Source organism: Malaclemys terrapin, chromosome 1 (assembly GCF_027887155.1).
Source record: "Malaclemys terrapin pileata isolate rMalTer1 chromosome 1, rMalTer1.hap1, whole genome shotgun sequence".
In the NCBI taxonomy this organism is placed as follows: domain Eukaryota; kingdom Metazoa; phylum Chordata; order Testudines; family Emydidae; genus Malaclemys; species Malaclemys terrapin.
Genome location: NC_071505.1, coordinates 202,534,846 through 202,659,376, shown reverse-complemented (window position 1 = coordinate 202,659,376; position 124,531 = coordinate 202,534,846). Strand labels below are relative to the sequence as shown.

The 124,531-nt window shown below is 41.8% G+C and overlaps 1 protein-coding gene across 5 annotated transcripts; it reads right to left on the bottom strand.

Moving 5' to 3' along the window:
* Nucleotides 1-14,459: 14,459 nt before the first annotated feature.
* On the bottom strand, nt 14,460-113,563 carry RPGR (retinitis pigmentosa GTPase regulator). Of its 5 annotated transcripts, none has more exons than XM_054005887.1 (17): nt 113,474-113,563; nt 106,448-106,573; nt 101,675-101,767; nt 98,151-98,213; nt 93,687-93,845; nt 92,407-92,556; nt 82,983-83,141; nt 77,491-77,646; nt 76,815-76,939; nt 75,472-75,654; nt 65,499-65,685; nt 64,542-64,651; nt 58,228-58,293; nt 25,746-25,943; nt 25,224-25,263; nt 21,413-21,519; nt 14,460-16,847 (listed from the first exon to the last, which is right to left on the bottom strand). In XM_054005887.1, the coding sequence occupies exons 1-17, from the start codon at nt 113,499-113,501 to the stop codon at nt 16,620-16,622; spliced, it is 2,178 nt and encodes a 725-aa protein (XP_053861862.1). In that variant the 5' UTR covers nt 113,502-113,563; the 3' UTR covers nt 14,460-16,619. The 5 variants fall into 5 exon arrangements, with proteins under 5 accessions (XP_053861862.1, XP_053861863.1, XP_053861867.1 ...); XM_054005888.1 differs by lacking the exon at nt 113,474-113,563 and adding an exon at nt 109,570-109,607; XM_054005892.1 differs by lacking the exon at nt 113,474-113,563 and adding an exon at nt 107,035-107,052.
* Nucleotides 113,564-124,531: the final 10,968 nt, after the last annotated feature.

Sequence of the window (124,531 nt, the reverse complement as noted above, 5' to 3'; positions counted from 1 at the left end):
CCTGATCGCTGGCTGTTCTCCGCTCTCCCTCCTGGAAGCGATCAAAGCCCCATACCCCAGGGCCCAGCCCCGTCCTGGGCAGACAATACCTACCTCTGACAGACAGCTCGGGGGACTCTCTCTGTTCCACCTTGCCAACACTGGCATAGCGCGGCCTGTATGCAAGGGACTCCCTCCCCCCAGCAAAATCACCAGACAAAGGATCCCACCCTGATAGTAAACTGCAGTGTGTCTGCTTGGGACCCCCACCACACGGCTTAGGTCTCAATCCCCAGACTCTGAAATGAGGGACATCATTTTTTTTCTTGAACACACTGTTGTTTTTTAAATTACATACAAGCTTGTAAATAGCCTGGAGCATCTTACAATGGAAGAAAGGATTCTGGGTACTGAATGCACATGTTATGTGCAAATCCACTATTTAAAAGAAAAAGACCATTTGTTCTGATCATAGAATATTAGAAATGAAGAGATGCAAGGGACCCTGAGACGCCATTAAGTCCAGCTCCCTGCTGACCCAGCCCCGTGCTGAGGCAGGGCCACATTCACTATATTTTGCATCAGAGACCCCCAGTCTTCCCTCCCCCTCTCTGTCCCCTGTGTTAGTGACCCTCAGCACACCCTCCCCCCTGCTTCCCATGTCAGAGACATTCACCCCAAATGGGGTTTGCACAAGCTATCCACACCCATCGCCCCGTTTGCTCCCCAGCAAACTTTCTCAGCTGCATGCTACCCTAGAAGGGAAGACAGAGGCAGCACCATATGTATCAGGCAAGGTAGAGGTATCTGCCACTGGGTGTGGTTGTGTCCAGGTGCCAAGGTGGGACTTTCCAATGGCAATGTGGGACCAAAGGACAACTTTACAAATCAGGGCCAGTTGTGGGATGTCCTGCTCTATGTGGGACACTTGAGAGGGATGCCATCTGGCATTGACTCAGCAATTTGCAAGCTGGGACCACTACCCTCTTTAGTGTGGGAACAGTGGGAGGAAACTTGCCATGAGATCTCCTTCCACCTCCACTAGTGATTACCAGTCCAGATCCCCTTTCAGGAGCTGTATGAGGGGAAGGCAATATGCTACTAGTTCCAATCCCTTCTCTGGCAACAGTGGACCAGAGAAAGAAGCAAATGGGTGCCAGCTCAGAGCCCCTCCTGTAACAGCAGTGGGACAAGAGGGATGGCACTTATTGCCAGTTTAAGGCCTGGAAAATTCCATTCCCCACAGCCCCCATTTCAGATGTCCTGCACTTGAGCTGCTTTGGTTGCTCAGAAGATTGCAGTATTGCCAACCTCCAGTGCTCAAAAGTCATGAATCAAGCCCCCCAAATCATGAGATTTTTAAAAAGTATTTTTTGGGGAGTGGGAGGTATTTGCCCTTGGGTTTTGAGGTACTAGGCTGCTCTTCTGTCACATTTTCAGGCTTTCCTCCATAAGCAGAAGGGTCAGAAACTTTACTTTGTTTTTTTAAATGAAAGCTGAGATTCTCATGTACAGTAACTCCTCGCTTAACATTGTGGTTATGTTCCTGAAAAATGTGACTTTAAGCGAAACGATGTTAAGCAAATCCAATTTCCCCATAAGAATTAATGTAAATAGGGCGGATTTGGTTCCAGGGAAATTTTTTTCACCAGACAAAAGACTATACAGTAATCACTAATCTAAAAGAGTTGGGACTTTAAGGAAAATATCAAAGTTCGCAAAACTTGTGATAAAAATCATGGGAATTGGCAAAACTGTGGGTTGGCAGTAGCTAGAATAAGAACTCACCTTCCCCCACCCTAGAAAGGAAGCATCTGATGTGGGTAAAATAATGTTGAAGGGATAGTGTAAGGGAGTGGGGTCCTGCTGGCATGTAGCCTTCAAAGACAGTGAAGGCCAAGGTCAGGCTTGACAAAGCCCTGCCTGGGATGATTTAGTTGGTGTTGGTCCTGCTTTGAGCAGGGGGCTGGACTAGATGACTTACTGAGGTCCCTTCCAACCCTGATATTCTATGATTCTAAGATTGTAAAAGGAGAGCGATTCCAGCCAAGACCTGGGAGCCCAGGTCAAGACAACAGCAGGATTTGGAGCAGGCCTCTGCAGAACAGGGAAAGTTGCCAAACTGGGGGAGGGAGTTTTCTTTTTCTGATTTTTTTTTTTAAAGGGCATCAGTTTTCTCATGGAGGATGGTCACTCCTCAGAGAGCGATGTTTCAAAACAAAGGAGAGAAACTAAAACCCAGGTCACTGCACATAAATCCTCCATAGTAGGATCCACAGAGGGGTGTCAGAGGCTGGGCTAAAAGATCAGGGGTCTCATGGTCCCTGTGTGTGTTTGCATATGTCCTTTAAACCAACATGTTATCTACCCACATGCAGATTATTCTTGCCAAGAATAGGATTAATCTGCACAAATAGAGTAGTGTTGTACCAGGAACCATTGCCAGCAGAATCAAGGATGTAAAATTTCTTACAGATAATTTCTATTCTCCTAGCAGTGTCCCCCCAAGTTCCTGACATCTGGGCTGCTCTTCTCTTTTTGCAGCTCACACAGGCAGATCAGAGTTTTGGAGCTGCCTGGTCTGGCCACGCCTTCTCAGTTCCAGCTTCCTTACAGATGAGTTATTCCCAAACTGTAGAATTTCCATAACATCATTAATAACAAATAACAAAATAACTACCGGTATATACTTAAGACCAAAGAAGACGGTCCACTTAGTATCTGAACCTTGACTCATGAGCCATCCAGGATGAGTAGAATTGTGGGAGATGCTACTACCAGAAAGGAAATTATCAGCAGTAAATTTTCTATTCTGTAGCCCAGTATCTCCCATAGTTCTTGACATCTGGGAAGTAGCGAGCAATGAACAGATGTAAGGAGGGTTATAGAAAAGGTCAGAAAAAGGAAAACATTATCCCTCCCCATCCATATTTTATTAAAGTGCAAAATCATTTCTGGGCCATACCACAGCATCTTCCTGCCAAAGGAAGTCCACCTTGTAGTTATTGATAAAAATGGTAGCATTTGACCAGGTGATTGCCTTACAAACTTCTGCTGTGGTGGATGCATTAGCTCTTTCTGCCCACGAAGTTGCCAGGGATCGAGTGTGCCCTGAACCCCTTTGGAACCAGAATCTCCAATGCCTTGTACACTTCCACAATGCATAGTCTAATCCACCTAGCAACAGACGACTTGCAAGCTCTGAGTCCTTGGCATTTCAGATGAAAGGATACAAACAGGGCACCTGATCTCCTCATGGACTCTGTGTTTGAAGTAAATTTTCAGAGCCCTTCTGATAACTAAGGTGTGCCACCTCTGCTCAGTGGATGCTGTGGCACTGGACAGAATGAAGATACAGTAGAACCTCAGAGTTATGAACACTAGAGTTACAAACTGACCAGTCAACAACACACATTTGGAACTGGAAATACACAATCTGGCAGCAACAGAGACCCCCCCACAAAAAAGCAGCAGCAGCAGCAAATACGGTAGGTCAGAGCCCTTCTGATAACTAAGGTGTGCCACCTCTGCTCAGTGGATGCTGTGGCACTGGACAGAATGAAGATACAGTAGAACCTCAGAGTTATGAACACTAGAGTTACAAACTGACCAGTCAACGACACACATTTGGAACTGGAAATACACAATCTGGCAGCAACAGAGACCCCCCCACAAAAAAGCAGCAGCAGCAGCAAATACAGTACAGTACTGAGTTAAACATAAACTACTAAAAAAAAAATGGAAAGCAGCATTTTAATTCCGCACAGTAAAGTTTCAAAGCTGTATTAAGTCAATGTTCAGTTGTAAACTTTTGAAAGAACAACCATAATGTTTTGTTCAGAATTACGAACATTTCAGAGTTACGAACAACCTCCATTCCCGAGGTGTCCGTAACTCTGAGGTTCTACTATAGAGCCATCTCTTGGGAAGTGTGGAACAACGTGGAAATACACCTCTACCCCGATATAACGTGACCCGATATAACACAAATTCGGATAGAACGCGGTAAAGCAGTACTCCGGGGGGCAGGGGGGCGGGGCTGCGTGCTCCAGTGGATCAAAGCAAGTTTGATATAGCGCGGTTTCACCTAAAACGCGGTAAGATTTTTTGGCTCCCGAGGACAGTGTTATATCGAGGTAGAGGTGTATAAAGTTTGTTTTTATGACATGCTTATTACACATTATTTATTATTATTTATCATTACTGTATTTTTATTACATTATGAAAACGGCAACACTCTTCCAAGATCTCACTTTTGTAGCTTGTATCACTTTTGATTAAGCCTGTTATAAAACAAGGCTCCTATCAGAGGCACCAGTAGAAAAAAGGCACCTGATGTGTGATTACCCCCACGGAATGATCCCCAAGCATGATACTAGGAGGCTTAGGAGTTGAAGGGCCAGTGCAATACTAGGTCTCTTACAGTTCCAAAACAAATGCGAGGAGATCTTGAATCTTCTGGTACCTCTCTAGAGATGGATATATCCTTGCTATCCAAGTGTCTGTGCCCACTGCCGACTGAGTTATTTGGGTGGACAGAATCAAGGAACTTTTCTTGATGCTGATAATAAAGCCATGCCTCTGCAGGAGATTCAAGGTCAATTATGTAGCTCTGTGGGCTTCTGCTTGGGATGGAGCACTGATTAAGATGTCATCCAGAAAGGGTTTCCAGTGGATCCCCTGTGACCTGACTCTGGGTATGATCACCACCTTTGTAAAGACCGGGGGGAGGAGCGGGGAGGGGAGTGTTTGGCAAGGATGAGTAAAATGGGACAGGGATGACACCATAGAGCAGTGGTTCCCAAACTTTAACAACCCGCGAACCCCTTTCACTAAAATTTCAAGTTTCGTGAACCCCCTCCTAAAAATGAATATTTCCAGGGATTTTCTTCCTTACCTCAGCATAAATTATAAAAGCAGTGATCTTGGAAATACACCTCTACCCCGATATAACGTGACCCGATATAACATGAATTCGGATATAACGCGGTAAAGCAGTGCTCCGGGGAGTGTGGGGGGGGCGGGGCTGCATGCTCCAGTGGATCAAAGCAAGTTTGATATAGCGCAGTTTCACCTAAAATGCGGTAAGATTTTTTGGCTCCCGAGGACAGTGTTATATCGAGGTAGAGGTGTATAAAGTTTGTTTTTATGACATGCTTATTACACACTATTTATTATTATTTATCATTACAGTATTTTTATTACATTATGAAAACGGCAACACTCTTCCAAGATCTCACTTCTGTAGCTTGTATCACTTTCGATTAAGCCTGTTATAAGACAAGGCTCCTATCAGAGGCACCAGTAGAAAAAAGGGGTGCGGGGGCAAAGCCCCCATGCACCCCAGGGCCTGGGGGGCACCGCTGGAAAAGTAAGGAGGCCCACAGGGGCTGCCAGAAAAAAAAGGGAGGGACCCGTGAGGGGGCGTGCTGACGCAGGGGCGGCACGTGACCCTCGTCGCCCCCCCCCCCCCCCCCCCCCCCCCGTACTGGCGCCTCTGGCTCCTATGTTTCATCAAGGAGTATCTGATGTGAAACAGCATGAAGGTATTTAAGAAGCCAACTCGAAGAGTTCCTCCTACACAAGCATTCAGGTCTTGAGCAGTCCAGGCAAACAACACGTTACAACTAAACTTAAACTTGTTCTTCAGAATAATTTAAAAACAACACTAGCAGCCTATTTAATTTTAAAAATCCACCTCCTTTTCTATTTCGTATAAGAAGTCTTAACGTTTAAATCCCCTCATTGTGATAGATATGCTTGCTTTGATCTGCTTAGCTCTTGGAAGTCCCCAAGGCTCCGGGTTGCTGGCCCCGTGCTGCCCGGGGTCCCTATGGACAGCTCTGTCCACCATTAGGGAATTTTTTCCCGAGAACCCCCTGTAACATTTCATGAACCTCCAGGGGTTCACGAACCTCAGTTTGGGAATCACTGCCATAGAGGTTAGGATCTCTCTCCAGAACTTCAATTTCTTCGTCCACTTGTTGAGCCTTTTGAGATCTAGAATGGCTTGGATCCCACCCTGTTCACTTCTGAATGATAAATAAGATGGAATAGCACCCTGAGAATCTTTCTTCTGAGGGCATACTCTATTACTCCCATACCTGGGAGGTGAGAACTCTCGTTCTGGATTAGATCATGCTTTACAGGGTCATTCAAGATGGGGACTAGATGAAAAACAGATGGGGTGGAGCCTGTAACTCAAGGGCATATCCCTGCCTCCCTATCTCCCTGACTCACTGGTCTGGGATCAAAGCAATCCATTCCGCCAGGAAATAGGAAATCCCTGCCCCCAAGCTTCAGCTTCAAATCTGGGCAGAGACCTATGCAGTCTTTGTCATAAAGAGGCTTTGGGAGCGGCAAGGGTCCCTTGGGCTTTTCCTTCTAAGGCACAGTTCCACGGCTTTCCTCTGGAGAACCTGCTTATCTCTTTGCTGGTATTTCTGTAAGATTGAAGGCCAAAAGGAATGCCTGTGTTTGAAGGCCAGGCTGTACGCTCTCTTAAAGGCCTGGTGTGGCACTGGAAGGGACTGTTTAGATTTTGCAGCACTGTCTGCCACTAGCTTGTCTCCAAAAAGCAGGGCTTTGTGAATTTGGCAGAGCACAGCATCTGTTTTGAGAGGCTATCCACCTTCCAGGGACAGAGCTCTCAGTGGCACTGGGTCACTGAGCTGGAGGCCATGGCTTTAGCTGAAAATCTCATCATGTCCACTGAGGCATCAACAATGAATGCTGTTGCCAGGGAAACTTTCTTTAAAATAGTGGCGAAGACAGGGTGATCTCGATCCTTGAGGGCTCTGAGATCTTCCAGCCAGGAGAGTGATGCCCTCACAAACCAAGTACATGCAAGGGATGCTCTGAAGGAGGTTAAGGAGGCCTCAAAGTCTTTTTTGAGAGGTTCCTTCATTTTTCTACCGGTGGGGGTTCTTATGATAGAACTCCCTTTCTGAAGGGATAACAGTATCTTTAGCCAGGCAGACCCTGGGAGTATCAACCTTTCATAGCTCAGTAATTGGGACTTTTGGTTCCCCTGTATCCCATAGAATTTAATATCATTTCTGTTAATGTACTTGCCCCATCTGGCTTATCCCATTCATCCCGGATTACTTCCTTGAAGGAGGAGTGTAGGGGAATCACGGCCTCGGGGGAGGATTTTGAGGAGAGAAATTAGCTCAGAGGCTTATCCTTGGGATTTTTTTCAGGTTGAATATGAATAGTGGATACAACCTTGTTTCACATGGCCTCAAATTACTCAGGTAGATAGAACGTATGCTGAATCTTTCCCTGGTCTGGATCAGAGATAGAGCCTGATAATTCACAAGCCTTTGGGGAAGAGAAAGGGGAAGTGGATGAGGAGTCAGAAGACTCAGACCTCCTAGATCTTTTTGCTTTTTATTCCCCATTTTTTGCATTCTCTGATTTTTTTAGCTCACTTAGAGAGCATTTAAGCTCCACTTTGGCTTTTTGTGAGGCCTTTTGTGGCCTTCCTGAGGGCCTGAAGTCCTCTCACAAGATCTCTTTCTGAGCCTTGCCTGCTGGGTCCCATTTCCCCATGGAGGGGGGAGGGAAAAAGCTTCCAGAGTCTTCCTGGACAAATTGGGAAGGAGAGGGAGGGTGCTTATGAGCCCTGCTTCTTTTCCCAGGGTGCTCAGGACCCATTTTAGGATTTGGTGGGGTGGGATTTATGACAAGTCTGTTCTCTGTTCTCCAGAGGCCCCTGTGTCAGCTGACTGGGTTCTCCTCATCCTTGGAGACTCTCCCTGCTCTGCCCATAAATTCCTGGTCCATTTTTTCCATGTCAGAGTTGTGGCTGCTCCAGTAGGCAGAGGATCCCACACACCTTTCCCAGAACCTAAATCATAGCCCTGGGATCTTAACAGAGTTAGGGATAGAAGGCTAGGTGCAGGCTGGCCACAACTCACCATCTGCCAAGCCTGGGAGGGCAGTCTCACAGATGGAGCACCATTGGATCTCATTCTGTGCTTTTTCAGCTGCTCTGCCATATCTGGATGATGGTGCAGAGGAGCCAGCAGGGAGGCACTGCAGGTGAAACTCTGGGGAGTTCCAACACCTGGCTAAAAAACTGGCCCCGGGGTGGGAGGAGCTAGGAGGGAGATCACTGCTCACCACTGCCCCCAATTTTGACAAAAAGCCCCCCTTAGGCAGATGTGAAAGCTGCAAATGGAAAAACCACCATGCACCAAACCTGGAAGCAAGCAGGCTTATTGAACGAGGCCACCCCCCATGAGGCTCCAAAACTCTGATCTACTTCTGAGAGCTGCAAAGGGAGGTGAGCACACCAGACATCAGAACTGTGGGAGATGCTGAGCTGCAGAATGCAGCTGCAACCTCCTCTGCAACAGGGGGTCCCAGTCAGGGTTATCATTTGCTATGGGGCAAGGGAAGTTGTCCCTCCCTCAGACCTTGTTTTGCACACTCCCCCCCTCACCCAGATTTTCATAAGTCTATATGCTCCACTTCAACCCTTCCCACACACACCCTAACCACCAAGACTTTGCAAGCTGTAATATAATCACATATAATGTTCTAGATGCTGACACAACTTTGCCCCTCACTCCACCCCTGAATTTTTCTGAAATGAGACCCTGGGGTCTCAGAGCAGCTCAAAGCATAGGCACTGATTCTGCACATCTCTCATGCAGCTTCTTCTAGTAACTTAACATGGCATGCCCATTCAGTAGGAAATACAAACAGAATGGCAGTGGCAAACCTGCCTATCCTGCCTTATGATGAATCCCTCATACTGCAAGAGGCCAGGCTGACACAAGCAGTTGTAATTTACATGTTGTATTGCAGTAGTTCTCAACCAGGGGGCCACGAGCAGGTTCTAGGGGGTCCGCCAAGCAGAGCCAGCATTAGACTCACTGCGACCCAGTAGAGAAAGCCGAAGCCCTGGGCTCTGAGCCCCGCCATCCAGGGCTGAAGCCAAAGCCTCTGCAATTTAGCTTTGCGGAGCCCCCTGTGGCCCGGGGCCCCAGGCAATTGCCCTGCTTGCTACCCCCTAATGCTGGCCCTGGCTTATATATGCAGAAAAACAGTTATGGCACAGGTGGGCCATGGAGTTTTTATAGCATGTTGGGGAGGCCTCAGAAAGAAAAAGGTTAAGAACCCTTGTTGTATTGGATGATTCTAACTCTGTGTGTGTGCCTGTTTTGGAGGCATGTATACAGTCCACTATAATTTGACACTAAACCTCATAGGTGTTGTAGAACACATATCTTGCTCTACGCCTGTGTTAGGACAATATCTCTAAAATAATCCAGGCAAAGATTTCAGAAGCAAGTCTAAGGCACCTTTGAAGAAAGGAAGCAGGAAACTCCTCATCATATCAGAAATCCCAAATAATATCATAGTTATCAATGTTATAGTTCTTAGAATCTCAGGGTTGGAAGGGACCTCAGGAGGTCATCTAGTCCAGTCCCCTGCTCCAAGCAGGACCAATCCCCAGCCAGATTTTTTGCCCCAGATCCCTAAATCAGGGATCACAACCTTGCCTCAGGGATCACAACCTTGGATTTAGCAGGCCAATGCTCAAACCACTGTGCTATCCCTCCCCCCCCGCATAGGCACTTTCTCAAGTGATATTTTAATAGCCAAAGCATTTTGCACTGGGACTCTATTACAAACAAAAGTCAGATCTAGTGACCCAAGAGCATAATCTTGGTCATTTTTTCCTCCTGTTTAACTTTCAAATAGTTATAGAAAAAATGTGAATTATTTAAACCTGTGGTTATACAGCGTTCCAGTGACTACTTGCATTACACAAAACATTACCACCATGACTTCCACTGAAGACTGTCAGTTCTTGAGTGTTTCAGGTACAAATGAAATATGGTTCAGGAATAATTTAAAAACAAATGAATTCACATAATGTCTTAAAAACAAAATAAAGCAAAAATATAGAATGGGAAGATGTGTTAAGAACATCATAATACATCAGATTTGTACACAGTAAGGAACAAAGCAAAGTTAAGTACTGCTAGATAGTCATTTATTATATTATTTGTACTGCAGTAGAGCTTACAACTAATTTAAGGATGCAATTTAAAAAAAAACCATTTCACCCATGGCCCATTATCAACATAGATGTGGCTCCAGTAAAATTATTGATTTATTTTTTCTTTAAAAGAAATAATGTTTAATGATCTGATGTTTTCCCCATAAAAGTAAAAGAAGTATGATAAAATGCAACAATACAGATGCATATAATTGGCTTTTGTAAGCCCAGGATATGATGCTGATGGTAGTCAGGTGAGAGAGTGACAAATTTGGTGTCCACTCTTGCAAACGTCTCTGCTTGAAATTTTACTTGTGTGAATAGGCTTATTGAATGAAGGTGCTCAGATGTTTAAAGTTACTCACTGGTGTAAGTGTTTGTGGGATCAGGCCGTAGATTGCAGCAGAAGCAGGACTATCCAGGAAATATTTTAAAAAAATATAAACCAGCTAAAATTCTTAGATCAAACACTTAGGAGCTGCTTTTTTACTTTGAATTAACAGTTTACTACAGGCAGCACAGCTAGAGAGGCCAACAGTTCAGGTGGCCCAACACTTTCAATTATAAGACCCTGCTTTCAGTTAGTTATGGCTTTGTCCAATGTCAACTGCCTGGGCTGAAGTCTTCCATGATGGGTGTCTGTCCCAAGCTGATTTTCTTTTAAAATAAAGTTTCTGAGACTCGAACAAGGATATCAGAAGAGGAGACTGGAACTGGGATGAGAAACCGAGGGGGATTTGGGATGAGAAGCTTAGGGGAGAGAGATGGGACAGGCTGGGTAGAAGCATTCAGAATTGGGGGAAAACAGGGCAGAAGCGTCTATACCCGCTAGAGCACAATCCCCTCCAGAGCCTGGAATGGACCTCAGGATTCCAGAACCTCACCATGCCTCTGCTGTCTGCAAATATCTGCGAAACCCTCTGGCAAAGGGTATGCCTCATCCCCCTCTAAGGCTGGTTCACCTAGGGTGACCAGGAATCCTGATTTTATAAGGACAGTCCTGATTTTTGGGTCTTTTTCTTATATAGGCTCCTATTACCCCCCATCCCCATCCCGATTTTTCACACTTGCTGTCTGGTCACTCTACACAGAGGATGACGACCTAACTACTACTGCGATCAGTTACTCCATTAGCTCAAGTGGCAGAGGGCTGTGTAGTGGGTGATGAACCATATGGGTGTCAATATGATACCATACAATGTATTTTTTTTTTCAGGTTCAACCTTAATTCAGTCCCCTGGTGGGTCTGCATTATGATACAGACTTTAATGACATGATTACATACTATTTTTTCCACAGGACCCCTGCTTCTTCAGTGTGTGTCTTGGAAAAATGTACCCCTATACTGTATATGCAGAAGAGAACTTACTCATTTTGTAGTTTTTCTGTCAGTGACATTCTAGTTTTAAAGTTCAGCAGCAGGGGGCGCAGCAGCCAGCTGTCTTTCATAAACTACAGCCAGACAGGAACCACTAGAGGCCAGCGTATCACCAGGTTTTTATCTCAATCACTGGATAAAATTGCCTGAAAGATATAGAACTAAGGAAGTTTCATTCTTCTTTAGACTGCAAATTACTAGTGCTACTTAAGAGTCACTTCGCTGTTTGCAATAACCACCTTAGGAGAGAGCCTAACTATTTTTCTTAAAATGGGACATATGCGGTTGACAGAGTAATGCATCAAATAGTTATTACCTTCTTCTGTTAAGAAGGTGGAGGACCAAAGTGCAGGAGTATTATTCTTGTACTTTTTATCACAGGATGGTTTTAAATTTTGGTAGCACTGACATTTGTTATTGGTAGGAAGTATGCAGCAGGACTATTAAGCCGAAAAATGGTGTCACATTACAGAGTATTGAAAAGGACTCAATGAAGAGCTGCCAAATAACAGCCTTTACATTTCACAGGGAAATATCCTTAGATGTAGCATGTGAAATTTCAGGGGGAATAATTTGTTTCTGTGGGACTGAAAAAGGAGGCTCATAATGGGAAGCTGGTTTCTCATTTAAAATATAGAGGCAGATGCATCCCTCCATAACTGAGTTTCATTGGTTGTATCTGTGAAAGTTCTAACTTACATAAGTAAATTTTATAGGGATTTAAAAGATTACAGGCCTCTGTGTTCAATACATTTATGATAAAGCTTTCTAAATCTATTACCGTAGTAGCTTATCCATTTTTTCACATGCAAACTGATTGAAAATATACTGTATTGTCTATTAAAACTTAACCTTAAAATCTGCCAATCAGTTTAAAGATATTTGCTAACTTCATAACTTGATACTTATGGCAGGGTTGTGTTCAGGAGATTCCACAGCTAGAAAAGTAAGGGTGTTATAGGTCAGGCCTAAACTGCAATTACTCCATCAGTTGAAGAAGAAGCAGATAGCTACATTATGGCTTTGTCTAGGGCTATTAACACACTTTTTCATAAGCATTAAAAACTGAAATAAGGAGTTTTTTTCTCCTTTAGTACACAAAGGAGGCAATGGGATATGCTGTGAGCAATACTATTAACAAATATCTTAAGAATGTAAGTCTGGATATATTTGTTCAATTTTGGGCAACTGAAGTGATGCAGAGATGTTTGTAAAAGAAATATAATAGAACATGTCAAATTCCATGCATTTTTGTAAGTGTGTTTCTGATAACTACACTAAAACTATAACTACATTATAAAGTTTTTTTGGACATCATTTGTCAAAAACCAAATTGTGATAGCTGGACCATTTTAATGTCATACTCAGGCTTAAATTCTACCTGAACTCACATTTATGTTACCCACAGCCTTAGAAGAAAATAGGCTCATGTACACATGATAAACATGCCAAAATGTGATCTGATTTACATCAACTCCATTGACTTCACCTGGGTAATTAGAGATAAGGGATGGACACAATATATGTATATAAGCTATCCGGGAAAAAAGTAATAAAAATTACCACTCGGTATAGCACTATGTTCTTTGGGAGTATGAAAAACAATCAGAAATGTGTGTTTATGCCCCACTTCCATGATCCTGCACCAACAAAGTCAATCAGAGTTTTGCTATTATATCACCAACATTATTGTGTGGGCTGTATTGTCTCTTGAGCTCAGGCAGGGTTTTTGAACACCCTTGAAGTGATGGTAGATGTAGGGCCAGATCCTGTGCTTTTTGTCATCAATGCTGATTTACTATTTCTCTATCTATAAGCTAAGCCATCTTTTAAAAAAGCATTATATAAAAATACTAATGCAGAGCATCTTAAAGCAAAGAGCAAAAGATAGCTGCACTCAGCCATTTTCTTGAAAGGATAAAAAGCTCTAAAGATATATTTAAAGCAGCAGGTACACATTGATTAAGGGCAGGTCTTCACTACGGGGGGGGTTGATTTAAGATACGCAAATTCAGCTACGCGAATAGCGTAGCTGAATTCGACGTATCGGAGCCGACTTACCCCGCTGTGAGGACGGCAGCAAAATCGACCTCCGCGGCTCCCCGTCGATGGCGCTTACTCCTACCTCTGCTGGTGGAGTAAGCGTGTTGATTTGGGGATCGATTGTCGCGTCCCGACAAGACGCGCTAATTCGATCCCCGAGAGATCGAATTCTACCCGCCGATTCAGGCGGGTAGTGTAGACCTAGCCTAAGAGTGAGCAACTTAACTGCTGGTCAGGGGCCAGAGGGAGGAAAAGAGTTGGCTGTCAAGATAGAGATGCTATAGTTATATACTTGTGAAGCACACAACCTCCACTGCATGGTAATTTTGATGGCGAGTTTTAGAAAAAAAATGAAGTTTAAAGAGCCATCCCACTGGCAGGAACCAGGACCATGTAATCCAGGAATAGTGATTTATGCTGAAATACTTAGCTTTGGAAAATAAGGGTAAATGGTAAAAAACAAAAGCAGTGCTCCAAATCATTTCTACGATGGAACCTTCTGCTATTATTTATCTGACAAAATACCTGTTAGTGAACAATATCCTTTTTATCGTGCAGTAAACTATACAATATGTGGTATTATTAAAGATGAAAAATCATTTATTTTTAATCAGTGCACACTGCCTGTTAAGAGTCTTGACTTTTGTGGCAGCAAACATCCCGTTTTCATGTAACTGTACTTGGAAGGGCAAAAGGGAACAGAAAAAATATGCTATACAAAGTAATTGGATCACAATAGAATGTGCTTCCAAGTGTGTTTTGCTGTGTCAATAGCTTTAAGAAAACATCTCCTTGTAGAATAACATCATATTTAAGAGAATTACTCTTCACTAACTGAACTCACACTTTAAAAAAAAGAAATACTCCTTAGGGTACCTTCCTTTGGGATCAATTCCAGCCCCCTTTAAAAATGTAAAACTAATTTCAACTCACTGAAGGAAACCATTTAGTTTATCACTCCTCTTCCAAGATTTTTTCCTATTTAGATTTTTTCCTATCCAAGCAGAACAGAAGTCAAATGTCCACTGAGAAAAAGAGGAAAACAGTAAATACCATGTATTTTGCTAGAAAGAAAATAACATATTTAATGTACATCTGTAGAACTCAAAGCTGTCACATGGAAAAATAGCAGAACAAAAGGCAGGATCTTAATTAACTCTGGAAAAGGATGACACAGAATGCAGGCTTTTAATATGGTGCTACTTACTGCAGTCCAGGGGAGGCTCCATTAAAGTATTTGGGTATTTGCCATACTTATACGGACGAAGCATTCAGTTGGACCAATTTCTAGGTTAAGAACAGCTCTAGTCACTTGTGACAGGGTTATATAAAGCCTAAGCAGCCCTGAAACTAGGAAAAATAGATAAATCAGAGGTGAAGTTGGGCCAAAGGCAGATTCAAAAGTGTGCACAAGTCAGTGAAATTAAATAACTTTTTCCTAGTTGTTTTTTAAAGATCAGCTTGTCTCTTATGAAATATTTTGAAAAGGATTCAATTTGGCTACAATTCTGGTTTTATATTATATGTTGTACGTTACATGTTTATCTTTGTTTAATAACTAATGACTTTTGAATACGAAAACACAATCCTGGGATCAGATTAATCACAGGACAGGATGTGTTTTTACATTTATTAATAAACTACATTCTTATTTCTTATTTATTTGCAGCTGAATTTTAAGGAATCTTGTCTTTTTATGAATTTGGTAATTAGAACTGTGTGTTAAATATAAGAAATGTAAACAACAAATAAAAATGAAAAATTCTGAAAGAAAAAAACATTTGCATCCCACTGAGGGTCTGGAAATTGGCTGAAGCATTCACTTGCTCCTTCTGCATAATCCCCACCGGAGAGAGGGCCAAATCCCTTCTCCTCCCTTAGAGCAGAGCCATTGAAGCTACTGAAAGTATTTGCCTGAGAAAAACAAGAGGGATTTAGCCCATAATGATCTGTTTGCAACATCAATATTTCCCATAGTAATTCATTCAGATGTCCCAAACAGAGGATATTAACTCCAGGTGGAAAGCAGGCAGCTGCAACACATGAACTGTTAATGATGAAAATGTTTTCCTGCAAATGTCCTTCATAAAATGAAAAGGAAGAAAAATACAGAAAATTATACATAAACTCAAATGATTTCTTAATACTACAGAATGCTTTTCAAAGTTTTTCGACAAGGCATCAGCGGCTCTATAAGGATGAATATCTTAGTAGCCTTGTCTATATGATCAATTTATTTACTTTACTAAATATAAAGTTTTGCTTACTTCAAGATGTCCACCATATGTAATCATAATTAAGGGTCTCAGATACTGTAGTTTGTATGCTAACAAAACCTCCACTAAAGTACGGTGAAGATTTGGGTGCTCAAGGATGCAGGAATAGGTTTCCAGTAAAATGGTAAAATGGCAATATTGACAATTGATTTCATTCTGCCCTGCTGTTGGCTTGATTCTATGTAGAGACGAATTCCCTCAACAACTCTCACTGATTTCAACAAGAGTTGAAGGCACTCAGCATCTCTCAGAGATGAGTGGTGTTTCTGCAAGGCCCTGATTTGGCCAGGTACATAAGCACATTACACATTACTTGCAGTTAGGGATCTCATTGACTTCACTGGAACTATACATATTCATAAAGCTAGATACATGCTTACAGTACCTTGCTGAATCAGGGCCTATATTTTTAAATACTGTTGAGTTTTATTGCTATTTTTCTATTTCAAAATGGAACAAGACAGATGATTTCTAAGTGGCTCAATATCCTTCATAATGTTCATTTCTAAATATTCCTAGCTGTGTTGTTGAACCAAATAATACACTACAGTAGCTATTTACAGCTTTGCACCATATCAGACTGTAAGTGGTACCATGTAGATTCAAGCATAGGATACAATTATTTAGCAAAAATTATTAAAATGCCTGAATCCAACTTTTCACATACAAAAATATATTTTTATTACAACACTGAACAGTTAAGGCCACAACACTTCAGTACATTCTGATAAGCTCATCAGTTTCAATTACTAAAATTATCAAAAGAAATAAATACCAAAACCATGGTCTTCAAGTCCAAAACCAAGGTAAACAACTTAATTATTTTTTAAAAATCTGTCATCAGTAACAATAAGAAGTCATAATTGTTTTCAAGTATAAATTGCAACATGTGCTTGCAGCCTATCAAATATATATTCTGACAGCATTACAGTATTACACAAGTAGAGGACTTGGTCTTTCTGCCCTGATTAGTTGTGGTTTCCTTAGGATTCTCCCTCGTGTGATTTTGGTTTTCGTCTTTCCTGTCATCACCAGATAAATCTGCTTCCTTTCCTTTATCCTTTTCACTTTGGAGTGGCTTTTCAGATTTACCTTCATTGCTGTTATGTAAATTTTTCTGACTTGTCAACGACTTTCGCTTAAACAGAGAAAACTAAAATAAAAGATGATATATTACCCCCCTAGACAATTAATAGTGATTTTCAATATGTACAAAAAAGCCTGCACACAAGTTAAAAGTTGCACTCTCAAATGAACTTTGGCCACACAGTTATGTTTGGTAAAATAAACAATAAAAAACACACCTTCACAACACATAATATAAACATAAATGTTTTCATGATCTTTTAAAAATGTTAAATGGATAACATTCCTTTGCAGTATCTGTAATCCAAATATTGCCATATTGCCCAAGTGTGTAAGAACCAGAAAGTGAAACTGAGCTTACACTGATGAATAACACAAGTTTGTTTACACAGACCAAACTCAGAAAATTGCAAGAAGTAAACAAACAGCATAAATGATGAAAAATAAATTAAATTTGTAATATTTTTTCAGTTTTAAGAATTAGGGCTCAAAAAATTAATCGCGTTTAAAAAAATTGCTATCAATCACAGTTTTAATCACACTGTTAAACAATTGAAATGTATTAAATATTTTTGGATGTTTTTCTACATTTTCAAATATATTGATTTCAATTACAACACAGAATAAAAAGTGCTCAGTGTACAGTGCTCGCTTTATATTATTATTTTTTGATTAAAAATATTTGCTCTGTAAAAATGATAAACAATAGAAATAGTATTTTTCAATTCACCACATACAAGAACTGTAATGCAATCTCTTCATGGTAAAAGTGCAACATATATATATAGATTTTTTTTGTTACATAACTGCACTCAAGAACAAAACCATGTAAAACTTTAGATCCTACAATCCACTCAGTCCTACTTCTTGTTCAGTCAATTGCTAAGACAACAAGTTTGTTTACCTTTACGGGAGATAATGCTGCCCGCTTCCAATTTACATCACCTGAAAGTGAGAACAGGCGTTCGCATGACATTTTTGTAGCTGGCATTGCAAGGTATTTACGTGCCAGAAACGCTAAGCATTCGTATGACCCTTCACACTTCAGCCACCATTCCAGAGGACATGCTTCCATGCTGACGATGCTCGTTAAAAAAATAACGCCTTAATTAAATTTGTGACTGAACTCCTTGAGGGAGAATTGTATGTCTCCTGCTGTGTGTTTTACCCTCATTCTGCCATATATTTCATGTTATAGCAGTCTCAGATGATGACCCAGCACATGCTGTTCGTTTTAAGAACACTTTCATTGCAGATTTGACAACACGCAAAAAAGGTACCAATCTGAGATTTCTAAAGATAGCTAGAGCACTCGACCCAAGATTTAAGAATCTGAGAGGGATGAGGTGTGGAGCATGCTTTCAGAAGTCTTAAAAGAGCAACACTCTGATACAGAAACTACAGAACCCAAACCATCAAAAAAGAAAAGGAATCTTCTGCTGGTGGTGTCTGACTCAGATGATGAAAATGAACATGCGTCAGTCCACACTCCTTTGGATCATTATCTAGCAGAACCTGTCATCAGTGTGGATGCAAGTCCTCTGGAATGGTGGTTGAAGTATGAGGAACATATGAATCTTTAGCGCATCTGGCACGTAAATATTTTGCAACACCGGCTATAACACTGCCATGCGAACACTTGTTCTCACTTTCAGGTGACATTGTAAACAAGGAGCATTATCTCCTGAAAATGTAAACAAACTTGTTTGTCTAAGTGACTGGCTGAACAAGAAGTAGGACTGAGTGGACTTATAGGCTCTAAAGTTTTACATTGTTTTATTTTTGAATCCAGTTATATTTTGTACATAATTCTATACTTGTAAGTTCAACTTTCATGATAAAGAGATTTCACTACAGTACTTGTATTAGGTGAATTGAAAAATACTATTTCTTTTGTTTTTTACAGTGCAAATATTGGTAATAAAAATAAATATAAAGTGAGCACTGTACACTTTGCATTCTGTGTTGTAATGGAAATCAATATATTTGAAAATGTAGGAAACATCCAAAAATATTTAAATAAATGGTATTCTGTTATTGTTTAAAACAGCATGATTAATTGCGATTAATTTTTTTATTAAGAATAAAGCCCTATTGAGAATTTAAAACCAGATCCTGCAAACATATGTCATGAACAAAGGCAAACGATTTAGTTATATGCTTAATTTTAAGTATGTGTGTAGTCCTAATGAAGTCAATGACAACAAACTTTGAAGTTAATGGGACTACTCATGTGCTTAAAATTAAGTGTGTATTTAAATGCTTTGCTGGATTGGGGACAGAGTGCTCAGTACCTTGAATGACTGAGCATTTGAGTTCCAACCATACAAGGCTCCATGTAAGGTGGTCCCCTCTCTAAAGAACTCCATGGATATCCACTCCATATGTTTTCATCTCAGTAAAACTCAAAGTGGAGAATTATTTCCTTCTTGAGGTACGTTGTATAAGATCAGATAAGAATTATGGGCCTGATCCAACTTTCACTGAAGTCATCAGAAAGACTTCCAATGACTTTAACGGGAGTTGAATCAGATCCTAAATCTGTGATAGACCCCGCACACCCTGAAAAAGATTAGCTCTTAATTATACAAAGAAAGTCTCATTCAAGTCAATATGAGTAATCATGTAAGTAAGAGTTTGCAGGATCAAGCTCGTCATTTGCACTTTTTAAAAAAGGTTAATCTAAAAATCCTAGACAGGTTCTCTAATTTATTCACTGTCAGTTATACAAGAAAGCAATCCTGTATCTGATTTAAACTAGCTGTTGAAATTGATGAAACAACACTACTTCCTTTTGCTTTTTTGCCAGGATATGGAGAGTTGTGTGTGTCAGAAGGTTCAGAGTTCATATGCATGTTCTTTGGGAACTGTATAAAATACTTTGGAAAAGACAGATAGTTATTTAAAAATCTGGGGTTGGAGTAAAGAGGTTTACTTTTCAAGCAGGCAATACTTATCTTTTGACAGTGTTCTATTCTGCTGTTATTCATATTATCTGCATTCATATTAGTTTAGAGAATAGCCTATTTTAAGCTTCAATCAGAGAGCAACATAGCCATAGAAAATTTCTTTTAAAACATACAGTATGTTGTATCTATAAGTATTTTTACACTAAGGTGTCTGTCAAAGAGATTCCAGTAATAAAAACCACTTAACCTTCTTTTACCGGCACAGAATTGTTTTCAACTTCAACAATACTTCTCCCCCACAGTATCTAACGTATACCCAAAAAGTCAAACCTCTGGGGGTCGGGGAGGGAGGTGAGATTTGGTTGGTTGCTTGGAGCAAAGCAACATTTATTCAAATAAAATTTTAACAGAATGCTTCTTTATACCATTTTTTTATGGTGTGATTTCTGGGTTATAATATTATCTTATTTTCTACAGTCTTCTGCTTTGGAGGAGATTTTTGAACATGGGGGATAAAATCCTAGCTCCATTTAAGTCAATGGGTGTTTTCCCATCATTTGAGTTCAGTGGGGTCAGGATTTCACCTGGGTGTTTCCATAGCAATAGGTACTCTATGTCAAATGTGTTGGCTATGTCTTCTCAGACTTCTTTACATTTCCAACACTGCAAATAGGACACAGGCCCTTGAAATGGGGGACAGTATTCTCTCTGCACCCTCCAAACCATGTTTGTCTTCCTTCTTTGGTCTCTTAGCTCTTTTCCCTTTGCTTGTCCTTTCCCCTACAGAGTGTGTCTACACAGCCCGTGGCAGTCAGAGTCCCAACCTGGGGTCCAGACACTCTGGCTTATGCTACTGCACTAAGCACAGCTGTGTAGACAGCCCTTTGAAGTTATGCCTTGGGTTGGAGCATGGGCCCCTCCCTAGGCTTCAGAGCTCATGATCCAGCCTAAGCTGCAACTTCAAGCACAGTCGACACAGCTATTCTTAGCGCAGTAGCACGAGCCCTGCAAGTCCGAATCTATTGAACCCGGGTTGGGAGGCTCACATGTAGACGTACCCAGAAGTTCTTCACCAGTCATACTGTGCTGAACCCCCAACTCCACCCTGAGTATTCCTAAGGCTGTTCACATGCCATCAGGTCCACTCTTCCTCTGATTAGCCTCTGGTTCACTCCTTGCCCTACTAAAAATATGGTCACTGTAGAGAATAACCAAAGGAAGAGGGAAAACCTGGTGTAAAAGCAGCATAAACCACTGCCACACTATGGGACATATAGAAACATGACAAGATGGTATGACACAAAAAGGGAAATATCTAAACAAGTGAGATGTATAGCAAATGTAGGATATTTAAGAGATGAGCCTGCCATCAGTAGTCCAAGTTTGGATATTATGGTGCCGTGTCTCATAATGCTTTCACATGATGTCTTATCCTCTCTATCTGCATATTGGAGTCAATGGAATCACTCATGAAATAAGTTACTGTTGAATGTGAGTAAGGTTCTCAGGCCCTCTGCAATTCCAAGAATGATCCACAATAATGGATACTCTTCAACAATAGCCAGCACATACAAAGGGATGTTCACTGGGGCTTTTCAGTCGGCTATGAAGATGGGGCTCACTTGTGTGGACAAGGATCAAAAATTTCAGTAACTGCTCACCACTATTATTATTATTTTATTATTAGTCATATTACACAGAACTGAAAACTCAGGTGGTTTACCTTTTTAGTTCTTCCAAGTATTCCTCCAGATATTCTATCATCACCACTTTCCAAAATTGCCCTTGAAGAATTGTTCTCAGGATGAGTGTCGGGGGTATTTTCTCTCTCTAAAACAACACAAAACATTATATTAATCTTTTTTTCACAGCTGCAAAAAGAGATCTGTGCTTTTAATGATTTTTAACACTCAGACACACAAATTAGTTCTGCATCTAAAATGGAACAGACAGAATAAAATATTCAGTTCAACTTGATGCCCAGCCAAACCTGAACAATTCTGTTTTAATTTTTCTCATTTCTATTTATATTTGTTTACCATACCCCAGATATTTGATTTTCAAAAGCAGAATTAATACTGAGGGCATTGGCAAATATGTAAAATATTTTGACTAATCCACCTACAACTGCGTATGGTTAACAGAAGACAGAGTGTATTGCACATGAATTTAGAAAACATATCCTAACCAGCAGAGAGTGACTCCTGGTGCAAGAGTTGTATTTCAGCATGAGTCTTTGTTCTGTATCAACAATACAGAAAGGGATAGAATTCATCTCGATTTTCATATGTCCAAATTGCCCTCTAGTGCCAGCCTTAATGATATAAATCCTCCTGCTAGAATCAAAGAACCCCAGATTTATTGGGGGTTGGGAAAATATTTAAAGTTCTGTTCTGGGCTACCTATTGTCCACAATATTGGACAGAGATGCCCTAGCTTCTTTGTAATTAGATGGAGTGATGTGTTACTTTATGATGCATCACTGATTTCCATCAAGGCAGTAATCATTTTTTATTCCAGAAGTTGAAAAAAAAAAAAAAAAGGCTCGCCTTTGTGCATTCCAACATGTACATTCCAGTATCTTTCCAAAGGACAGCATAATCTTCCCTGATGTTCTCAAACCTGTAAGAAAGCTTTAGGCTCACTATATCAACGTTGCTGCATACTATCCCACAATTCCAAATTTCATCTGAGATGGTTATCCCTTTCAGTGGTGATGGTAGGAAAATAGATTCTTACTTACAGTGGGCTACATCCAAGTGGTGAAAAGGCTTATGAATTGGCCTTTTTGCTCAATGCCATGCAATGCTAGGGGCTGGTGATGAAGGGGCGGGTGGTCTGGTTACAATAAGGTGCAGGAAAAGTGCACCTGGAATGCTGCAGCATTGTCTGCCCCTTTCTTGAAGACGTAGGGTGAAATCCTGGCCCCACTGAAGTCAATGGGAGTTTTGCCATTGACTTCAATGGGGCTAGGATTTCACCTGATTAGGTATACCAATTAAGTCAGTTTCTTGGTTTATTAACGTCTGCCAGGAAGGTGAGAACAGCACACGCACCAAGAACTTAAAGGAGTGTGCCCTGGAGCCTGAGAATCAGCTGGAAGGGGAGCCTGATGATTCAAAGATGATGCTAAGCAATCAGGAAATAAGGATCCCTCCACACAAGGTATCGTGCTTTAGTAGATATTTTATTTTATCCTTGTCCACTGTGTATGAATAGGGAAGGACAGGGTTACTTTGAGCCTGGGACATCTGTACCCCAGAGCAACACTCTAGCACCCCCTATCTACCATGGTGATAGAATTATGATGTGTTTTACACAAAGTATGCCTTGTGGGGTATCATTTTAAAAGTCCTGATCTGCTGAGCATTAATATCCTGTTGCATTGTTTGTGCTATCATCGTATGTGAAGTTATGAAGTTTACTATGTATGTGCTACTGAAATACGTTGTGAGGTTGGGAACACCCACAAGCAGCCTTTCAGGTACAACAATGAAGAAGCCAGATGGTGTTGATGATCCATTAAGGGGAATACATGTACTTTTAAGGATTACCCCAGGAACTATACAATGGAACCTCACTGAGATGGCATGTGCACAATGGAGTCTGTTTAACTCCCATCACAGCAGAGGATCTTTCCAGCAAGCTGGAAGAAGCTATAAAAGGGGGAAGCGACATCATCATTTGGCTTCATTCCCCCACAACTCCAACACCTGGAAGGAGATCGGGAGGAAAAAGACTTTGAATGGGGGAAGGTTGTCCCAGGCTGGAAAGGCGTTCCAACCTATGTATGGAAGATCTGTAAACTGCTTGTACTATTAGGGTGAGACACTGCTAGAAATCCTGTCTAGTTAATAGAACTCAGATTGCAAATTTGTTTTATTTCTTAAATAACCAACTTTGATCTGTACAGTATTACTTACAATCACTTAAAATCTCTCTTTCTGTGGTTAATAAATCTGTTTTATAGTTTTTACCTAAACAGTGTGTTGTGTGAAGTGTAAAGGGAAATCCGCTCAGGAACAGGTGTGTTGTCCTTTACACATTGAGGGACTGGGTAATAAACTTACCCTTGTCAGGCTTCTGACCAGGGCAAGACGGTACAACTCTGGGGTCCTAGGCTGAGGAGCTGGGGGGAATTGGCTGGAGCCTCTCTATTGTGAGTGGCTGGTGAAAGCATTCATGTAACTCACCTGTATGTGTCCCTGCCTGTGAATGTTTGTGTGAATGCAGGACATGGAGGGTTTTGCAGCTTGTCACATAATCACGGTGTGAGAGGGAGCCCACGTTGGTAAGACAGAGAGCTCAGCGGTACCCCACTTCCAGGTTGTACCTCGGGGAACCTGTCACATTATACTCGTGGACTCTCTCTTCACTACTACTGTAAAGTGGAGGTGGGCACCACTGCAAGTGGAATTTCCCAGAATTCCCAGAGATGTGCAAAATGTTGACTGGAACTGTAATTTTCTCCCTGTTGCTTTTTTCCAGCTGAACAATTACAACAATGTAGCAACCCCCCAGTCCTAACTGCTATCTCTGCAATCAGTTCCCTGTAGTTGGCCCAGGACACTGCACAACTAATAGATTTGGCTTCAATAATGCCTCTCTTGCAGATTTAAAATTGGCAGAGTTCAGTTACTATTTCAACAGACAGTAGGAGTGGAATAACTCCCCTCAGATAAGGAAACTGATGGTATGCTACACTTACGAGTGCAAAAGCATACAGGGGCTTTTGAAAAATTTTACTCTTGGAAGTGGAACTTAGATTCCTAGGTCATTCAGGTGCTTTTGAAAATATTACCCATAATCTTTTCAAGAATTTTGAAATAACATTTTAATTAATCCATGACTGGCAGCCTGTCTTTTTCCCTAGTGTGGTAATGAAGGCAAGCAGCTAATCAGACCCTACAGTTTTCATAACCATATAGATGGTTTCATTTCTTCCTTTGTTTCTGAGTATTCCCCATACAGTTTCATGCATACTAGTTACTAGATGGAAAGCTGAAGAAGGCAGCGTGCAAAGCTCTCTAGTGCTCTCTCCCTTCTAGTCAGCTAAAGGGGTGAGGAGAAGATATCTGTCTGTCTGACACAGATTCCCCCAAGGTGAGGCAAGGAAACACATGGCAACAAGTTTCCTGTGCCAAACAGTCAGCACAGATACCGGCCACTACAATCAGTTTGCCACCTGTGAGCTAGAACTTCAATGATTTTTCCTTTAATAGTCTGCCTGTGGCAACAAGCATGTAAAAAAATACAGAATATTCCTGCAAGGAGCATGCCACTCTGATAAGCTTCCCCTACTACACACCTGAAAATATCTTGGGGAAAAAAAGATTTCTTTCTTGGAGGCAAATAAAACTGGTAACTTTGCTGTGTTGCTGGCTTTACAGCATTGCTTTGTATGTCTTACAAAATGTCTGCATCATTTAACATTTATATAACCTAGATACATATATAAATATTGCCACGTAAAATGTGTAGTTTGTATTTAGAAGAGCTGGAATGGTTAGATTCTGAATGGAAGGTTTTTGTACCTTGCTGAAGTATTTTCTCTTCTTGAGGGGTCTTCTCTTCCTATAAATAATACATAAAATAATTAAATCTGTATACTGTACTTTCAAAGCCTTTAAAAAACTATATTTAACTGCAGCGTGTGAAATTCATTGTATTTTTTTAAAATAATGCATTATTATATTAGTATAATTCCTGAAAAAAATATAGTACCATTGTAGGTCTTACTTAATTGGTAAAAGATGAAATAAGATAAAAAAAAATAACATGCCTGTTCATCTAAGTAGCTAATCTTAAAAAAATAGGAAATATATTTATTTAGACAAAGCATTCCAGAATATTTCTTTTGGCTACCAAATAAAATAACTGAATTATAACTGCACCCCTATTGCTATTAAAACCACATACGAAGGAAAAACGAATTTGGACTCAAACATAGGGGGTAAGTTTTCAATGCTGAGCGCAGGAATTTAACAGCATGCATGTTATAAGAAATTATACAGTTAATTCCTTCACCGTACAACAATTTAAAAGAAGTGCTTCACCTCTGGAGTTTCTGAAGTGGTGTTATTGCTTCCTTCTCCCTCAGGTGTTTTACTGTCATGTTCCTCTTTTTCATGCACTTTCCCATCATCATTGCTGCCTCCCTCCTCTTCCTCCTCCTCTTCTTTGTCTGTTATTTCTTCTTCTTCTTCTTCTTCTTCTTCATTATCAGTCTCTTCATCTTCAGAATTTTTTTGATCCTGTGACAAAATGGAAAAAATAAAAAAAATTTAAAACAATGTTCTGCAGCACTAGTAACCAATACCCTACAACAGCTCTACGCCTCATATTGGAATGGATTCGGATACTCTGGCCCTAACTGTTCCCTTCACGGGCAGCTGAAAAGATGAAAAGACAAAAGCATTTTATTTCAGAGTATTACGAGTTCTTATTTAGGCTCTGACCTTGGAGTCTTATTTTTATACCTGCTTTAAGTACAAAACTCAACTCAGCCTTAATTCTGGAGCTGTGGCCAGTAATACCCTTTTTCTGACGAATAACATGTCCCCTTACAACAGAAAAACAATGAATGCGAATGCTTTTTTGGAAATCCTGGATAATTCTTTTTATTTGATATCTGTGTGAATAATGAAATCGGTAATGCTTCCAACACTTTAAGAAAAGGAACTTGTTAAATACCAGGTTTATTTTTCAGAGAGTTGATTCAAATACTAAAGTCACAGCAAATGGAATGCTCTGGTTCCCTATAGACGCTATCATTTACAGCATGTTTGATCTCAACCCAGTATAGCACCTTACTATATCTAGACTTTTCTACAAATACTGTTTTATTTTTGCGATAACCATGGAGTGTTATGAAAAACCAATTTGCATCAAAGAACATGTCTCTGTGAAAATTGTTACAAAGAAAACAACGAGTAAATTGTATGATTTACATGACATCATTTAGTCCAATCACCTTTACTGTGCTAGTTATACAGTTTTGGTAACATGAAATGTAACTTTTTTATTTAAACAAAAACATTGTCTCTCCTATTGCAAATATACAATGAACATATAACAGCCTAATCTAAAATTCTAGCTTGGACTTCTAATGACAGACAAATCAGCGGAGCTCTGCTCTCAGTTTATCATTTCACCAGAGAACATAGACGGTATTACATCCTTGCACTGTATGGTTGTTTAGCTACCATTCTTATAGTACATTTAGATATTCCAAGCAACATTTCACAGAAACATTCATTGAGCTATTGAACATAACACAACGATCCCAGTTGTAACTTAAATCAGTGGTTCCCAGCTTTTATGATTTTTTTTTTTGATGCCCTGTTTTGATTGGTTGGTGGATGGGCACTCCTCACCTGGTAGCCCCTCACTTCATGCTCAGGCATAATTGCTGTCTCTCCTATTTTCTGTCCATTCTCTCTGTTTGTTCCTTCTCTCCTTTTTGGCTACACTCTCATAGTAGCTCACTCTGGATACTTGCTGCTCAGGGCAAAGGCCATTCATCGGTGGTTCTGTGGGGCTTGGGCATGGGATCTTGCAGCCATGCTGTATATCATGAAGGTGGACACAAATGCTTGTGCTGATGAGCGCCTTCCTGGATGAGTTGCTGTTATGAGCAGGTGTATTTGAGGCTGCTGCAGGAGCAGAAAGGGTAGGTAGATTTCAGGAAGGTGCCCACCACTTTACCCACAGAAGCATGTTTGCAGAGAGCAATCAGAGTGGATCCAACTTCATGCAGCTTTCCACACTTCCACTGCTTCACTTTTCATGGACTAGTCTAGTGCCCTCCCACCCCCAGAGACTTGTCCCCAGGCTGAAAACACTACCTTCCATACACACATGCAGCTTCCACTGAAGTCAATGCATGCATATGTATCTAAGGGCAGAATCAGGCCAGCTCCCTTTAAACAATAATAAAACCCTAAGCTTGGATATGCCAAGTTTACATGTTATCTAATTGCATGTTTCACTATTTCAAAACAGAGAAAATGTAAGTTTCCAGCAGCATAATTCCGCCTTTTTTAGAGTGCTGGTGTTCATAACCTGACAGAGCTTGTCAACTTAATGTCTATGGCCAGACTGTGCCCCCATGATCCATACATGGATCTCCCCACTTTCACATTGAGGGGGTGGGAGGTGCAGGAGTCACTTCTCTAGCAGCAACCCCCTCACTCTCTACACCCTGCAGATGGCACTTTGCCTTTTGGGCAGGGAGTGACTATAAGGTGGAAGCTGGACTATGGACACACATCATCCCCACACTGATCCCACAGAGATTAGCTGGAAAGGGAAATGCAGCTTGGGAGTGTATTAACTTTCCTACTGAGCCCCATCTCTGTTGGGGAATGACATTTAAGCAGTGGTCATGGGCAGTTACGGCCAGGAAGAATCCTTGGTAGTACAGCAGTATTGTAAGTGTACTACTAGGAAGACAGGGGAAATGCAGGGGAGCTTCTGCTGATGTGGATGGACCTGACCTTTGGGGATCTATGGAGTTTGTAATGGGCACTGCAGCTCACTCTGCCAACATAAAATCTGCACTGAGATTCCCTTCCCACTTGCTCCCTCCAAACGATTTCACTGCAGTTTTATATAGTTCTATAAGAACAGTCTTCATTGCACGCGATGAAAAAACATCCCCATACACAACCTTGAAAAAAGAAAAAGGGAATCACAAGCAACCCAAGAGATTTGCTATAGTTCACCTATCCATCAAGTACTGTGAAAGCCATTGCCCACAGATGCACTACTTTGTTTTGTCTACATTATAATAGAATCATAGAATACCAGGGTTGGAAGAGACCTCAGGAGGTCACCTAGTCCAACCCCCTGCTCAAAGCAGGACCAGCCCTAAATAATATTTTATATTACTATTGGGTCTTGCAAACTCGCATATCATTGCCAGCTTTCCTGGCAGCAGGTTGTGCAGATTGCAAATGGAGAGCCAACTGTGAATTCCACAGGGGCCTTACATAGTGGGCAGTCATCAGTTTGAGAATGTTGACAAGCTGCCAGCAAAATCATGCCTGCTGGCTTTTGGAACAAATATGAGAAGAGTGACAAGAGGTTTCAGAGGGGTATGATTTTGTTGTTGAATTTTTTGTTTTTACTGAGGAACACATTAATCATCAAGTTACAAATAACAGTCTCTTACACACCAGCTTAATTTCTATATTATTTATTCAAGCATCTATAAAGCAATGGAAAAAAATACTAAGGGTTCAGCAAAAACTGCCTTTTTCAGGCCAGCTCTGGGGTGGGGTGGGGGGAGAATTTACAGATAAAATACTGGAAATGTTTTCATCTCACAGTTCTGTAAAATTGGTGTGTTATTTATCTTTAGTATGGTACACACGCAGGCCTGGATCTTCAAGTGCTTCTACATTGTATAAGGTGATTGTACTCCAGTGCATATGTGAGAGGAGATTACACATATGCACAGGACTGTATGGCTTTCTAAAAGGTATGCTCCACCTCAACCAGATGTTATGGACTCGATGCAGAACTTAATGGGTGAAATTCCATGTCTTGTGTGGAAGGTACGACTAGATGGTCAAGGTGGTCCCTTTTGGCCTTAAAAATCTATAAATCTATACATCAGTAAGGGTGAAATACATCACTGTGCAACAGGCCAGCAAAAGGCCTATGCAGCACTTAAGTCCCACTTTAGTGCTATTTTGAGTAATTAAGTGGTTCATAGATCTTGTGCTGGTCCATTTCACAAGGGTAAATTTCATCCCATACACCTAGTCCTCTCCAAACTGCATAGAAGATTAAAGTCCTGATAGGCCTACTCCCTTGGTCTTCGGAGCACAAAGTTTAAAAAAAAAGGAGGGTGGGTCTTAGGTGGAAAATGGGCATGTCTCAGGAGTTACTGCATTAAGTGTATGTGACCCACCAACCTCTTAATACCAACTAGCAAGAGGGTGCACAAAGGTTACAGGGATCTCTTGGGTCTGGCATGTACATTCTAGTTCACCAAAGTGTGTCATGTGACGTCTCAAATAAAAATCAGTGTCACACTGATCATCAATATAATTGCAAAATGTTGTGTAAGGAATCATCTACACACTCAGAAAATTATGTTCTTAAACTCTGTGTCTAGGGACTGGCCACCAGCAAAGGTGAAAAACAAGTTTGCTGTCAGACAAGCAAAGTTTATCTAGGCAGCTGTTTACATGTAAATTAAGTATTGTATAGTTCAGAATGGGTCCCCTCCCACCAGTCTGAACAGAATGCTAATGGAAGATTGTAAGAACTTCAAAGAAAGACAAGCAACAAGAAGAAGCAAACAGCTGGGGACAGAACCCTATCTTGAAGTGCACATCAAAGGTTGTGGGACTCTAAAGTACAAAAAAAGACCCTATAATCCTTCATCTAGGAAATAAACAGACAGCACGTTCTCTTAATGAAAGAGGGGCTTCAAATAAGCTTGGATGAAAATGTTGGCTAGTAACTGCGGGTGAGATAGCTTCTTTAGACAGGAGGTAAACCTGTTAGTTAAGGTTTGTCTCCAGGAAGCATGTTATGATTTTGTTTTACATGTAACTGTTTGTTTCCAGTGTTCTTACTTGCTACCACTTGAATCTTTGTGCTTTTACAATAAACTTATCCTTGTTTTCATACTGAATATGTCAAAGTGCTGTGGTGTTAAGCAAAGTGGTTGAGTTGAATCTAATGAGCTGCTGCATACTGTTCCTTTGTGAACAGTGGGCCAGGTAATACTGTGAGTGTCCCGTGGACAAGGGGCTGGACACTACCAGGAATGCTCGGAGGGCTCGGGAGTTGATGTGTGCCTTTCGCTAACCTGCCCAGAGAGAGAGAGAGAGAGAGAGCACTGCAGAAGCCACCACAGGCTGGTGGTTTCAGGGAGCTGAGCCACAGCTAGGGTGACCAGACAGCAAGTGTGAAAAATCGGGACTGGGTGGGGAGTAATAGGAGCTGATATAAGAAAAAGACCCCAAAATCAGGACTGTCCCTATAAAATCGGGACATCTGGTCACCCTAGCCAAAGCTGGCACAGACAAGATGCCCTCATGCTAAGGGGAGGTGGTGCTGAGGTGCCTCAAAACCCTGGGCACCCCTGGGGAGTGTCAGAGTGTGATCCTCAGCACGCAAACGGGAAAATTCTGTCTTACCTCTGAATTTTCATTCTAAGATGCTCCGTGTCAGATAGATTTCACATTGGGGTGTTCCCAGTCTCCCTGGAAACCAGAGGCAGGCCAGACCTTGCTCTGAGTCTAGGCTTAGGACCAGCCCTCAGGAAGAACTCTCCAGACTCATAACTTCCAAATACTAAATTATGTAAAAGTTTAAAATGATTATTTGGCTAAACATGTCAGCCTTGACATGAAATTGAGGGATTTGGTAGAGGAACCCCCTTTCCTTTCAAACTACTTAACAAGTGAGCAATAGGCAGAGGGGAGGAGGGTGCAACCCTGGACATAGTACAATCCTCTGAGTGAGGGTCAGACTATCTCCCATAAAGGGTCCTAGGACAAAAATTCACAGATAAGGCAGAATTTTCCCTTTCTCGCTCCCCTCCATGTCAGACACTCTTCACAACGGGATGCAGAAAGCAGCAAATCATTCGTAGTAAGGGAGGATTCAATTTACCCATACAGAACTGAGAAGAAACTTCCAAGTTTGGTGGGGCATCCCGTTCAGTAACACCCTTCTACCAAACACTGCATCAGCATGGGTGAGGATGTCAGCCCTAGAGTGTTGGAACAATTGTGAACAGATGACCCTCCAGTAGCCTTATGGACTCTCCTTCTCACAAGATGTGTAATCTCTCTGGCCACAAAATTGCTGCTTTTTTCAAAGTGCATAGTAATGAGAGGAGCTGTACCTGATGCTTTGAATGCCTTTGCTATAGATATCTTTATTCCTCTGTAGGCTCTGTTCACATCTAACTTATGCATTTCTACTTCCTCAGGATGTTTGTATTCAATCAGAAAGGCAACAATACCACTTCCTATTAAATGCAAAAGATTGGTGTGGTCTTGGGGATGGATGCCTGGTTAGTTCACAGGACTACTGCCTTTGGCAGAACATGTAACTGGGGTTTCATTGAGAGCATGCCAAGCTCCAAAACCCCCTTGGACAAGAAGGTGGCAATGCAGTAGGCAAAATGCTTTCATTGAGAAGAGGAAGAGACCTACCAACTGTGAAGCTGAAAAGTGGTTTTATTAGGACCTGTAGCACACAGATCAAGACCAGAATCTGCATATTGCCAGAGGACTGATAAGAGTAATGGTCCTCAGAGATCTGTTATGTGACGGTGATGAGAGATTCTCATGGGTTTATTACAGTGCAACATTCCTGCAGTCAGTGACCTGTCTTTCCAAAATATGTTGGCCTAGAACCCCATGGTCAGGCCATCTTGTAACAACACCAGAACATTCTTTGCTTCATCTGACTTTGCTCTGATGTATACCCCTTATAACACCAACATCTAAACCTCAAGTGAGACATAGACATCATTTGAGAATTTCCTCCAAGTGGCTAGGAGGGTGTTTATTCACCTTCTTAGAATGACTGACTGTAATTCTTTCCTTTCAGCTTCCCAGACGATGGGTTATAATATGCTGGATATTGGTTCAGGAAGGTCCCTGTTGCACTATGCTTTGTCTGTGTTAGGAATCTGAGAGGAGATTCCAGTTACATCTAAATCAGGTCTGTGAACCAAGACCTGAAGGTTAATGGGAAGGTGATTATGATTGCCAAGGTCTGTTCCTTCACAAACTTCTTTAAAATCATTACTCTCAGTAGGGGGGTAGAGTGGGGATGGCATAGACTTATAGATCATAGACTTTAAGGTCAGAAGGGACCATCACGATCATTTATCTAGTCTGATCTCCTGCACGGTACAGGTCACTGAACCTCACTCATCCACTTCTGTAATAGACCCATAGTCTCTGGCTGAGTTACTGAAGTGCTCAAATCATGATTTAAAGACTGCAAGTTACAGAGAATCCACCATTTACACTAGTTTAAACCTGCAAGTGACCTGTGCCCCCATGCTGCAGAGGAAGGCAAAAACCCGAAAGGGTCTCTGCCAATCTAACTGGGGGAAAATTCATTCCCAACCCCAAATATGGCGATCAGTTAGACCCTGAGCATGTGGGCAAGACCCACCATCCAGACATCTGGGAAAGAATTATCTGTAGTAACTCAGAGCCTTCCCCAGTGTGGAAGTAGAGAAAGAACTGGCAGGGATTTGAAGGGGATTTCATATTCAAACAGTCCCCTTGTGTGAGCAAGAGTCAGGCTAACTGTAACCCTAATAACGCGAGATTTGTAGAAGCAAGGATTGTGTGAGGCGAGTGGGAAAGAACTGTATGAGAAGTTGTTGTGACCTTGTATTAGATAAGTATGGAATGTAGACTATAGTCTAAATTGTTGAGGAAAATAAGATATCAGGAGGACATATGTATAAACAAAATGCAGCTGTCGCCCATTACTGTATGTAACAAAGGTATAAATGCTTGCTGTAATTGTTTACCTGGAGAGAGACTTGTTCTGCTCTCTCCCTCCACACAATTGCTAGAGAAAATAAAGTATCTGACTTGCTGCACCCAACCTGAGAGTGAGAACTCTGTTTTTCTCCGACACCAGCTAGTGCCCCATCACCAGCCACTGGAGATATTTGCTGCTAGCAGTCACAGATCAGCTACATGCTATTGTAGGCAGTCTCATCATACCACTGTCTCCATAAACTTAACAATCTCAGTCTTGAAGCCTGTTCTAGAACTTCACTCCTCTGAGATAAGGGAACCATAGCCTCTGCTTTTGAGTGTCTCTTCTTCCTGTAGTACCTATTTTGGTTTTAGCATGCAAATAGGTTCATCAGTTGGCTTCCAACCCGGCCTGTGATGCACCAAAAGGTTCTAAGCTTGTCTTCCTGAGTCAATCGACCATGACTTTCCTTCTTGGTGTAGAATCTTGAGGAGTAGAGCAACAGCTTCTGCATAGGATATGAATTAGACTACTTCTCTCAGCAGTCCTGAAGGTTTTCTGCCTTCTTAGCAGGCAGGTACACGCTATACATCCCAACCCTCCAAGTCAAATAAGTGTCCAGATATGTTCCCCCTACATGGAGTCTGGTATCTATACTTTGCTTCTATGTGTCTCTGGACCTAATACCACACAGCTGTTAAGTAATAGTAAGAATGAATTCACCAAGAGATGCTAGTACTGAACTGAACCAAGATCTATGTATACTGATTTGCTGCAGTTGCTCACTGGAAGTGAAACAAGAACTGTGCTGGGTATACATATGAGACCAACTACCTCAGGAGCCAATTCAGAGATTTTCTCTGAGGAGAGGGTTGTAGTAAGAGGAGGCCCTGAGAGATAAACCTTGGTATCAGAGGCCTGGTATGAGGCCTAAGGCCTGAACTAAAGTAATGGTCAAGACTTTGCTAACATAAAGCAAAGTTAAGCTGTCAGCCAGAGGCAGGCCCTGCTCACAGAAGCTGGCAAGGGAAGGGCTGATGTTGCAAAAAGAGACATACCTAAAAGGTACTGGACACCAGATATCAGAACAAACACTATACTGGAACATTCCACAGATAACATGGAACAGGCCGACCCATCCCAATGACAGGGGCAAAAGGATAAAATGATGGACAGAGTTGTTTTGATCGAACCAACACGTACAAGGTGCGAGGCGGCACCTTACTACGTGAAGGGGTTGCACCTTAATACGTCAGGAGTGATGTGTAACTTGTTTGTACCAGTGTATAAGAATGTATCCCTGGGGTGGTATCTTCGTCCGGCCACGGGGGCAGTGGAAAGTCCCGCCACTGAGCCAGGTCCTTGCCAAGAGGCATCTATTAGTAGTATGCCCGGTAGACTAAGTAATCTACAGGGAACTGCAATTGTGTCGCCATAAACCTGGCCGAGGTGCCTTTGTATCTTACTAGACTCTGTGGTTATTGGGGGTTCTCGTAGGGTTTGCTGTGTCAGCTATCTGCGCAGAGCTGGGGCAGCACACAGAGGGAACACACGCACGCAGCCGAGTGATATCAACAGGAGAAAGCAGAAGCACCACACCGGTAGCATCTGACAACAAGGGTGTGCTCATGTTTGCAAATCAGACACTATCTTCCTCCCTCTCTCTTTTGAAATAACTATTGTTTTGGACAAAAACTTAGATACTAGAGTTTTGTAAAGGCCATAATTGGCCCTTCCACTTGTTCACGCAAAGTAATGTTTCTGAAGGCTTTTAGTGATGGCTGCTGGGCTCTGTGTAACACGATGAGAAGGCAGTCCAGACAAGGATATCCCTTTCACTTGAAGGGAGGGATGATATGGTATTTATGAATACCCATGTAGAAGTTACAAACCAAAACGGAGTACTCTATTGAAAATACTTCTTATAGCAGAAGCTGAAGTATCTCTAGTATCTCTCCAGGAGGTTTATTTTCATATTCTGAAGTTTTGGGAAAATAATGTATAATTGATTTCAGTATTTCCACCTAGATTACTCTCCTTATGGACTCATTGAGAGACCTGAGATCTAAAGTGGTCTGCATGTCACTGTTTCTCTTTGTACCACAAAGAATCTTGTGCCTTTTCCAAAATATCTGTCCCTCCACCAAATTGATTCCATTGTTCCACAGCTAGGAGATGGATCACTGCATCCTTCATCTTCTGATGCCATGAAGGGTCTTGTTGATAGTGTTGGTTTATTTTAATTTACCGTGGGGAAAAGAATAAACTTGTCCGTAGGACAATGAGTGGGTTCTATTGAATAGCCTTCCCTGATTAGCTCAACCTCCATTTTCTGAGGCAGTTCACTCCCAGATGAGGGATTACGGGGAGGCACCCCTCAGACGGGAGGGCGGGGGGCGCTACCCAAACATGGGAAACCAAAAAACCAAGAGAAGCTCTTGGGGTTGGATGGTTTTCCAGAGAATCCCAGACGGGGTCTTCCAACTCTCAGGAAAGGCAGCAGTGACCTCCTCCTATTGTGTAATCTCTATGCTAGGACCTAGAATGACAGCAGCCTCAAAGGGAAAACCTGTTGAAAAAAGATAGTTTGAAGATTCTCTCACTGGAAGAAAGGAGAGACTTTTCCCTTTCTCTAAAGCCCCAGGGACTGCTTCATCTCAGTGCTTCCCAAAGAGCTTACCAACAAAATATTTGAAAGGATATTAGATGCTAGCACACAATTCCAATTTCATCAAGTGGAGCCAGAGTTGTTCCTGAGACACATCTTTGGAAGTTCTGAATATACAGCAAGTCAGAATCAGGTGAGACATCATGCACTGAAAAAGCTGCTAGGGAAGCCTAGTTTAAAGCACATTCTTGATGGTGGGTTTTGGAAAGGTTGGGATGGGGGGCAGGTATTTATGCACGCACACAATGGCTTTCCAGTTGAGCACAGACCTCCACAATAAGAGACTACAGCCAATATTCTCAGGCTACTGTATCCCAGGGCACGTCTTCACGGATCGGCGGGTAGCAATCGATCTATTGGGGATCGACTTATTGCATCTAGTGAAGACGCGATAAAATCGATCCCTGATCGCTCTGCTGTCGACTCCGGAAATCTACCATGGCAAGAGGCGGAAGCGGAGTCGACGGCGGCGTGGCAGCGGTCGACTCGCCGCCGTCCTCACAGCCAGGTAAGTCAACCTAAAATGCGCAACTTCAGCTACGCTATTCATGTAGCTGAAGTTGCGTATCTTAGGTCGACCCTCCCCCTTCCCCCCCGTAGTGTAGACCTAGCCCAAGTTTAGCCTGAGTGATGATCTTATTCTCCTGTCTGTGGGTTTGATAGAAGTACTCTATTGGCTGATATGACTATGCCCTTTACTAAGAAGGCTGCAGCAGGCTTAATCTTAGGCAGATTAATGAAGACCTTTTAGTCCTTACCTACAAGTAAGTCTCAATCACACCCTCATAAACCAAGTGAAGAATTACACCATTCTTCAACTTTGCAAAGTGGGTTTTTTAATTTGTTTTGTGTTTTAATTTCTAAAAACACAAGCACCTACAAAGTTAGGCCTCTCATTCATGCTTATTTCTGGGAAGCTTAGTTAAGACACTAAGGTATCTTGTTCATAACCCGAACTCTAGAGATGTATCCTTCTCTGTAGAGGCTCTAGAGGGCAGACTCTCTCATGAGAGGTTTTAAGACCATGAACAACTTTCTTCACCAGGCCTGAGCCAAAACTGTGAAAGGGAAGGGGGGCCTGTGAGGAGAAGAGTTACCAAGGAGATTGAAAGGACAGTCTGCAGGCATATATCCTGCATGTCTCCCTAAAGGAAAAGAGTAGCCACTTTATGACCTCATGTCACACCCCTGGAGGCTGGAAGGAGAAAGGTGGTAGGTCCCTCTTCCAGGAAAGGTGATCTAAAATGCTTCACTCTATATTCCCTGCTGCCTTGGCTAAGTGGGGAGTGACCTGGATCTCCTGGTGACAAATGACTCTTCGGCACCTTTCGTAGCAGCTAAGGTCATGCAGGTAAAACAGCTTGTGGGAAGGGAAAATACCTTGTGGCCTTCTTAACCACTTCAGCGTGGACCTTGCCAGGCTGGGAGCAGGAATTTCTTTCTCCTGCTCACTACAAAGTAGGGTTACCATCAGTCCGGGTTTCCCCGGATATGTCCAGCTTTTTGAGCTTTAAATGGCCATCCGGGGGGGGATTTCTAATAAAGTAGAAATGTCCGGTATTTCCCCCTTCCCCTCATGCAGATTGCGGCGCGGCTGATTGGACGGCTGGGCCTGATTGAAAGCCGCTCGCAGCCACTGGGGCCTCTAGCAGCCAGAGTCCCTCCCCTTCCCCCGCTCCCTCCTCCCCCGCAGAGCAACGCCACAGTGTTTGGCTGCACGTTTTGCTCTCAGCTCTCCCTTGGCCTGGGGGGGGGCAGGCAAGGGACAGGGAACGGGGGTTTAGATTGGTCGGGGGTTCTGGGGGGGCTGTCAGGAGAAGGGGGTGTAGAGAGCGGTTGGGGCAGTCAGGGGACAGGGAGCAGGGAGACTTAGATAGGGGGTGGGGTCCTGGGGGCAGTTAGGGTGGGGGGGGACAGGTAGGGGTAGGGGGATTCTGAGGGGGGTGGGAAGTGGGAGGGGGCGTGTCTGGGGCAGGGCTAGGGCGGCACCCCGTGTCCTCTTTTTTGATTGTTGAAATATGGTAACCCTACTACAGGGAGAACTTTTGCCTTCTGCCAAGATTCAGGAGGCTCAGGTGAAACTATCCTGCTTGCTCTGCAAGCTGTGGGAATGGGGTCTCATGCCTAGAGAAGACGCAGAGAGACTTTGAAATAAAATTTAGCCCCAGTGCCATGCCACTGATTCTGGTTTGGTCTCAGTGAAGGGAATTTTCATGTGGTTGTTACTCTCTCTTTGCAAAGGCCTCAACCACCACATTGACTAGAAGCCAAGTTTTAATGCAGCCTGCTGAACTGTCTCCACGTGGCCTTTCCCATACACCAGCTGAGAGGTCAGTTCCTGGGACCTTGTATGTGCCTACCATTTCTGAAGCAGGAGGAGAGGTGCTATCCTTCAAATCCTCCTCAGAAAGTCAAGATTTTTTTTTTTAAGTTTACAGTTTTAAGAAGAAAAACTTTGAAACCAATGAGGAAACAGAGACATTTAGTTGAAAATCTTTTTAAAATTCTGTGAAAGCTCTGCTACAAAGGGGCCCTGAAGTCTGTTTTGTATGCCACCTAGACGCAGAGAATTCTGGGGATTTCTTCCTGAGGGCTGGTCCTAAGCTTAGCTCAGAGCAAAAATCTGGTCTCTCCACAATTACCATGGAGAAGACTGACAGAGGAGACTGAGAATGAGGCACTTAGCTATGTGCTCTTTCCATGGCCCCACTCCTCCTAATAAGCAAGAATAAGTTGGCAGCTACTCAGCCGCCCTCTCAATAAGGCAGGAACAGGTTCCCTCACTACTGTCCAGCTCATCCCCGACGGTGTGCAACACTCTGTCTGTGCTGTACAGGCTCAATCCCAACAATCTCCAACAACATTACCTTCAAAGTCAACAATTCAGAAAAGTTTACCAATTACTGTGCTATTTCACACCTAAGGACACAAGTCAATCGAAGGAAAAGCAAGTATATTTGTGGGGACAGATTCCCAGCATTATATGACGCAAAAGGCTTTGCAGACAGAAAATCATTTGTGCCTGCAAAATTTCTAGAAGGCAGAAGTATACAGTGGAGTCTGCTTTGTCATGCACACTTTCCCTGGGTGAAATGTTTGAAAAGTAGTCAAGTTAGTTCTAAATGTTTTGGCTACACTGCAGTTTTAAAGACTGTTCTTTAGAGATGTTTATGCAGCTGTATTTGTTTTACAATTTCACATAGCAGATAAATTAGTCATTTTTTGTTTACCTCCAGTTTATTAAGAACAATGTGCAACCTCAAATGTCACCTTTTTAATATCAGGCTTTTAAATTTAAGGTTTCACCTTTTAAAGAAATCAGAAACTAGATCCAATGGGTCAGACCCTGCCTTGCAATAGGGCCCCCCTGTGAGCTACCTGGGTGGTGCAAAAGGGCCAGAAAGTTTCCCTAAAAAGGTGGTTGGGGATTACCTCACTGTGGGTGAATGTAGAGCTGGCAGAGCTCCTCCCTAGCTTCCAAGTGTGTGAGGTAGGAGGGGATGCAGCCAGAACATCCCCAACAATCTGGCATTCACAGTCCAGTGTAACAGACCCAAATAGGCCTTTACAAGCAGCATATTTAAAGCTGGCTGCTCTAAATTACATCAAGGGGACAAACCAACCCAGCAGCCCCTGGGACAGGGAAGGTGAGTGGTGGTATAGAGCTACCTTTGCTCTTTCCACCCCCTAACACACACACCTTGGGTCCTGTGCAGAGTACAGCTCAGGCAAACCAAAGGATTGAGGCTTATGCTATAATCTAGTTAGGATGTGACTCATGGTTCTTGAGAGACTTTTACAGGTCAGATCCCACCCCCTTCCCCCAGATTCGCAGGGGAATAAACCTCTTTTAAAGCTTCATAAATACTGAGAAGTCATGGCCTCTTGCATGGGTGCATTGTGGGTTGAGTGTGGACAGGTTGAGAGTTTGAGAGACACCCACAGTACTCCCATGCAGCAGCTGGGCAGAATATATACCTAGCAAGACCCTGAGTACTTGGTGGGGCACCCACACAGAGAAGCTGATAGCAGGAACGGCGCCAGGGTTGTTGCCGTCCTAGGCGGCAGCTCCTCTGAAGCTGCGTTCTCGGTGGCGGGGGTCCTTCCCCTCCGGGTCTTCAGGGCACTTTGGCGGCGGGTCCCGGAGCGAGTGAAGGACCCGCCACCGAATTTCCGCCGACGACCCGGAGCAGAAGAAGCCGCCTACCACCGAAATTCCACAGAGGGCAGCAAAATGCCACCCCGCACATCCTGCCACCCTAGGCGACCGCCTAGGGTCGCCTAGTGGAAACGCCAGCTCTGGCTGATAGGCCCCATGGGTACAAGCTGACATGGACACACACCCAGGGTGAATGCTGCCTTCATCATAAAGTATGAGGGAAAATGAACACTGATTGTTTTATGAGCAGGGGTGAGGGATGCTACAGAGTGCATTGCCATAGACCATCTGACCCTGCTGAGGCAGGACTTCACAGGAATCTTCCACTTGGCAAATATTTGTTGTTCTCTCCAGAGCACCTCAGAGATGGCAAGGACAGGATTTTGCCCTCTGGGGGCTTGTCTCTATGGGGAAAATGCGTCATGCTAATTAAAATGTGAGAACACTTGTTCTAACACTATTAAGTAGAGGTTTGGTAAAATTCATTTTTTTATAATTTTGACATAATATCGATGTTTATTTTTAAGCATTTTTAATTTTTCTCCATTTAAATTTTCATAGTTGTGCAAAATTATAGGTTTCACTTTTTATTTTTAGCAGTTGAAATTGTCACAGTTGTGGGAAATTATAGACATGTTGAGATTCAAAAAGTCAAAGCTTTATAACTGTCAAAACAAATATCACATCAAAATATACAAAGTAAATATCTTTAACTCAAACGCTCGTACGTTCTCAAGCAGCATTTTTCTTACTTTGCCTATTTGTAAATTTCTATTATTATTGATGTATTTTTATTATTATATTATGGATGTATTGAAGTATTTTTTTCATCAGTTTGTGTAAGTATGGTGAAATTGACGTTTACTGACATTTACACATAAAAATATAATCCTTCCAAGAGTAATTAAGTATGACTTTGCCTTGAGTGTGGATAAGGACAGCTATTTAAAAAAAAATTATCTGACCACGGTTAACCATCAGGGGGTTAGAAATATGTGGGTGTCTTGATCTGTAAAACATTTCTTTAATACTGTTGTGCTCATTGCTCTGATCTTGGATTACATAATGTGATGACTGGAGGTACTGCTTTCTTAAGATCTAAGCAGTGCTAATAAATACGTCTGGTAATCTCTTACTGAGCAACAGTGCAAGCTTAACATCTTAAAACCCAAATACTCTCAGCCATTTACCATTATAAATTGAGAGCCTAATTTAAATGTCTAACTATTAATATAGTAACTTTGTTAGTTTCAGCTATTCACCAAAAGTGTCCACAGTTTCAGGATCCACCACAAAAAAACCTGTTCGCAGAGTTTGATGAAAAAACTATGTAAAAGCATGAGTTAACCACTCTGATGGATTTAAGAGTTTATTCTTTCAGCTATAAGTTATTAAGGTAGCTGTCAAGCTAGGACTTCCTTCTATGTTTTTATGGATGCAAAAGCCCCACTGCATACTTTAAAAAGAGTTCTGACAGTAAAATTTAGGGAACAATTACTAATTCTTGCTTAAGAGAGAAACTTTGAGCAAAATTAATCACTTTTATTCAAATGATTCATTTTATTTTACTAAAAGATTATATAAAGCATTATCTGAAACCTGCTGATTGTGCTCGCAATGTTTTATTAAACGCTATGTTTACATTCCCCTGGCAGTTTGGACTATGCAGGCAGCAGTGTTGCACTGTAACTCCCTCATGTGAACACTGCGGGCGTGAATGAAAAGGTTCCTAGTTCGCATTAACATAGTCCTCTTCAAATAGGACTACATTAATGCAAACTCGGAACCTTTTCATTCATGCCCAGAGCATCCACATAGGGCAATTACACCACAGCACTTTGGGTGCACACTGCTATTCATGCCCCCATAGCCCAAACTACATGTTCCGATCTCTGTTATCCCTGTGTTACTCTTTCTCCATTCCCTCCAACTGTATAGAATGCCCACTTAGCGCAACTTGTCCAACGTTACAGTATAAACTCTTCAAGGCATATTTCTCCTTATGTGTTTCTACAGTGGGCAGCATGCTGGAGCTTTGATTTGTTTGGGGCATCTGGGTGCTGATGCCATACAGTTTGGCAGACTTACAGTTGCAGAGCCCAGGACAACTGGGGTAAAGGAGACAGACAAGTTGTCAGACCACCAGTCAAGGCTGCCTGGCATAGATGGTATCTGTTAAGCATATACTAGCCATAGGGTAAAATTCCAAAATTGCCTAAGAGACATAGGAACATAAGTCCCATTTTCAAAAGTCACTTTCAGTGGGATTTATGTTCCTGTCACTTCTGAATATGGGACTTAGGATCTTAAATCTTAGGCACTTCTGAAAATTTTACCCATAACATTAATACATGGAGAAACACAAATCTTGCAAATTACAAAGTATATTAGCCTGTCTGCTGTCCCCTCACAGGTACAGCTAAGGATACAGTAAATTCATAAGTATCATCTACTGTTCATCTCCCTTAGTGGAAACTAACCCCTTTAACACATATTATACTTAACACTAAATACTAATTTGATAAATAATCCAGCATGATTCTATCTACATTTTAATTGCACTTTTGTGTTTTACAATATCAATTCATCTACTTCTTACTTCCTTCTAATATCAGGTTTTTTAGTATCTGGAAACATTTATCCTGCAGTGTCTCTTCTTTTACACACTGTCTCAGATTAAAGTAACTTTGGAACTGATTGACAAATCTGAAATGGGTAATTATTCCTTATATCAGTGCTTTGTCTTGAGCTTTTACTCTGGGTGGGGAGCAGGGACATATGTATTGGACAAAGCTGTTTCTATATGGTAATACAGTTCGTCCTATGACGATTGCTGCTGTGAGTCTCCACAAGGAAGGCCAAGTCTTTGCCATCTTGTCCAAGCAAAGATTGAACTACTGTACTTTTGTAATTGTTTAATAATTATAGTTGTTTGTATTAGTGTTTGTTTTAAGTATCTGCTTAATCCCTTTTATTTTACAAGCAATCTAAGTGAACATTAACATCTTTTCTGCCAACAGTGGATCCAGAGGATTACCATCAAGTCTGAAAGATTTTTATTTACATATTCCTAGGGCAAGTTAGCATCAGAAATAGCTCAGGTAGGCTATGTCCTTAATATACAAAACTGCATCTTCTGAAAGGAAGCAGGCTGTTTGGAAAAAGCAAACAGATACAACTTAGATGGCCTCAGGCTTAACTAATCTTCTCGCTAAAATGGACAACGGTAGAATCTGAAGTCAGTTTTAAGGAGTTTTGCAAAGCATCATACAACAAACTTAACACTCTCACTTCTTCCAGACAACGTTAGGTAGCAATGTAAATATCTTTTAATCTTCAGTCATTTGGGAAAAGTCATACCAAAAGCAGCTCCAGACACAAAAATAAATAGATAGTCTATCCGAGTTTGACTATCAAATCACAGTACACTTATATCAACCACTTAGTGAATCTCTGAAAAATATGATGCAAAGGAAATTAATTATGAATGCTAATGGACACTGGAGAGACTAGCTTAGGAACATTAGCCCAGGTTTCTGGCTGTAATTTGTATACCTTTTCCAAATGCTTAAAGAAGGAAGCTTTAAACATCCAGTGTATGCCGTGCAGCTTCCACAAATTTCTCAACTGAGTAGTGGACAGATGCAATGTTTTCACTGGTATCTTGCCTTGGAAACAGAGAAATTATTATTCCTTTCACCTTTTTCTAAACATTAGATATTCTGGACTAAATTTTCAAAGTGATTAGTGATTGTGGGTGCCTCCGGTTTTTTTTTGTATCTAAAATGAAACCTCTTAAAAAGGTCTGATTTTCAATGAATGAATGCTCAACACTTTATGAACATGAGGCCTCTTTATGGTGTTTCAAGTGCTGAGTGGCCGAACCAAATAATCAATTATTCTTTCAGCTGGCTACTAGAGGTCAGATGCTTTAAAAATGCACCTATCAACCCATTCAGTGTAGTTAAAAACCTTTAGGGTTTTAGTTTCTATATCTGCTTCACGAGATGAGATAAAAATCTTCTTCTGAACACCCCTGTAAGAGTCCTGGCTATGTGGGAGAATCTGACTCTTCCAAGCTAGAAGTGCTTTTAATGTAAAGAAAAAACTTGTGTTTTTCTTTCTGGTTGAGTACCTGGATCTGTATCCAAGCACTTCCCCTTCTTTTTACGGTAATTCAGAGCAAGATTGAGCAGCCTTTATCTCCAATCATGCAATCATTGCAATTTTTGCAGTAAATTATGAACAGTCCTGTGAATTGCTTGAAGATGGTGATAATACATCCCTCATCTTCTATCCCATAGACAGAGACTGCCCGTATAGGACAAACTCCTTCATGATTTTGCCCACCAAGAAACTGGGCAAAAGATCCGTCAGCATTTGTCCATGCATTTTATACCAGTTTTCTCCCTCCCCGCTCTTTGGGCCTGGAAACAGACATTTTGCCTCATTGTTCATATCCAGCTCTCTCATTTTTCTTTGTCTTTCTTTTATTCCAACTCTCCAACAATAGACAAGGAAGACAAGAAGGATGAAAGAGCCACACTGAAAGGAAAAGGAGAAGAGAACAGGCAGCAGAGATATACGCTCTCCCAATAAATCCTTGCTTCAAGTAGAGACCCCAGCAACCAGTAGTCTAGTAGCATCCCCTCCAATCTGTCATGGAGATAAGGCTAGGACTCTTTTCCTTCCCTGCCTGGAATACTGCAAGCCCCTCAAGACACTGTGCTTTCAACTCAATTCCTGTCACAGCCACATTTCCTCTTCCAGCCAGCCTATAGTGTGGATTCCCCACGCTGCTCCTGCAGCAGTGAGCCCTACTATAGTGAGCCTGTCCTCCTGCTGATATGATCTGGGCAATTTTTGCCTCTATCCTTTAAGAGGGCCCTTCTTCCAAATGCAGATTCTTCAGACTCTCAGCCCTCCACACACAGCAGAAGGGATGCCACAGTTCCTTCAGGTCACTCCTAAACATCCTTCCCATCAGGCTGACTTTCTTGGAGATGATTCCTAGTTTGATATTACTGTGATACAAAAGGAAGGATTCCGCCCAAACCACTAAAGGCTCAGGATCCCAAGATTGAGTCCATTGTCTTTTATATCCTGGGAACCGTTTAGAGTAAAGAACCCTTAGGTAAAATCCAGGGATCTGGAGTGGAATTTTCAAACACACCTCAGATACTTAGGAGCACAAGTCCTATTAACTTCCAACTGGATGCAGGTTCCTAAGTCACAAAGGCACCTTTAAAAATTCTACCCTGGATGTGTAAAGGGACTACTCTAAAATGTAGTTTGCCTGCACTCTGCCATCTGGGATGCACTCCGATTTTATTGCAGAGAGGACAATAAATGTATCCGACTTTAAATTCTGTTGTTTTAAGATGTGTCAGACGAGTCGAGCCTGAGGCAGCTGCTTGATACAACCCAAATACATTCTTTAAGCCTCTAATAAATTTAAAAATATATATATCCGACCTCTGCCCCAGTGGTTCACAATTCTGAGCTCATACGGATCCACGCCTGCTCCTGGGGTTGCCACATGACGCGTACAAAGTGCCTTTTATCTACAGTCGACCTGGAAGTGGTGAACATTCCTCTCCAACGTCATAGAGATCCATGCCCTTCCAACCACAGGATTTTTTTGATTAATACAATGTGTCCTATTTGAAGCTACCTTTGATAAGCACCTGGAAGTTAAAAGTGTGGACCACAGAGGATCATCACTTTAGTAGGGTATCAGTTACATATTGAGTGTGTAATGAATACTTTATGCTCTGCATTTGCTACTTGTCCATTTCCTTGTGCAGTTCAGGATATTGGCTAATCTATAAAGCCTTACATAATCTGGGACACAGTATGGCAGTGGAGGGCTCATAGGTGGGAAAGCAATCACAATTGAGGGCAAACATGCCTGATCTTTCTCCATGAGCGAGCGTACCGATCTTCAGGGTTCAGTATAAGATTCTGGTTATTCAGAAGTCTGATATCTAGATCTCCAACAGCAAGGAATGGGTTCTTGAGATTTTGTTGTTGTTAAGTATCTGAGGTGTGTTTGAAAATTCCATTCCAGATCCCTGGATTTTACCTAAGGGTTCTTTACTCTAAACGGTTGCAAGGATGTAAAAGATAATGAACTCAGCCTTGGGATCCTGAGCATAAGCTTCCTAATTAAGGATGCAATGGGCACAGTTACAAATCTCTAAATGAAACAGTGATCAAGCATACTTGTTTTGCTATATAGACTAATAATAGCCTATGAGGTTCTCAGCAGTACAAATTAGTTTTTCTTAAACAAAAATACCCATACCTCATCCAAATATTTTCACATACAAAAGCCTAGGTTTAAGTGTATAATCATATTCTGGGCTCAGTGAGCTTCTCCAAATCAAGAACATATTGCAAAATGTAACTCAGGATGACACTGGAGATTTCCAAATTGCACAATCAGAACATTTGGCTCAGTTGCTTACATACTGCCACGATCCCAAACATTCATATATTTGCACTGCACTGCTAGAAATTAGTTTCAAAAGACAGTTTGTTAGTGTACATCAGCTTCTGTACATTCCATTAAAATGTACAGATCTCACAACTGACCAGACTGTTAGGTGTTCACGTGATTTGCTATATATGGGGTCAATCCTGTACCAAATTAAGTCAATGGCAATGTTGTCATTGACTTCAGTGGATGCAGAATCAGACTCTAGGTGCATTTCCAGTGTACCAGCAGTATGGTAAACAGATGTCAGGATACTTTTCTTTGATATTTATTCTAAAATTAGAAATAATGCCACAAATTCTGTTGAAATCATAATGAATAGTTCAAAACATATTTACAGCTTCAAATTACATATTTTCATATTACCACAGTCCCTTCTTATTTAAGGTTTCCTATATATAACCATCAATATACAGCAAACATCAAGCTATATATGATAAAACACCATTTTAGTGCCAACATCTTAAATCTTGGCACAAAGCCAAAAGAAATGCTGAAATTCTTTCTTGTTGCGTCATGAAAATAGAATACTTTGCATATAACATTACATCATTTGAAGTTCTCATATTGCATCACAGGAGAAGATTGTGGGCCACAGTATGGGCCTGCATAAGTTAGGAAGGGAAGAAGGTGACAGTAATCAGCCATAAAGACTGCTCCAGGATAGTTCTGGCCCGTGGAGTTGACCTGACACAAAGTCACGGGGACGGTATACATTGAATGTTCACAAAAGGTGATCAAGCTGCCATTCCATCATGTACTCTCCCTAAAGCCCCATGAAGAATTCTGGGGGAGTCAGCCACCGTACCTCCGAGGATTTTGCAGCAGCATGTTCTTCAAACCCCCCAAATGCAGGTTGTGATTTGAAGTTAAAATCTAACCCTATGTAAAGTGAAGCTTATTCAGACTGGGATTTCAAAGGAGCTTCAATGAGAGTTAATGGGGGTTGGGCTCCCTGAGGCCCCTTTGGAAATCCCAACTTTAATCTAACTAAAGCACTAGCAGTCATATTAACCTTGGTACAGATCAATGCTTGCATATGCCATTTTAGAAGTTTTTATTGTGGGTTTGTCTGTCATTGGTTAACAGTGTCATTTACTGTGAAAATTACCCAGTCTTTGACTGATTTCTTTCTTTAAAAGAAAAAGCAACTTTATCTACAGACTTCTCATGAGTAAAGCAACCCAGAAAGAGGTTGGAGTAGACTATACAAGGGCTAAGAAATGGGATGTCATGATAACTTTAAAAGACAGATGTAAGGCCATCATGTCTAAGACAATTATCTGGCTTGTTTATAAAAATTAAAGTAATGAAAAAAGTACAGTTGTCAATTAATCGTAGTTAACTCATGTGATTAACTCAAAAATTAATCGTGATTAATCGCAGTTTTAATCACATAGTTAAACAATAGAATACCAATTGAAATTTACTAAATATTTTGGATGTTTTTCTACATTTTCAAATATATTGTTTTCAATTACAACACACAATACAAAGTTAACACTGCTTGTTTTATATTTCTTTTATTACAAATATTTGCACTGTAAAATGATAAACAAAAGAAACGGTATTTTTCAATTCACCTTATACAAGTATTGTAGTGCAATCTCTATCGTGTAAATGTAGATTTTTTGGGGGGTACATAACTGCACTCAAAAAACAATGAAAAACTTTAGATCCTACAAGTCCACTCAGTCCTGCTTCTTGTTCAGCCAATCGCTAACACAAACAAGTGTGTTTACATTTATGGGAGATAATGCTGCCTGCTTCTTATTTACAATGTCACCTGCAAGTAAGAACAGGTGTTCGCATGGCACTATTGTAGTCGGTGTCACAAGATATTTACATGCCAGAAACGCTAAACATTCATATGCTCCCTTCATGTTTCAGCCACCATTCCAGAGGACATACTTCCATGCTGATGATGCTCGTTAAAAAAATAATGCATTAAGTACATTTGTGACTGAACTCCTGAGGGAGAATTGCATGTCTCCTGCTCTGTGTTTTACCTTCATTCTGCCATATATTTCATTTTATAGCAGTCTCGGATGATGACCCAGCACATGCTGTTTGTTTTAAGAACACTTTGTTTGCATTTTGTCAAATCTGCAGTGAAAGTACCAATGTGAGATTTCTAAAGATAGCTACAGCACTCAACCCAAGGTTTAAAAATCTGAAGTGCCTTCCAAAATCTGAGAGGGTAAGATGTGGAGCATGCTTTCAGAAGTCTTAAAAGAGCAACACTCTGATGCAGAAACTACAGAACCCGAACCACCAGAAAAGAAAATCTGCTGGTGGTATCTATCTCAGATGATGAAAATGAACATGCGTCGGTCCGCACTGCTTTGGATGGTTATCAAGCAGAACCCATCATCAGCATGGACACAAGTCTTCTGAAATGGTGGTTGAAGCATGAAGGGACATATCTGGCATGGAAATATCTTGCAACACTGGCTACAACAGTGCCATGAGAACACTTGTTCTCATTTTCAGGGGACATTGTGAACAAGAAGCGGACAGTATTATCTCCCGCAAATGTAAACAAACTTCTTTGTCTGAGAAATTGGCTGAACACGAAATAGGACTGAGTGGACTTGTAGGCTCTAAGGTTTTACATTGTTTTATTTTTGAATGCAGGTTTTTTGGTACATAATTCTACACTTGTAAGTTCAACTTTCATGATAAAGAAATTGCACTACAGTACTTGTATTAGGTGAATTGAAAAATACTATTTCTTTTGTTTTTTTACAGTGCAAATATTGGTAATAAAATTAAATATAAAGTGAGCACTGTACACTTTGCATTCTGTGTTATAATTCAAATCAATATATTTGAAAATGTAGAAAACATCCAAAATATTTAAATAAATGGTTTTCTATTATTGTTTAACAGTGCGATTGACCTCATGATTATTTTTTTTATTGCACGATTAATCCTGATTAATTTTTGTAATTACTTGACAGCCCTAGAAAAAAAGCAAAGTGAGTTAATAAGATGCTCAGCCTTGGATCTCTCTCTTTTGTATTTAAATAATGGTTCTCAAAATATTTTTGCAGTAGGAAAAACAAAGTACAAAATGTACTTAGTATTCTTATGTGCTTATCCAAGAATAACTAAAGTTTTATTCACATGTTGAACCAACAAAAATAAAGTTCTATTTAATTTAAAAATTAAAACTTTATAAATGTATAAACTGTCAGCAATTCTGAGGGTGAGGAATGTTGTGTCATGTGGAGTGAGGAGCCCAAAGAGTTATTTTAAATTCCTGATTGAAACAGAAACTAAAGCTAGCTACAATTTTTCAGCCAAGAGCGATTTTTTTAAAAAAGAAAAACTAAAAAGAAAAACAAAAACAAAAAAAAACAGAAAAACAATTTTCTTTTTTTTTTTAAAAAAGATTATTCTTAAAGGCCCATTCATGACCAAATTTTTTTTTTTGCTAAATTAATAGAGAAAAGAGAAAAAGTTAAGAACCTTCTTGGGACATTTACTAACAATTTTACACACAAACTTGTCTATGTTCCTCAATAAACAATACCTTGAGCATATTCAGTGGAGTCTATCCTGTGTCAGTGACAGTTGTCCAAGTGACACATTACAGAAGCACTGCTCGTGATTCCATAGTAAAGGGTAAGTTTTTCTCTTAAGAATGGGAATTAAACTACTTTGTTACATATGAAAAATACAGCATATCCTCTTCAAAATTACAGCATTTACTCTTTGGGCACAAAATCGTTTAAGAATTTACAAGTTAATCTATTAGTTCATAAGTTAAAATTAATTTTAAAATGGTTCCTTTAAAAAGTTTAGCACCCTACGTCTTTTTAACTCCACCCTGAAGTGATGCCATGAGGAAAAAATTTACTGTCTCATTAAAAATCAATTTAATTTAGTCTAGGACTACAAACACTATTATACACTAATCATAACTCCATGTTTACTTCATGGCATCAATACCGGGCAAAGTTAACCCTGTCTGGGTTCCTTAACTGTGCATTACCATTCTTTAGAAAGGTTGGATTTCTTTTAAATTTATATTGAACTCTGAATTTTCTGGATTTGCAATGCTTGATTTGCAGCGAATTAAAACATCCCTGTAATCTTTTTACCCTTAAGTTACTGATATGTACTCCCCAACTCAACTCTATGTTAATGTAGATTTTTGTCTGGGAATATAAAAAAGGGGGCTGGGTGGACTTAAGGAGCTAGCAACTTGGTTGTGTTCTTGCTCATTTGCACTACCTAAACAATGTGAAAAGGCCAGAGAGCAATCAGATCTGGCCAGCTAAGAAGTCCCCAGTCATGTGGGAGCTCTCAGTTGGCACACAGCTGGTATAGCCAGTCCCAATGACTTCCCCTCAGACCTGGTGGAGGGGTTGTAGTTAGGGTATGTCCACATTGGAGTTGGAAGCATGCCTCCCAGCCTAGTGTCTGAGCTGAGCTAGCACATTCAAAATGGCAATGTGGCTGTTAAGAGTGGGGCTAAATCTCAGTCTTGAGAGCCCGAGTGGCGATGCCCACACTGCTACTTTTAGCATGCAAGCTATATACATAAATATAGTAATTTTTTATGTATATAGAGCCCCACTAGCACGAGTCTGTCTACCCGGGCTGGGAGACTCACTCTCTGCTGCAGTGTAGACAAACCCAAGACAGCCCCACTGCCTGGCGCAGCACATAAACTGGACCATGATGTCTATGTTGAAAAGGACAGCAGCACAGAAGGCCCCAATATTGCATTCTACAGCCACCAAAAATGGGGAAGCTGATATTTTAAAACGCCTTCTCTGGCAGGGGTTCTCAACCTTTTTCTTTCTGAGGCCCTCCCAACATGCTATAAAAACCTCCATGGCCCACCTGTGCCACAACAGCTGTTTTTCTGCATATCCAGTAGATTAAAAGCCAGGGCTGGCCTTAAGGGGTAGCAGGCAGGTGTGGCCCCATACCACAGGGGCCCTGCAAAGCTGAGTTGCTTGGGCTTTGGCTTCAGCCCCACGTGTCTTGGGCTTCTACTTTCTACCCTGAGTCTAATGCTGGCCATGCTCTCTGGTTTATTTTGGGGGACTTCCTGAAACCTGCTTGCAGCCCCGCCAGTGGGCCCTGGACCCTTGGTTGAGAACTGCTTTCCTAAGGGATAGCAATTTGCCTTTATAAATGAGAAAAGCTGAAGAGAGTAAAATACATAAACATCTTCTCTAGTCTGTAGGACATATTCTCCGTGTTTTTGGTAAACAGCATTGACTGTAAACTTTACTAAAGGTAGAACTTTCTGAATAAATGACTATATTTATGTATATTGGCATTTTCAGATAAAGTCATGCCAAAGCTTACTTTTGTTGAATTCAAATAAGTTTGGAAGTATGAAGGGGTGACATCTCTTTCAAAATTTTGAGTCTACTAAAGAAGATTTCAGAAGTACTGTTCCAGTGCTGCTTAAGTCCCGCAAATAAATCTTTGTGCATCTGCCAAGGAATATATAACCCAGACTGAACTATCATAGTATTGCCAGGGAAGTACTATACAACTGAATGACGGTATGAAAATTTGAGCAGGGCTGAATAGGTGTCAGTTCCAGTTATGTTCATGAAGTTAGAAGTCCCACAAGAGCCCAGTAATGTTGGTGTATTGTGCAGTTTATGAAACAGTTCCTTAGAAGAGCTGCAGCTGTAATGTGCTTATCCCCCTACAAAAGGAGTTATCCACATAGCAATATTAAATCAGCCTCTTCACTCTATGCATCCCTATCCAGTCAGGCCAAGATGATGGTTGGTCAGAAAGAAGCTTCCCCTCCCACCGCATGGCTGTACAAAGGCCATTCACAATAGTAATCCCTGCACTCCAAGGAGAAGAGACTGTTTGCTCTTGCAGTTCCCCAAACCAGGGAGGAGATGAGGCCATGACTTAACTTCCCTTCTTCCCCTGGAAGCCTTGGGAAGGGGTGGGGCTAAGCACTACCCCTTCCTAATGGATATAGAAAACTGTGCTCCCCACTTCAGCAAGGGGACTCCATTTACACAAGCGGTGGCTTGAAAGCAATGTTCTAGCTGTCAGTGAAGAATCAATCCCTGCTTGGATTTGGAGTAGAGATCATTGGTCTCAAAAGCAATAGCTCGTCGCCTAAACTAAAGAAGACTCGTATCTATCACCAGAAACAGCACATATAGTTAGAGGCCTGAAAGGAAACGATTAGGGTTTGTCATAACTATGCCAGGTGTTCAGTCTAAGGAAAACAGTTTCAGTCCTATACAAATCTCTTTTCAGCATTACCCTAAGTTAAATCACAACAATACTCCAGGAGCCCTAGGACTGATAATGCATCACTTGAGATCAACTTAGTAATGTATCTAAATATTTTCATAACAGTTCAATTCTTTTGCAGCATTTAAGCCATATAAATTAAACTCCATTAGAAAAGTCTGTTTTCAGTTCCTCAACCAATTCTGTTGTGCAACATACATACTGTTTACACAGGCCACTCTGCTTTGGTATCAGAATGCATACATGCACCCCTTTACCACACTGATATCAAACCAATAAGGTCCTCAGATCAATATTATGTATGCACCTGAGCTAGAAACAGTTGCATTTGGAGTTCATTTAATTTTGAGGACTACCTTGAACAGCACAATCTAGAAAATTCAGAAATGTACAAGTGTTATGTTTTCAGAGGCAAAAGTCTAAGCCACAAAACTAATTAGGTTGTGAAAGTCATCAGACAAACTCACATTATTGCTAGTGAAAATATTTTCTGAAGCTCGTGAAAAGGAACGAGTGACTAATTGAAAAACAGGAGAACAAATAGTATAGCTGATTAAGATTTATGGTGTTTGGTGATTTTCATGGAGGATAGGTCAATCAATGGCTATTAGTCAGAATGGCAGGGATGGTATCCCTAGTCCCTGTTTGCCAGAAGCTGGGAATGGGCGACAGGTAATGGATCACTTGAGGATTACCTGTTCTGTTCATTTCCTCTGGGGCACCTGGCATTGGCCACAGTCGGTAGACAGGATACTAGGCTGGATGGACCTTTGGTCTGACCCAGTATGGCCGTTCTTATTACTAACTTACTTCAACCTTTTTTGGAAATAAATTCTGGAGACAATGAATTAAAATATTTTAATACCAAGATGTTACAAAACAACATTTTTAAAAAAATGTTTCATAACCTCAATACAAGTACTGATTAACATTTTTACTGCTCGACATTTGTTAATTTCTCCCCGCACATTTTGATTTCCTCTTTCTCCTCTTGTTCTCATTTTGAAAGAGAGATTGAAGGAACTCTCTTCAGAGACTGTCAAGACCACTCCACAGGTTGGTCAACAGAGATTTGTCTACTTTAGGGTTTCCTATAGAAGCCACCAATATGGTATGCAAGTACTAAAGAAAATGCTGGATGACAAAAATCACCCATTTTTCACTTCCCCTCACCAGGCACACACCATTACAAACATAGGGCAAATCCTTTAAAAATTCTTTGCTAAGAGTTTTAAAAATTGAAAAAAGGGGAACTTTGATTATTTAGAGTTTAGGGGAACACCAAATCTTTTAGAAATTCCAAAAAATTGTCTTTTCAGCCATTTAGGTCTTTTATGCCAATTTCCATTCTATTTCATCTAGATTCTAGACTTACTACATCTTCCTTTCATCACTTAGGCCCCGATCCTGCAAACAGTTACACACATGCTTAACTTAATACTGTGAGAAGTCCCACTTGGAATTACTCATGGCTGTAAAATTAAGCATTTGTGTGTTTGCAGGATCAAGATCATTGTGATCCAAATTCCCAGTCCTTTGTTACCTAGGGGTATTGGGTGCCTGTCTGATGAGCTCCGTGAGGCAGGGACCATGTCTTCTCTGTATTGTATGGCCCAGAATACATTAACAATGCTTAACAAGTAAATAAGAATGAAGAAACATTTCATGGCTCTGTATGGATCTGAGGTGAATTGCCTCTAATAATTAAATAGTTTTATCATCACTATCTGGATGTATTCAAACCACAATATATTTGGGGCCAGATTTTCAGAGGCCCCTGATTTTGTGTTCATATTTTTTAGCACACAATTGCATGTTGGCACCAGAATCAGAGACTAAGCTGAAGTCCTTTTGAAACATCAAGGCCTCAATTTACAGAAACCAAGTACTGACCACATACTGGCACACACTGTCCTTTCTCGGATTTATTTGGCATTTTCTAACAAAGTATTTGTCTATAAGAACAAATGAATACATTGGCCTAATAGAAATTAAGAGGAAAAGAACACAGTGGTGATATAGTTCTCAAAACTAAATTTTTATGATTTATTGATATTCCATTCATGTAAGGCACATCGACATGGTAGTTACCCGGTAATCAAAACTAAATGTTTCAGCTCCAGAAATCTGATTAAAAAGGCAATTAAAATTACATTGTTACAACACAATTCATGCCATCATCCTAAAATTATGACAACATTTGCATCAAGCAAATGCTGTGTCTCCCAGGGAATCACTTTCTGCAACTTTAATAGTGTGGTACACAGTAAAGATGAAAGTGATTTCACCAGAATTTATATCTGATAATTTGGTCTGATAAAGGTCACCAAACTCTTAATGTTTTCTGTAGCCCTTTAGGAAACTGGCACTTGGTGTTCGTATAATACATTTATTGAGACAATTTAAAAAAAAAAATCACTTTTTTAAAAAAGGATTATAGCTAAATAAACTTGGTATGGCCCAATAATATCCTGAATGAATCTGAAGTAAATCTCCAGCATCTCGTACTATTTTAGTGTCAAATAATGAGGTAGCACATTGTTCCAAAATTGTTCTGAATTGTGTAATCCATTCACTACATGTTGTTTTGTCTTTACTTTCTGTTTAGAGCTCTGTACAGCACTTCCTTTCTTCTCCTGCTTTTTTTTATTATGCTTCTGCAGATGCTTATTTACTTTTATTTTTTCTCCAACATTCTCTTCTTCCTCCCCTTCTTCCCCCTCATCTTCACTGTCTCCCTCCCCATCCTCCCTCTCATCTTCCCCCTCCCCCTCTTCTTCATCTTCGTCCTCTCTCTCTTCTTCCCCTTCCCCCTCTTCTTCATCTTCGTCCTCTCCCTCTTCTTCCCCTTCCCCCTCTTCTTCATCTTCATCCTCTCCCTCTTCTTCCTCCTCCCCCTCTTCTTCCCCTTCCTCCTCCTCTTCATCTTCATCCTCTCCTTCTTCTTCCCCTTCCCCCTCTTCATCTTCATCCTCACCCTCTTCTTCCCCCTCTTCTTCATCTTCATCCTCCCCCTCTTTTTCATCCTCCCCTTCCTCCCATTCCACTTCCCTCTTTTCTTCATCCTCCTTCTCTGCCTCTTCTTCCTCCTCTCCCTCCCCTTCACCCCCCTCTTCCTCCCTTTCATTGTCTTCATCCTCTTCCTCTTCACCCTCACTCTCAGCCTCCACTTCTGTGTCTTCACTCTGCTCCTCCTTACATTTACCCTCCTTTCCTCCTTCTACCATCTCTTCATCTTTCTTCTCCACTTCTCCCTTGCTCACTGTTTCTTCCTCTTTAAAATTACCCTTTTGACTTCTCTCTTCTGTGCCTCTTCTGTGATGATTCTCTTCAGCCTTTGCCTTTCTCTCATGATCATCTTCCGTTTCATACTGTGATTCAGCATTTTCACTTTCTTCTCCATTACCTTTCTCCTCTTCATCTCCATCTCTTACTACTGAGGTATTATCATCATCATCTTTTCTAACCTCATTTTCATCTTCCTCCTTTCCAGATTCTACTTCACTATTAGTTTTTTCATCCTGGTTCTCCTTTTCACTTTCACCCTCTTTCATTCCCATTTCACTTTCTTCACTCTTCTCTGCCTGAAGATGCTGCTTCTTAGCATCTCGCTGTGGGGCCTCATCAGGTTTATCATCAAACCTCTTCACTTTTGTTTCCTCTTCACTCAGGCTTTTTATATTGGTCTCTTCTGCACTCTCTCTTTGTTTATTTGTATCTTGCTCTTCTTCTGTCTCAGTATCTCTTTCTTCTAAATCATTCACATTTTCTACTGCTTCTATTTGCTTCTGTTTTCCTGTGTCTTTATAACGATCCTTGTGCATTTTTCTCCTCTGAAGTACATATTTTGCAAAATCATTACTACTTTCCTCACTTGAAGAGGATGACACAGATACTGCTATTTGTTTAATGAATCTCTCCTTTTTCTTAAGTCCTCTCTGTTCTTCATTACTTTCTTCCCCTCTGACATATATTTCTCCATATTTATCAGATGTCCTAACTTCATCCACTGCATCTTTACTTTCTTGTTTAAAAGGTTTTTGGTTTTGTGCAGTTACTGAAATGGTCACTGGTTTGTTACTGGCTGCAGCAGGCAGTATATCTGTTTTAGGGGGGTGCTTATATTTAATAGCTTTTTTTAACTTTTCAGTGGAAAAAAATAATTCTTTAGACTTATTACTGGAAAGACCGTAAGATGTGTCTTGTTTTCTAGGTTTAAGATTTTCTGCATAGTCTTTCTTCCTTTTCATTAATTTGAGTTGATGTTTAACAGTTTGCTGAACATCAGACTTCAGTTTGCTAATAGTGTATGCCTGTTCTAGTTTATTTTTTATATGCTTTTTATTAGCCTTAATTTTCCCCACAAAGGCATCATAATCACTGCATTCTAGATCTGAACCATTTCCAAGAGACACTGAATTTAAAGACTGCTTTTGCAAAGAACCATCAGTTGATTTTGAACCTTCCTGCATGAAATTAAGATCAGTCTTTTTCAACCCACCCTTACCATCACTTTTCAGTGTCACATTTTTATTGTTCTTCTATTCCACATGAGAAGCAGAAAATTAAAAAGAAAGAAGGAAAGCATTAAGAACAAATTAAATGAGAACAAATGGAAAAGACTATAGACATATCTGAATAAGAAAAGATGTGTTTGATAGGACTAAAAAAATGGCATAAAATACAGAATATTCCAAATAAAATTAATTTAAATAATACATAACTGTTTAAAGAATGAAACACTTATTGAGTAGGTTAAATGCACTCTCTCGATTCTGGGATCAGTGTATTTACTATTGATCTAAAGCTACTTTGTCTTTTTTTGGCTTAAATTTAAAATTTTCTTCTTATATACTTCATTTATCAAACATATTTTGTGTAATCAATTTTGAAATATAAGATTATGAGCTGATATTAATGTACCCCTAATATCAAAATTCTGTTATCACTTTAAAATTAATACAGGATGGTAAGATAGAAGTCTCAACTTTATAATGGGATAAAAGTATTATTGCCCAGTGAATCATTACATTTTACTGTAAAATTACATCCAGCATTTTGTAAACATGGTTACTTTACATATATTTTGACCTGGATTTTAATCCAAATATTCTAGTATCAGCAATCAAGTAAATGGCAAGTTATCATTACTGTATTTTACAAAATGTATAATGTAAGTTACAGTATACTGCCCCTTCAATTACAGTAATATTATAATGTCTCATCTCAAACTGCTCCAGACAGACCCGTGCATCTGCACAGAGCCCCAGTGATTTCCTTGTAAACTCAGGGATCTACCCAGTGGAGCCGTTTGCAGCATCCAGGCCTAAAAGTTTTATGTAGGAAGAAGTCTATAGAAATTGAGGTTTCCTTTATGAGAATTAGGAGCAAAAAAGAGAAAGGAAAGAAAGAGGATGCCCTATGAAAAGAGTTATACATTTTCTACATTTCAAACATGATTAATTACAGTACCTTTTGTTTTTGAACTGGTGATAATTTTAAGGACTGGTCCCTGGGATTCAATCTCATCATATGTGTCTGAAAAGAATGGGGATACAAATTAAAGAATTAAATGTAAGCTAATTAATAAACATGAGTTAAATAAGAATGATACCTTTTTTACATTTAATAGGTTTCATCAGAGGATCTAAAAATATTTCTCAAACATTAAGCCTGTCAATTAAATTGTAATTGAAACTGCTGTGAAGAAATGTATTCTATTGTTCAATTATGTAAATTAAATTCTTCAGACCATTTAAAAATAATAATCTACAAGATGACATTTAAGAGGTCTCCAGTATATTCACACTGGGCTCATTCAAGTGATCTTAGGATCTAGGGGACACCTTTTTGTATTTTTCTTTTTCTTTTTTAAAAGGGTGCCTAAAGTTAGGCTTCCAAATCAGTGGCTTAATTTTAAATGTCTTGAGCACCCCACAGCTCCCACTGCTCCCACTGTTTTTCACTGTGAATTCCTGGATGCTAAGCATATTTGAAAATTCAGGCCACCGACTTATGTGCCTTGATATAGATTTAGGAGCCTAATTTCAGACATACACTTTTTAAAGTCTTGGCCAGGAAACATTCAAGTCCTATACATCTAAGAAACTACAGAATAGGATATTAATTTCGCTATCATTCAAAATTCTAATGCAGCTAAAAGAAGAGCAAAGATTGATCTACGGGGGCTTATACCACCACACTGTCTTGCAAACAGTAGTAAGATAGCACTTTCTGAGATAAGAAGAAATAATAAATAATAATAATAAATTAATAATAAAAAAGGCGTGAGGAAACGCCAGGCAGCAACACCTGGGTTTTGCTAAAGAACTGAGACTAACAAGGATCTGAGGAAACAGTTGAGTCAGGAAAAGACATGTTTTCATTTAAGATGAAAGCTGCAATTTCAACTGTGATGTTTTACTAAATTAACCCCCACATTTATTTGATTTCCAAGAGTCATGATGCAGTTTTGAGAAAACCACAGAGGGGAAACTGAGGCAGTGTCAGGTTCCAAAACAGCTACAGCATGGTATCATGAAATACGTGAACATCTTAATACCACTATGCACACAGCTTGAGAAAAAGACTGTCAAATTACCATTTTTAGCAAACAGTTCAATTCCGCTTTTAATGAACCAACAGTTTGCCATTCTGTAACCATCTACAAGTACACTTTGAAGCCACCTTCCATGCATCACAGAGTTCTGACTACTACCGTAGTGCCTTTTCACTTAAATACGAAAGGGGCGGGATCCTCAGTTTCTCCCACGGTCACAATCAATTCTCTTTTAGAAAGAAAATCTGTCCCCGCTGCAACAAGATCAATCGCTGACTGAATGGCAGTAACTAACACCTAATCTCATGATCAGAACCATGTACAGAATTGCTGATTTTCCCCCGAACCAACAACATTTTAGTTTCTAAGAGAGCTTTTTAAAAATATAAATACCCACATATCCCGTCTATTAACACCATAAAAAAAACACCACCAAGGCTTTTCATGCCTTTGGGGCCTACAAAAAACGGTCATTGCTGCCATTTAGAATTGGAGTAGCTGTGCTGTAAACAGGTAATTTCGCACGAGGAAGAATAATCACTTCTATTTCCATCTTGATACATTTTCCTGAAACAGATATCTTTTCAAACAGCTATTTAAAAATATATTTCTACTACTTCTATATCGGTCTATTAACAGAAAGGCACTTCTGAATTTGTTCATAACCCAGTATACAAAAAAACAAAAACACAAAAAAAGTGAAAATATGCCTGGCATACAGACAGTACATGATGAGTGCAAGATATTAAAAACAGATTTCTTCATATGTTAGTAAATTCTTCAAGACCTATTTTAATTTGTATATTTGGCAATTTTTACACCAAATATGTATGGAGTATTTTCACCATTCTTTTACAAATGTGGTATATTTCAGGGAAGTTTTTTTGTTTCATTTAAAAAAAAAAAATCTCTCTCTCTCTCATTCCATTGCTACTATATCTAATTTGCTTTTACAGAAGAAATTCCCAAAATATTATCTGTGGATCACTTTTGGGAACATTTTTTATTTTATTTCTTAAATATCATTTACATACAAAAAAGAAAAAAATGACACTTTTTTAAAAATGTAAATGATTACATTAGCAAGGAACTCTGGCCAAACTAATAATGGCTCCTGCAAAGCACTGCATCAACCAAAGCACATTTGGGAACATAGATACATTATGTTCACTATGGCACCAATTCAGCACAGCACTTAAACACGTGCTTAAGTCCCACTGAAGTCAAAAAACTACACTATTGCCTCTCCATAATGCTGATCTGGATTCACCAGTTCCTAAACAATGGATGGGGCTGGGACATGCTCTAGCATGCCTGGATAGGATAGGCAAAGATATGTAGGTGATACATTAAACATTGTTTAAAACCGCCAAAAAAAATATTATGGCAAGATGTTTTAGGGTTGTGAAATACTCAAATGTTCCATATTTGGGATCCTTTCTTTAGTCTCCTCCACTTGTATCATAAAAGCTGTGCCAGGAGCACACACACACACACACACACACACACACACACACACACACACAAGCTGTAGCCTTGAACAATGGCAGCATGAAACACTCACTGTGTGATGAGAATTAGTGGTACACAAAATATTTTATACCAAGACCACTTGAACAAACTTTTTGTAATAAAAATATCCAAATATTTTCAATGATGAAATGAGAGATCAGCACATTTCAAGTATCTCTATAGTAGTCCTCAGGATTAAGGGACTTCATATGAAAAACCAAGACTGTCCTGGTAAAACAGGGATGGTTAGGTGTCTTGATAAGGTGGGAGTGTTTGAACAAGAAGAATGACGAGCTGACTATAAAACAGTTTCTTCCCATCATCAGGGTCACAAAATTTTTCAGATACACCTCTACCCCGATATAACGCTGTCCTTGGGAGCCAAAAATCTTACCGCGTTATAGGTGAAACTGCATTATATCAAACTTGCTTTGATCTGTCGGAGTGTGCAGCCCCGCCCCCCCGGAGCACTGCTTTACTGCGTTATATCCGAATTCGTGTTATATCAAGTCGCGTTATATCCGGGTAGAGGTGTATATGCAAAAGCAACAGCCTTACGGGCGCTGTGATGGGGTGCCTACCCCACAGGGGCATAGAAGAGGTTAACCAGGCCCCGCCCTGTACAGAGCAATGGAGGTGTCCTCTGAGTGGCCCAGAGAGGCTGCATGAAGCACAGCAATCAGGGAGGAGTTGCCGGGAGCAACCAATCCAGGCCTGGCAGGCTCAGATAAAAAGGAGCTGCAGGACAGAATAGGGGCAGTTGTTGCTGGGAACCCAGGGAGTAAGGACTGCATCCCTGGAAGGCTGAGAGAACTGTAAGCACCTTGGACAGAGCAGTGGCTGGCTACTGGGATTGAGCAGCTGAGTGCCCTGACATGAGGGGGAAGAAAGTGTTGGGGCCCTGGGGAAATTGACCAGGGAAATAGAGCAGCACTGACAGAGGTTACAGAGGAGCAGCAGGAGGCTGCTATTTACCAGGTTCCTGGATTGGGGCCTGGAGTAGCGGACAGGCTTCTGTCCCACCTCACTTGCCACTGGGGAAGTGGCTGGACTGTTGGTCAGAGATCCCCCTCTCCCCACCCCCCAGAAGGGGGAAACCAGGATGGTGACACGGCCGGAGGACTGAGTCACAAAGAAGACGCTGCGGTTCTGGAAGCTGAGAGAGGTGCCATAGGCAGGAGCAGAGACAGAGTGCTGGTGTGCAGACTGCAGACCTGGGCGTTGGACTCAAGCTAATCCCCAGCACAACCAGGAGGAGGCACCAGTCTGGTGATGAAGGCTGTACCCCATTACAGGCATTCAGTCGCCCCTGAGATAAGGGGATGGTGGAGAGGACTAAGCGCTGGGTGAAGAATTGTATGGGAAGTTGACCCTGAGGAAAGGGAACTGAAGAGACTATATAGCACGGTCATCCTGACACAAGGGAAGAGTGTGGCGCAGTGCAGCAGACACTCCACTGAGGTGAGTGCGGGGGAGAGAAAAGACTACGGAGTAGCCCTGGGTAGAGGCACTCTGCAGAGGGCAGCAAAACCCTCCCAGGCTGGACCCCACACTTGTCTATCCCCTTTGTTGGGGGTGGCAAGCAGCAAGGGCGGATCCAGGCCCTGCTGATGCACATGTTTGAAAATCAGCAAAGACTGTGGGAGGCAAACCAGTACCTGCAGGAGTACTTGCTAGGTATTATGGCGCAACAGCAGTACTTATTTAGGTGCCGGAGGGAGAAGAACAGGAAAGACCATAAGGGCTGGGAACAGGGGGCAAGACCCAAGGCCTGGAGGCCAGAAGCCCAGCCAAAGTTATGTCTGTTGCCAGAGAGGACACCTACAAAGGTAGTGTGCCCCTATGTGAGTTGTAATGAAGAAGGTCCCCAGGAAATGAGATTGGCAAGGATCCCTAAAAGAGGCCCACTTGCTAAAAGAGTAGGTAGGGGCCCCCCTCTGTTTTTCATGTGGGGAGTTGGGGCACCTTGAAAGAAAGTGCCCCCATAGGGAGAAGAGGAATGGCCCAGAGAGGGGTAAGGTTGCCAGGAAGGGGGGACAGGAAGCCCATGCTTGGAGTACAGAGACAGTGGGGGGAACCACATGAAAGGGTAGAGGGTTCCACCCACACACTTGGTAGAGTGTAAGAAAGAGCTAACTGACAAAGACTGAGACAGAAAGATGTAGGGGTGAACCTAGAGGTGCAGCAGGCTACTGTGGGGACCCAGACCCTGGGGGAAAAGGGACGGGGGAAACCCTCAGGGGCAGGTGAAGGAGCTGAGTGAGAAATTGGATGCAGCTGAGGAAGCCCTGCAAATAGCAGAGGGGAACTTATAGTTCCAGAGAGACCAGGCCTGGTATGTGAAAGAGGAGAAGGAAAATGTGTGTTTCCTGCTGAAAGGCGTAGAGCAGGAGAAGGATGACCTATGAGCCCAGCTGAGGCAGATGCAGGACTGGAGACATCCATACCCACCGAGGGTTGCAAGCTTGAGGGGAAGGGTATATGATGAGATGCCTACCCCACACAGGCACAGAAGGGGTTAATCAGGGCCGCCACGGATGGAGCAATGGAGGTGAGTCCTCTGAGCAGCCCAGAGAGGCTGTGTGAAGCACAGCCAATCGGAGGAGTTGCTAGAAGCAACCATACTGGGCCCAGCAGACTCAGATAAAAACAGAGTAGGGGCAGTTGCTGCTGGGAGCCCAGGGAGTAAGGACTGCATCCCCTACTGGAGGGCTGAGAGAACTGTAAGCACCTTGGACAGAGTACTGACTGGTTCCTGGTGCCCTGAGGTGAGGGTGAAGAAGGTGCTGGGACCATGGGGAAGTTGACTAGGGAAATAGAGCAGCATCGACAGAGGTTACAGAGGAGCAGCAGGAGTCTGCTATTTACAGGGACCCTGGGTTGGGGCCCGGAGTAGTGAGCGGGCCTGGGGAAGTGGCTGGACTGTTGGACAGAGATACCCAATTCTCTTTCCCCCCCTCCCCCACCCCGAAGGGGGAAACCTGGATAATGATACGGCCGGAGGGCTGAGTTGCAAAGAGGACGCTGCAGGTCTGGAAGCTAAGAGAGGAGCCATAGGCCTGGGTGGAGATGTGGGTGTTGGTCTTGAGCTAATCCCCCGCATGACCAGGAGGAGGCGGCAGTCTGGCTATGAGGACCATGCCCTGTGACAGGCTCCTATGATGAATCAATTAGGAAACAAAGACAAAGCAAGAGGTGCACATACATCAGTGAATATGGTTAGCACTACCAACCTTCAACCTTTGCAACTAAGATGGCTAGTACATTTTAGCAAGACTCTGTGCAGTTCTTGCAGAGATAAGAATAAAGTTCATGCTATCATTTTATTTTTTGTTTTTATCTACTTCTCTCTCTTTCTTGAATGAATGGTATCTGGTTTAAACACAATTATAATTTGGATTGTGACTATTAATATTCAAGAAGCAAGTACTCATGTCTCCCAAGATGGACAATTAAAGGTCCTATTCTCTGAGGAGGAAAAACAAAGAGGTGGAGTCCACTAACTCAAACATGCCAAGGACATAAAGGGATTGTGCTCCTTGTAGTAACAGATGCCCCAGATTGGGGTCTGTGCTGGCATAAAGGGAGCCCCTAGAACTTGGGGGTACCAAGGTATGGTGACTACTTTTATTACAGCCATATCACAAAAAATGTTACTGCTATGTTTTCCCTCAAAATGATTGCTAAGCCACAATTTTAGTAGTGAGTATTTTACCATATTTAGAACATCAGTTGTGTTTCCAAGGCTTCGGTCATCACTTTCCTTATCTGAATCTTCCTCTGTGGTACTTTCTTCAGGTTTCTCTTTTTCCTGCTTCTGATCCTCTTAAAAATAAAACAAGAAATATAAACAATAAGTACAATAAATTGGAGCAGGTGATATATAGCAAGCCAAACATCACCCTTATGTAGTAGGGAAGTATTATTATCCTTACACAGATGGTGCCTTAGCTCCCTGACATGCCCCATCCCCTAACCCCAGGTGGCAGCTCCTCCACATTAGTTTAGGTTAAGACCAGAATGAAGTCTAGCAGACCAATGCATCCCAGGGCATTGCAAGTCGCAGCTCATTTTTGCAGATTTTCAATGCAAAAGAGTCACCTGGAGCAAAGTTCCTTTCGGGTGAGCCTTTTAGTAATATTGTACTTTTTAATTTCCAAGGAAGAAACAGTCTTGTGGTTAAGATACAGAATTGGGAAAGACCCAGGCTTTCTTCCTAATTCTGTCACGGACACTTGTAGTGTCTTGGACAAGTCACTTAATCACTCTGTGTGGCAGTTTCCTTATTTATAAAATGAGGATAACAATTACCTACTTTACAGGGCTGTTGTGAGGCTAAACTCATGTATGTTTGAGGTCTTTAGATAGCAGGAACTATAGGTAAACAATAGCAGTTGTTTTTTCTTTCAATTAACCCTCCCTGCGAAATCCTTAAACATCTTTTCCACAAAAGGGCTGGGGAGTAACAGATTCCCCAGCACTACTTTCCAGTCTTTGTTTTTGTGCACTTTCAGAGTCTGGCCAGCAAACACTGGGTTGAGACCCAGGTGTCGTGCTCAGTCGCAAGTTATGAAAGTCCTCAATCTTCAAATGAGTGGTTCTCTCACATAAGTACAAACAGTATATATCTAGCGCTTGGAAGACCGCAACAAACAGAAACATTATGTTTCACCTGTTTTACAGTCCACAGTAGATTCAATCGCTTTATTTGTATTCACTTCCGTTACAGCAGGATGGTTTGTTGTGAGTAAACTGAGTGGGACAGTGTTGCTGGCAGCACATAAAGAAGGTTTTAGGGAGCCTTCTCCCAACGGAGGTAACGTTCGCACCATTCGACAAAACTGTTCTGGAGATTTTTCCTTAAAAAAATTTTTTTTTAAAGAAAGTGTTGAGAACATTCTGAGACTGATAAGAGAAAATCACTTTCTCATACTTTAATTACAGTATTTGCTAGAGGAAAATACTATAATTAAGTATGATAAAAGCTGTTTGTACTCTTCAATTATTTACAGTCCTAAAAAAATTGATAGGTATATTAAGCTGATGCTTTCCACACAACAGTCAAATAATTGTTCGATATCTTAAAATAAGCAACAATAAAAAAGAGCTTCCATTATGATTTTAAAAGAATGAGAGTTTATTTAATCCACAATTTAGGTACATAGAATATTTTCCCTTTATTCTGTATTTATCTACATTCTGTAGAATGGAAACTGGATTTCAAAATTCAAAGGTATCAAAAGGGCACAATGGCCTTCAAGGGATATATCTTTTTAATATTAAACTAACGGTAATTTGAACAGGTCAAAATTCAAAAATTCACACATTTCTACACTCATTTCAAATGTAAGAATCTGTAGAAATATTATAGTATGTTTCATTACATGATACATAATAATAGCATCAGAGCTTAGCATAAACAAAGCTTGGAAGCTGGTTTCTGAAGAAAAATGGGCTTGTGTGATTTCCTGTTTCTTCATGATGTATAAAGAAGGCATGAAAAGTTTCTCCTCCCCAATGCTAAAGTCATCCCCTTTTTCTTTTCCTGGTTTTTACATTATAAATTCAAATGTTCTCTACACTGTTTCTCCCCACCCCCCAAAAGACACTATGGACAACTGGCGAACTGGTGGTTTTACGACACCACAGATATCAAGGAAGCAAAACCTTATTACTTAAGAGGAAGTAATTTTTATTCAGGTTAACAAAACAAAAACCAAACACCAATTTAACTCACACATTAGATAAACAGACAAGAAATCTCCTAATTTACTTCTCAGGGGCCTCCAAAGGAAGCCCCTGGAAAAACAGGGAAGGTGAGATTCAACATTCCTGATATCTCTAAAGAGAGGAACAAAAAGCAGCAGGCTCTTACACATTGTTAAATTTCAGGCCTCTACAGATCATAAAAAAGCAAAACAGGGCAATTACCCATTTTTTCCCCATCATCAAGTAAGAAGAGGTTACTCATCTTGTGCAGTAACTGGAGTTCTTCCAGATGTGTGTCACTGTGGGTGCTCCACGTCAGGTGTGCTTGCACCCTGCACCTTTGACTGGAGATTTTGGTTGCAATGCCTGTTCCGCCTGCACATGCATCCTACACATCCTTCTGCCCCACATTCAAGCTATACGGGGCTGCAAAAGTGAATCACCCTCAGTTCCTTCTCTACCATAAAGTCCCACCAGGGAGACGCTAAAGCAAAAGGGAAGAAGGGCAGCTAGTGGAGCACTTACAGGGACACACATCTCAAAGAACTCCAGTTACTACATAGGGTGAATAACCTCTCCTCCTTCAATTAGTGTTCCTGTGAATGCTCCACTTCAGGTGACTCCCAAGCAGCACCCTGTAAGGAGGCGGGAGATTAAGAGCAGAGGAAAGAACTGCATTGTCTACTACAGCATCTGATCTTGCAGCAGGAACGAAGGCACAATGGTTAGAAAAAGCATGAACAAAGGACTATGTTGATGCTCTACAGATCTCTGCAACTGGTATGACTAAGTAAGGCTACAGATTTTATATAGTGCTCTTATGGAATGTGCTATCACTCTCGAAGGAGGCTGAACCTGAGTTTGGTTGTAACAGACCTTAATACAGCCGGATATACACTTTGATAACCTTCTGTTTGAAAATTACCGATGCCCTGTTTCTGTCCGCAATGGATACAAACAATCTAGATCTAAACAGCCTGGTCCTAAGCTAGATAAAAGGCTAATACCCTCCTAACATTTAGGATATAGAAAATAGCTTCCTGACTCTGATGTGGTTTGGGGGGTGGGAAAACAGGAGATAAATAGTTTAATATGAAATTCTGATGACACCTTTGGCAAAAATCTTGGAAGAGGCCACAGCATACTTTGTCTCTGGTGAATACCATAAATGGGGAGTCTGCCATTAAAGCCCTCAGTTCTCCAACCCTGAAGGCAGACATGATGGCCACCAGAAAAGCTATCTTAATTGATAAATTTAATAAAGAACACACAGCTAGTCGCTCAAAAGGATGTTTCATGAGGCAATTAAGAACTAGGTTCAGGTCCCAGCTGGGACTAATATCTCTGATTTGAGGGGAGAGATCCAATAGACCTCTTAGGAATCTTGCCATGATTGGGTGAGCGAAGACCAAAAAAAAATCCTTATGGATAAAGTGAATTGAAGCTAAGTGGAGCCTAATGGAATTCACAAAAAATCCTGATGTTTTCAATTCCAACAGGTAATCCAATACGATGGGAAGAGAACAGTGAGTCCTTACTGTTACACCAAAGATGATATTTTCATTTCAGGAGGTAAGTATTTCTTGTTGTTTTTTTTCTACTATCTAATACAGTGCTCCTCACTATTTCTGAAGTGAGGGCCACTTTGGCAAAAAACCTTCAATGTGAGAGCCACATCAACTACTAAATTAACACATTGCTTCCTATTCCTTAATGATGTAATGTTACAGAGCCACTCGTGTAACTAAAACAAAGTCTACTTGTACAATAAAACGATACTCCTTTTATAAAATAATAACCAGGAAAATATATGGAATTAAAAAGGCACCTATGCGAGTAAACTTTTTAAGAGCAGAATAATGCAAAACTTACTTTAAAAACTGGATGAGTGAAAGTGTGCCTGTTCCTCCTTGACTTTGTTTATGCAGTATTTGTAATCTGTCATCGCAATCCTAGTAAGGCAATCCAAATGTTTGTTGGTCAATTTATTCCTCGGTTTTCTTTTCACCCCTCTGGCTGCGGGGTGGGGCTGGGGATAAGGGGTTCAAGGTGCAGGAGGGGGCTCAGGGCTGGGGCAGAGGATTGGGGGTCTGAGGGCTCTGGCTGGGGGTATGGGCTCTGAGGTGGGGCCAGGGATGAGGCGTTTGAGGTGCAGGCAGGCTGCCCTGGGGCTGGGGCTAGAGGACTCCCCCCAGCCCTCTCCCTGCTGACAGCAGCTAGCTCCAGGGAAGGGGTCTCTCTCCCCCTGCCGGCAGGCAGCCTGGAGCTCTGGGAAAGGGGCCCCTCTCCCCCCTTTGGCAAAAGGGAGCTCCGGGGCCGGGGGAGAGGCCCACAGCAGCCCTGCAAGCCCCAACTTGATCCCCTCCCCAGTTCCTGCCCAGCCTCACCTCTCTCCTCTCCAGGTCCCTGCTGCATGGCCCTTTAGAGCTGCTGCATGGCTATTTATAGCTTAGAGGAATTTAGCAAGCCACGCTTAGGGTCGATGGGAGTCACCACTGGCTCACAGGCCTTGCAATGAAGAACACTGATCTAATAAAACGTGTTGTACTTCTGATTAACAGGATCTCTCTACTTCAGAAAACCTTTGAGGAACCATACCTGGAGCCTCAGAATCTGCAGGTTGGGGTGAAGTGTTTAACTGGCATGCTGAGTCAGCAGATGAGAACTGACTGGACGATGCTATGGAGCACCAGAGTTGAGTCTAATTAGACAGGGATCCAAAACTTGTTTGAATAATGCTGGTTCAAGCACTATTAACCTGGCCTGATCTTGTGTGACCTTGTTGAGAACCTTCAACAACAACAGTGTCTGTGGATAAGCGTAGAGAAGATCCCTAGTCCATTAAATGAAAAAAGTGTCTCCTATGGGCTGGGGACGGAGACCCTTCTGGAGCAATACTTCATGCATTTTGCACTGGCTGCTGTTGCAAACAGGTGAGCCTCTGGGAACCCTCAAGCTATGAATACTGTGTCAAGGACTCAAGAGTCCAGTTATCAATCGTAATTTAGAAAGAAATCTCTGCTGAGGTCATCTGCCATGGTATTCTGAATACCAGGGAGGAAAGAAACTGCAATGACTATCTGGTTGGCTATGCACCAATGCCAGAGGTTTGATCACTTCAGCACAGAGATGGGGAATGTGCTCCTCCCTGACAGTTGATATAGTACATGTATTTCACATTGTCTGTCATTATCTTTACTGACTTGACTCTGATTAGAAGTGTAAAGCATAGGCCAGCAATTCTGACCACTCTCAATTACAGACAATTGATGAGGAGAAGCTGCTCTTGTAGTGAGCATTTGCCTTGTATCTTCTGAGGTCCCAGATGTATCCCTCTACCCAACACTGAATCATCTGACATTATCATTATGGTAGGAGGGTACTGTGCAGGTTTTGGTCAGGTTGAAGGACCTTCAACTGGTTGAAGGACCATAGAACCCATTGGGGAACAGCCACTAATCTTCCCTTAATGTGCTTGCTTGATTTGTAAGCCATTCAAAGCCATCCAGGGAGACTTCGGAAATGTAATCTGGCATGTTGCACTACAAAGACGTAAACTGATGTGTGCCCCAGCAGTTGATGACAATCTCTTACTGTTACTTGAGGACTGCCATGAATCCTTGAGATAAGACTCAGTGTGAGATATCTGCTGGAAGAGACACATGTTCTGCCTGTCACTGCATCCAGGCAAGCTCCTATGATATCTAGATACTGTATTGGAGTCAAAACAGACTTAGAGGTTGAGTTGAAGGCCCAGGCTGTGGAACAGAGAACACGTCATCTTTACAGCCACCAACACTTCCTGATAAGATCTGCCCCAATCAACAAATCGTCCAGATACGGGGAAATTAATATACCCAGACACCGTAGGTGGGTGGCAACTACCACCAGAATTTTTGAGAATACCCTGGAGCAGAAGATAGCCTGAAAGGGAGCATGTGATATTCGTGTTTGTTGTTGATTAGAAAATGAAGAAACCTCTTGTATGAAAGGTGAATAGCGACATGAAAACGTGTCTTGTAGGTCAAGAGTCACAAATCTTGGTTTCCTGGCCAGGGGCTCAGATGATCTATGGTAAGTTGAACTGGGGGCTGGGCATGATCTTTGTGCCCTCTGAGACTTACTAAATCTCGTATTTACAGGCGTATAAATCAGGATCTCAGCATAGCTTTCGAGTCCTTTAAAATGTGGAAAGATGTATCCATTGAGTCTGCAAAGAGCTTGTGAATATCAAAGGGAAGGTCCTCAGTGGTACTCTGGACCTCTCTTGGGAAGCCTTACAACAGCTGCAGCCCAAGACGCTTTTCTCAGACTGTGCTGCAGTATCTGAAGCATCCAAGGAGACCTGGAGCAATGTCTTTGCCAGGAGCTGACCCTCTTGAATAATGACCTTAAATTGGTCACAATGTTTCTCTGGCAAATGATCAATAAAGAAATTAAATTTGTTGTAATTCAAATAGGCATACTTCGCTATGAGCACCCGATGGTTCACTATTCTAAAATGAAGTGTGGCTGAAGATTTATGGCCAAAAAGATAGCGCTTCTTGTGGTCCTTGCTGTATGGAGTGGACTTTGAGATATATTGTTTGCCCCATTCATTAACAGACTTCACTACCAGAGAATTTGGCACTAGGTGAGAAAATAGAAATTATGATTTCCTGGAAGGGACATAATACTTTTTAATCCACCTCCTTGCGGATAAGCAGTGCGGTAGCTGGGATTTGCCAAATGGTCTTAGCAGGTTCCATAAGAGCTTTGTTGACCGGAATGGCAATCCTCAAGAATTTTGACATAGGTAAAATATGTAGGAGTTTATGGTGTGACTCCTGAACTGTGTATCAGCAATTTCATCAGTTCCTGTAACTACCTGAAGTCATCTGCCAGAGAAGATGGAGACATCACAACTTCTTCAGACGATGAGGAGAAAATATTTGTAAGAGGTGTTACCTCCTTGTCTGCCCTTGATTCCAACTCCACAAAGGTTCTCTCCCCTGGCATTCATAGTGCCACCGGTGGTTGGGGAATGTACTCTTCTTTGCTTCCTTCCTTTGTGATAACTTCATCACAAAACTGTTGACAGAATGCCCATAGCTCCCAACAAGGCCACTGGTGGGGGGGCATATGGGATAGGTGGAGGCAACCATCTCTCTTCTTGCCACATGGGTGTCCTTTGAGGTCTATACTCCTCCAATGCCTCAGTGTAGGAGAGGCAGCAGTGTGTTCTAGAGTAGACAGGGGAAGCCTATTCTGAAATTTGAGAGTCCGGGGATCCTCTTCAACATATCCAAGGGGGAGAGGAGGGAAAATAACTGTTCTGCTTGTGTTGTAAACGAGGGCGAGTATGATATTCTAGATGATGGATGGGGTCAGTGACCAAGTAAAACTTGATGAGGGTAAACCCCTGGTACCAGTTAGCAGAGGAGATTCTGACTCTGAAGATACTAGAAGAGCCTTAGAGTATCTAAATTCTATGGCATCAACGACAGGCCCAAGAAAGAACCTGTGGAGGACAGCTTCGGTACTGATGTAGCTGGCACTAAGTGCTTGGCATGGGAATAAGTAGACTAATTACACCAATCGAGCAGTCTTCAGTAGCAAAGACTTCCAAGTGGCTGGTACCAACTGATGTTCAGGGATGAGACTAAAATTCTTCTGGGAAGAGTGTCTATGGCTCTGCGTATGATACCTGAGTTCAGTACTGAGTCTGTCTTTGAGGACTGACTCCTTGAAACGGTCTTCCTGGTCTTTGCAGTACCGGAATCACTTAGACCCTGCATGATACTCCCCTGGGGACCTGAGGTCTACATAGCCTTCTTGTGCACCACTGACAAAGAGTAAATCTCTGAGAAAGTCTTGATCTCTTTCTGAATAGAGGCAGATGCCAAGGCTACCTTTGCTGAGGTCTTTGGTGCCATAGATGCAATCAGTGCCATGATACTGCCTCCATCTCTATCAACCTCCAGTGACCAAGATACTGATGTGGATGGGGCACAAGCTGTTCTGGGACATCTATATACAGGGTCATCTTCCGCCCTGGATCTGAAGCCAGTTTTAAGGCTTGCACCATCTTCAGGAGTTTAAAACTTGATCTCCCTATTTTTTCAGGATCTATCATTGAAGGAAGTGCAGATTATGCACTTACTGGGAATAGGAGTATCTCACAAACAACGAAGGCACTGAGAATGCCTGATTGGGACAGCCTCACAGCAATAGAGGCACCTTTTAAATCCTGCGGAACCTGGATCACCCAAGCAAAATAACAAAAAATGACCCCTAAATAGGGAAAGATTTTACAACAATATTTTTTTTTAAGAGAAAGGAAAAGAAAAAAGGGAACTACAAACACTATAAAATAACTAACTACATACAAAGGCCTGGTCTACATTACGAGTTTAGGTTGAATTTAGCAGCGTTAAATCGAATTAACCCTGCACCCGTCCACACAACTAAGCCAAAACTATTTCTGTCGACATAAAGGGCTCTTAAAATCGATTTCTGTACTCCTCACCGACGAGGGGAGTAGCACTGAAATTGACATTGCTGGTTTGAATTAGGGTTAGTGTGGACGCTATTGGCCTCCGGGAGCTATCCCACAGTGCACCATTGTGACCACCCTGGATAGCAATCTGAACTCAGATGCACTGGCCAGGTAGACAGAAAAAGCCCCACGAACTTTTGAATTTCATTTCCTGTTTACCCAGCGTGGAGCGCTGATCAGCACAGGTGACTATCAGTTCCCTACAAGCTCCAGCGTGGACCGTACAGGAGATACTGAATCTGATCTCTGTATGGGGAGATGAATCTGTTCTATCAGAACTCAGTTCCAAAAGACGAAATGCCAAAACATTTGAAAAAATCTCCAAGGCCATGATGGACAGAGTCCACAACAGGGACGCAACACAGTGCTGTGTGAAACTTAAGGAGCTGAGACAAGCGCAGAAAGCCAAAGAATCAAATGGACACTTACTGAGGGAGGGGCGACTGACGACTGTAGCTATCCCACAGTTCCCGCACTCTCCAAAAAACATTTGAATTCTGGGTTGAGCTCCCAATGCCTAAAGGTTCAAAAACATAGTAGCGGGTGGTTCAGGATATATGTCGTCAGCTCCTCCCTCCCCCCGTGAAAGCAAAGGGGAAAAATTCGTTTCTTGCCTTTTTTCACTGTCACCGTATATCTACTGGATGCTGCTGGCAGACGCGGCGCCTGGACAAAAATGGGAATGACTCCAGGTCATTCTCTTCTTTAAGTTTTGTGTAATGGAGATTCAGTCCTGCCTGGAATATCATGCCAGCTGGAGGCTTCTGCCTCAGGCTGCTCTCCCAGGCGGAAACACCGCGCGGTCACACCTACCCCAGCCTACCCCTTGCTACCAGGGCTCACAATCAGATACTTAGACCTCTACGTTTTGCTGCAAATAAAAAAAATAAAACTGCCGTTTAGAACTGTCCCCCAACATACAGGTCCTGGGACATTTTGTATTCTACCAGTGTCAACCAAAGGCCCACACACAAATGGAGATTCAGTCCTGCCTGAGCTTCTATCTTAGTGCTTATCACAGATTCCCATTTTCAGCTATAGGCTGAGCAAGTGCAGAATGGTGGTGCACTCTACTTCGCTGTAAGCCAACCGCCCTGCCCTCCTCTCCCCCCCCCTTTGATCTCTGCTTGCAGAGGCAATAAAGTCAGTGTTGTTTCAAATTCATGCATTTTTTATTACTTCATCACACGAATGGGGGGATAACTGCCAAGGTAGCCTGGGAGGGGTGGGGGGGGGAGGAGGGAAGCAACGGGTGGGGTTGTTGTAGGGGCATCCCCTAGAATGGCATGCAGCTCATCATTTCTGTGGGATGTCTGGGGCTCTGACCCGGAGCGGCCGTTTGCCTCTCTGGTCCTTTAGTAGGCTTGCCTGATATTCTAGGCAGGACTGACTCTCCATTAGACAAAACTTAAAGAAAAGAATGACCTGGGGAGTCATTCCCATTTTTGTCCAGGCGACCCCTACCAACCTCACCGAGGCCGGCCAGGAGCACCCATGACAGTAGCAGACGGTACAGTATGGCTGGTAACCGTCTTTGCCAACTTGCAAAGGCAAGGGGATGCTGCTGTGTAGCACTGCAGTACCGCATCTGTCAGCAGCATCCAGTAGACATACGGGGACAGTGAAAAAAGGCTCAACGGGCTCCATGGTTGCTGTGCTATGGCGTCTGTCTGGGCAATCCAAAGAAAAGAGCACGAAATGATTGCCTGCCGTTGCTTTCACGGAGGGAGGATTGACTGACGATATTTACCCATAACCACCCGTGACAAATTTTTGGCCCCATCAGGCATTGGGATCTCAACCCAGAATTCCAATGGGCGGGGGAGACTGCGGGAGCTATGGGATAGCTACCCACAGTGCAACGCTCCAGAAGTCGACGCTAGCCTTGGCACATGGATGCACACCGCCAAATTAATGTGCTTAGTGTGGCCGCATACACTCGACTTTATACAATCGGTTGCCAAAAATAAAATTCTGTAAATTCGGAGTAATCCCATAGTGTAGACATACCCTAACTAACTAACTGCTGAATAATAAAGAGAACAGGCACACAGTAGACACTGTCTCAGGCTGAAGGCAGTTGAGAAGGAACTGAGGGCAGTTTGTCTGCACAGCCCCATATAGCCTTGCTGCAAGGCACAAGGATGTGTGGGGCACCTGAATAGGCACGGTTACCAAAATCTCCAATTAAAGGTGCAAGGTGCAGGCACACCTGAAGTGGAGCACTCACAGGAACATTACTCAAAGAAGAACCTTGAAATACAAACATTTATTTCAAAGAGGGATATTTATCTGGTGAGTGTAAGCTATAAATTTAATTTTTTTTTTAAAAGTCTTTTCCTGTAAAAAAAATCATGGAAACTTAATAAATGTCAAAAATAGTTAGCTCTGAATTTACCCTCTCTCTCCGTCGCATTCGAGCCGATAACGTTCTCTGCAAGGTGTTAGTTACTAATGAATCACCACCCAGTTTAGAGATAGTAGCAGCCAAACAGTTTTCACGTAAATCTTCATGTATTTCTTCAGACCCTTTAGGCCTTGGAGTGGCAAAAACTAGCATGTGACAGCCACCACAAGCAACCTACAGTGTAAACACAAAAAGATCTCATTGGCCTGCATTCATCTTCTGGACCAAGGACTAAGAAATATGTTAGAAGCTCCAAATGTTTTGCTCCACACTTAGTTACAGACTTCAGTATGTTAGAGTACAAACTGTAATCACTGATGTTTAAAAAATATAATGGATCGAAACTTTTTAAGTATAATATATCGTAAAACAGAATAAAACTAGCCAACTCTCCAGAAGCAAGCAACAAATTCTGCATCAATTTTCAAAGGAGTTTAGTAAATCATTTTGATGTTAGCCAATATTACATATACATAATGTTACCATCTCTTGCAAACTACCACAAGTTTCATAATATTGGATGTTTTATCTAGAGCCCTAGCCAGTATGGAAGACAAGTTATTACATGAGAATCTCAGCTTTCTTTTTTACAAAAAGTTTCTATCCCTCATAGTTGTAGAGAAAAGCTTGAAAACATGACCCACGTGGCATGTTGATGGCCCAAAAAACAGAAGCAAATAAAAAGAATCCAAAATGGCTTGTTTTGTTTTGTTTAATTGATCTTTTGGGGCCTGACTCAGTTTCTGAATGTTTGGAGCTAGCATTACAGCAATTTTCTTCAATACCAGCAGGAAGACTAAAACAATAACCTAAAAGAACAATATTGCCTCTCTTCTCATCATGTTTGGATTAAAAAATGAATACATTTTCATTTTATTAAACTTTTGTAAATAACCTACATTATAAATAATCTTAGATATTAAAGTGATATACACCAGGTGGTTTAGGTCCACACATTGGGATGGAAGGCTATTCTTAAAACTAAAACTACCAAAATGTTAAAAAGTTTTTTGTTTGAAATGTATAGATTCCTTTGAAGTGTTTGCAACCTAAACATTGCAGTGTTGTGGAAGTGCACAACAATCTGAAAGAAAAACGGACTAGTCTATTTTTATGGTCCAAACTGATCACAGAGCAAGAAGTGAAGCAGCAGAATGGGAAGCGGTAAATAGAACAAAACATTTTAACATTCTTTCAGTATTAATCTACAGTATTAATACTATAAGGAAATATTATAAATATGATTTTAAACTGTCAGATTTCCCTTAATAAGGTATGTTTATAAAGTATATGCATTTCAAAGTTTGAGAAAAAAGAACAAAGCAAAGCCTTACCAAATAGACTGCAAACTTCAAGAAATTAGAACATAAGGTGGGTATGAATTGATTAGTAAAATTCTCTTCTCCAAGTCCTAACTTGCCATGTCGTCCATCTCCAAAAGTAAACATAAGGCCATTGTCTACATGGAAAAAGAAACATGTAGAAGGTCCGTTAAAAGCACATGACAAAATTGTTATAAGAGTAGAATTAAATATATTTTGAAAGCAAGGTATATTTCATTTTCAAAAATCAAATATGAACAAAGATTTGTATGATTTTTAAACTACTGAATATGGTCCAGAAGATAAATACATTTTCAGACAAAAGTATTGACTGGGATTGTTAGTCTAGGTAACCAAAAATTAAAACACTAAGAAAAAATACAATACAACTGTATAGCAAAACTGAGACTCATGCAAGAGTGTCAGGCAGGAGTTTGTGAGGCTACAGTTTCCTTAAGAGGTGGTGTCGTCTACAGGAATAACTATATACAGAAAGTCAAAAACAGAATTCCTAAACTCCAATCTAGTTCTTCCACGGACCGCTGGATGGCCTTGGGCAGTCACTTAACCTTACATTAAATCTGCTTGTTTGTTCCTCACTGTGCTCATTTTATAATAAAAAAATCCATATCATAAATGATAATACATCATCATTTTAAGTACATTTCAGAAGTTTCAGCATACATACCTGCTATTACAGCTGTATGATTTTCCCCACATGCAATGTTACATATTTTATGCCTCTTCAGATGTTCCACTGCCTTTGGTACGGAGGTTTCAAAAATAAATGTACCATGTCCAAGTTGCCCATATTGTCCAAGGCCAAAGGTATATACATCTGTTTCTGAAAATTGTACATGGAAAGTAAACAGTTAATTATAATTATAATCTTCCCACTACTGGCAAAACAGAAATCAAATCACACTCCAACTTTATAAAACGTTTTATCAATTCATAAAGTGTAATCACAATGAAAGAGAAAAATCAAAAGAAACATGAAATGAAAAACCACCCTTCCTCCGAAAGATTTAACTAAACATATAGAAAATAAACTGGTACGAGCTGCTACATATTTTGTTTCATGGCGTATTTGCAAAATAAGCTATTGACTAAATGCACATGTGAAAATAAGCCAATGAAAATTATACAATGTTATATATTACAGCTGAGATCAACACAAGCCCACGATTATTAAAAAAATTCATTATGTATATTTTCCTCTTCAATAGCCTACTCTTGAACTTCCTGCCACATTTAAAAATCTATTATGTATGATGATCCAAATCTTTGCAGGTCTGGTACTGCTGAAATATTAAAAACACTGACAATGTTGTTATTGCAATGTATCTGGAAACTCCAAGCTTAATTTTCCTCTTCATATTCATTATCCATACAACCACCAGCAGGTATCAGGAACATTTGCTTTTAGAACGTTTCTCTCTGTTCAAGAATCAAGGTCATTCAGATGGCAAGGTTACATTCAGCAGCTAAATAAAAGCATTTAAAAATAGTTTTATGTTTGCATATGTTGAAAATATCTGATGATTTTTTAAGTGGAAGTAAAGGAGCCACACATCTCGCTATCAAAAGAAAGAACTCAAGATTTCGGAATGGAAGTGAATATGTCTGAATGTACATTGTACTCCCACAGGAAATCAAACTTAAGTAGAAGTCACACTGTACACCAGCAGGGCGAGTAGGTGCTCCTCCCACTTGTGGGGTAAAAGCCAGACTGCAGCACCAGGGCAGGAATGTCTCCTACCCATGGAGGTAGATGCCATGTCATAGCACCAGAAGCAGGAGAAGCACAAGCTCCTCCCACCCCAGGGAGGATGCCAGGCTGTCACAACAGCCATCTACATACAGTAACTGAACACTTTTTGGCTGCATTCTCAGAGAAGCAATAAACTGGTAGCACATTTAAACACAAATCACACATTACATTTACTCCAGCGCTATCTCCCAACCACTCTCCCACCTTTATCTTGTCTTTCTTGTGGGAGAAGAAGAGGGATGGGAAGAAAATAGAAGTGGAGCAGACCCAGCATTACTAGCCCAACATATTCATTGACTTTAATTGCAACTTCAGGTCAACAAAGAATACAGTAACACAAAGCTGAAAAAAAAGAAGTAGTATTTCTGCTTATAGGATATCTTTTCCCCTCATCGCTCTTTTAAAACAGTTTTAAGGATCACTTCTGCAAAATCAAAAGACCATGAAATATAAAGAGTAAGACTTTTTTTTAAGTATGCAGAATATTTTGTAAAATTATCTTCCTACTAAATTTAATATTAAAGCTCCCTCTGCTGGAAGATTCCGTGCTAGGAAAAAAATATCCAGAAAGGGATTGCTAACAAGTAAAATAAAATAAGAAATCAGAAAGATCCCTTAATTCCAATTAATGGAAGAATAACTGATAGATACCTAGACTTTCCAGCTACAAATACAGATTGTTCCTGAGGCAGATACTTTCTTTAGCCAGAACTGAAGTCTCGCCCTCAATTTGGCAAATGGATTTCCCAGGATGCATGATGCCATAAATTCTAATAGCCTTAGGAACATTCAGATAGGTCTTGAAATTTCTCTGGAGACAAAGAGACCTTTGTCATCCTTGCTCTGATGAACATAATGAGTTTAAGTGAAGTTGGATGTTTATCATATTGTTTGCTAAGTCTAAACCAAGGTATGGAACATACTCTTCTCTAAGACAATTTAAGCCTCTATGAACATCTGTGCTTTTAGTAGTCAGTTGCCATGGAATGAGAAAAAAAGAATGCACTGCTTTCTCAAGTGAGTTGCCACCACAGTAAGACATTTGTTAAAGACCAAGGATGCAAAAGAAAAATCAAATACAGGTAATGATCCTCTCCAACACAGAAAAGAAGGTATTTCCTATGAGCAGTCTTTATGGAATACATAGAAACAAGAGGGTCAGGCAAATCATCCCTTAGATTTGTAATGCAATTATTGAGGCCAAGGCCACTATTCTGAATTTTCAGAGTGCTTGAGCCTATAATAGAAGATACGTCCCAAAAACCCCAACCAAACAAAAACCATTAGAGCTCAGGAAGCATTGGAAACAGCATCTCTGTCTCCGATACTGCTAAGGAACCACTTCTGTTACTCTACTCGAGATAGAGAAGAGTTATGACTACATCCCTTTCAGCAGTTTCTCATGAAAGGGTTCCCTGTAAAGAGATGATAAAGGGAAGAAGTTTTGGTGGCTAGAGTGCAAAGGCATAGCAAAACTGTTCCAAACTATCTTGAGCACTTACTGTTGGACATGATTCCATTCAACGCCACCACAACAGAATACAGATGGTCCCCTCCAAAACTTAGTAAAATGGGATAAGTTCAAGATAGTTTGAGTTAGGACCAGGGCTGGCTCCAGGCACCAGCTTAACAAGCAGGTGCTTGGGGCGGCCAAGGGAGAGGGGCGGCACCTGCGACAATTCGGGGGCGGCAGGTCCCTCACTCCCTGCTTGGGGTGGCAGAAATGCTAGAGCCGGCCCTGGTTAGGACTTAAGCATTCTCTTTTACAGCAGAAAAAAGGCCCAAAGGTACAAGCAGCATAACTGTGCTTCTGACAATAGGATTTTAGATTTTTTCAAGCCAAAATAAGGTTTGAGATTTCTTCTTGTCAGTCTGGCTTTGGAGCAAGTTGAGAGGATTTGTGATATATGAAATATTTTTTCTTAAAAAAGGGTGGTAGTTTGGCAAATGACCAAGGACTTCAATCTTTCTTCTTCTCTATCACCTTATTCATATCTCCACCTTTGTATACATGTCAATGGATACATACAGCAGAACACTTCCTCCAAGTCTCACCTCAAAGTGGTAGCTGCAATTACAGATGAAGCAGTTGTAGTCAGAGTCCAGATTTTTGATTTGCTGTGATGGTGAAGAGAGGAAATAAGGGTGTAGGGGGAATATGATTCCTTATAGGAGTGCTCCGTGGCTCAAGATGAGATCCATGCATTCCCCGATGGCTAGAGATTTCTAGAAGGATTCAGGTTTGGTGTGAAGCATGAAGGCACAATTCCAAGAGTATTTTTACATAATGAGAGAGCTCAAATATTACAAATATCCCTTCCCTATCCATATTAGCCTATAATTCCCATTTGCCTCCTCATCTTTGAATTTCAGGAGACCTTTGAAAACGAGCTCTGCATAGTGCCTTAATTTTCTCCACTCCTCAGGAAAACAAATTTTTCCCAGATCATTTTGGGCAGCTGAACTTCAGTTAATTCAATTATATTGCCCAATTCCTTTTTTCCTTGCTTGCTTCTTGCACCATACTATAGTCTGGCTTCATACAATGTTTTGTTTGCTTGATTGGGTATCATCTATAGGCTGTAGCAACACCATTAAGAACTTCGATAAAATCTGTTCTGTTTGCTCAACTTCTAAAAAGAACAGCAGCACAGTTGACAATAAGAGTAGAGACTAAGGAGTTTGGTCACTTCTGCTCTCCTCATCCGGAGCCTGAGGAGGGAGCCCTCAGAAATAGGTAATAGAATGTAGTTATCTGCATTCATGGAGTATTAGGAGTGATCTGGGCCTTATTCAGCCTGCCAGTGGGGTGAGGGAACAGGGTATACTCAGGATCTGTCCCTTCATGCCAAACAGTGCACCAACAGTATCTGCTCACACACAGCTTCACAGCTGCTGTGCCTGTTATTCTTGCTTCATGTTCTTAAAGCTTTTTTTTAATCACAATCCTTAGAGACAGATGAGTTATACAAGAAGATTGGGATGACCTTGTAAACTGAACTAATAGAAATGGGATGAAATTTAATAGTGCAAAGTGCAACGTCCTACCTTTGGAGACTAAGCAACATGAATTTTTGTTATAAGCTGACAGCGTATCAATTGGAAGCGACAGAGGAGAAAGTCCTGGGTGTATTGGTTGATCACAGGATGACTATGAGCTGTCAATGTGATGCGGCCGTGAAAAAGGCTAACAGTCCTAGGATGCATCAGGCGACGTATTTCCAGTAGGGACGGGGAAGTGTTAGTACCATTGTACAAGGCACTGATGAGACCTCATCTGGAATATTGTGTGCAATTCTGGTTTCCCAGATCATTTAGGAAAGATGAATTCCAACTGGAACAGGTGCAGAGAAGGGCTACTAGGATGATTTGAGGAATGGAAAACCTACCTTATGAGAGGAGACTCAAATTGCTTGGGTTGTTTAGCCTAACCAAAAGAAGGCTGAGGGGAGATATGCTCGCTCTCTATAAATACATCAGAGGGATAAATAAGAGGGAGGGAGAAGAGTTATTTAAGTCAAGCATCAATATGGACACAAGAACAAATGGATATAAACTGGCTATCAACAAGTTTAGGCTCGAAATAAGGTGAAGGTTTCTAACCATCAGAGAAGTGAAGTTCTGAAACAGCCTTCCAAGGGAAGCAGTGAGAGCAAAAAACTTAACTGGCTTCAAGACTGAGCTTGATAAATTTATGGAGAGGATGGTATGATGAGACAGCCTACAAGGGCATGTAGCCGATCTGCAACTGCTAGAAGCAAATAGCTCCAGTGGCTGGTGATGGGACAGTAGATGGGGAGAGCGCTGAGTTACTACAGACAATTCTTTCCCAGAATTCATGTGTCCTGCAGAATTTTTTTTCTGCCAAAGAAGTGCTGCAGTTCCACCTTTTTTCCACCAGAGGCCCCTGTAGTGCCACAACAGCCAGCTGTGTTTATGCTGCTAGCTGTTGTGGCACCACAGTGGCCTCTGGTGGGTGAAAGGTGGAACTGCAACACTTTGGCAGAAATATATTTTCTGCAGGAAAAAAAATTCTGCAGGATGCATGAATTCTGAATATCTGCAGATGTGCAGAATTCCTGCAGGAGTAGATTAGAAATAATTAGTTCATGGATCCCAGTCCTGTATTTTTCCCAATAGATCATACATTTTTCTTTATAGCCATTAAACAGTGGTTATAGTCAGAAAAGTGACTCTCTAACACATATTCAAGGTCATTTAAAATTTCACAAGGGGAGGCTTTCTTGTAGAACTCACGGAAAAAAAAGACATTTCATTTTCAATGTAATAAGATAGAAGAAAAGTTTCTCTAGGCATTGTCTGACATTTCATAAGAGTGTTTGCTCTATCAAGCAAAGTGATTCTTTTAATTACAGGATCAGAGAAAAGCCAACTCGTTTTCATACCTGTAAGTGCCACCGTATGTCCTCCACCACAAGCTACCTTATTAACCCTTTCCAAAATTCCAGGAACAGGCTGTGGAACCCTATTGTTTTTCAGTTGTTCAGGCAACAAACCTAGCTTCCCATTCTCAGGCTCTCCAAAAGTGTAGAGCTCACCATCTCCTGTGGAAATACAAAACAGAGCAGAATTCATAGTACTTCACTAAAAGGCAGAGCTGGGCCAAGTTATTTTCTCATGCTTTCATGATTTGTAAAGTACCTGTTGCTTTTTGTTCTTTTGTTTTAAATTATCAAACAAAATGAGAGTTGTAACATTTCCCTATGTGAGAAGTCTGTCAAGAAGAAAAGCAAAACAATACTTGATTCTGAAAGGTGTCAATGCATCACAACTCCCATTCTAGTCACTATATAAGTCAACTGGAGTTGCTTGCAGAGGTCTTAGTAAAGACTGGCCCTACTAATGGGATACATGTTTTGTGTGAAAGTCCATGCTCTCTTCCGATGGAGAGTGAGGGGACAGAATAGGAAAGCAGTGCAAATATTGTAAAAAGGTTTGTTAATGAGCTACATAACAAGAAAAGAACCACTGTTCTGAAGACTAGAAATAGATGGCACTATATCTAGTACTCCAAGGTTCACTATGGCATTATCTCCATCAGAAGAGATTTCTCCACCTCAGTATTACATAACAGCTTTCTGGTCAGCCCAGCAGTTAAATAAAAGAAAATCCTTCCCAGACACCTAGACTTAGTTTTACGGGCACCGGGTTTGCAATCTGTTCAATCCTAAATACAGCAATCTGTTCTTTTATAAAAGAGTTTCCTTTGTTTTAACACTTTTTTAACACAGTTTCCACCTTTGTTTTTTACGTCAGTCTGAGTTATCTAATCTCGCCACCTGTTTACCCTTCTACTATATTGATAGAAGAGTTAAATATGTCAAATTTACTGTCTAATGCTGTGCCAGTCTTTAAATTCCAATCTGATTTTCTGTTCCAAAAGCTGTGTTAGCATTCTGCTATCCTAGGTAAGAGCTAGGTCAAGTGGGAGAGATCTTTGGTTTCTGGGTGAAGCTCCAAGGACATAGCTATGGGTCCTCACCACGCCTGAAAGAAGTCGTTAGAAACATTTCCCATAGTACTTGAGTTGCTCCTTAGAACTGATGTTCACACTGAGACTCCCTCTATACCTGAAGCAGCCAAATGCAGTCATTTTTTTTTTTTTTTTAGCCACAATTAGAGTTACTCCATGATGGTGCTCTGGCAAACTGTAAAAGCAATAGGCATTAAGCCAGTCGTAAATAACAGGAATCAAGAGGCCTGGGTTCTATTCCCAGCTCTGCACTGACCAGCTGGGTTATCCAGCACTCTGTAGCTGTTTCTGCAACCATAAAGTGAGGACAATGAAACTTACTTTCCCCTTTTTAAAGCATTTCTATGGATAAAAATGCTATATAACAGCTAAGTATTACGAAAAGGTGTTTACTGACTAGGGGTTTGACCCAAAACCTATTTAAGTCAAAAAGAAACTTTCCAATGAAGCAGAAAGAATCACCATAAAAATTATTTACATCTCCATATATCCTCTAAGAAACAGTTTGATTTTGTTTTTTAATCACAGCTGGATTTACCAAAGCAAAAGGATAAATAAATCTCTCATATGAAGCAAATCCAAGACAAAATGTTTAGACTAAGGGCTGGGTGCTCAGGGAAACGTGTTAATTATGTGGCTGTAGCCATTACTTAAAACACTGGGCAACTGTCCCATTATTGAAGCATAATTATAGATATCTATCTAGAGAACATTTCTGAGATATACTAATTTTCCATAATTATAGCCCAATAAACTTAAGCATTAACAAACCACATTTATAGAATTAAGAGGAAGTATTAATACACACAGCAAATGTTTAAAGGATCATATCCAAATGCTATGAATTCAAATGCACTTTCATAAAACTACATTTTAAATGCTCTTAATACACACAAATCAGACTCCAAAACATGAGCCCATAAGTAACTGCATAGTATATAACACTATATTTCCTTGTATGGCCCAAGCAATTTTACATTAGAATCCTTCCCTCATGTTTAACCCTTTCCCCATCTCTGTCATTTGGATTTTGAGGTCCTAAGGGCAACAACCATGCCAAAACCAAATAAGTCTAGAGGACAGAAATTGAAAATAAGAAGGAATTAAAAATAATCACATACTCAAACTCAAAATAGAAACAGGTAGTTAAGCCTACATACACACTTGTCCAAAGCAAATGGGTATGAATAAAATCATTAAAAAGCAAGGTTAATAAAATCAATTACCAGTTCCAAAGCCTACTGAAGTCAATGAAACCTAAATGGGCAGAATAGGCAAAAGCAAGGAATTAAAATGTTTTTTTATTTTGAAAAATGAAAAAGTAGCAATTCAGAGTTCAAACGAAATGCACCATTTGTGTTGCATGCATTCCATTTCCCTCTTCCCTTTATCAAATCCGTATTCAGCTTTTACTCCGGTAAAACACTCACTGAGCGTATAGAGCTGTGGCTCAAATTAATTGCTGAGGTAATTCTATTTAAATCATCTGAATTGCCCAGGGCTGAATTTGGCCCATTGTGTTTTTCTGCTGAGCCAATGTTTAATTTTGTAGAATTTTGGTTCTTAGTTATTTGGGGCTAGATTGTGTCAACAGCAGTTAGTGGGTGGCAAAGGGTAGCACAGAGCCTCCTATCCCAGGAGAAGGACTAGATTAGTCAGAGAAGCAGAATGCCACCAGAAGCTCAGACAATATGCAGCATTCCTTCCTGTCACCACCTCCTTGGAGGAAGTAATTAGGGAACAGTCCATGAACTCCTCCAACTGCAAATCGGCCTGGATCTTGCACAGGATACACAAATGATTTTTCAAGACAGATTTTTTTCTTCACTTTTTTCCTCCTTTATAGTGCTGGTACAGGACAAATATAAGGTTGTTTGCATGCCTTAACTGGGAATTTCTTACTTTAACATAAGGGTACACTTTAAAAAAATACAGTTAACACTGAAATTCCTGGTTTATATTAAGAACAGGAGTACTTGTGGCACCTTAGAGACTAACAGGTGGGAGTTGTCTTACCAACTCTGAGAGGCCAATTAATTAAGAGAAAAAAAACTTTTGAAGTGATAATCAAGCTAGCCCAGTACCGACAGCTAAGAAGTGTGAGAATACTTACAAGGGGAGATAGATTCTGTACTGTCTGTACTGGGCTAGCTTGATTATCACTTCAAAAGTTTTTTTTCTCTTAATTAATTGGCCTCTCAGAGTTGGTAAGACAACTCCCACCTGTTCATGCTCTCTGTATGTGTGTATATATATCTCCTCATTATATGTTCCATTCTATATGCATCCGAAGAAGTGGGCTGTAGTCCACGAAAGCTTATGCTCTAATAAATTTGTTAGTCTCTAAGGTGCCACAAGTGCTCCTGTTCTTCTTTTTGCAGATACAGACTAACATGGCTGCTACTGCTGAAACCTGGTTTATATTGCTGATTTGGGGGATAATTACAACATACTGAAACATTGTTTACCCCTAAATTACTGATACTTCTTCTCAATCTTCGTTCCATTTTAAAGCAGTTTTTTCTCTGGGAATTTCCCTAAAGAGTGTCCACACGAGTACTAAAAAAGAAATCCCCAAACAATGCTAATATGCAATATTTCTAATTATCTGAACATATGTAGTATTAACCTTAAATCATTTAAGTTTTAACTTAAGGACACATTCATTGGTACAGCAAAGTAGCCAGAGTGCACTGACCCGTTAAGTTTGTCTCCCCAGAGCACCACAAAGCAGCTGAAGTGTTCTGGTGAATCTGGCCCTTAATGTGCAACTGATTTAGGCATTTAGAAGGCTGTGTTAACAAAATCGGTGCTAGATCAATTCCCAATGACACTCTGCTTTAATGGCTTCTCCTACACTCCTGCCTCCCACTTCCTCAGCAGTGCTTCCTCAATGTGCGGTGGAGACAAGGCAGCAGTGCTATCAGGTTAACCAACTGACACATAAGCCAGCTGACAGCTACAGAACCTTTAAAGAGCAATGATCACTGGACTAAATCTGCCAATTTTATACAGCTCTCTGTCTCCTTCATACCACTGAGTAATTACCATCAGTAGAAATGCTGAATGTAATTCAGCTGTAGAGGAAGGATGGCAACTAGTTGAGTTACCATTGACGTCACAACAGCTCCACTTAAGAGTTACCTGGGCTGTTGACTTGAGACTGTCTGTAGCCTAATACATTAATTACAATCTAATTTCTTCAAATACAGCCTATGCACAAGATATCAATTAATTTTAACTATATGAAAAGTTTGAAGTGTGTGTTACTCTGTTGCTAAGATCCTTTGGGACTAAAAAGACAGACCCCAGATGCTAAATTTCATAAAGAACCCAGTTTAATTCATCTCAATGCAAAAAGCTAATGGATTTATTTGTATATCCTCAGAAAATTAATTCTGTACTCAAAAAGTAAGTGTTGTAAGTTTGAGGAGAACACTTGTAAAACAGAACTGAATCCCTGCGTTAAGTGCAAAATGGATCACTACCTTAACTATGGAATCACAACTAGTGCCTCCATAACAAAGATAATGTGAAAACTGTAACCATTCCTAAAGTTTCTGTAAATCCATTAGATAATTTAACACTTTTTGCAACTTGGGGTCAGACTGATACAGAAGAGGCTGCAGTACCAGGCTCTTACTTCGGGATTCTGTTAAGGATTCTCAGAGAGGCCCCAGTGTTTTGCGGTGAAAGAAGAGAAAGAAAAGAGTAAATCAATGGCTGCAAATGTTGAAAAACACGAGTCATTTTTATGACTATCTATTTAATTGCATCTCATTTATTTCTAGAATCAAGTCAGTGAGCTACTGGCTGTTAGAATCTCATGTGCAGCTCTCTCTCAAAAGAAGCTAAAGCATTCTTTTTAAAAATTTAAAATTTAAAGCATTCTTTTTAAAATTCAGCATCCATTTTTCATAAATCTGGAAAAACACCGTGCACCATATCTATTAACCTGCTCACAATCCTAATTAATGGGGTTATAGATTCAAGTGATCAATCTTCCATTAACTTCCCAAACTAACCAGGCTTATTCAATTTCTTTTCTAAACTTCATAATCCAGCTAAGAAAGATAGCCCCAATTACTACAGTGAATTTGTGAATACATTAAGAAGACCCTCTTGGGCAAAAGCAGTTTAGGAAATGTTGAAGCATAACTTTCAAATAAACATAAGAAGTCCTACAAAGCTCCGAAGTCAGGTGATTTGAGTACAGTTTTACAAATATATTAAGTTTAGATATTTGGCAAGTCCAATCCATAATGCTTCCATCTAATATGATTATTTACTCGCTTTTCTAATATCAAATCTCTCTGTTAGATAAAATTCTCCCAAAGGTCTCAAAAAGGTAAAATTATCCCTAATGTGAAGGGCTCTCTGTCCTACTACACCCTGGCCCAGAGGGGCCTATCTTAGAAATGAAAAGGAAAATCTCCCCTCCTCCCCCCCACTGAGAGGGGCTAGGAGGGGGATCTTCATGCCAACCCACATAAGCCAATAGAGAATAGGCACCAGGAAGGTAGGCCAGGGAAGACAACATAGGAATTGTGTTTACAGATCCAGTAGCCCTAGGATTCCACACATGGTGATCCAGAGGAGCTGAAGCATTTATTGCAGCCCAAGTCAGCTGAAATAGCTAGAAGGAAAGGAACGCAATATCTGAAAGTGTATTTGGAAAGGATGGACCGTGGGGTACATGCTAAGGCTCTTACTGACCACTGATGTGGCTAGAGAAGTCTCTTGCATTATGACAGAGGAACCAACATTTGCTGTGACCATAAGCAAACCCTAAGTGCCCAAGAGCAACCAGAAAATTATTAGTGAAGTTTCAGAATTCTTTGGGAAGCTGAGCTTCTACACAGGAAATATTCTTGTGCGGAGAGCCATTCCATGTGTGGTCTGGAAGTAGAGGAGGCAGTCTACATACTAATGACCCTTCTATATTTTTGTCCAAACAGAGCTGGTCAAAACTTCTCAACTTCCAACATTTGGATAATAACTGGGGGGGGGAGGGGACTTTTGGGAAGTTAGTGGCCCTAATGGAACAGAGAAAGATTTGGTGCATGCTGCTACAGAGACATTCATGGGGCAGGGACAGGGAAAGAGAGCAATAACAGTCAGGCTTCCTACATTTCTGTAGCCAACATAGTGCTCATGGACCTAGCCAGGGATGTACCTGGGGACTCCCTTCAGGAATTTATCTCCTGTATCATTTGCAGTTAAGAATACTCTTTTCCTTTTTGGAATCATTCGAGAAGAGAGCACAGTCTCCACTTCTACTTCCACTATTGGCACAACTTTACGGGATATGTGACATGACTTGAACGTTCCTTTCCTAAGTGATTCTGAAGGCTGTACCTCTGGATCAAATAATAGCACCTCTCACACAGCAGAGGTCTATGAAGGAGCTTGGTGAAGTGCCGGCTTCCAAGCTTGGCTGAAAACAGTTCCATGAAAATAAGGAACACACATGAAAGGGACCCATGGGAACCTGCAAAGCACTCTTTAGAGGGGCTTCTCCAAAGGTTTCTACCTATGTCAATCAAAGAATCATTTAGCAAGGATGCCATCGTGGGGGCTTGAAAGTCTATCTTACCTGCTTCTGGCAAGGGAAAAGCACAAGGGGAGTTCTAATCCAAAACATCATTCAAATTCTCCTTTGACATAGAGGATCCATTTCTGCATGTGGGACCAGAGTAGTGGCCAGGCACACCATTCCCCTCAGCCCATTCTTGTGCAGAGGGGGTATCTGCATTGCAGAGGTAAGCCATGTCTTACATCTATTCCCAGAAGCACCTCCTTGGTTATAGATTTGGCAAGAGAACCCAATAGATATGACCCTGAACAGTGTAATCACAAAAATATACATAAATTTTAGTCCTACCGCTGAAAGGGCAGAAAGAAAGAAAAAGAAAAGCCGGCAAACACACTACAGAAAAAGTCCAAATAGGACTAAAAGCCAAAAGCCATCTTTGCTGCTTCTCCTCAGTGAAACAAGAGAAAAAATTGAGAGTGGGAGAAAAGGAGAGCAGCCAATGATCCAAAGACTACCAAGAAAGTAACTGGCCATCTTTCTGCCTGATCTGCATATGGAGAAGACCTATCAGTGGTAGTGGCTAGACCAAAGCTCAAAAGATTTATTATTATACACTTTTGGCCATATTCTGCTCTCACAAATGTGCACAAAGCTCTTCTTGGCTTCAGTAGGGCCCCACTTACCCACATGGTAGAATTTAATCCATTAAGTTAACATGAACCTTCTTTGACACCAGATACACTATATCCCTCTTCAGATATCTGACTGCTAAAACACTTACCAAAAAAAAAAAAAAAAAAAATTAAATATTTTTCCATGGGTCCAACACCTTGATCTAGTACTGCCATGCTGAGAAAGTCTATCAAGTCTGACAGCTAGGACTATTAAATATGTGCAAGTATCTCTCAAACCTCTCCCCTGGGTTAAATTGTCACAGGGCTAAAAAATTTGGATTATAGTTCTACTAAATTCTACTGTGGCCAAATTAGCAACTCAATTTTTGGCTCCATATCATAGTAAGCTATCAAAAACCATTTGGTTCATCAAGTATTTAGTATACTACCTTCTCGCTATGCCCTGGAAGAGCTGGGGGGTTTTGACATACACATCTGTTTGTAGATTGTGGTGCTTGGAAGCTGAAGAATATTTAATGGCTGCTAAACTTCTTGGTCAATCATAAGCATTTAACTTATTTATTTTAAGAAAGCATCATTAATACAAAGTTGCATACTATAGGCAAATCACCCTACTACATATACTTTATAGTCACTGAATGCTTTCATTCTGTTTGTGGCATACTCTCAGGGATCCACACAGATGTTATCTGTAGAAATCTGTCATTTATCAAGCAGGTTGAGTAAAGCACCAGATGTAGTTTCTGGATGCCTGTTAAAAGGTCTGTAATCCAAAATTAATGATCTATTGAAGTCTTTAGTACTCTATTGGGACTGAGATAAGATTAAAGACTTTGTATTATTTGGGGTCCACACATATGATGAGAATAAATAGTTGTCCATGCCTTTAATATCATTTTCACTTTAATTCAATCAAATCAGGCAATGTGATTTTGGGGAGGGGAGAGGAGAGGGGAAATGAGCTATACAAATGTCAGAGTGCCTCCTAGCCCAAATCCTGCACAGTAAAAATTATCTGTATATTAACTGTCATTATTTCCCTGAAGGAAACACAAATCTTAACAGTCTTTGCAGATTCCTCCCTTCTTTGCCTCCTTTGAGCTGCACATATCTTCATAATTCTCTGCAAGCTTATGTGTTTTCATGGGTGGATTATTGCTTTTGATACACTATGCTCCCTGTTAAATCTTTTGATGCTGCTTTGACAAAATTCCAGATGTCTATTTTCAGCATGCTTTCTAAAAATATTAACTTTTTTTTTTATTGTACAGCTGTAAACAGCCATACATAGCACTCATTCCCTGAAGACATTTCTACTTTATACAGCATATGTTCAGTTTGCCCCAGAAATTCAAATTTATAGCATCAAACCTTGACAATTAAGGCATCGAATTAGCAGGAAAGATGCATTTTCCTGAAAAATGTGATAGGTGCCCATTCGAGATTTGCATTTTTTGGAGAAGGGAGGGAAAGGCAGAAGAGAAGAGGGTCAATACACATGAGCAAATATGAATAGTCTCAGAGATGCTGGATTATTGAACAAAATAGAAATCGAATTCACCTAAGGGGATAGCTCAGTGGTTTGAGCATTGGCCTGCTAAACCCAGGGTTGTGAGTTCAATCCTTGAGGGGGCCATATAGGGATCTGGGGCAAAAATCTGTCTGGGGATTGATCCTGCTTTGAACAGGGGGTTGGACAAATGACCTCCTGAGGTCCCTTCCAACCCTGATATTCTATGATTCTAAGGTATTTGTCATATGTCTCACTAAAATAAAATCCGTGTGATAAGACATTCATTCAGTATTATGCCCTTTTCCATAACACTGTCCACACACTAACCCTCATTGTAATTTGTTTTCCCATTATAGTATTAATTCAGTTACAATAAAGAATCATGAACAGAATACATCAGTTTCCCAAATCATTTCATAGCATGGAGCAAATTTTAGAGAGATTGTTCCTGCAAGACTTACCTCTAATTCAGAAGTGTACAGACCATTTCCCTTTGTATTTGTGATCATATAATGTACCCATGGCATATATCATTAGGGAAGTATTTAATGTGTCGTTAGCTATTTTTAATGCAATTAAGCAGATGAAAATAAGGACCACAATTTGAGGCCCATTGGTTTAGTTAGCTCTATTACACAGTATATCATCTTACTTGTTACCAAAGCAGAATGGTAATATCCACAGGAGACCCAGGAAACAGGCTTTCCAACATCCACTTGCCAAGGTACACACACACTGGCTTCACCAGCCAGGCCAATCTGACCTTCAGAATTGTCACCCCACACGAAAAGCTGTCCATCCTCTAAAATAAAATGGCAGAAAGTCAGATTTAAAACCAAAGCTGGGCTAACAATAATATTTACATTTACTTGTGGCTTCCATCCAGAGGCAGTTCACACACTCTATATGACACTGCTAAAACATAGCCATTGCTGAAGGATGAGGACAGCTATCAACCGGCACGCCAAACACAGCAAAGCATGGGGCCAGGGATACCATGGCATCCCATCCCTCACAATCTTCTGAAATGTACCATGGAATATTTAGTGACCAGGTAGTATAAGACCAGAGATGGCAACATTTAACATTTATTTCCAGACATGTTTCTCCAGTAAGCAATACGACTGGAGGATGTCAGACTCCCAAGTTGCTGGTGGTCTGTGTACACATTCTGGGGAATGTTATGGATGTTAGGCTTATTCCTATCCTATTAGTAACTTCAGGATGGCATGTCTCCACTTGCTTCCTCAATAGGATTCCCATTTCTCCTTCCTCCAAATTGATTCTCTATCCCAGCTTTTCCACTCACCCCACTGACTCTCTTCTTCTCCTATCCCTCTCCCACTCACCCCAACTTCATTCGGTCTCCCTCATACTGACTAGAGTAGCTGTTCTCCTATTTGTCTCAGACACAGTCTCATCTGCACAGAGACCCATGTCAGCAATAAGGAGTGGCTGAGGCAAAGGAACGATACAATAATCTTCAGCCACCATCCAGCCTTCTCTGTACAGCAATGCCAAGTTGTGGGAAGCTAGCTCTGCATAAAACCTCTCTAGCTGCAGGGTGGGCAGTATTTGGAACTAAAACTGCACAGGGCCGCTTCGCAAACCCGAGGAGAGCCTTAGCCATTGGTAGAAAGGAAAATAGCCTAGCACACCTCTTACTGGCTGCTATAAGGTAGGATTTGTGAAAGAGATATGAATGAGATTGCAAAGGGAGAAAAGGGGCCTAGCATCAGATCGCTGAAAGCCTTTCTACTACCACACAGACTTATCAAGTCTCCACTGCTAATTACTGCTTTTGAAAAGCAAATGATCATGGTGTAAGGCTTCTGTCAGGGTCAATGGGGCTGTCAAAGGATAAACGATGTTGTTAACATGTTTTTTTACCTTTTCACGGTATAGGCATTTGTTATTAGCTGTTGCTCTCACCGGTTAGTGCTGCTGATGTGTAAGATCCAGCTGCCAGCTGTTTGATCTTGTACTGGTTGGTAAAAAAACTAATTAGATGAAACGTGCTTCTTTCCTCTGTGTCACCTAATCCCAACTGCCCTTCACTGTTACCTCCAGCAGCATATACATGTCCTCGTTCTGCACATAGAAAAGCACATGTAATATGTAGAGTAAGTGACAGCAAATCAGAAAGTTTGAGCTCCATTTCTTCCTACAGAAAAAGTATTGCAAAAAAAGCTGTGCTAAGCTGTCCTAAAATATTTTAACACTGATATTATGAGTTGCTGCTGTATGTCCCGAGGAAGCTTTCCTGGGCACTTTTGGACGGGGAAGTTCTAACAGTCTTCCTTTCCATTTTAGGATACACATGCATCTAGAGAAGGCTGGGTTTTCCCTCAGCTTGGGGAGAGATGTCAAAAGTGAAGGAACTCTACATACTCTGTAGTTCTTTTAAAGCTCAAGAGACATAAAATCACTTTGGAAGAGCCTTGACTTAAAAATGTCTGCAGACTGAGTAATAGCTGGAAAGTCCAGGTTACCAAAGGCAACTTATAGATGAATGGAAAACTAAAAAAAAAGAGCCTTTTGGTAACTACATAAAATTAGGGTGAAGTTTGCCACTTTTGATTGTTTTCTTCAATTCTGGTACATCAGATTTTGTTTCTCTATCACATATGTACATAAAAAGAGTTTTACATTTTCCAGTTGGACTGTTGCTTGTACATAAAGGTTAAAAAAAAAGATTTATAATTTAGTTCTCACTCAAGACACACTACATTAAAAATGTAAAACACAGTAAGGATATCAGGAGAATCTAATCTGCTCTGAAAAAAACTGAAAAACTCAGATGTTACAAAGTATATGAAAGTAACTCAGGTGTTACACAAGAATCCCAAGGAATATTCCAATTGAGTAATACAAGATACATTTTTTTACCCTAATTTTGCAGAGGGCCAAGTTCCTCTGAAGACTACGAATCACTACAGGTAAAATTCAGCTTTATGCAGAGAGCTATTCAAGACCTTTGCCACCCTTAAGTCCCAGATAAACTCTATTTCAAGGGCTTAAGTGGTGCACAGGCTTTATGTTGGACTCTACTTACAGCTGAACTTCACCTAAGCAATTTTTATTGGATTTTAAAATGTAATAAAATTATGTTTGTATATAGGAGCAGCATTACAAAGATGTTTAACATATCACTTGGTATACAGCCATGGACTACTGGTCAGTGCATTTACAAATAACTGGGGAAATATATGCTATCAAAATATATGCTATTTAGTTAATGAATTAAGTTGTATGACTGGTTTCTTATTAATTTACGTTGTGATAACAAAACACTCCAGTCTTGGGGGCCCATTGTAGTAGGTACTATGTGCACACATAGAAAGACACCGTCTTTGCCTCAATAGTTTACAAGCTACTTTAAGACAAAACATAATAAGCAAGTGTGAGAAAACTGGAGGCAAATGGGGAGGCATGGCCAGGGTAACAATATTAAAATCACCTAATTAGTTATGTACATAGCTTGATGGTTTTGAACAGGGTGGATAAAAATAATATCTTAATTTAAAAATATTTTTAGTTAAATCATTCTTAATTTTTTTTTAAACACTGACCTTCTAAAGTGCTTTGACATCTACTGATGAAAAGGGCTATAAGACCTAGGTACTATTATTTCAATCAGATTTTTATTTATTTGTTGCTAGCTCTGTATTTTTTTTTCCTCAATCTAGTTTTAAATTGGCAAAGCTGATGTTTTGTACTTGTTTCTTTAGCTTCCTAATTAAAATAATTTCAGATTTTATATTTCTTCTACTAAAGAGTTTAATATTTAAAATGCTTATCTGTGATGAAAGAGTTTAGCCCAGGGCCTCACTAACACTTTTAGTGGAAGAACACCACAGAATCGACAAGCAGATAGCCCAGGCTATATTTCCAGACACCCTCTTCCAATATGTTGAACCTCCTCAAGACAAGACAGCTGAAATGTTTTACCAGGCTGTACTCATCCATCGGGGTTTGCTGTTTGAAGTCAACATGACTTGAGCTCCTAAGGCACTTCGGTGCTTTAGAAAATCCCACACATGTGTGCCTACATGTAATACTAGGTTCCTACTTTAAGAATTTTGATCTCTGTGCACATAACAGTTCACAATAACACCGGTAATGTACTGAAAGACTAAATAACTTGTGCCAGGGTTAACAATGTAGCAATTTTGTCTTGAAGTGACAAAGATTTTATGCCACTAAGACAAGTTATTAAAAATACAGTTTTAGCCCCTGATGTTGCAACGTTTATGCCTGTGCTTAACTTTAAGTATATGAGTAGTCCAACTGAAGTCAGTGGGACCATTCATAAAGCAAAGTAATATACCCACTTAAGGATTTGCAGGATCAAAGCCTTTTCAAATTTTTGTCAGGGTTTTTTTGTGTGTGTGTATAGCAGTTTTGAAAATTCAAATGAGAGCCCACTAGTAGTGGTATTTTGTTTAAAAAGCTTAATTTAGTTCATTATAAATGTTAATGTAAAGTTACAATAGCACAATTCTTCAAATTAGTTGTACAAATATTCTATCCAATTTATTATTATTTTTTAAATAAGTGTTTTCTTTAATCGCTTTACCCTGGATCTGAATCATTTAAAAGTAATAGGTGATGGGATTTGCGAAGCTTTTTCTTTTGTTATTATGAATTGTTATGCATTCAGAGATCAAAATTCTTAAAAATCTGGACTCTAATGTTAGGTTCCTAAACCCATATTTAGGTACACATACGTGGGATTTTCAAAAGCACCCAAGTGTCTTAGGAACACAAGTCCCATTGATTTTGTTTCTGACTTAGCCAATCTGGCTGATTTCTGGTAAGCATCACAGCAGAAGAGAATCTTGAAGGTGGGTCTGAAGGAAGTGGGGAGGTAACCTAGAGGTAAAAGGTTCCATCTCTCATTACACCACTACCTTGGAAAAAATACTGTATACATATATCCTTGCTTTAATAATACTTAGCTCGTACACTGCACTTTTAATCAATTACTATAGTCATTGTAGCTACAGTATGTATCGTACTTCTAGTGTTGCGAATTTTTTCTATATTGTAAAATTTCAAAAAAAACAAAATCTCATGTACACTATTACTGTACATGTTCTAACACTTTAGCAAATGACAATTGTAACAAAAAGGTTTTAGATTACAGTTCTCATTTCTTTCAAATACATCTCAAAACAGTTATAGTATATAGGATCTGTCATACCAGTCTGAACCAATGGTCCATCTAGTTCAGTATCTTCCCACTGGACATCAACAGCACCTTATACTTCAGAAGAAGGCAAAGAAGCTCCAGAAGAGGGAGGATGGTCTAGTGGTTAGGGCACTAGGCTAGGACTTGAGGCATAGGTTCAATTCCCTGCTCTACCACAACTTCCTGTGACACCTTGGGCAAGTCACTTAGCCTCTCAGTGTCTCAATTCCCCAGATGTCAAACAGAGATAACAGCACTTCCCTATCTCACAGGGGTGTTGTGATAGATAAGTACATTAAAGTTTGTGAGGTACTCTGATACTATGGTGATGGGACCATATAAGTACCCAAGATAGATAAATAGATGCTTCCAGGTGTACACCACCATAAAAAGGGTAGGGGAAAGAATTTCTTTCTTAACCCAGGGTTAATTAGCTTGTGCCTGAAGCATGAATTTTAATTACCCTTAATGTTATTTTAACGTGCATAACGACAAATGTTAATGGTGGTCATAAAAATTATCCAGCCACAATACCTGTTTCAAGTTGTAAATCTGTACTTTGTTCAATTTGATATAGTCAATCCTTATTAAAGTGTTCTGTTATATTGTAAGAATAATTTACTATAGCCTGAGTTCACACATGTATTAAAACCTTAGTAAATCAACCACTCTCTTCATATCACTGTAGGCTCCAAAGATTGGTGCCATATAGAGGGTAGTTCCTTTCTACAAATTTTAAAAACATATCAATCCTTGCATATTATCTCTGTAAAATGAAAGTGCCAACTTCTAAAGCTTAGCAAACCAATTTCTCAAACCCAAGACTGGGAGACAGAGCATATTGCCTTTTAGGAAGACTAGAAGAGGGTTCTAAAGGTTATGTGCTGTATATCCAGACCTTTTCTGAAGTTATACAAAAGTGTTACCCTCATCATCAAAATCGGGCAGGAGGAAATTCTTCAAGCTGGCTATTGTTTGCAAATTCCTATATACAATTCCTATATAAACACCATGGCATGGAAAAGCTATTTCAGGAATTCAGAGCACAGAATGCATGACAAGTGGTTGAATTTTCACTGCCACATTTTCCCCCTAGATGCTCATAGGGGGCTCCCATTATAGAATTAGAACTATGCATGAAACCAAGGGCAGAATTTTGCCTTAAATATTTCCCTAGTATGTAAATAATGTAGATTACATACCTGTGTAAACTAAAGTGTGGTTTCTCCCGCAAGCAGCAAGTTTAACTTTTTCTGGTTTTAAAGCTATGAATTAAAGTCAAAGAATGAGTTTACAAACAAGTTAATAGTTACATTTATTAAACAACACTTTGCAATCTGCATATAGCCATCTGCTCTTTTCATATTTTTACCAACAGGAGGTAAAGTTACAATACAAACTGAACACTCTAACCTAACATTTCTCTTTATTTCATAAGAATGTGTCAATCAAAATCACCCCTGGGTAAACAAAAATAGAAAGATTCCCCAAATGTTTGTAGCTGTCATTCATATTAGCTGCATGAGCGTTAATATACCACAGTCAATCAGATACCACATCTTACCATGGTAAGGTAACCCTCAGTAGACTGCAGTAAGTTGAACTGGTGACGATATGGGTGGCACTTGCTCCAATTTTCAGTACTTAAATGATGTTACTAACCCACTATTTTCCTTCTCCTGCCATTTTGTGTCCTTATAATCATCCAATTCTGTTGCCTCCTACTACCCTACCTTTTCACCCCCACATATTAATTCTCTATTGTTCTTCTCTCCCCCTGGCTGTCACGTTCTACATCACCCTCTCAACTGGTCACATTAATCAGTGTAATCACCAACTGTTAGTAGCAAGCATACTGTGGGCTACAGCCCAGAATAAGCAGTGTGGCTTCAGGTAGCTACCTCCCTCTACACCCACCACCATCTACGTGCGCACACCCGCATTCCTCCTCTATCCCTCCCTAGTGCTTTTGAAGTGAAAAACTGGACCCTGTGTGGGGGAAGGGGCTTGTCATGGGGAAGTGTTTTGGTAGAAAAGAGGAAAGAAAAAGGGGCATCCACTCTCCTTTAGTAACTCCTCCCCATTTCAGAAAGAGAGAAAAATATTTATCCCCATGTGACCTCTCACCTTCTTTCTACTTCCCAATTTCTGTCCCTACAATCTATTTATCACTTACCCTACTATCCTTCTTACTGTTTCTCTCTACCACATCCACACACCCACTAGCAATACACCCATACTCATTCACAAACTGATTTGATTTCCACCAGCCCTCAATGCTGCCAACCTAGGGCATCTCCCTCCTTTTTCAGACCCTTCTCAAGCTCCCCACAAACCAACCTCCACCAGCTCCAAAACATCCCCGTCCTGCCAGACTGACAGCCCTTCCACTTTCTACCCAGTCACTCCACAGCTCAGACTTACCCCCTCAACTCGGAACCCTCTCCCACCAGCCACCCAGGCTTAGAACTGTCCCACACAAACACAAATCCTCCCTGTTCTGACCCCTTTTCCATCCTGCCCAACACCCACCAACACCATACAGTAGAACCTCAGAGTTACAAACACCAGAGTTACAAACTGACCAGTCAACCACACAACCTCATTTTGAACTGGGAGTACACAATCAGGCAGCAGCAGAGACCAAAAAAATAATGCAAATACAGTACAGTACTGTGTTCAACGTAAACTACTAATAAAAAAGGGAAAGCAGCATTTTCATCTGCCTAGTAAAGTTTCAAAGCTGTATTAAGTTAATGTTCACTTGTAAAATTTTGAAAGAACAATCATAATGTTTTGTTCAGAATTATGAACATTTCAGAGTTACAAACAACCTCCATTCCCGAGGTGCACGTAACTCTGAGGTTCTACTGTACTCAGAAATCGCCATGCTCTTCCAAGCCCTTTTACTTGCTGCTGCACCTGGAAAAAAATGGAAGTACTGTGGGATCACAGAGCATATGCAGAGAACCCTACATTCTGCCTCTTTTAGGTATGGCGATTATCTGAATTAGCTCTTGAGAAGCCTGCATTCTCCCCATATGTACCTCCTCCCTCTGCTGTGTGCCATCTATAGCCTGTAAGGCCAGAAGTATCCCCATGGCAACCAGGTGTATGGCACCTCACAGTATATCAGCCCTACTACACAGTGCCTGTAACATAGCTAAAACAACGAGGAGTCCTTGTGGCACCTTAGAGACTAACACATTTATTTGAGCATAAGCTTTTGAGAGCTAGAACCCACTTCATCAGATGCATGGTGCATAACATAGCTGGCAGTTTTGGCATTACTAATAGAGTTTACCCTCACTGCCCCGCAACGATCATCTGCTCCAGGGCAAGCCCAAGAAGGGATTGCAACAGCAACATGCTACTACTGCTGCTTGGCCCCAAGCAGGACTTGAGTAGGGAATTGCTGCCATCCCATTCCACAGCCAACTATCACCAGCTTGGAGTCACCATCTGTCCTTTCCACAGCTGGCCAGTACCAAGGAGAGTGAAAAAGCTGTCCTGTCCAGCCCTACTCCCAGCCCTCCCCGCTTCCTGAAAGAAGGAGCTCTGTTCTGGGATCTCCTCACTCTCTCTATTGCCTGCCATAGTCTGAGAGCAGAAGCAAAGGGAGAGCTCCCACTCTATTGTAGCGGAGGCAAGAATCAACCGCGTATCCTCACATGGCTGTTGACCGAGGAGGTGAAGATCCCAGTGATCCTGCTCTCCCCTCTGTCATCAGCCCAAAACAGGTAAAAGGAGAGGACAGAAGCAGCGAAAGGCTCTGGAAAGATGTTTGGGGCAGAACTAATTGATTCCTTGATGAAAAGGGTTTGAACAGGCTGAATAAATTTGTATTTGATGATGGGCAACTGAACAAATCTGATGACAGAGAGGAAGGGAGTTAATTCATTTGATGGTTGAGAATGATGTACTGATAATAATGGGGTGAACTGAGAGAATAAATTTTTTGATGGGGAAAAAATTATTGATTTGTTAGAAAAGGTAGAGCTGGCTGGGAGAAACTGTAAGAGTTTGTAATGGAGATTCCATAATCTGTACTATTTCATTCCTTCTTTAATTAATGATGGGTGTAGTGGATGTGGGTGAATCCATTAATGGCTCTGCTTTTTTGGAACACCTTCTGGTATTTCTAATATTTGCTCAAAAAGTAGTAGGACGGATAGTGAGACGGTCTCTCTGCCAGGGGTTGCATTGGCATAAGGTTACACATAATGATATTAGAGATACAACGTGGATGAGGTAATATATTTTATTGGACCAACTTCAGACCTGATGAAGAGCTCTGTGTAAGGTCAAAAGCTTGCCTCTCTCACCAACAGAAGTTGGTCCCATGAAAAATATTATCTCACTCGTCTTGTCCCTCTAATATCTTGGGACCAACACGGCTACAACAACAATGCATACATATAAGGATACTTTCTCTTGGTGTCTAAGCACAAAACAGCACTTCAGAGATCAACAGTCCAATAACTTCCCTGCATATGGAATGAAGTTGGACAGAAACAGAGATGACACTGAATGGGAATTCTTAATGGGTATCCAAAAAGATTGGATTCTGTGAGTCTTGAGTAGTCCTCAAACTCCACAAGACCTAGAATTGTGAGGTGACAGAAGATCAAATATGGACCTTGTATTTAATTTGGAAATTGATACTATAAATCACTTTTTCATTCAAGCCATCTATCAAAAAGCCAAAGAAGAAAATAAGACAAACCTTTTACACAAGTTGGCTTGTTGATAGTATTCTTTGTTCCTAGTCCTAACTGGCCCCAGTTATTGCTGCCAAACATGTAAAGTTTACCATTTCCTGCAAAATAAAGACATCAGTGGGAACGCATAAAAGTCTTTGAATATACAGCAACTTTAGAGCAAACCATAATTAAGGATAGCCATCAACTCATGGCATACAATACATTAATTATTAAAGCTTTTTATAAGGAAAATGAGAGAAGTTAAATATTCTTTATTTTACAATGAAATAGTTAAATATTAAATAGTGTTAAACAAACAGACTATTTTCAAAAATATAGTCAATTACAATACACATGGATGGAATTGAATTTTTTCTACAAATTAACATCGCAGGCTTGCTCTGTAGTTGGTCAGCCACGGTTAGTAGTGAGAATGGCTTAAAAAAAACCCCAAAAAAACAGCCTTCTCCATAACAAAACAGTTTGCTTTGTTATCCATAACAGTTTACTTTGTCATCCATAACAAAACAGTCTCAGACACTTTTTAGGATGTGAACAATTGAGACAAATTGGCAGTTGTGAATACATTCTTGAGGCCATATTCTACACTTTTGATGATTTTTTTTTTTTTTTTTTTTTTTTTTTTTGGCAGATCTCTTCAGTAATATCAGCCAAATTTTTAACAGGGCACTGTACACAGAGATCTGCCAGAAAACCTGCACTCAGAAGAGGGCACATAAGGCAGAAGTTGTTTATTCCAGTTATGGCTTCCCCTACATACACTATTGATAGGCTGTTCCACAGAACCTCCATGACACAAAATGGAGAAGTATTCCTGGACAGGACCTATGGATCAGGAAACATGGTCTCTCTGCATCTATTTACACAGCAACAGTATGGACACATTAACAACCCGATTACTCATTTTCCTATCTAGAATTATCTGTGCAAGTGACTGATGAAAGTCAGAATAGGGTGCATATACTTCTTCCATATTTACATGCCTGCATTTTGTATATTTTATACAATGTCCAGATTTTGGCCCTATTAAAGCACCGGAAGAGGTTGTTTGGGGATGGAGGGTTGTTTGTTTTGTTTGGGTTTGGTTTTCTGTGCGTGTCAAAATTTTCCCTGTGATTTCTACAGATGTATGTGCACAATTAGGCCTGTGGGACAGATTTTCCAAATTTAAACTTCTGCAGAACATTGTCTGTATTTAACTTCTATAAATATGGCCACATATTGTGTGGGTTTTCTTCTTGAAGATGTGTCTGCCGTATGCCTTGTTCCCAGAAGAGTGTGTTCTCCTGTGAATTAGATTTAGCATCTGGATGTAAATATTTACCAAAAGGACACATGAAAAACCTCATACATTCAGACAGTTCTGTAATCCTACAATGTAAAAGCTGTACTACAAAACTTAGCTAAGGAGGAATGCCAGAATCACATTTTTCAAGAAATTAGTAGATACTGAGTTTTTGATGAACTCTATGGGCTCAGTCATTACACATACACAAGTGATTTCACACAGGAGATCCAGAGATTGAGGGTAGAAGAGTAGCAGATCAACAATTTGAAAAACCTAACATCTTTTTCAGACACATATGAAGATCAAACAGCTGCATTTGACTGTTTGCTCAGCACTTATACCATTTATTTTTTTTAATGATGATCTTGTGTAATACCATGGACCAAATTTAGCTAAGTTGGCATAGCAAGGTGTAAATTACAATACCTGCTCTAGCAAAGGTCCTTGTATACGAGGGTATGTCTACACAGCAGCTGGGAGGGTATGTTTACACAGCATGTATGTCCTCTCAAGAGGACATACATGTACAAGTTCTGCTGGAACTAGCATGCTTAGAATAGCACGTGGCTCTGATGGCACCGACAGTGGTTCTTGCTAGCTGCATGAGTACATATCCAGGGGTCAGGGAGGACTAATCAGGTGGCTAGACCAAGCTGTTACCCTTGCCACCGCAGCCACAGTGCTATTTTTAGCATGCTGGCTCAAGCAGAGCTAGTGAATGTCTATCCGAGCTGCAAATCACACCTTCTAGCTACTGTGTAGACCTACCCTCCAGAAGATGTTCACTCTGATGAGGAAAAGGCAGTGCTTCCACAACTCATTCACAGTACTTCCCAATAGGAGGAGCAGAGTGCACTCCTGCTCAAGCTTCATAAAGCTCTGACAGCTGAGAGTTCATCAGAGAATGGCCATGTCAACTGACTTTTCAGCTGCCTGAACCCGCATGTTCACCCACCTAACTTGTAGCTGTTTTGTGCTTCAGCAATCTGGTTCCCCAGTGAAGGCTTTGAGTTTGGGTTTACAGAAACTCTGACTATTTCAAAGTGCATAAGTCGGTTAGTTTTCATTTTTGAAATACCACAGCAAAAGCACTTATTCTATAATACAAACATTTAGTTTTTAAAAGATTTTTAACATCATTGTACAGTTTTAAAACCTACATAATTCTTAACACACAACCCCAAAAACAACTGTTGGGAATGGTTGGTTTTTTGGTAATGGCCACTCTTTCCTAATGTAATGTCTTGCCAATAAAGTTAGAGAAGAATAAAAATAAAAGTTTAGTTTATCAGGAATGTTAAATGGGAAATAGAAACTATTTAATAAAACTTCCACAACCTGAAAAAATACTTTGAAGTTTTGGTCAAGTATAATTAAGTCACAGAACCACTTTCTCTGAAGTTAGACTGGAAAAACCCTGCTGTGCACTAAACACTTTGGTTTTTCACTACAACACATTTTGCAGTCTGTTATAAAGGCATAAAAGCATTTTCATTGTTAAAACACTTGTTTTTAACACATCCCAATTTCCCCACATGCAAACTATAAGCAGCCTAGCATGGGGACAGACCGGATACCCTCAAACACCTATATAACAAGCAAACATTTAAGTAATACAGAAGTAACAAGGGGGAAACACCTATTTCAAACGTCTTAGGCCTGGTCCACACTAACCGCCCCCCCCCCCCCCACTTCGAACAAAGGTACACAACTTCAGCTACGTTAATAACGTAGCTGAAGTCGAAGTACCTTAGTTCGAACTTACCGCGGGTCCAGCAGGCAGGCTCCCCCGTCGATGCCGCGTACTCCTCTCGCCGAGCTGGAGTACCGGCGTCGACGGCGAGCACTTCCAGGATCGATCCCAGAAGATCGATTGCTTACCGCCGGACCTGGAGGTAAGTATAGACCTACCCTTTGGGTGGCAGATGGGGAGAATTCTACCTCAGAATAAAAATCCACTCTGAAAATACATCATGAACTTTCTGTATCAAAATTCCATTTCCTATTTTTTTAATGCTGGCATTTATATGAGATGAACTGCCAATATATTTAATGACAGGATCACCAACTAAACTAGTCTCTTTTGCATTAGTTCAAACAGGACTCTAATTCTTTATTGGTTACTGCTACTAGCATTTCAGAGAAACAAAAATGAGATTTTTATTAAAAGTGTGCTTACTATGCTCCATCAAAACTTTTTCTATGTGGTTGTTGTAATTTACTGTACAGTAGTAGCATTTATTAAAATGTTTTGGGATTGATTTTTAGGGCTATTTTCCATTCACACATAATTTATAACTTTTAATTTTAGACATATACCATCTTGAATATTAAATTTCAGATGAGGATTCTTATTGACCTTTGCTAGTTGCAGGGCCGGCTCCAGACACCAGCTTAGCAAGCAGGTGCTTGGGGTGGCCACTCCGGAGGGGGGCGGCACGTCCAGCTATTCGGCGGCAATTTGGCGGAGGGTCCCTCACTCCTGCTCGGAGCGAAGGACCTCCTGCCGAAGTGCTGCAGATCGCGACTTTTTTGGGTGGGGGGCTGCTTGGGGCGGCAAAAACCTTGGACCCGGCCCTGGCTACTTGCATTCAGCATTGCTTCTCAAATAAATAAGAACCCTCCAGGTTCATTTTCAGTTCAAGTCCTGATTATTTCCACTATATAAACTTTCTCTATTTAAGAATAGTTATTAGATACTGTCAGTCTCAGTGTTCTTTTTCAAGTTGATCAAATTCATTTTGATAGCTGCAGGGAAGGTCCTCTCACGGATCAGTAACTGGTTAAAAGTCAGGAAACAAAGGGTCGGAATAAATGGTATGTTTTCATGGTGGAGAGCGAGATAAACAGCTGGTCCCCCAGGATACATACTGGGACCTGTGCTGTTCAACATATTCATAATTGATCTGGAAAAAGGGGTAAACAGTGAGATGGCAAAGTTTGCAGAGGATACAAAATTACTCAAGATAGTTAAGTCCAATATTGACTAAAGAGTTACAAAGAGATCTCATTAAACGGGTGACTGGGAAACAAAATGGCAGATGAAATTCAATGTTGATAAATGCAAAATAATGCACATTGGAAAACATAACCCCAGCTATACATACAAAATAAGGGGTATAAATCAGTTGTTACCACTCATGAAAGAGATCTTGGGGCCACTGTGGATAGTTCTCTGAAAACATCTGCTCAGGATATCAGGCTAGATGGACCATTGGACTGACCCAGTATGGCCATTCTTATGTTATTTTGATCCAATGCTGTCATTTTGCACTAAAGACTCACTCACGTGGGGCACCAGGCATCTCCTGTTTAGAGTGCTCAGAATTTAATTCCCAGTGACTTCAATGGGAATGAAGGCACTCATTCAAAGGGGGGGGGGGAGGGGGATTGTTTCTTTATAATACTACCACAGACGTGAAACTAAACCATACATTTACAAGCCGTGTATTACAAAACATGTTCCTTAAACTGTGTTGATACTAACCTGTAACAATAGCAGTATGTTCATCTCCACATGACATATACAAAGGCTTGTCATTTTTAAACCAGAACTTGCTAGGAATATTTTCTGCAAATTTGCTTTTTCCAAATGTGAAAACGGCACCTGATTCTAAAACATAAATAAGACAGTTTCAGTATTAGTGCAAATTAGTTATACCTCATTTATCCAAAATAGTCACTTCCCATTAATCCAAGCATCCTTTTTATTTTCCACTGTCTTTTTATATTTCTTTAATTCTCTTCAAGCTCTGGTGGTTTCTCTCAGTCAGCTTCCTCAAGGCTACCATTTTTAGGATCACATTTTCTTCCCTCCATTCCTTCCTAGTCTCATGGGTTTTGCTAACAGATTAGATACAGATGTAGAAATATTTTGCATTAAGAATATAACCAAGTTCTTTTGTCCTTTACCACTATCCTCTAAGAAATACAGCAATATTGCCACATGTAAGAGGGCTTCAAAAAAAATGAAAAAATTGACCCAAAAAAGTAAAACACAAAAAGCTCATCCTGAAAGCAGGTTGAGACCAAAAAAAAAAAAAAAAAAAAAAAAAAAAACCACCACTCACTTACGTTTACACTTGAATTCAAACAGGTTTTCCAAATTGGATTAGACAGAGACACTGAAAAGGTAGACAGGCTCCAAATCTGACCACTCTTCCTCACTCATCTGAAAAGATACATTTGCTCTAAAAATTGCCCCCTAAAAGCAAGATTCTCAGCCCTTAAAAAACAAGAGCTGCCAAAACCAACTTCCATTTTAAAATTATGATCTTTAAAAAAAATAAAATAAAAAAAAAAGTCCAACCGTGGAGATCTTTATTTCTAACACTCACAATTCTTCCCACTTCGAAGAGCAAAAAGAGTCTCAAGTTTATTGTGTGCTTTATTAAACCTTTTAAATAAACAGAAGGCACTCTCAAAGTGCAACATATTAGAGTATCTCAAAATGCATTACAAACATTTATGAATTAAGCTCTTACCATTACCTTTGAATTTGAAATAAATACGTTATCCTCATAGAACAGGTGGGGAAATGGACATTTAAATTGAAGGATTTGCCCAACATCAAGCAGGAAGACTGTGGCAAAGCCAGAACCAGGACCAGAACTCAGATCTCCTAACTGCGAGTCCTGTGCTTTAACCATTACACCATTCTTCCGCAAAAAGAATTTTCATTGTTTTGAAAGGTGAAAGCCCTATACATACAAAACTACACAGCGCCTCATGCCTATACACACATATACATACAGTAATGTTCATGACTATTCCTGTAAAATACTGTCATATAGTTCTAGAGATATTGGTTACATTGAAAATTAATAAATGATTGTAATGCTGCATTTCTTTCTATTGTGCTATTTCGCCCCAAAATTCCCAACTTTGTTTCTCAGCTTCAGTTTCTAATGCTCAACATTTAAAGTCTTCTTAAAGAAGTTTTCCCTGTACTTAGGAAGAATATGCTTATTTTACACATCATTTTGTTCAGGAGACATTCCAGAACTGCATCTGCTGCCCACAGAGCTTTGAGATTTTCATAGCTTTCTCTGCTGAAAATTAGCATTAGTGCAGGAGAATGAAAAAATGGGGAAGGGGGTCCAGTACCCACCGCCGCTGTCAGCTCAAAGCTCCAGGGGCCCCATTACCCGCAGCAGATTGGAGCTCTGAGTCCCGTCCACCCGGCGGCTGGGATCTGCAGGGGCCCCCCCATCACCCATAGCGGCTCAGAGCTCCAGGGCCCCTGCCAGCTGACATCTTTAGCCCCAACTGCCCCGGGGCAGAAGCAGAAAATATCACAGAATACGTGACTTCCATGACATAATCTTAGCCTTAATTATAGATGACAATTTTCTAATTCAAAAACTGTTGCACCCAACATGGGGGAATTCTTTATTAGACTTTGTCTAAATAGAATAAAGAGGAACTGATCACAGAACTAAAAAGTAATAGTAGCTTAGATACAAGTGATCATGACTTGATCACAATTATAATGTTCCAACAGTATAAAGTCCAGACCAGTAATATATATACTTGGTGCTTTAATAGGGCCAGTTTCACAAAGTTGGAAACAATTATGAGCCAAATCAATTGGGAGGACGAATTTAATCAAAAAAATGTGAATGATAATTGGGAATCATTTAAGAACACTTTAAGAGAAGCCCAAAAAAGCCACCAATTGAGGAAGAAGGCCATACTGATTTTAAAAATGACCAGGTTTAGACAGGAAGTGAAGACAGCTATAAAAAAAAATTACAGTATAAAACAAATGGAAGAACTGGGAAGCTGATGGTAATAAATATAAATCAGAAGTTAGGAACTGCATAAAACTGATAAGGGAAGCAAAGGTACACAAGGAGAAATCTATGGCCTGCAGAGTTAAGGCTAATAAGGAGGAGTTTTTTAAAATATATTAGGAACAAAAAGAATTCAGACAATGGTATTGGTCCATTACAAGATGAAAATAGTAGAATTATCAATAACGCAAAAAAGGCAGAAGTGTTCAATAAATATTTCTGTTCTGTATTTGAGGAAAAAACAGATGATATAGTTTCATCGTATCATGATAACACTCTTCCCATTCCACTAGTATCTCTGGAGGATGTTAGACAGAACCTACTAAAGTCAGACTTTTGTAAAACAGCAGGTCTAGATAACTTGCATCCAAGAGTTGGCTGAGGAGCTCGCTGAGCAGTTAATGTTGATTTTTAATACATCTTGGAGCTCTGGGGAAGTTCCAGAAGACTGGAAGAAAGCTAATATGTCAGTTTTTCAAAACATAAACGGGATTACCCAAATAATTATAGGTCTGTCAACATGACATCAATCCCAGGCATGATAGTGAAATGGCTGATACAGGTCTCTAATAAAGAAATAAGGAGGGTAACATACTTAATGCAAATCAATATGGGTTTATGGAAAATAGATCCTGTCAGACTAATTTTAGATTTTCTTTATGAGATTACAAATTTGGTTGATAAAAATAGTTTTGGTGTAACAGACAGATTTCTGTAAGGTGTTTGACTTGGTACCACACGAAATTTTGATTAAAAAAATAGAATGTTATAAAATTAACAAGACACATTAAATGGATTAAAAATGGCTAACTACCAGGTCTCAAAATGTGATTGTAAATGAGGAATCATCATAGACTGGGTGTGTTTCTAGTGGGGTCCCACAGGGATCGGTTCTTGGCCTTGTGCTATTTAACATTTGTATCAATGACCTGGAAGAAACCATAAAATCATCACTGGTAAATATACAGATGACACAAAAATTGGGTGGTAAATAATGAAGAGGACAGGTCACTGATTCTGAGCAATCTGGAGTGCTTGGTCAACTGGGGGCAAGCAAACAATATGCATTTTAATACAACTAATGTATATACCCAGGAACAAAGAATGTATGCCAGAGGTACAAATGGGGGGCTCTATCCTGGGAAGCAATGACTCTGAAAAAGATGTGGGGGTTCTGGTGGACAACCAGCAGAATGTGAGCTCTCAGGGTGGTGATGTGTCCAAAACAACTCATGCAATTTTGGAATGCATAAATAAGGGAATTTTGAATAGGAACAGAGAGGTTATTTTACCTCTATATTTGGCACTGGTTTGACTGGTGCTGGAATACCGTGTCCCTTTCTGGTGCCCACAATTCAAGAAGGATGTTGATGAACTGGAGAGGGTTTTGAGAAGAACCACAAGAATGATTAAAGGATTAGAAATCATGCCTTATAGTGATAGACTCGAAGAGCTCGTTCTGTTTAACTTAAAGAAAAGGCTAAGGGTGATTTGATTACAGTCGATAAGTATCTACCTGGGGAACAAACATTTTATAATGGGCTCTTCAATCTAGCAGAGAGAGGGATTAACATGATTAATGGTTGGAAGCTGAAGTTAAATTTATTCCAGTCTGAATTTGCCTAACAGTGGGAGTAATTAACCATTGAAACAATTCACCAAGGGTCCTGGTGGACTCTCCATCACTTGCCATTTTTAAATCAAGATTAAATGTTTTTCTAAAAGATATGCTCTAGGAACATATCTGTGTCTGTGTTATACAAGTCAGACGAGATGAAAACAATGGTCCCTTTGGCCTTGGAATCTATTAAAAGTATCTTTTTTTACTATATCCACAATGCTACTCTTGAACTAATAAATATTAACCAAAAGTGTGGTCTTAATTTTTGCCTTGGTCCCCCTACAGAGAGGTGTCCATTTCCATGTCATTTGGATATGCTTAGAGCAGGGATGGCCAACTGAGCCTGAGAAGGAGCCAGAATTTACCAATGTACATTGCCAAAGAGCCACAGTAATACATCAGCAGCCCCACATCAGCTCCCTGCCCTCCCGCTCCCAGCGCCTCCCACCCACCAGCAGGCCCGCCAATTAGCGCCTCCCCCTCCCTCCCGGCACCTCCCGATCAGCCATTTCATGGGGTGCAGGAGGCTCTGGGGGAGAGAGGGGGAGGAGCGAGGACATGGCAGGCTCAGGAGAGGGGATGGGAAGGGGTGGAGTGGGGGCAGGGCCTGTGGCAGAGCCAGGGTTGAGCAGTGAGTACCCCTCGGCACATTGGAAAGTTGGCGCCTGTAGCTCCAGCCCCAGAGCCGGTGCCTATACAAGGAGCCACATGTTAACTTCTGAAGAGCCACATGTGGCTTAGAAGCCACAGGTTGGCCACGCCTGGCTTAGAGTGATTCCCTTGACATTAATACCAGGGTAGAGGTGTTTGCCAAGCTGAATAGTAGCATATTTTGTTCTGTTAAGAGCCCTATGGCTGAAAATAGAGAGAGTGTAAAAGGTTTTTTTTTTCCGGCATGTTGGGGGAACAGGAGGTGCCAATAAGTGAAAAATGCCGGTTAACTAAGAGGGAGGAAGTTAGGTGCAGTGGGGGTGCGGGGCGCAGGCTCTGGGAGGGAGTTTGGGTGCAGAAGGGGGCTTGGGACAGCAGGTTGGGATGCGGGAGAGGGTGCAGAGTGCCAGATCTAGGAGGACACTCATCTCAGGCTGCTCCCTGCAAGTGGTGACCTGTCCCGGCTGCTCCTAGAAGGAGGCACAGCAGACGGCTCCACATGCTGTCTCTGCCCGCACGCGCCACCCCCGTAGCTCCCACTGGCCGTGGTTCCCAGTCCATGGGAGCTGCGGAGCTAGCACTCGGGGCGTGGGCAGTGCACAGAGCCACCTGCCATGCCTCTGCCTAGGAGCAGCCAGGACAGGTCGCCACTTGCAGGGAGCACCTGAGGTGAGCGCTCCCCAGATCTGGCATCCTGCACCCTCTCCATGCCCCAACCTGCTGCCCTGAGCCCCCTCCCACACCCAAACTCCCTCCCAGAGCCCGCATTCCACACCCACACCCCAACCACCCCCTACCGGCCCCAAACCAACTGGACTATAAACTGGAATTTCAACAAAGATCAGAAATGTCGGTTTATAGAGCTTTCCGGTTGGTGATATGTCAGATAAAACAGCTTTTACTGTATTCTCAATTCAATACACACACAAAAGACAGAGGTAGTCACAATTTGCACTGCATCAGGTAATCACATCATAAAACACACATACTTTGAAAACTTATTCGATGCTAAAGTTAGCAATTTAGTAAATATCTTTACAATATTCCCCAGGATAACAATACAGCTTGTAATACTAAAACAGGGTTCAAAAAATAACTAGATGAGTTCATGGAGAATAAGTCCATCAATGGCTAATAGGCAGCATGGGCAGGAATGCAAAACCATGCTCTGGGTGCCTAGCCTCTGTTTGCCAGAAGCTGGGAATGTGCAACCGGGGACGGATCAATTGATGATTACCTGTTCTGTTCATTCCCTCTGTGGCACCTGGCATTGTCCACTGTCAGAAGACAGAATACTGGGCTAGATGGACCATTGGTCTGACACAGTATGGCCATTCTTATGTTCTTAATACATAGTAAGAATACTCAGATATTTTAGGTCCAATTGACATTATTATAAAATGTCATAGACTAAGCCATATTCTTTACCAGCTGGAAAATTGCCAGGATAAAATGTTTTATTAGTTTCCAGGGACAATATTTTATTTGCCTAAATTATTATTTTCTTTTCTAAACACACTTTATACATGACAGCATTTGCTCTGCAACAGACACTATTTTATTTGCCTGGAAAAAAAAACCCATAGAATAAACAGCTTTATATGGAATTACATAAGGAACACCATACTGGGAAGGCCCAATGGTACACCTGGGCTGATACCTTTCTTCAGTAGAGGTGAGTGTGATGCATCTCATAAAAAAGCATTAGAAGACTAAATCCATATAATTGTGTGCTACTATGATACCGGGGGCACTTGCATGTAACCTCAACCAGCAGTTATCTTATGATCTGTAGCATGAAAACCGATAAACCTAGCACTAGTTAGGATGCAAATAAACTATCTATAATAGGAGCTGCAATTCTTACTAGCGCTCAAGAGGACATGTATGGCCCAAATTGCAAAAGGTAAAAACCAAACATTCATCAATGATGTATCACTAACTTCTAACAACAGCCGGCAGGTTGGCCAAAGAAATGTACCAACGTTCCACCCCCGAACGCCCCGGGGCGGGAGAACAGCTGGGCCCGAGCCGGGCTCTCCCCGGCGCACCCGCCGCAGCCCCCCGGCGGGTGGGGGGGAACCGGTAATTGTTGGACCCGCTCCGCAGCCCCCGGGCAGCGCGTGCACGGGAGTCAGGATCCTTCCGCTGAAACACTCAGAAACCGCAGCCCCGGGAAGCCGGGGTGGAGGAGGAGGAGGGCGTTGAAGCCCAGCGGCGCAGGCACCTGGGCGGGAGAGGGGCGCGCCACGCCGGGCACGGGACAGAGCAGCCCCGCCCGCAAGGGAAATCCGGGGCCCGGGAACGGCGAGTTCGCTGCCCCCCCCGGCACTTTGTTCACACGGAGGCTGCCCGTGTTTCTGGGGTGGGGGCAGCTCGCCCCTGCCCCGCCGGGGGGACACCCTCAGCCCGCCGACCCCCGTCCCCAGGGACCCGGGAGACTCACCGGGCACCGGCTCCTCCGCCTCCCCCATGGCGGCTTGGGCTCCGGCACTGGGGCATCCCGGAAGTAAACAAACCTCCTGCCACTAGCAACAGGAGGCGGGGCCCGGCCATGGGGAGCCGCGCGCGCCCCCTGCCGGCCGGCGCTGGGCTCGGGGCGGGGCGGGGGCTGTACCAGCCCCAGCAGCAACCACGGGGCGGCTCCCGGGCCTCCCGGGTTTTTCCAATAAGGCCCGGCCCGGCCCCTGGCTCGGGGGATGGGGGCGGGGCTGGTTGGTTGGTTGGCTGCAGGGTTTTCTGCCCTGCTGGGCTCTAAGGCGAGGTCTTGGCTGCCCGTGAACCCCGGCTCCCAGCCACGTACCTGCCCAAGCCTGGCTCCTGTCTGCACACAGCAGCCCCCGGCCCGGAGCTGTGGTGGTGCAGCCCTGGCTGGCTCAGTCACCCCGCAGGGGAGTTAGGAGCCAGGCTCCACTTTAACTGGGACTGCGGCCTGCCCTTGTGCTGTATGCATGCAGGGGAATAACGCCAGGGCTGATCCTTCTTCACTGCCTCCCCCGCCAGACAAGCTCTCAGGCTGTCAACTGGGAAAGAATCCCACATAGAACATCCCTGTACACGGAGACCTGGCGCATGGCCCCAGGCATACCACTGGGGAAGTGCAGAAACAGGGATGGCACAGACACAGTAACACATATACACATTGCCATGGACACTCACATGGGCTAGGCTAAACCAGGTGATCAGACTCAGGTACCAATCACCCATATTAACTGTGCAGAGAACACAAACCCTGAGGGTGTTGTCTACACAGCAAAGAAAAACCCGCAGCTGGCCCATGCTGTGTCAGCCAACTTGGGCTAAAAGGGTTTGGGCTGTTTCATTGCTGTATAGCTTTCCAGGCTGGGTCCTGAGCTCTGGGACCCTCCCACCAGTCCAGAAGTCTACACGGCAATGAAACAGCCCCACAGCCTGTGCACAAGTCGTGGCAGCTATGGGTTTTTCTTTGCTGTGTAGACAAATCCTACGAGATTATAGCCCACTGATGGGATGCACTCCTTGGTTTTATCCTTCCCATATGCCTTTTTTCACGCATCTAGTCAGATGGGTATAAAAAAGGTGGTGGTATTCTCCCACGCACCCACCATTTGTGGCACCAAACTAAGGCATAGTAGATTCATAATATGATCCTCCTTCTCCTTTTGTATATGCTTGGACAGCAGTGGAAGAGTTGAGCATGTGGACATTTACGTCTTCAAGCTTGAGCATCTGAGTTGACAACTCATTTAGTAGATTACAGCTCTCATAGTTAGTGTTTCAGTATCTCTAGAGCTGTAGGCTGATTTCACTGCATCATTTATCTGCAACCATATGGGCTAATGACATTTTCCAGCTTTCATTTTATAAAAAACAGTAAGTAAGAGGTTACCTCAAAAAAAGGAAAAATGCAGTTGCCAACCTTGCATAGGTTGGCCCAATTCAAGGCCTGGTACTGGAGAAACAGAGTTTGAAGACAGGAGGGCTGAGTGAAAATAGCCAACGGTTTTCACAATCTTTCAAAAAAGTACTTGTAAAATGTATGGGTTGCATGTCATACGTTCCTTTTTGAAAGACATTTGCAATATAGCCATTTTGGCACATGCACAATTGCCCACTTTTGTCCAATCATTTGATCTTTGTAAGGAAATTTCAGCATTTGAAATTTCACAAATGTGAAGGTTTTGCTCAAACACAAGGACAGGTTTTTGTCACATTTATGGAATGCTTCTCTCCCCCTGACATTTCACAAATGTTTCAGATTTCCATAGGTTTGGGATTCACAATAAGTATTTTTCACAGTCATAGGTCCAATCCTGCAAACACATGCTTAACTTCTTTATGCATATGAGTAATCCCTTTGAATTCAATCGAGTGCTCATGTGCATATAAGTTATTGCTGGGTAAATGGCTTAATTTGGAATCACTGGGCCTGATTCTCCAGAGCTTTGCAGCCTGGGCAGTTATTTCATCCTTATGCAAAGTGAGCACAAAGCACTACCAAATCATAATAAACTGCTAGTCCAATCACTAACACTAACCAAACGTGTTTTCAGGTTGTAGTAGCTAGATGCATCTGAGGCTATATCTACACTGCACTTTCGTCGGTAAAACTTTTGTTGGTCAAGGGTGTGAAAAAAACAGACTCCTGACTGACAAAAGTTTTACCGACAAAAAGCGCCGGTGTGGACAGCGTTATGTCAGCGGGAGACGCTCTCCTGCCAACAAAGCTACTATCCCTCATTGGGGACGGTTTTATTTAGAGCTCTACTGTGCTGCTGTCAGGTGCACAGTGAAGATGTAACCTTAGTTTTGCCCATTGGTTCTGAGTTCATATTTTATAAAAGGTGTTTCCAACCTAGCCAGATTGCTCATTTGAAGCTTTATTTTCCTGTTATTCTCAAATATTAAGCTTGTACATTAAGTGAGAAAGATTTACTTTTCCAACTGTTAAGATGTCAATTTTCAGTCTCAGCAACACTAAAAATTGAGTGAAAACAAGCTGGAAAGGTACTTTAGATACTACTTGTAACAGAATAGGTTATGATTGTTAAAAATGTAAGTACGGAAAAAAAACTAATACTCTCTCCCACTTTTGATTTTAGTTAGATAGCTCCATCACATGTATCAGAAGAGTCTCTGAACACTTTCACAGAGTTGCCCACATTCTTCAATCATCAGCTTCCCCCTGACATGTATGACAGCTGTAGAATTAGCAGTTTTCTTGGAACAAGATTACTTACAGCAAGAAGTCAACAAGCAAGGAGAAGGGAGAGCAGTTGATGAGGATATCTTGCACTTTTCCATGCTCCATGACTTTTGATGGCAGCTGAGCTACTTTTACACATGACTCAAGCTTTAAAGCAAAGACATTCTCCATTGATGCCAACTTCCTGTATTTCATTCATCATTGTCACTCAGTCTCTATTGTATCAGTCAATGCTACTTCTGTTGATGGGTCTCAGCAGGGCTGGCCTTGCCATGAGGCGAACTGAGGTGGCTGCTTCAGGAGCCAGTCTGTGGGGGGCGGCACTAGGACCCAGACTGTAGAAAATTGTTTCTGCTACTGGTGCATATGTATTCTCTCTGCTCTAGATGCACAGAGATGGTGGAGTGCTGTGCTGGAGGAAGGAGGGCAGAAGAGGTATAACCAGGGCCGGCTCTAACTTTTTTGCCGCCCCACGCAAAAAAGAAGAGTGCCGCCCCCCCCGCCCCCGCGAGCGCCACGCCACGTCGCCATACACCCCCCAGTGCCGCCGAAATCCCCGCCCCCCCCAGCACCACGCCGCCTGAATCCCCGCCCCCAGAACGCCACGCCGCCCAAAGCCACGCCCCCTCCGAGCACCGCCCCTCCCCCCGCCCCTCCTCCGAGCACCAGCCCCCGCCCCCCCAGCACCGCACCGCGCCACGCCAACCCCCACCCCTCCTCCGAGCGCCAGCCCCTGCCCCCCAGCGCCGCGCCAGCCCCCATCCCTCCTCCGAGCGCCAGCCCCCACCCCAAGCGCTGCGCTGCACCAACCCCCGCCCCTCCTCCGAGTGCCAGCCCCCGCCCCCCCAACGCCGCGCCGCGCCAGCCCCCGCCCCCCCCAGCGCCGCGCCGCACCAACCCCCGCCCCTCCTCCGAGCGCCAGCCCCCAACCCTCCAGCGCCGCACCGCGCCAGCCCCCACCCCTCCTCCGAGCGCCAGCCCTCGCCCCCCCAGCGCCGCGCCGCGCCAGCCCCCACCCCTCCTCTGAGCGCCAGCCCCTGCCCCCCCAGCGCCGCGCCAGCCCCCACCCCTCCTCCAAGCGCCAGCCCCCGCCGCTCCTCCGAGTGCCAGCCCCCGCCCCCCCAGCACCACGCCGCGCCAGCCCCCGCCCCTCCTCCGAGCGCCAACCCCCGCACCTCCCCAGTGCCGTGCCGCGCCAACTCCCGCCCAATAAATAAATTAATAAAAACCTGAGCGCCGCCCCGGCCCAAGGTGCCGCCCCAAGCACGTGCTTGGTCGGCTGGTGCTTGGAGCCGGCCGTGGACATAACAGGCAGGCAGGAGAAATGGTGAAAGGGAATAACAGAAAGCAGCAGGAGCTGCAGGGAGAGACAGGAGGAGGAACCTCTTATGTACCTCTCTAGCACCCCCAGGAGCCTGGACTGATTAACACCAACTTCTCAGGGAGCTTCCTGTTTCCTGCTGCTTCCCTGAACCCACTTGAGGAGAACAGGCAGTCAACTGAAGTAGTAGGAGCCAGTTAGGTCCTGAAGACACTGATATCTTCCCTCACTCAGGCCCTGCTACCAGCCTGCTTATTTAGGGTTACCATATGTCCGGATTTCCCCGGACATATCCGGCTTTTTGGTTCTCAAATCCCCGTCCGGGGGGAACTGCCAAAAAGCCAGACATGTCCGGGAAAATAGGGAGGCAGCATAAGCCAGGGTCCGCCCAGCCCCAGCACAACCCGCCGGGTCCGCAGCGCAGCCCAACCACCCGGCTACATTGTAGCGAGCTCGGGCGGGGAGGGGGGGGGCGCAGCCACAGAAGGCAGCGGAGAGACCGCTGCTGCCCCCGGAGGCCGGGCGGTCCGCGCGCCCCAGCCAAGCCTGCAGGACCATGGGGAGGTCGGGCCCAGCCAGCGGCTCGGGCTTCCCTTGCGGGCGGGGACTCCCCGGCCACTGGGGGACCCTTCCTGCGGCCCCATCACCCCGCGCGGCAGGAAGGAAGCTGTGGCACAGGGCAGGAGTGCGGCGTGTGCCGGGGCTGCAGGGACCCGCGCTGCCCCGGTCACTGCTGAGCATCCGAAGCCCCCGACAGGCAGAGGCTGCTGGGGGAGCGGGGGAGCAGGGCAGGCAGGGGGGTGCAGAGGCTGCAGGGCGAGGAGGGGCATAGAGGCTGCAGGGGCAGACAGGCGCAGGGGCAGGGCAGACGGGGGCGCAGAGGCTGCAGGGGCGGGGGGTGCAGAGGCTGCAGGGCGAGGAGGAGCAGGGGGGCGCAGAGCCAGGGCAGGCAGGGGGGTGCAGAGGCTGCAGGGCGAGGAGGAGCAGGGCAGGCAGGGGCATAGAGGCTGCAGGGGCAGGGGGTGCAGGGGCAGGGCAGGCAGGGGCATAGAGGCTGCAGGGGCAGGGGGTGCAGGGGCTGCAGGGCCAGTGGGCACAGAGGCTGCAGGAGCGGGCGGGGTGCAGGGGCTTCAGGGCGAGTGGGGAGCAGGGAAGCACTTAGCAACCCCCAACCAAGATCAGAGCGGGAGGGAGGAGGGGGAATGTGGGGTGCTCAGAGGAGGGGGCAGAGTTGGAGCAGGGACTTTGGGGAAGGGGTTGGAATGGGGGCGGGGAAGGAGTGGAGTTGGGTGGGGCCGGGGGCGGAGGTGGGGCGGGGGTGGGGCCGGGGCCCCGTGGAGTGTCCTCTTTTTTAAATGTTTGAATATGGTAACCCTAGCTTATTTGTCCCCTTCAACTGAATGTTGAGAGCCACTATAGTTGGCACAGAACAGCAGTCATGAGTGAAAGAAGAAAACACCCCTCTGGGGCAGCATTCAGAAAAAGAAAGAAAGCAAAGGAAGCTTTTCTATCTAAGCAGGAAGGAGCTCTCCTGAGATACATAGACACAAATGTTCACCGTGAGTCTTCTGGCCCCAGTGAGGATGTGAGTGGTGAGGAGATGCCTGATCTTCCAGTTAGTCAGAGTGCAGGTGACCTGGCAGCTACTGCAGCATTCATATCTCCATATCAAATGGATGTAACCATGCACATTCCTAAAGAAAAGTGTAGATCAGAGAAGAGTGTGATGGAGGCACAAGAAACAGCTGCTGTTGAGTTTAGTTCCTTAAGTCTAGATGATCCAGGACTGTGGACCCACTTGAGCAGTAGCCTGAGGGACTACCTTGTACTGCATGGGACCAGCAAGTGAAAAACTTCATGTTCCCCAAAGACAATGAAAATAGAAGTTTCCATCCAACACATTACTGGCGTGAAATCCCCAATGGTGACAAAGTGAAGAGGCCATGTCTTATGCACTCAAAAACCCAGAATGCTGCATACTGTTTTTGTTGCAAACTCTTCCAGTCTAATGTTTCAGCCACATTGGGTTCTACAGGAACAAAGGCCTGGAAAAATATGGCTAGAAATCTGGCATGCCATGAGAAGGCAGCAAATCACCAGAGAGCATTCCATAGGTGGAAAGAGCTTGAGATGAGACTAAGGTTAAAGGCCACGATAGATGATCAGCATCAAGAGAAGATTGCATCAGAGTCTCTTTATTGGCAAAATGTTCTGAAAAGGCTCATTGCCATTGTGAGAATGCTTGCTGCCCAAAACCTAGCACTGCGTGGCACTGCAGATCAGCTGTATGTGCCAAACAATGGAAACTTCCTTAAAACTGTGGAGCTGATGGCTGAGTTTGATGCTGTGGTCCAGGAGCATCTAAGAAGAGTCACCACCCAAGAAATGTACACACACCACTACCTTGGAAAAACAATTCAAAATGAGATCATACAGTTACTGGCAACAAAAGTCAAACAGAAGATTGTGGCAGATCTGAAGTCAGCAAGATATTACTCTGTTATTCTGGACTGCACACCTGACATCAGCCATATGGAACAAATGACTTTAATGGTGCGTTTTGTAACACCAATAGAACCTAGTGAAAATGTCCCTGCAATGGTGACTGTCAGAGAGCATTTTCTAGAATTTATTGACATTGATGATACTACAGGAGCTAGTATGACAAATGTGCTTCTTAAAAAGCTGGAAGATACAGGAATTGCGATAGCTGGCATGAGAGGTCAGGGCTACGATAATGGTGCCAACATGAGAGGAAAGAACAGAGGAGTGCAGACACGGATCCAAGAGTTAAACCTGTGGAGATTATGGAAGAGGGAGATACACATCAGGGCTCTAATTGTACCCTGGGTGATCACTACTTCCCACCACCCAACACAGATGTAATGAGGTTAAGTGGTGTCCGCATAAAGAAATTAAAACTACTGATTATTCCTCAAGAAAGGTTTTTAATGACTTATGGCTACAAAAACAACACAGACAGAATAAGAAAAGGAAGATTAAAGACCAATAAGATCAATATAAATGACAGGTTATGCTGAAGACAAGCATAAGTATAAGTAATATTCTGCATTAATTACTGACTACTATAAAACCCTATCCTTAGCATTGCAAGTTATACTGATGACAACCACAATATATGCAAGGTTATTATTACTCATTAACTATTAACCTTACAAGTACTATTCCTGCCCTTAATAAACACAAGTACAAACAGAGATACTATAAATTGATTAATAGCTTACTAATATTCCTAAAAAATCTAATACTATTATTAAACATTTACTATTTTTAATACTGCAGCATTGATATAACCTGAGATCAAATTATCCTGACACTACCATTCTTAATATTATAGTGTTAGTACAACTTGAGAGCAAATCAGCTTGAGCAACCCAGACTTCTTTACTCCGTTACCTTATTCTGCACGCAACCAGACTTTTTTTTATTTCAAAACCTTACCCTGCCGAGAATACATTACCCTTTAGTCGACCGCTCTTTGCACTGGCCAGGTACAGATAGTTGGTGTAGTTCAAGTTTCCTTGGTTGGGGGGAGTGGGTCAGACCAATCAAAGAGAACAACCTCTTAGACCAAGACACATACACAAACCCACCTGAGGCTCTACACATTTAATCTCATCTGCCCGCTATGTTTTGAAGCAGGTCAACCAATCAGGTTAGGCCAAATGTTTACTGTGGTGGTTGTGGTTACTTTGAAATTATGATCTATGCACAGGTGCACAGCTCATATTCTCTGAATACAGCCAATTGTTCTAATTGTAGTTAATGTATTAGACACAAAACATTTGAAGCAGACTAAAGAAGTGCTTGGTTGTTTTACACCTTGACCACAAGTCCGTATCTAATTTTGCAAAGCTTGCTTTTTGAAGCTGACCACAGGTCTAGAATATTTCCTAGTTTGAACTTGCTACCCTCACTCTGGTTGCTATGCTTCATCTTTGAGGCTTCCAGAAGTTTTAGGCCTAACATTGAATAAGCTTGACAATACTCTTGTTCAAATTATTCACAAAACCCTCAAGCTTTTTTTGTCCCATGCAATTCTCATTCATTGAACTTGGTGGTCAATGATGCAGCATCATCTTCTAGTGAGGCTGCTGAATTTTTTAATGTAATTCAAAGCATCTATGTATTTTTCTCTGCATCAACTCATCGATGGCAAATTTTGAAGCAACATCTGGGAACATCTTCTCTGACACTGAAACCACTGAGTGCCACACGATGGGAAAGTCGAGTGGAGGCAATAAAGCCTATCAACCACCAAATTGGGAAGATAGATGATGCCATAGTTGCTATTATGGAGGATAATGCTAAGACAGGAACTGTTCGTGGGAGAACACTGGCAGAGGAAAATGGAATCACCAGAAACATACATAACTTAAAATTTCTGTGTGGCTTAGTGTTGTGGCATGACATACTGTTTGAAATAAATGTTGTAAACAAGAGACTCCAAGGTGTTGACCTTGATATATCTGGAGCAATGGCACAACGGGACAAAGCAAAGTCATACCTACAGTCTTACTGGTCAGATGAGGGATTTCAAAACATTCTGAAGAGTGCACAGAAGTTGGAAGAGGAACTTCACACTGAAGCTATTTTCCCACCAAGAATACAAGAGTCACCGAAGAAGAAGACATTTTGATTACGGGGCACGGGCTAATCCCATAAGAGACCCCAAACAATAATTCAAAGTTGAATTCTTTAACCAGGTGCTAGACTGTGCACTACAGTCAGTTGAAGAACGTTTCATGCAGCTCAAGGAACACAGCAGTATATTTGGGATGTTGTATGATAGTCCAAAACTCCTCACTATACCTGAAGAAGACCTACACCAGCAATGCAAGGCACTAGAGACAGTGTTGGCACATGATGACATGCACTAAATTGATGCGAGTGATTTAGGTGATGAACTGAAAGCCCTTTCAAGATACATTTCAGCAGGATCAACTTCAAAGGCTGTTCTGGAATATTTGTGCACAAATAAGATGACCACCCTCTTTCCAAACGCTTTTGTTGCTCTGCGCATACTTCTAACACTTCCTGTAACAGTTGCCAGTGGAGAACGCAGCTTCTCCAAGTTGAAGTTAATAAAAACACATCTACGCTCCACAATGACACAGGAGAGGCTGGTCAGCCTTGCAACCATTTGAATAGAGCATGAGCTGGCCCAGATTGTGGACCTTCAGGAAGCAGTTCAAATCTTTGCAACCAAGAAGGCACAGAAAGCACCACTTTGATTATTCAAACAGATAAAAATGCCAGTGTTTACTATGCAGACAAGAAAAGTTACATTTGCTGTTCAGGCGTTTGAAAGTTAAGTGTTACTTAAAATTTTTGAACAAGGCATTTTAAGTTGTTAGTTCTCCTTTATTGAGGTAGGTAGCAGAGCAGTACCATGAGAGGAGTAGAACAGGAAGAAGGCAGAATTGAGACCTTTCAAAGTTTTGGCCCAAGCGAGGAGGCATGGGGGCGTCATTTGAGCTCCCCGCCTCAGGTGCCAAAATGTTGTGGGCTGGCCCTGGGTCTCAGCCTCCATTTCTGTTTACTGAAATATTTCCTTAGCTTTAGTGTTTCTGGCGTATAGGACCAGATCCTAAACTGCAGCTGTGAAAGGAGAATTAGGCTTGCTAAATCCAGATATCTGCTTCATAAAGTTGTGGATATAGTCATGTTTGCAGGGTTAGCTGCACTTCTTTCCCTTCCCTGGTCTCTGAATGCTCCCCCTCGGTTGTCAGGCCTTATGCCTTTACCTATCCCAGATGGAATTCCATAATTCTCCCTCTCTTAGCCTCTGACCTGGGCTACATTACCTTGTTTATCAACTCTTCTTGCTCAGCAGATCCAGCGGGTTTGGCACACTTTGGGAGTGTGTGATCAGTGGTACACAACGATCAGGCAGTCTTTTTAAAACCAAAGTATTATTTATTTTATGTGTAGGAACAAAATACTGTATGTAGAGAAAAAGGATTTTTAGTGTACACGCATGTCTGCCTTACCTAAACCCCTGCTATCCCCTGTTGGTAGCCTAGGAAAGCCTAACTTCTTCAGACACTCCTGCAGGTGCCTGCACCTTAGTCTGGTCTCCCAAACAACTCATTGAACTCATTCCCTTCTTGAGAGATAGAGAGAGAGGGAGAGAGAGAGAGATCCTTTGTAAACTGCCAGAGTTTTTTTGTTCTTCTGAATTCCTGAGCTTTGGTTCTTCAGGACAAACATAGTTTTGCAGGTTGATTAGGGAGAAGTAAAATCTTTAAAGCTAAGAAACCAGGTGTTGTCTTTTACCTCTCAAGTGTTTGCTGAGGGGTGGCTTATCTTGAGTCATTCTTTTTCCTTTCTGCTTGTTTTTCCTTACAGCCCCCAATAAACTGAACCAATCTATTCATATAGTAAACATCACAATAAACAGGTCAACATACAGTATTTATAAATTATTACAGAACAGTTCCATGACCATCATAAATGTCATGCAACAGTGGTACAGAATCAGTGAAGGAGTCTTTCTCCACATCCTCTGTGAACCTGAAGAATTATTAGAATAACGAAAACAGTATTTTCTCTCTCTCAAGCTTCTGGCTAGAATCATTCCCACTCCCCGCACCTCACACACACTCCACCTTTTAAAGAAACAGTACAGATATCCTCAGAGACACCTGAAACATGCCGCATCATTACATTTTGAATATTTTTAGGGTGGAGAATTTCTAGATTAAAAGAAGATATGGGATGCATTGGTGAAATGAGAAAAAGCAATCAAAGCATGGGCAGCGGGTGGAATCTCCCTTCAGGGAGGCTAGCCCCAGCTCCGCCCCTTCTGCCCACATGCCGCCCTCTCCACGGCTGGAGCCCTTAGACCCCCTGCACCCTCCCCCCACGGTCAGAGCCCCCCTGTCCAGAGGGGCCCCGGGCCGGCCGAAGCCCCGAGCCTCCCCCTCCCCCCGGAGGAATCCCGGGCCAGCTGCAGCCACACCTCCCCTCCCTGC

Bases quoted from the DNA above. Each gene is read 5' to 3' on its own strand.
- RPGR (XM_054005887.1), bottom strand. From the start codon at position 113,501: ATGGGGGAGGCGGAGGAGCCGGTGCCCG. The intron at 106,574-113,473 runs GTGAGTCTCCCG...TTTATGTTTTAG, and splicing joins GGCGGAGGAGCCGGTGCCCG to AATCAGGTGCCGTTTTCACA. The intron at 21,520-25,223 runs GTACAAAAACCT...GTGTTGTTTTAG, and splicing joins AGAGAAAATACTTCAGCAAG to AGAGAGAAAATACCCCCGAC.